The following is a 144179-nucleotide window of genomic DNA, read 5'->3' as shown; positions in this document are numbered from 1 at the left end:
ATTAGGCATACCAGCTGGAAACATGGCCAGGTTATGCCAGGAGTACTTTTTGCCAGAAGAACCAAGGGGGAAAGTCAAGTTATGCCACAGAATAGCAGTGAAAAATAATGAAAGGTAAGAACTTCAGACTGCTGGCTAACTCAGAAGTGTAGTTTCAGGTCAAGTCATATCTAGCAGTCTGCACTGTAGGAGCCCTGGCAACTCAGGAATTCTCAGCCGACTTTGGGAATTTCCCATGTAGCCAAAATCTTTGATACGGCCAGACGATAAGTCCCAGCTGCTGTCACAAACTTTATCCATTGCGCATGGAGATCAAACAGTTGCGACAGTGTGAGCTATAGCAGATTGCGACACATTAGTGGAACTATAGCAGACGGTGCCAGCTTCCAAATATGGAATAATTGCATAAAGGGAGTAAAATACAGTCTAGCAAAAAAAAAAAAAAAAAAAGAATTTATAGCTATAAACAAGTTACTTCATATGGGAAAAGGGGGAGCAGAGGCCTGGGAGTATTAGAGAAGACCCCCATGCTATGTAAAAAAAGTTTAAAGGTGTGGTTCACCTTTCGGGTTGGGGCAGACTAATCGCCTCTTCTGCGCGGCGACAATATCCCCGCACTGCCTTCCGTATGCTTGAATGAAGAACCGCCTGCGCTTCGATTTCCAAAGTCGCCTCATGAGGAATCTTCAGAAGACTTTGTTAATCGAAGCGCCGCAAGTAAGCAGTTCGGGGAGATTGTCGCTGAGCAGAAGAGGCGATTAATCGCCAGGTAACTAAATCTGCCCCAAACCTTAAGGTAACATGTTCTAGAACTGCCAAGTCTAAGCAACTTTTAAATGGGTTTTCATTTTTTTTTTAGTTTTATAGTGATTTGCCTTTTTCTTCTGACTCTGCAGATTTCAAATAGGCATCACTGACTCCCTTCTAAAAAAAAAAAAGGTCTCAAGAATATCATACTCAGGGTCGGACTGGGAGGCATGGGGCCCACCGGGGCTACTGCCCCAGTGCCCCCTCCAGCCGCCACTGCCGCTCCGGAGTGCTGCAGGCGGCTAGTGCGCATGCGCGCGGCGCCGCGTTTGTGCGCATGCGCAGCCCTTCTATTCTACCGCGACCCCAAACAAAGTGGGGTCGCGCCGCCCCACTAAGTAGCGGATCTGGGCCGGCGGGGCCCACAAGAGCCCGGGGCCCACCGGGGTTTTTCCCGGTGTCCCGCCGGCCCAGTCCGACACTGATCATACTAAAAGTTCTCAAAGGTGAACAACCACTTTAATATGTATCACTCACCTGTTTCAGTACCCTGTAAATGAAGCTGGAGTATCGACCCTTACACTTTGTTTCTCTCTTTCCCAGCATGCTCTGGGGCATCTTGTTGCCAGCAGATCTCATGTTTCTTACAGTGGGTTTCATTGTTATGGCTAAGTAAAACAGGTGATGCAAGGAGAAGCAATATGAAAACAAGCCTGCCAAATTCATACACAAATATTTACATTTAACTTAAGCCAACATTTTATAGTTAAGTTAACTCACCAATAACATGTAAATAATGCAGATTTTTTACAAAATTTTACAATGTCCATTCATTGGCTGATATAAACTAATATTATAACCAGTGTCAGACTGGCCTCTTGCTTCTAACCATTTGGCCTATTTATGGTTATTCCCTATTTCTTTATGGCAACAAAGGCTTAATAATGGAGGAGTAGAGAATAATATTGTAGAGAAGGGAGTCTAGGAGAATAAAGAGGTTGCATGAGGAAAGGAAGTATAATAGGTTGGAAAGTAGTCCCTCAGCCCAAGATTTTTTGGTGGGCCCCTGGCATCCCAGTCCAACACAGAACTACATTAGGGAAGGACTTTCAGAACAGATTCAATATAGTTTTATATTGCCTTGTATTCTAGCATATTATGCACATGGAATTAGCCTTGGTATACTAGAAAAAGTTCACATCATTTAACACCACCACCCAAACATAAGCCAACTACCCTCTACCCATGTGTATATAAACAGAAAAGGCTCTCCTGCAGAAAACCTGAAAATAGCTGCAGGTCCTTGCTTAGTAAAAGATGCTTAATTTAGAACAAAGGATTAAACATGCCAAGACTCAGAACAGCAATATTTAGGAGTGCTCTACCCTCTTATATTCACCAGTGTAGGTCCAGGTGCTAAACTGGAAGACCTTTGCCTGCAAGCAGGGTCAACTTCTACATCCAATGGAAAAAATCCAGTAGCACACCGGTAATGTTGTAAAAATCTTCAGTGATTTATTAGCCCATATACAAACACACAGAAGGGCAACATTTCAGGCCCAACTGGACCCTTTATCAAGCCTGGCTTGATAAAGGGTCCAGTTGGGCCTGAAACGTTGCCCTTCTGTGTGTTTGTATATGGGCTAATAAATCACTGAAGATTTTTACAACATTACCTGTGTGCTACTGGATTTTTTCCATAAGACTCAGAACAGCAGAGAAACAAGAAATTAGAGAATGGCAGCTGTCAGACCATGTCATGAGAAAGAGGAACAGAATACAAAGACCACCCACCTGATACTTCCTCCAACTGCACTGCAAATCCTCAGCCAAACACCTCTCCTGAGACTCAGTTCCTTGCTGATTGAGGTATTTATATAAAAGGACACAGGTGCATCTCATTCAGTCTGGGGATCCAGAAATAGTTGGCAGTTTGCAATCAGGTGCTGTTTAGTGGGATCAGCTGGAAGCCAACACCCACCTTTCCCCCACAATTGCTGCAGATGTTAATAATTTGATGAATATTCCATAATATTTCTTATTACATTTTGCTCTAGAAAGAAGCACAGTGTACGACTGAAAATAGATTCCTATAAAGTCTGTCTCTTTTACAGTTTGTAATGATTGTGGCACATTACATAGAAAACAATTACACCTATTTTTAGTTGCTTGTGTTTCATTGGCGAATGGAGCAGATTGTTCAGTTTGTTATGAATACACTGACCGTATCCTCATGATAAATCCACGAGTGACAAAACACAAATTTCCTTCATCTGAAGTGCAACTGCAGATACCTGCATATCATGCACAGCTGCTGTTGGCTAGAACAACTTGATGCAGGCTTGAAATGGGTTCCATTGTTTTCTATAGAGCATGTCACATGGTCTATAACTTGTAGTACAGACTGTCACTATAGAAGACAATAGTGTCTATTTTGGCCTGCTGCCAGTATCCACATTCAAGTCACAGATATCTAAATCGTGGGGTGTGTTGCAACTGCCCTTGCAGCAATATTCGGTGACAGAACACAGGATATTATTGTGATTGCAACAAGTTGCACAATCGATTTGTCATATGTCAGTCTGTTTTAGATGCATCTATTTGGAGATAAGTTGAGCATATTTTATTGCCAGTTCAATTAGGGCTTTTACACACAGGTGTTTTTTCCTGCGCTTCCCTGCATTGCGCTTTCTTCCTTTCTGCTGCAGGGAAGTGCAGGAGTAGACGCACTCAATTATTGTGAAGGGGGATGTACTCACACAGACGTGTTTAAGCGTCAAACGCAGGTGGGATGCAGCATGTTGCATTCCACCTGCGTTCGGCACTTACATGCGTCTTTGTGAGTACATCCCCCTTCACAATAATTAAGTGCGTCTACTCCTGCGCTCCCCTGTGGCTGAACGGAAGAAAGCGCAACGCAGGGGAGCGCACACAAAAACGCCTGTGTGTAAGAGCCCTTAAGGGCTACATATAATTTCATTGCACCCTGCAGCACCTATTATACAAAGCATTCCCAGCTAAAGGTGTAATTAGGTCAGCTTGCTGGTAACAAATTCTAGTGTTTCCTGGGCTATTGTCAATTGTCAATGAGGGTGTGTTATACCATTTTTATGTGACACAATGTTCTCTGGAAACAGGGGCCATTCAAATCACTTTCATAGCTTGTCAGTCTTTCCCAGTGGAAAGAATGGAAAATGGTTTAACTATGGCAGACACTGGAAGTGAAAAGGTGAGCCTCTCATGACAGTGTCTGGTTTGTCCACGTGTGTCAGATTTGACAACAATTAAAGGTTCACAAAGCTATAACCCTCCTAGATTATTTAGGGGATCTCACATATTTATATCTGCATTTGGGACAGAGCAAGGAATATGGCTGGAAGATAATGGCAACATGATCAGGCATGCATGACAAAAATCACCAGGAAATGGTTCTGGAGAAGTTAAAAGTATCTGCCAACAATTATGAATGTTAGATAAATAAGTCTTACAACAAAGGTGCACATAAACAGAAGTAGCATTATCTTGAACTTCCTTTGATAAGAATGGCACTTATTCACAATGTTTTGTTCAACCATACATTACATGTGTGTGATTGATTGCATGGTAAATGAAGTAAAAAATTCATATTTTACTTACTGTGCTCACTTGCCTATGTCCTCTGTGAATTATAACAATATTAAAAGTTACTGAGGGGATCTGTGACCATATAAAGACACAAGGCTGCAGGCTGAGTTATACAAGGAACCCTGAGTATCTGTAATGTATTATAAGGAAAATTTATCCCCTACTGTAAATTACAAGGAGATTAGAAGTCACTAAGGAGTTCTGTGACAGGCTGCAGGCTGAGCTCTGTAATAGCTCTGAACCGTATGTTAATTCGATTTTTACAGAGGTTTTGATTATAATATGATACCAGATCTTTTGTCCCTCGGCTATTCATTCGCTAAAAGTGGAAGTACAGTGATGAGTGTCTGTGCATCAAACCACAGATGGGAATTTCCACCACAAAGTAATAGCTGTTTAGCTGTAATACAGTACGCCACCTCTTTCCAAGCACATTGAGACTTTGAAAGTTATTTGCTTGACTTCTGCCGGCATCATTCCGTTTCTGGAGATCCCTGTGCGGGAGGAACAGGCAAGAGCTTAGCATGGGTTCACAGGAGAATGCAGGTGAGCAAAGCAACATAGCATAAAACCCCAATGCAATATAATCATGAAAAACAAATTGTAATCTTTTCATAACAGAAAAGCCCTCCTTCATATCATTCATGATGAAGAACATGTTTAATCCAGGGGTATTTACAAATCAAAATGTTGCTGAAATACAACTCTCAGCATCACCCAACAGGTACTAAGAGTTGTTCATACTGTTTGATCGTCTCTCATTGCATAGGAGTATATGCCTTTTGAAGAACTTAAAATGAAACTGTCTTTAAAAAGCAAAGTTTGAATGTGTGCCTGAAAAAATTCTTGTGAAAAAATTGTACTATAAATATTCAATACATAATCACTTTAGTGTAGGGATGCACCAAATCCAGGATTCGGGATTCGGCCAGGTTTCGGCCTTTTTCAGCAGGATTCAGATTTGGCCAAATCATACTGCCCGGCCGAACCGAATCCAAATCCTAATTTGCATATGCAAATTAGGGGCGGGAAATTGCATTACTTTTTGTCAGAAAACAAGGAAGTAAAAAATGTTTTCCCCTTCCCACCCCTAATTTGCATATGCAAATTAGGGTTCTGATCGGTTCGGTATTCGGATGAATCTTTCACAAAGATTCGGCCGAATCTTTCGCTAAGGATTTGGGGGTTCGGCCGAATACAAAAAAGTGGATTCGGTGCATCCCTACTTTAGTGCTTGCATAACTTTGTCAATGCAGCAGCCCTGCCCTGCTTTATGGCTGAGATTCTAGCTTTGTTTATAACAGAGCATTCTGTCACAGTGACACAGATCCTATCTGATACCTTTTTTAAGCAACAGTCCTGCCATGCTTTATGACTGAGATTCTAGCTATCTGTATAACAGAGTATTCTGTCACAGTGGCACATATCTTATCTGATGCAAATTGTAAGCAGCAGTCTTGTCCTGCTTTATGGCTGAGATTCTAGACCACGACCATAGCAACCAGATTGCAAAGTAAAATTCCTATTTGTATAGGCAGAGTATAAAGGTAAATTATTAAAAACAGTAAGATACACTGGAAATTTAAATGATTATCTAATTTACAGTATCCAAAAAATATTTCTTTGTGCATAGCTTTATAAAATCTTCTGTATTGTCTGGTTACACCCCTTTGTGTATATTTAAGCTCCAGTTTACCTTTATGGCTAAATCTTGAGTGAATTTGTAGAGGAAGCTGAGGTGAAACATGTAGTAGATTCAGTTGAACTCATTCATCTTAATGAAATGAAGGCAAAATCACATATAGACATAAATACCCACAAGCTTACCCATTACGTTGTTTAAATATGTCATAAAAATCAGTGAAGGTAATGCTAGATATTAGGAATATTTAGTATAACCTGTTTGGCTATGGTCAGACAAGGCTGTGTTTTAGCCTGCGGATAAACAGGCTGTTTCTCGGCATGTGTTTATCCACAGGCTGAGAAACAGCTGACCATAGCTTTCACCTTCAGAATGAGTAAAATGACATCATTAAATCAGTGAAAATAAATATCACCTAGCTATGAGCAGTGCTGCATTTGAACTACTTGTTCAGATGGTTCCACCTACAAATCATCTCATGCTTGTGGCTCCACCCACAGGAACATTAAATCACAGAATCGGGGTGCGCTATAAGGGGCATATATTAATTATGCTGTGTAGAATGAAATTCGCCAAAAAAACTGTGTAAAATAAATGGCGAATTTATCAAGTTGTGTTTTATTTTACGCCATGCGAATGCCAGATTTGCCGTCGTTATTTGACATTGCTTCCGGCGGAAGTCACTCTAAGAAAAAATGCATAAAAATTTTATGCTGTTTTTTACAAGATGAAACCTGCCAATGTGTGGTGAATTATCCTGTCATTTTTTACCCCACATCATAAATATGCCCCTAAGCTAATACTCCTTAATGTAATGACGTGTCCCATTTTTAAAACTCCTCAGCTGGGCATATACCACCTGCTTTTGGAGAGTTTTAGTTCAAAACATCTTGGGAGACTCAACATTTTCTCCCACTTCTCTCCTTTTCCTTAACTTCCTTAACATTGTATCTGCAACTCCCAGCATCTACCATCAGACTGAATGGCTACAAAGAAATCATCCTTGGCCCCGTGCATGTGATTCTTATGGCAGCGACTGAATTACCCTTATGACTAATTGTATTCATTTATTTTTAGAGCACCACAGATGTACAAAGTGCTTTTAAAGTATAAACAAAAACAGGGGTGTAGTTATAACATTAGACAATACAAGTTAGAAGCGCAGAACCGAGGGGGGGGGGCAGCACCAGGGGTGAAATGTGCCTGGTAAAACTATACAGGAGATTTCGATCAAAATTTGTGATTCCGATTTTAGCTAACCTTTTCATCCAAAACCATGTAACACCACTCAACAGCAAAAGATTTGCAGGATCCTACACAATCTGATCTCCATATAGTAAAATCGTATGAGATTAATTCAGAAGGTGTGCTTTGTTCATGCATCTACATCTGGCATTCAGTGCACTTCAATGGGAAAGAAAAGTCGGTCGGACACCATCAGATTTTAACTCGTCAGATGCAGTATCGCATTTTATTTTGACCCATTCGACTACATTTAACTTGTAGGATGCATTTTGTTGATCCAACACCATCCTACAAAATATCTGAGTTCAGCCCTACAACTTTTTCTACCTATTGAGAAGAGCCCGGGTATACCCATGTTTGAGCTTTTCATTATTCAAATGTAACTGATTAATATATCCTAGTAGGCGCTGTATTTGCCCACTAGAAGCCAGTTCACTAACATCTACATTTTAAACATACAGATATCACAGCAATCAAAGTGTCTGCCTCCAAAAAAACACATTCAAGACTAAAGCTGGCCATAGACGCAAAGATCTGATATTACGAATCGATGATTCCTATGATTTTCGGACGATGTGTGGAGAGTCCCGACATTTTTCGTCCGGCGGAAAACGGTCGTTTGGTACGATTCGTACGATCAGATCTTTGGGTCTATGGCCAGCTTAATTCTATGTAGGCAGCTATGCCCATCTGTGTGTTCTGTTTGTTGCATTAGTACTAGTACATGCTGTGTAAGAGCTCAGGTCAATGCAGTTAATGGAAACATTGGAAAGAATGCAGAGGAATAGAGGAATCAATTACATCTTGCTCTTTCATTTACACTGTACAAATTCTTTCTGAGAAACTCTCCCTACCAGGTCTATATAATCAACAACCTTTCTGGATTCTCCTGCTTATCTCTGGCAATATATCTAGGGGTCGGTTTATCATGCTGTGTAAAAAGTGGAGTGAAACACTACTGGTGATGTTGCCCAGAGCAAGCAATCAAATCTTAGTTTTCTAACTGTTGAAATATAATTGCTGATTGTTTGCTCTGGGCAACAACACCCGTAATGCTTCACATTTTACACAGCGTGGTAAATAGGCCCCTAACCTCATTCATTCCTTGACCTTTGATCACAAACTCCTAAATTAACTTATATCTTTCTCACCATTGGAAATACATGAAACACAAGCAGAACCTGGAAAAGGGTTATTTTTCTGTGCTCCAAAAAAGGGCAAAGGGCCCACTGTGTCCAGGGGCCCTCTGAGTCCCCCGCCCTAATCCCCAAACCTGGTCTCACAGAGCTTTACAGAGATCATCATTCTCTGCCCCAATAGAGCAAACAAGAAAAAGGTGTCTATCACAATGAGCCAGTAAACCCTCCTGTATGCTCTTGGAGTGGGGGAGGAATCCCATGCAGAGAATGCCCTGGCAGAAATTGAACTTAAGTCTCCAATGCTGCAAGACAGCAGAGATTCCCACTGTATAGCCATAAACCCATATAAAAGGATAGTATCCTGATCTCAGATCCCTTGTCTGAATGCCAGCCAATAGCAGGAACATACTATTTGAGGCAGTCATATAAAATGTATGCCAGGGTTATCTGTGTCTCAGCCAAAAATGATTTGTTTGCTGTAACTGAAACCAAATACAACGGCTGTTTTCTTGCCAAGTGACACTGCATATTTGTGTATGGGTATGTGGCTATATCAGAATTGTTGTAAAAACATGTTTAGATGTGCAAACTGAATTCACAAAGGGAAGATAGTGTCTAGGGCAGGGAATTTAATTGTAAGAGAGTAGGGGGTCACATTTTAACCTCATGATCGTGTGCCATTTCTCAGCCTCAGTTGTTGTGTTACATCCTCGTTCCTCACCCACTTGTAGTTGATACTGAGAGGCTGAGACATTGACTTTGCAGAAACTCAGCCAAGGAGTGTTGCAATTCTCCCACATGATACAAATATTTGTCTACAGAAGGATGATCCAAGAATGTATTTCCTTCTTTGTACTATTAATTTTTTGCCCTTTTGATTTTTACCCCTTTTAAATGCTGTTGTGTTGTATGAGTGCCAATGTGAATTTATGTTTGGGGCAATGCCACCTTCTAAACAATTGTCTGTGATGGTTAACTCTTAAGTTTGCTACATTCAATTCAAGTTCTCATGTTAGCATGCCTGTGCAGTAGTGCTGTGTGCAAAACATTCTTACATAATGATGGTAACCATCTGCAGAAGCATCTAAATACAGATGAAAGGGACCATGCCAGAACCCTATACATTTTATTAAATTGGTGGTTCACCTTTTAGTTAACTAGTTGTTATAGAATGGCTAATTATATTGGTCTTCATTATGTATTTATTATAGTTTTTTTTTAAATTATTTGCCTTCTTCTCTTTCCAGCTTTCAAACAGGGTTACTGACCCCCATCTACAAAAGTAATGCCCTGTATGGCTACATATTTATTGTTATTGCTACTTTTTATTACTCGGGCCCTCTCCTGTTCACATTCCAGTCTCATATTCAAATCAATGCATGGTTGCTAGGGTAGCTTGGATGCTAGCAACTAGACTGATGAAATTGTAAACTGGAGAGCTGCTGAATAAGAAGCCAAATAACTCAAAAACCACAAATATTAAACAAAATTAAATCCAATTGCAAATTGTCTCACAATATCACATGTTACATGTTACTAAAAGTTGATTTAAAGGTGAAAAGCCTTTAAAAAAATAAATAAAAAATATTTAAATAAAAGTAAACCATCATATTCTGATTAAAAGGCTGTATTGGTCTTGCTCAGGGTGGGATTGGCTTGGCTAGGCAGTGTCCAGTCCGTAAGCACAACTATTAGGTCTCACTTGTCAGCATTCTCCTCCACAGACATCTATAGATTTAGACCCTAAAGGTCTAAATAAAAGTAAACCATCATATTCTGATTAAAAGGCTGTATTGGTCTTGCTCAGGGTGGGATTGGCTTGGCTAGGCAGTGTCCAGTCCGTAAGCACAACTATTAGGTCTCACTTGTCAGCATTCTCCTCCACAGACATCTATAGATTTAGACCCTAAAGGTGGCCATAGATGCAAAGATGCTATCCTCTATTCGTACGATTTTCAGATTGTGTGTGGAGTGTGCCGACATTTTTCGTCCGGCCGAGATCAGTCGTTTGGTCGATCGGACAGGTTTGATTTTGACCCGACCGATCCGGCCGGAGCCCATTGTTCATCGTAATCGGATCGTTCGGCCATATGGCCGAACGTTTAGATTACCCCCCGATATAGCCATGCTTGTTAATGGAATATCTGGGAAAGATCCGCTCGTTTGCCAATGTCGCCAAAGGAGCGGATCTTTGCGTCTATAGCCACCTTAAGAGGTATATGGAGGTAATCTCCTCCATTGTAATATAGCTGATTCAGAGTAGAGTTATAAGTATATTGAGAAAGGAGAGCCCCCAGGCCACTAGACCATGATTGTGAGTCTCTAATTTTACAATGATGGAGTAAGTTTGTGAGTACTGTATGTATTGCATATTCCAATTAATCTATAATACTATGTGATTTTGAAAAATCATGTTGATTGGGCTGGCTTTATTGCTCTGGGGCCACTCTGTTGACTTTGCCCCCATGCAAAATCAACCATCCCTCATCTATTTACACATGATTTTGCAGTACTATACTGTAGTATGCTGTAGTATAGTAAGCTACAGTCAGTGTCAGACTGGCCCACCGGGATACCAGGGAAAACTCCCGATGGGCCCAGGCGTCAATGGGCCCTTGTGCTGATAAACATTTGGCATATTTCATGGCCATTCCCTGTTTCTATGAGGCTTTCAAAGAGGCTAAATAGATAATAGGAATAATAGATTAATGTATGTAAAGAAAATAGACTAGGAGAATAGAGGTTGGGTGAGGAGAGGAAGAATAATAGTACTGAGAGTGGGCCCCTGGTCTAAATTTTCTTGGTGGGCCTCTGGTCTAAGGTTTTTGGGTGGGCCCCTGGTGTCCCAGTCTGACACTGGCTACAGTCTTTGCCTGGGGCTGAACTGTGCCTTCTCACTTACCAAACCCTAACCCCAAACTGCCCCCTCTATTTAAATATATTTACTCAGATTTGCTACTTTGAAGCAGTAATGTGTAGTCCCATTTCCTAATCTGGTAACTTTATGACCCTGTGATTTGTGACTTCTCCATTCCTGTTGCAAGTCATGCTTTCTCACGAAGATTTATGCTGACAGAGTATAGTCAGATCAGGATCACTCCCAGCCAGTAGCCACAAAGAAGGAAAATGGCTGACAAAGAATTTGTCTTCTAACCACAAAATGTCCTTTGCAAGTACAAATTACATAATATCAGCTTCCATATATTCCTTGTTTTATATAATGCAGAATTTTAATATCACGGCATCTGATAATAGGCACAGCTATAGCAACGCGTGTGCTGTTGTGTCTGTTGGGATCAAGCAGATATGGCACAGGTGTTGGTGCAAAGAGCAAAGGGAATCCTGTTCTCCATGCCAGACCTATTTGTGTTGAGGTACAGGGATCCCTTATGGACACAAAGTAATAGTAATACCTCATCCCTCTGCAGCAATATTAGCACTGGATGCAGCACAAAGGCCCTAAAAATACCAACTGCCATATAGAGCTGTGCCCTGGAATGCCATCTATTGGTAGCCTCTCCAATCTCCAATTTCACCCTTCTTCCCTGGGTATGGTGACAGGCATAAATGTCTGCTGCTGACTAGCACAAGAAACATGATACTGTCCCCAAAGTGTCAAAAATATAAACCAAAAATTGATTTACTGATTGATTGTTTTTAGCATCTGGAGCATGGAACAGAAGTTATGGAACCATTGGTGACCCAGAAACCTGCACTAAGGAAAAGTCAGAGAGGACCTACCTGGATGAAAGGATTGCTGTTCCCAGCACAAGCATGGTGAGTGGAAGGAGAAGGCATACGTGGCATACACTGGTCGAGTTCCTGGACAGTGAGTGTCGGTCTCTGGCAGGTCAGTCAGTGATATGCACACGGGTAGATGTAGGGCATACTGAAGGTGAACATGAGACAGAATGAGTGAGGAAGCTGAACACATTAGGGATGAGTTTGGAACACAGATTGTGCAAGACTTAACCAATACCCTGTCACTGTGACTTTCCCAGGTAAAACATTCATAACATTCTCTGTCCCTCGGGGGTGATAGATAGATGGAGAGAGAGAGAGATAGATAGATAGATAGATAGATGATAGATAGATAGATAGATAGATAGATAGATAGATAGATAGATAGATAGATAGATAGATAGATAGATAGTTGGATAGATAGGCAAGGAAGATAGATAGATGATAGAGAGATGGATAGATAGATAGATAGATAGATAGATAGATAGATCGATAGATCGATCGATCGATCGATAGATAGATAGGCTATACATAGATTATATGTATTGCTAGCAAGGAAAAGAAATCAGGCTATTTCAGCTAAGCACATTAGCACTCATTTGCTCTCTTGCTAAGACATTTTTTTTTATTAAATAAAGCTGATTAGAGTAAATTGCCCAGAAATTGTCCTGTTCTGAATATACAGCAATAATTTAGATGTAACTCCATCACTTATCCACATTGGAATGTTAATCTGCTCATGGCCCCGTATAACCCAGAAAGGTTCTGACAAGGATATGTGATTCCGGCATCTCTTGGCTGGGATAGGAACTGCCTTTGTTTGAGATTTCTCAATGGCTCTTTTATTACTGATCAGATATGAATTCAAAGAGCAATATATATATATATATATATATATATATATATATATATATATATATATATATATATATATATATATATATATATATATATATATATATATATATATATATATATATATATATATATATATATATATATTGCTTTTCCTGGTGACCAAAGCAACAGCATTCCCTTATTTAGAAGTATAAATATCAGAAAATAAAAGAAAGACATGGCAGGCAGCAAAAATTTGGTCACTACTTCAGAATGTACTTGACTTGTCCTTACGGCTCTCTCTTGGCAGCCTGGATTCAGCTTTCGGAAACTCTGGGCATTTACAGGCCCTGGGTTCTTGATGAGCATTGCATACCTTGATCCAGGGAACATCGAGTCTGATCTGCAGTGTGGAGCCATTGCTGGATTTAAGGTAAAGGAGAAAAAAAAAAATAGAATAGGGCCTATTTACTAAGCCCACACAGCTGCACATACTGCACATACTGCCAGGGTTGTCATTAGTTGTGCCAGGCCTGGGCAAAAACAGTACCCCATTGTGCTCATTGCGAGCTTCAGAATCTGGTCTGAGATGCAGAGCATAGAATTGGCGGACACATCTGAGCTGGTGCTCTCTAAATTTCAAGTCTGAATGGGAAGGGCTGGTGGGGTTTCCTATATGCTTTAACCCACTTGTAAATAAGGCTCTGCCAAATACAGACAGAGCTATGCTCATGGGGCAAATGTAGGTTGTTGTGCACCTAAACAGAGAAAACTACAAAAACATGGCAGATTATACTTCTTTTTTGGACTACTTGTGGGTAGTATATAACCACTACTGTCTCCATCTTGTGTTTTGGTCACCATTTTGCCCTACTGTTGGCATCTTCTACAATAAATACTGTTCCCCCACTTTTCTCACTGCTTTACAGTGCCCCATGATACATTGGCAAAATACTAGCAGGTAAAGGGTTAAAAGAGATCTAAACCCAAAAATGTATTGCTGTAAATTTTTTGAGAGTGCTCCTCAATTTACATTACTTTTTTGCTTTTAGTGGTTTCTGAGATATTCACAGTTTTAGACTGCCTTATACCAGGTTTTCAGCTCAAAAGCTCTCTCGGGTGAGAGTGCCCTTAAAATTTTCACCTTTTGACTTTCAGAGAAAGCTTGGCCGAATGTCTCAATTAATTATTTGGAATTCGATCCCCTTGAAGTGTAAGTTTATAACTGTGGTATAACTCCACGTGATATTCATTTAGTAGCTCTCATAGGGTGCTTTCAGTGCCCTCACACGGGAATAGGGCACTAGCGTGTGTCATCTTCAATATTTAGAGTTCTGATGTGCCACAGTTTAGTTCATTTGCACATGATGCTTTTGCTTCCTTTTTTGTCAGCTCCTGTGGGTTCTGCTTGGCGCCACAGTGCTGGGTCTTTTGTGCCAAAGATTGGCAGTGCGGCTGGGAGTGGTGACAGGGATGGATTTGGCTCAAATCTGCCGATACTATTACCCTAAGGTATGATCAGTAGCCTCCACTCAGTTTAGCCTTCTCTTAACTTAACCTTGCGACACTGCCACAGAATCAGGATGAAAATTGCCTTGCCATGCTTTTTAAAATTGAAATGTCAGAAGGTACAGTATGTCTTTAGAATGAAACATGTACATGTTAGCTTATCCCTACTAAATATACCTCCAAGGATAAGTGAACCTTAGCCTACCCCCACCGCCCTATTATATCCCCTTGCATAGAGCTCTGATTGTCTGTATTTCCTGTTCCTGGGCTGCTCTCTTTCCCATTGAATAAAAGGGGTCTTAAACTAATTGGGCAGGTTTCACTGCCTTATTTTTTTTTGCATTCATCTCTATGGGGAACGAAGTGAGAGCTACCTCTAGGAAAAACACTTTCTGAATCTGTCCCCAATAGAGATCACTGCTGTAGGAGACTGTTCACAACTGGCTTCTCAGTAAAGAACTAGAGCAAAACATGCACCTATTTACACCTTATCCCTAATGCTCCAAGTGAACACCTGAGGTCTCTTTTGCATTTCAGGCTCCAAGATGGATCCTTTGGATTCTGGTGGAAATCGCTATCATTGGCTCAGACATGCAGGAAGTTATTGGTACTGCCATTGCCTTCAGTCTCCTATCTTCAGGCCGGTGAGAATGTGTTCATTATACAAACAGCTCCCTTTGTTCATAGCCTCTGCCAAGGTATTTGTTATAACACAGCTCTGGAGTTTCAGTGCTATTGTTCTGTCTGCAGTGATTCGTCTGTCTTACTGAAACAGCTGGCACACTCACTGGCACTGCCTTCCAGTCATGAGGGGGTATTTGCATATTACACATCCATCTACCTCGGGATCTGTCACTTACGCAATACTTTTCTTCCAGAATTAGCTCATTCTATATTGTAACTTCTTTGTCACCGTTGCACCACAGTATCAGAAAATTAGGCTCGTAGATCAAGGGTTCACTTATATTCATTTAATTACAAATTTTCACTTATTATTTTTGAAGCAAATCCAGTGTTTTTCTCTACACGGATGATGGAAGGAGGCAGAATGTCAGTGTTTTTTTTCTCCTGTTGCACAGAGAGCTCACACTCCTTTTTCTCACCTCTGCAGAATTCCGCTTTGGGGAGGTGTACTTATCACCATTATAGACACACTGTTCTTTCTGTTCCTAGACAAATACGGTGAGTAAATATGAAACAGAAGGGGAAGAAAACAATCTATAATCACTTTATAGTGAGGAACTTTGTACTCTTGATCACAAGAAGTTCATGTGACTCTTTTGGAGAACATTTAGATTGCATGATCACTGCCAACAGAAGTACAGTAGCTGCCCAACAGTAGACCTCTAGAACTATCAGATCAAATAGAAGCTGGTAAAACACACCAATCTTTCATCACTCAGATACAGTGTGGGACATTCACTAAGATTCGTAGTTGCGCTGGCGTCCGTTTCGCCGCACTTCGCCAGGCGTATTTTTGCTAGCACTCCTCAATGCGCTAGCGTTAATTCGCCAAGCAAACCGAAGATACACTAGCGATGGTTAATTTGCAAACGGCGCCAAATTCAAGTTACAATGGAGGTATATGTAGCAGAACTACACAAGCCTGGGAAACCTTCAAAACAGCAAATAAAATTTTTATTTTGCCCTACACATGTGTCCACTGTATAGTTAAGTTGCCATGAGTTAGGAAATGTAGGGGGGAAGGAGGGGAGCCCCAAAAAATTTTTTGATCTTTTTCGGCCTATCACACCATAATAAAAAAAAAACGCCTTTTTTTTAAGCAATCCCTTTCTACTCTATTGCGCTTCGCCTGGTCTGAGGTGGCGAAGGAAGTTTGGAGTAAAAGGTAGCGTTCAGAACAATGCGCACGTTAGTGAATTTGCGTAGTTACCTCCGTTGGGCAAATTTGCCAGGCGTAAGGGAGCGAAGTAACACTAGCGAAGTTATGCCATCATTCGTTAGTGAATTGGCGAAGTAACGGAAATGCCCAATGCTGGAGAATTCACGCTAGCGTTAGGTGCTTCGGCACTTAGTGAATTTGCCCCAAAGACTTTCCCATACTGTATGTTCTTCCCATTAAAATTTTTATAACCAGTGTATCTAACTCAGACTCACCAGATACAGATGGTAGTTCAAGAACAGATGCCAAGAGCCCATAGCTTAGTGACACAGACACAACCAAATCAGAAAAGGGAGTGCTCCATCAATCAGGATCCCCAGTTTATCTGCACAATTCCTCCCATTTTCTGTTTTTAGTTTGGTAATTTGCCACTGTGGCTGAATGAAAATGTTAAACATATCCCTTACTCTGTGTTTCCCAGGTCTCCGGAAGCTGGAAGCGTTTTTTGGTCTTCTGATCACAATAATGGCTGTGACATTTGGCTACGAGGTAATGATGGATTCTAAATCCCTGTGTGCCAAACAAAAGGGAGTAATTTAAATGGAAAATTTTTCTTTATTTCTCCTTTGTTTATTTGCACACAGGCAATTTTAAGCATTATGTCGCCGAGCACAAGATTATCTGCCCTGCGATATTATGAGTTGTAAAATGCAATTGAGGTTTTACAAATGCTTCCTCCTTATATCTCATAAATTCCAACATTTCCCCTTAAAGAGGAACTTCATAACTGTTAATGATAGTGGAGAACTGTCATGCTTAAACTGACTTGTGAATAAATGTGGCCTGGCTGGGGGTTTGGTTCATAAGATTATGTCGTAGGCCTGTATAGAGACATAGCATAAAATGATGCAAGCCCCTGTAGTTAGCACAGTTCAGCTGGAACAGTCCTCAATGTTTGCTTATAGTCTATTTGTATGGTGTGCACATAGACACAATATGGAACTAGGCCACCATACTGTATATATTCCCTTATGCTAAGCACAGTTCAGCAACTCACCCCTCTTTGTAACGAGAGATAACATAAATGTATTGTATAATACTGTACTAAGCACTATTTTGCAGACATTTTATGGTATAATGACCTCTTAAAACAATTTGCCCAGGGCCAGACAGTATCTGAAATTGTTATACACTAAGGAGGACCCTTAGCATGGTTGGATCTGAAATTGCATGAACCAGTGCTCTACACTGTTCGTCTGAGCATACATATATGGTGTCATGTTCCCATGAAGGAAATGAGAACAATAAGATATAAATATCTCATGTGCAAGTCTACTTCTCTTTACACACAGGTGCAGTGATTCTGCAATGCCAATGGCTCTGGGATCTCTTATCATCAATACAAGACACCTTTATGGGCAAATCAAACTTGCAAGGCATTTGTCAGATGTAAATTATGTTTAGTCCAACCCCTCTGTGACATAAATGTACCTTTGCCATTTATTATGCTCATATTTTTTTTTGATGTGCATGATAATATTGCTTAGTACTTGCACAGAGCAAAACGTTCTTCTCAAACAAGTTGCTCACCAAGCCATTGAATGTTGCTTACAGTGGCCTCAAAGCAGGCACTTGAAATTCCTGGCTTGGAGACAAGCTTTGGTTGCATAAATACCATGTGACCTGCCAAACAAAGTCTCCAGTAGCCTGTTGGACCACATTGGGGCTAACAATAGCTATTACAGCCCATACCTGGCACCCCCAGGAACATTTTGCATATTTATGTTGTTCTGCAACTTTAAATTTACTTTATTTACATTTGAATGTGGCTCATGGGTAAAAAAAGGTTGGGTGAATTCACTAGCAGCAGAAATAGCATCACCCAGTGGTTAAAACACTTTATTAGGTATCAGGTACACTGCTCCCTTAACAATTGTACTGTCTATTACCCTGATGACTGTCCTGTTCTGTACCTAGATGAGGTCACCCAAGGAAGTGATAATGTAGCTTCCTATGTTCATGGTACACTGTGTCTTGCTTTCTAATCTAACTATAATCTATGGAAGACAAAATTCTGCTTATTAATGACACCAATTTCTCTTAAAATAAATAAATATAAATATTCTTGGTATTACAAAGACACAAGACTTAGAAGGGGAAAGTATATATTTGGGTTCACACATAGCCCCCTATACTGTTTATAATGGGAGTAATATCTGAATAAAATGTGACTTCATCTCCTCAGACTCTCTTGCTCTGTCCCATTTTCTTTTTCCAGTATGTGGTGGTAAAACCTGATCAGAAGGAGGTGCTAAAGGGCATGTTCTTTCCTTACTGCTCTGGCTGTGGGTCTCCTGAACTTCTCCAGGCCGTGGGAATCATTGGCGCCATCATTATGCCACATAACATATACTTGCACTCTTCCCTTGTCAAGGTAATGCCTTGTTGTGAAAGTGAGGTTATGACTGTCCCCAACAGGTCCGGACTGAGAATTAAAATAGGCCCTGGCATTTGAAATACACAGAGGCCCAATCAGCCCACAGAGAGGCCCAAACAACCCCCACCAGCCCACTAAATACTGACTTTCTATGGCACCTTATAGCAGCCCCTCTGGCATTTCCCAGAACCCACAGATTGCCAGTCCGGGCCTGGTCCCCAAAATATCAGATTCTGCAGCTGATAGAGGAATGGTCATACCACAAGTGCCAGTATTCCTTTTCTTTCAGTCTCCTCATTCCTATCCCTCTGGCATATGGCCTATTGGAATTTGGGAGAGTATGGTGCCACTTCCCCATTGTCTGAGATGGTTGTCTGAGATGGGGAGCTTCCTATTGAAACAAATGGGGAGTGACTATCATGAGGGACTGTGGCTTGGACCATGCTCAGTTGCCCTGAGAGGACCGTGGTAGTGATAAGAAACTAGAAAGTGGCATTATCCTTATTCCTCCATCCATTTGCTGTAACCTCTCATGGGAGGGATTTTTTTCTGACAGTGATGGCTTGTTTACATACATATAACATGTATGTTACTTAACATATAACAGAATGTTAAGTAATTGGACAGGGCCTGTTACCAGTTGTTTATGTGAGGTGATCCACTTATCTAGGCAGGTTTTTTACCTACACTGAATTAATTACAGTATTTAGTACTTTGAGTATATGGCCAGATATTATCCCTTTACTGATGGCAATGGAAACTCTGTAATTTCAGGAATAGTTTAGGATCCTATGAGAGGGTTATTTGGGCAAATGAATGTTATGCTATATCAAATTCAGGTTTTGTAGGGGGTGCATATATAAGCCCCTGCCCCTTAATAAAGTTCCCCCCATTGGACTTTCATTGTGGTGGAGATTTTAATTCCCCTGACAGGTTGCTCTTGGGGCAGTAATGGTGTCCTTTCTCTTCAGTCTCGAATGGTAGATCGCAAACAGAAGCATGAAGTGAGTGAAGCCAATATGTACTACATGATCGAGTCATCCATCGCTCTCTTTGTCTCCTTCGTCATCAACCTCTTTGTCATGGCTGTTTTTGCAGAGGCGTTTTACAATAAAACCAACCAGGATGCAGTGAGTAACAGAGATGTCACATTCATAACGTGTCCAAGTACAGCCCAATCACGTGCCTTGCTCCTTTCTGTTACTGTAAAATAAGAGATATAAAATCTTGAAAAATAATCTGTGTTCCATAACTGTTATTCTTGTAAAAGGGTTTATCTCTCTCCTAGTATGAGCAACAACGTGTGAAACAATTGTTTACATGGAATGTCCCTTTACTATTTCCATTCAATATATTATATAAATGAGATGAATTAGGCCAATGCATTCAATTGCAATCATTAAACAATCATGAAACCCCAAAATAAGGGTGGTGTGTGAGGGGGGAATACAATAACAAATTGTAATTAACAAAAGTACCTCAAATAAACACACTCAGTAATGTATGGTTCAAAAAGAATTCATTAACTTTTATTCCTCATTGCAGAAAATCCATTATAAGGTAAATTCCACTTACCGTTAAACTTGTAAATGTAAGATCTTTGCATACAGTAGTATAAAGGTAACTACTAGACTTTCTCTTAGTTTAAAGCCCAAATCACATAGGAGCAACAGTGTCAGATGGTTGTATGGCCATGTTCAGTGCTCCTCCACCAGCTAAAAAACCCATCCTAAGGAAAAATGAACTAGTTATATACAGTGCTAACAACAAACAGTATATATTTATATATGATGTATATCTTTCAGTTTGACGTTTGCCAGAACAGCAGCAGCCCACATGCTGAAGTGTTCCCAGCCAATAACGAATCCTTGTCCGTTGACATATACAAAGGGGTGAGTAATATGTTTATTTTTAAGCATTATTTACAAAAAACACACTATTATTCCTATATTATTTCTAAGGTACACTCATGCAAAAAATAAACATTGTTTTTTAAATTAAGGGCAATGGTACACTAGGAGATTAGTCACCCGCTATAAATCATATACAGATCACCATTTGTAACAAGTTACTGGTAAATGCTACCTGCTGATTGATTGCTATAGGTTACGGCACCTAGGCAAATGGCAATTGTTTAATGTGGCCAATGATTAACTAAGTGAGCACCAGCAGGTGCAGGGTGCAAAGGGCATCTGGGCAGAAATGCCTTATGTCTGCCAGAACTATGATTTGCACCTCTCACCAGATGAGATATAGAGCTCAGATATGCCCCAGATGTGATTGCTTGCAAAATAAGCATAAGCGGCGAGATTTTGTGTCCCATTATGCTCTTGCATTTGCATCCAGGGTATTAATTAATGACCCCTCTTGTGTCTCTTTGATGAGCATATTGCAACCCCCTAGATAGTTAGTGGGACACAATACACAAAAACATTTTATGATCCTAAATCCACACTGAAACAATTACTTCAGATTGTTTGGTTTTACAGATTTGTATATTAATGTATTAATATATATATACTTAACTTAGGTTTCTTGCTTGAATGTCTGCTGCTGTCAGTTTTAGAATGTTGCAGATTTATCATGTAGGCGTGCCTTTCTGGCATTGTTCATTCATAGTCCATTTGCTCCATAAAAACATTTAATACCGTTTTTATGGTTTTATAGAGTTTTATAGCGTTAATATACAGGCATTGTCCGGCACAGAATTGTGGAGGCTGTGGATCAACATATCATGAGGACAGCTGATATTTTATAAACAGTGTTAGGGTTTCCTTATTTGCTCACATTGTGTCTCTGTGTAGGGTGTCATACTGGGATGTTTCTTTGGCCCTGCTGCTCTCTACATCTGGGCTGTGGGAATCCTGGCAGCAGGTCAAAGCTCTACCATGACGGGGACCTACGCTGGGCAGTTTGTGATGGAGGTAAATACTACAAGTGCTTGTTTATGCAATATGCACTGCATAGGAACAATGGCCATCATGTCTCTCTTATGCTTCACTCTGCATTTTTCAGAAGATTTGTTCCTCTATAAGGCTTGTGGCTCCCTAGTAACCTATGCGGTAAAGCTTTTGCCCCTAATATATTTAAGGAAATGATGCAACATAGCAAACTGTATAAGGAGTGTGCTAAAATCTGTACACACATATACAAATAAAACGTGCCACACTCAATAGGGGTGCCTTTGACAGATGTTGCCACAAAAATATTGAGAAAACCAAAACTTTTTATTTAACTGTTGTGCAATAATCCACATTTAGGCACATCAAATCCTTTGGCCATGAGAAAACACAGATGCATACGTATCCAGACAGGTTCAGTTGTACATTCTGAGATTCCCAGTTAGTCACAAGTACATACTCAGCCCTTCTTGCTCTTGCTTGAGCTAATTTTTTACCGTAGCCCTCCAGTTCCTTCTTTCAGGGAGATGCTCAGTTGCACACAGGGAAGAACCTATTCTAAACCTGATAGATCCAGACTGGCATCTCACATCACCCTCTTTACAGTTCTACCACTGGCCAAAGCTAGTCTCCCTTATTTTATTCATTACACCAAAATAAAATTTTAACAGTTCTCTACCCCTTTATATTCGCTCAAGCTTACCTTGCAATGTCCACTTCAGTGGTGTCTCACCACATAAACAACAGGGACTGCAAAGAAATACTACTTTTGACATTCAGTAATTATTTCTATTACATTCACAGAGCATTTCCATTATTCTCAAATAGTCCTAAAACTCGTTTATAAATTTATAATAAAAATTTCCAACAAAATAACCTTTTTATAGCTACAATAAAGCATTCTGTTAATTCACAATAGTAGCCCCTTTTTAGCAAAATAAACAACAGGCACTGTTATTTACACAGTAGACCAGTGATGCCCAACCAGTTGCTAGTGAGCAGCATGTTGCTTGGATGTTGCTCCCAGTGGTTTAAAGCAGGTGCTTGTTTTTGAATTCCTGGCTTGGAGAGTTTCGGTTGCATAAAAACCAGGTGTACTGCCAAACAGAGCCTCCTGTAGGCTGCAAGTCCACATGGGGGCTGCCAAATGGCCAATCACAGCACTTATTTTGCACCACCCAAGAATATTATTCATGCTTATGTTGCTGCCAAACTCATTTTACATCTGAATGTTGCACATGGCTAGTGATCAGTCCCGTCTCGTCGAGAAATTTTCGAAAAGGCGAAAAAATTGTGAAACGCATTGAAGTCAAACAAGTGTCAAAATTATTTTGACAATTTGTATATGCGCGACTCTTTTGTACAAATGCATTAAAGTCAATGGGCGTCTGAATAATTTTGATGTGCGACAATTTTGATGAAATGAAATTTTTTCACCGGAAATTCACCGCGAATCCATGGGGTCCAAATTATATCTTTCTAATTCCATTTAATCTCCACAGCACCAAGAATCCACTCTGGGGCATATGCCATATGCAATCCCACGCAAAGGACATCTTTACATCAACTAAGGAGCATGCATGGTAAAGGCGTCTGTTACATCTTCATGTGAAGCAGCGCTCTGTTGCAGTCTGGTTGCCAGATGGTCCAATAAGTCAGTGTGTGGAACATGTCCCTTCTGTTTGTAAAATGGAACCAGGGCCTTGTGCAATGTGTGCAGATGGCCTGCATACCTTTTAGGGCCCATCCCAGTTCAACTTCACATCCACCTAGGATTGTCACCTTTTCTGGAAAAAAATACTGGCCTTCCTATATATTTATCTTTTTTCCCTATTAATAACATTGGGATCAAACATAATTTTTACTGGCCGGGCCGGTGGCAACCCTACATCCACCACATACAAGAACAACATAAATAACCCCAAAATCCACAACCTTTAAGGCAAACAAACTGGTCCAGCAGTGTTGGACTGGGACACCAGGGGCCCACCAAAAAATCTTTGACCAAGGGCCCACCAAAAAATCATCACCATGAGTACTATTTTTTTCTTCTCCTCATTCACCTTCTATTCTCCTAGTCTCTTTTCTTTAAATACTATGAAGTATTTATTCCATCTATTTAGCTTCTTTGTTCTCATAGAAATAGGGAATGACCATGAAATAGGCCCAATGTTTTCAAGCAGGAGGGCCCACCGGGAGTTTTCCTGGTATCCCGGTAGACCAGTCCGACACTGTTGGTCCAGACAAACCTCTGACCAGTGTTAAAAGTTGATGTTGGATCAAATGGTGTGAAGCAACTTCCATTGGATAATACCAAGACCTATAGCACAGAAGTCAGAACTAGCAAACAAAAGGGCACATATGTCCTCCTTCAGTGGCTTTTATCCTTAAACACCTTCTCTTTATAACCCCTTTACAATCCCTTTTACATTCTTCTTCCTGGCTTGCATCCTCTATAGATTATTCTTTTTTGGTTTGTATTAGCTAAAATGCAGGGTTTTACACTTAGCCATAAGGGATATAGAGAAAAGGGATAAATGTCATCATCTCTTTATATTCAGTATGCAACAATACAATTATTTAAATAACTTAAATAATATGCAGATACACCTCCTGATATAATTGATAAATAATAAGCTTGATAAACGTAGTTTATTGACTACACTGGGTTATAGTCTTTTTGTAACTTCAGTGTCAGTAATCAGACTTGTATAAATGCTGTATATTGGTCCATAAACTCAGGTAAGCAACAGCAGCCCAGAGCATGTGCTGTGAATCAGCAGGAAAAAAGATGACGAGCTACTGGGGCATTTTTGGTTTGGATTTTCAGTGTTAATTGGCTGTGGTTCCCTTGGTAAATTTTGGGCTAGTAAAGAAGATCAAATTAGAATATGTAATACCTTTCTGCAAAAGGGTTTATGAGCAAAAAAATGTGTGTTTTTCAGGGGACCAGAAAAAAAGGTGCAAAATCCAGGAAAATGTAAGATCAGGGAAATCAGTTGTGCATGATATATTGCTGAGACTACAAACAAACAGTATAAAATGAGGGAAAACTTAAAATCAGGGAATGTAAAATGGAGGTTTTACTGTATGCAATTAGAGCAACCATACAGAATAAAATTATCCATAATTTGAGATTGTCTTGAAAATATTTGTGCAAACTTTTATTTTACACTCCATGGACATGCAGTCGCTCCAGTAATTGTAGTTTTTGGTTAGAAAGCTCCATCTGGTGGTGAATACAGAAATGTATGAAGTTCCTTAATTTATGGGAATTGGAATTGATTTTATTTTGCAGCAGTGCTTAAAATGTTGCGTTAAACACCTCTAAAATAGAAGGGAAGGGGTAATATATTATTTATCATGGGCTACATTGATTATACTTGTTTAGACAACGCTAAAGGGTTAGTTTGCGACTGCAAGTGAAAAATAGACGCAAACAAACTAACATCCAAATACAATCTTACTGCATAGTTGCATTGAGCACCAATGCATATGCCATGCTGGCTGTTAATGAATTGTGTGCAAGTGTGCCTAATCATGGTGGGGAGACCTAGAGATACCGCCACCTTGGATGTGGAGATAATTCCAGGGTTTTCACAACAGATTGTGCCAGCTAGGGGCCAGCGAATCAAATGTTAATGCCATTGTTGATGCTGAAAGTGAGGCAATCACCAATCTGAAAATGCTAGTCAGGCTTGCAACTGAATCATGTGCAATAGCATTCATTTTTACCGCTTCAGCAACTGCAATGAAGCAACAGCAGAGAGTAGTCTGTAAGGTATACACTACCTGTCCAGTCAAAGGGACTATAAAGTACATAGGTGTTAGGATGGCACACCAGGCAATAATCTTAAGAAAAAGGTGGGTGCTCACTGCAAGGAGCTATCTAATAGCCTCCATACTCAATATAAATAATTTCAAAAAGCAGGGCACGCCTTAGAAAAAAGTCAAATTTATTCATAGCACTTACAAAAAGAACCCAATGCATTTTGACCCCTTCAACTAGAGGTCTTTGTCAGGGGCCAAAAAAAGTGCAGGCTAGGGACTATATAGAACTGCCCAAAGAAACACAGTACACAGGCTCAGCTTGTCACTTATAGTCGCAATGTGTTATTATGGGATGCACACTTGTGTGGTGCCTTTGTGGCTTTATTGAATGTGTTATGTGGTTAGCTAGTAAGATCAACTATTTCATTCTCTTTTATCTGCTGAAGAGCGTACTTTGCTTGAATTTATCTGAATGGTATATTTGTTATCAGTAACAGCCGGAGCTTTAGCTCATTGCTTAATGGAACAATAAATACTTAGTGTAACCATTAATCACAGAAAGACCATTAACTGAAACCTTCATTGGCTACAAATCTGGACATTCCTTGCCTTGTCACGCAGGCTGGATTTTCTGTTTCAAGGTACAATCTGTCATTTAGTTTGTTCCTTTTAAAGTGCTTTATGTGACCAATAGATTGAGCTCCATCTCTTTTTAGGCCAGAAACAGTAAAGTTCTGCATGGAAATGTTCTCGATAGTGATTAGTACCTCCCAACTGTACTGTTTTTTCGTTGTACAGTCCTGATTTTGACAGCTCAACGCACAGTCCCGGATTTTTACTGAAATGTTCTGACTTTCTCTTTGATCTCCTGCACTGAACAGCCAGTAAAAGATACAAAGTTTCTGAAATGTAATTAAGTAAGAGGTTTTTGGCAGATAGCCCAGAATATTCAGCAGGTGTACTTAGATACATTTGTAACAATGTAAGATAAGCAAAGAAACAATTGCAACAATTTAAGATAAGCAAGTGTCTTGGGGAAACTGTGTTCAAACTTTCCATAACCTGCCAGATTTTGTAAAATGGATGTGGTATTTAGAGGGTGTGGCCATCAAATGAAATTGCCATTCTTAGCTTGGCAGATGTTTTTATCCCTCTTTCTATTTTCCAAATGTTGGGAGGTATGGTTTTGTCAGTTCAGTAACTTTGTGCAGTAAGGGTTTATTATTTCAAACAAATGCAAATGAGTTCACATTAATAAAGGGTTTACTATTACTTTAAGAGTATGCTTCTTGTATTTTCCAGGGCTTCCTCAATCTCAAGTGGTCACGGTTCTACAGAGTCCTTTTCACCAGATCCTGTGCCATTATCCCAACTGTGTTTGTGGCTGCATTTAAGGATGTGGAACATCTGACAGGCTTGAATGACTTACTCAATGTCCTGCAGAGCATTTTGGTAGGAAGAATACAGCAATGTCCTAATGACCATTATGTGAAACTACCATAGGGTCTTGTCCTGATAATGGCATTTGTTTTCCAGCTTCCCTTTGCCTTGCTACCGGTACTCACCTTTACCAGCATGCGTCCACTGATGTGCGACTTTGTCAATGGCATGTGAGTTTCTATAATAGTAGACTTAAAACCTACTACCTGCTTTGTCTGTCTCTCCCTCAATATTCTAATTACCGAAAGACCTCATTCATCACACATAAAGTGCAAATTCTAATTCTCATACTGCCCAGCTACCAGAACTGTGGCATACAAAGCAAGTTATGCAAACAATTTTTTAGGCCATGCCCACTTTTTGACCACGTCCCTTCACCTCACCTGCTCACATAGATATCACTCTATATATTTCTCTACAGAAATATAATGTACACGTAGAAGTATAAATGCAGTGCCAGCATTACATTTAAAATATATATAAAGCTGTATAATTAAAGTTCTTTGCAAATTATACATGAAACCCAAATTCTGTTTTTATTAAAGGACCCATACCTGTTATAAATGTATTTAATAATCTGAGCTGTCAATCATATATTGCCTGCCCTGCCGCTATGCCTCAGGCATAGAGGTGGGGCAGTCAATTTCTTCCACTTTCCATTAACACTTCCTAGATGTCACTGCTCTCCTCACTTCCCCCCTTCCAGCTCACGGCCTATATAACTATGTAGCCTTTGTATGGGCAGGGGCAAAAGGTCTCCCCTTTCTGGCACATACACAAGATTTTGGGGTGATGCAAAACTTGCCTAAATAAAAGTGCCTGTCTGCTTTCTGTGATTGCAAATTTAAATCTAAATTAAATAATTTATAAACCAACATCACAAAAAAAGGATTTGGAATATTTATTAGGGCTCTTACTCACTGGCGTTCTGACATGCGCTCCCATGCGTTCCGTTTTTTGGCGTTCAGCCGCAGGGGAGCGCAGGAATAGACGCATGTCATTATTTCAAATGGGGCTGTACTCACTCAGGCGCGTGTAGGCGCCGAACGCAGGAAAAATGCAGCATGTTGCGTCTCAACCTGCGTTCGGCGCCTACACGCGCCTGAGTGAGTACAGCCCCATTTGAAATAATGACATGCATCTATTCCTGTGCTCCCCTGTGGCTGAACGCCAAAAAACGGAACGCAGGGGAGCGCAGGTCAGAACGCCAGTGAGTAAGAGCCCTTAGGGTGACAGGTCACCTTTAAAGCCACACAACACACAGCAGTAAATATGGGGAAGAACCTGAATACAACTGAACTGAAAAAAGTGTTTGGAAATGAACAACCCCTTTAATAAAAATGAATAATAATACTAAAATTGTAACCTCACAACACAAAATTTTTGCGGCTGCTGGGGTCAGTGATCCCCATTTGAAAGCTGGAATGAGTCGGGGGGGGGGAAACGGTTGCTTAGAATTGACCATTCTATAATACACTACAAGTTTGTTTGTTTGTTTGTTCACCATCCAACACTTTTTTTAGTTCAGTTGGTTTCAGATCAGAAATAAAAATAAGGGGGCAAATTTACTAAAGGGCGAAGTGGCTAACGCTGACGTAATTTCGCCGATTTACTAACGGTCGCTGGCATAATTTCTCTAGCGGAGGAGATAGACTCTGGTGCAACTTCACACCCTAACAGCAGGCGAATTTTCGCTGTGGCGAAAGAGCGTTACTACGCAAATTCACTAAGTTTTAAATTTTACTGACTGTTACCTCTATCGCCAGACTTGCCTTCGCCACCTCAGACCAGGCAAAGTGCAATGGAGTAGATAGGACTTACTTGAAATTTTGTTGAAAAATTTTCCCAAAAAACACTGGAGTCTTTTCTTTTTTTCAGGGTGATAGGCTGCAAAAGATTGTGATTTTTTTAGGGTACCTGGCTTCCCCCCTACATTTCCTAACATATGGCACATAAACTATACACTGAGCACATGTGTTGGGCATTATAACAACTCTATTTTATTTTATTAAGGTTCCCTGGGCTTGTGTAGTGTAATGTATTTACTGCAACATATACGTCCATTGAAATTTAACTTTCCGCCATATGCAAATTAGCCAACGCTAGCGCAACTTCGCTTTGCTTGCCGAATTAACGCTAGCGCAACTTTGCAACCATTCAGCGCCGGCAACAAAACTTCGCAACTTAGTGAATTTGAGTTGCCTGAGCGATGTTTCGCCTGGCTAAGTATGGCGATGGCCGTGAAGCCGTCGATGGTGAATTTTCACCGGTTAGTGAATTTGCTTCAAAGACTTTTTCCAATTATGTTCCATTTGTTATTTGTTACTATTTTTTACAAAAGTTTAATGTCCCTGTCTCTGGTGTTTCAGTCTGGCAGCTCAGTAGTTCAGGTGCAGATTCTAAACGGTTTTGCAACATAGTTGATTCATTTCTCAGCAGCATCTCTGGATTATTAGCAACTATTGTATCAAGTCTAACAGCTGCCTTTAATGAAATCCAGAGATTCTGCTCAGCAGGGACAAAGATACAAAATGTATCAACTAAATGTATCAATTCAGAACAGTTAACAGAGTCGTCGACCCCCCCCTCGAGTTGCTTTAGAAGGTGAAAAATTACACTTTACACTACATTATTATAAAACAGTCACACATTGAAAATAGAAAGTAATTGTAAAAAGTCTTTATTTCTGGTGAACTGTCAGAAACCAACTGAATTAAAAAAGTGTTGGAGGGTGAATGGATGAACCACCCCTTTAATGCCCCCAAACACAAATGCGTATATACTCAGTGCTCACTTCATGTTTAAGGCCTAGCAGTATAAATACAGTGCCAACTTCACATTTAGAACAGTATATATGCATCTCCATCAATAGACTTGTATTTTACAGGTGGGTAACTAAGCTGTTACAGTAGGTAATCAGACAGAGATGTTTCCTAGTGACAAGTTCTTGAAATGGAGCCTGTCCCCAGAAATCAGAACGTTCTTAAATACTCATGTAAAAAGGATGAAAAGCCTTTTTTGTAATACCAACAGATTCATATTTATGTCCTTTTTATGTTTTTTTTTTCTTGCAGTATTGGGAAAATCGTCGCTATTCTTCTCATTGCACTGATCATGGCCATAAACCTGTACTTTGTGTGTGTGTACATTCCCATGTTGGACAGCATTCCCTTGTATGTCCTTGCAGGGGTTCTTCTGTTCTTTTATGCCATATTCAATTTGTACCTGGTAAGGCTTCGCTCCCCTTATCTACTGGCCTTCTTGCTGGGAAGGGGTATCAGTTCTGGTGACTAGAGCAGTCAAAAGTAATTGTGATTTATATATATATATATATATATATATATATATATATATATATATATATATATATATATATATATATATATATATATATATATACATATAAGCTAGAGAGACTTCATTATGGGTAGTTTGCCATATAAGGGTGGTGGCAGATGGAGAGATTAGTCGCCCAGAGATAAATCTTCTCTACTGCAGGCAACTAAATGCCCTGAAATGCCTTCCCGAAAGCAAGAATGCGAATCGCTGGCAGGATGGCATATGTATTGTTTTGCGTATCGTATACGTATCGTTTCCTTGTGAGGCACCTTTGAGTGACTTTAGAAAACAAATCGATTCTTATGCTGGCAATTTGCATTATTGCCGGTAGGAAGGCATTTGGGGAGATTAGTCACCCGCAGTAGAGAAGAATTGTCGCTGGGTGACTAATCACCCCATCTGCCACCACCCTAAGAGCTTCAACTATGCAATGTTTCAGAAAAATACCAGGCGATAAGTTCAGTCCTGACTTCCACAAACAACAATATGCTTTTTACTACATGTATAGCTGTTGTGAACTACAATGCTAGCATTCAATGGGAAACCGTTTTAGTTAGCAGAGTGCATATATTTAACATAGCACAGGGTGTAGTAGAAAGTCTAACCTTTCTCTTTTGCTGCTAATTTCTAGCTCTGGACGTGTTGCCTGGCACATGGGGCAGAGTTTTTATCCCGGGGGAGACACCGGCAATTCTCCTATGAAGTTCCAGAAGATTTAAAATCGGAGATTTGCAATAATTCAGCAGAAGTAAATTGAGTTACTAGCAAGCTCTGTATATCAGCAGGGTGTGGGCCATTAATGTGTATAATACCCATGGGGACTCCTTGGTCTTGATTGCAACTGACTTATCCTCAATGAATTTTTGGAGATTTCATTACCCCGATAATGGAACAAGGATACAGTATTAGCCTAAATGACTGTCAGAATAAATAAAGTGACTGACTGAAACAGAACCAGCAAAACTGAACCAATCAAAGGGTGCAACTGGGACCTGCTAAAAGCAGACATTTAATTTGGAGCCAAAATGCAGTTATAAAGCTGTTTCATACCTCCTTGTGGTAGCCATTGATTCTCTGTTCTGTAGGATTGTGCAATGTACAGGACTTATTCTGGTATGATTCTTTGGTAAGTCTTTCAGCAGGCTATGAGTAAACTTATGAGGCTGTTCCTGCTGAATTTTGTTTAGTACCGGGAATACCATTACTGGTATAGTTTTATTCGATCTATCTGTACAGGCTGTGAGCAGGAAGCTCCTGCTGAATTGTGCTTAGTACAGGAATGACTATACTGGTATAGTTTTATGTATCTATCTGTATGCTGTGAACAGACAGTTCCTGCTGAATTGTGCTCTTTAGGTAGGGAAATCTATGCTGGCAAAGGTAAATATGCTACATAAATGTCGATAAATAGCATCTTTACCTAAAATTTGACTTCTTTACATCTCATACACTAGCTATTTTTGTGTTTTAGTACATTAGATGTTTTTTCTTTGCAGGAGAATCTAATTTTCTTCTCCTGGCACTAGTTTGTTATAAAGCTTTAGTGCAGCAATGGCTAAGGGCAGAGACACATGGTCAGATTGGGGGAGATTAGTCGCCCGTCGCCTCTTCTTCGGGGCGACTAATCTCCCCAAACTGCCTTCCAGCCGGCTAGAATGAAAATTGCCGGGAGGATGGCAATCGGAGCACTTTTCTGAACTGCCTTCGTGCGACTTTGGAAAACGAACGCTCCTATTGCCATCCTGCCGGCGATTTTCATTCTAGCCGGTGGGAAGGCAGTTCGGGGAGATTAAACGAGCCGAAGAAGAGGATTTGTCGCCGGGTGACTAATTTCCCCGAATCTGACCGTGTGTCTCTGCCCTAAAGCTGCACTAATTATATCAGCAAATGAATTATCTAAATAGAGTACAGACTATCAAAGTCAATATGAGATTGCTTACAGCTAAGGGCTCTTACTCACTGGCGTTCTGACCTGCGCTCCCCTGCGTTCCGTTTTTTGGCATTCAGCCGCAGGGGAGCGCAGGAATAGACGCATGTCATTATTTCAAATGGGGCTGTACTCACTCAGGCGCGTGTAGGCGCCGAATGCAGGAAAAATGCAGCATGTTGCGTCTCAACCTGCGTTCGGCGCCTACACGCGCCTGAGTGAGTACAGCCCCATTTGAAATAATGGCATGCGTCTATTCCTGCGCTCCCCTGCGGCTGAACGCCAAAAAACGGAACGCAGGGGAGCGCAGGTCAGAACGCCAGTGAGTAAGAGCGCTTAGATTATAAGAAGATATAAAAAGAAGAAATATGTTTAAAGGGAGAATATGTATTCCTTTCCTCGTTGATAACTGGCCACAATAATGTCCATTTAAAGAAATGGTAACGTTTAGAAACTAAACATACTCTTTCTTAAGGGCACCAAGGATCTGTCTATTACTTGTGAACAATTTGTTGAGGGCTAATTAATACTAGTCTGGAGGTGATGTCCAAGGAAATAAAGAAGGGGCCTGCAGGGTCTTCCCTTGGGTAATTTACATATACACAGACTATTTTGAAGAGACTGTGTGTCACTTTGTCTGTTTCTGTACTCCCTTTTCAGCATGACTGCAATGAATAGGAATCGTGCTGAACAGACTTTTTAATTTTTGCTTTAATGTAGACATATCTGAAGTGTTTGTTCTTTCTTGAGCTAAAAGAGGCAAACAAAGAAACTGCAAGTGCTTTCATTTTTCAACCTCCTGGTATTCTGAAAGAAGGATAAGGTTGTTAATCAGATTGCCAATGCTCATATAATCACCCTGCATAATGAACTTCTAGTTACCTGTAACCCAGAGACAGACACAACAAAGCATGGAAAGGGAGGGGCATGTTTAATAGAGCTCAGTATCTCTGTTTAAATTAACTCCTGGTATACTTCATATAAAACTCAAGAAAATATGGGTTATTTTGGATTAAATGAATAGGCAGAATACACATTTTTAAGGGTTACACAAAACCAAGGCCCAGAGAAATAACAAACTAAATGCCATGTCACCATCTTACCTTATCCCCAGGTATTCCTGGCTTCTCTTTGTACATGCCCAGTAGAGTAAAATATTGGCATCCCCCAATAATTCTGCCTTTCATTGTCCTTTATGGTAATGGCACCCAAACTGGAAACTCCTGTTGCAGTTTCATTCAAGTGAGTGATAAGCACTCTAAAAAGCATTTGTAAGTAATAATTATCAGCACAGGGTACTTTAATATTAATGGAGGGCTAATTTAGAACTTGGATCTCCTACCCACACAGCTACAAATATATCTAATTTCCTACACACAAGTAAAGCAATAATGATACACACAGGCAAATGACTTTAGTCAATCTGTTTACAAAAAATAAATTGTGTTTGTGTGTGTTTTACATGAGCCCAGCACAGTATATACCATCCATGCTGGATATTCATCCTTCCTATTGTTTCCATTGTTTAACATATAGAGTCTCGATTATTTAATGTACAAATTAGAACAATGCAAGTGAAGAACAGCTGCACTATACACTTTCTTCTGCCCCACTGGGGCTTTAGGGTAATTGTGTGAAAAGCAGAAATTCTATAACCATAATATTCCTACTAGGTGAATTCCTGGAACTTTCTCTGTATTTATATGCTGGACTGGAGACACTGCTCATTCTAGGCTTGCAGAGAGTGGGAGTAGACTATCATAAAAAATGTGATCCATTTATTTGTTTAACTACAAAAATATGAGGCTACGTTTTTAAAGGGTCTTTTTAAAGGGCATATCATGTTGTAGTGAATTGTAATTTTCAGCTTTACAGGGCATCTCTACAGAAAAAACCGAAATCTAACAAAGGGATAATGTTCCCCCTATTGTAAATAATAAGGATATTAGAAGTCACTGGTGATCATTTATAAAAAGTGGACAAATTTGCACTTGGGCAGTATCCCATATCAACCAGTGATTAGCTTTTTTCAGGAAGCTGCAAGTAAGACACTAAATCACGATTGGTTGTGTCAGGCTTACCGTCTGATCCAACGAGGAAGGAGCCGGAACTTGTAGCGTACAAACCCACAAGCGCCTCGCACAACACTAACCCACCTGGAGTGGAACAGGGAGAAGTGAAGTGACGAGTAGCCAATGAGACTAACCGAAGCGAAGTACAGAGGGTTCAGGCAAAGCGAAGTCAGACAGGCCGAGGTCGGGGCAGGCAGCGAAGAGTCGTAACGAAGTCAGGCAAGAAGATCAAGGCAGGCGGCAATAGGCAATCCGGGAACAGGCTGAGGTCAAACACAAAAGATCAGTAGAATTCAATGCTAGGGTTTCAGTCAAACAACCTAATAACCAGGCAAAGAGTCACAGTTCAAGTTAGGATTAAATAGCGCTTATTTGGCGCCAAACTGGCGTCATCACGCTGGCGTCGCACAGCTGACGTCAGTGCGTCCGTCATCGGCGTCCGTCGCTGACGCCCATGCGTCGGCGACCGTCGCCGGCGTCCAACGCTGCGCACCGACGCGCATCGGTTCCCCGATGGGCGCGCCTGCGCCTGCGCCGGAAAGGACGTGACAGCAGATCCTTACATTGCCCCCCGTCAAGGAGCGGCCTCAGGACGCAACTGGCAGAAGGTTTATCAGGGTAGCTCTTGTGAAAATTCTTCAATAGCTCAGCAGCATGAATGTTCGAAACTGGTTCCCAAGAATTCTCTTCCGGACCAAAGCCCTTCCAACTGACCAGATATTGCAGATGCTTGCCCCTAACACGGGAATCCAGGATCTTCTCAACCTCGAATTCCTCTTGACCGTCCACAACAACAGGAAGAGGAGGTGGAGTTGTACGGCCAGGAAAGTGAAATGTGGAGGCTGGTTTTAGTAGAGCAGAATGAAAAACTGGATGAATACGCCAGGTAGCCGGGAGTTTGAGTTGAAAGGCCACAGGATTAATCTGCCGAGTAATAAGAAAAGGACCCAAGAACCGTTGGCCCAACTTCTTACTGGGGCAAGACAACTTGAGATTAATAGTAGATAACCAAACGCGGTCCCCCACCTTAAACTCTGGATCACTTCTTCGCTTCTTGTCTGCATAGCTCTTGAAATTCTGTTGCGCTCTCCTCATGTTCCTCTGGAGTTTCAAAAAATTATCCGCCAGGAAGTTTAACCGATCCTTGACTGCAGGAACAAGAATATCGGAAACAATGGAAGAAGGGAAGGTGACAGGATGAAGACCGTAATTTGCGAAGAAGGGGGACTGATTGATTGAGGAATGTTGGGCATTATTATAGGCAAATTCCGCTAGAGGAAGGAGATTAACCCAATCATCCTGGAGATACGATGAGTAACATCTCAGATACTGCTCAAGAGTCTGATTTGTTCGCTCCGTCTGGCCATTGGTTTGAGGATGAAAAGCCGATGAAAGTGACACAGAAATTTTAAGAGCACCACATAAAGCTTTCCAAAATTGAGATGTAAACTGTGGACCACGATCGGATACTACCTCATCTGGAAGGCCATGAAGTCTTACTACTTCCTTGATAAAACAATCAGCTGTCTCAGGGGCAGAAGGAAGTCCAGGCAGGGATTTAAAATGAGCCATCTTGGTCAGGCGGTCAATGAAAACAACAATAGCGGAGCAATCAGAGGAGGGTGGTAAGTCAGAAATAAAGTCCATAGACACTGAGCCCCAAGGACGAGAAGGAACTGGAAGGGGTTGCAGGAGGCCAATAGGACGAACATGAGAATCCTTGGACCTGGTACAGACTTCACAGGAAGAGACAAATTTCGAACAGTCCTTAGTCATCCCAGGCCACCAAAACAGTCTTTTAGCAGAAATAATAGTCTTCTTAATACCTGGGTGACCTGCCAGTTTAGAATCGTGAATGCTCTTAAGAACCTCCAACCGCATCTGTTCAGGAACAAAGATTTTCCCTTCGTGAAGAAGAAACCCTTCTTTGGGCACGAGAGAGGGTTCACAAACAGTTCTAGATGCATCTTTAATTTGATCCACAAGAACAGACTGTAATAAAAGAAAGTTATTTGAGTTTAGAATTGTCTCAGGAGAAGAGAGAATCTCATCGTCAGAGGAGAACATGCGGGAAAGAGCATCTGCCTTGACATTCTTTGACCCGGGCCGGTAGGTGAGGTGGAAGTTAAATCGCATGAAGAAAAGGGCCCATCTTGCTTGTCTAGGTCTTAGTCTCTTGGCGGAACGCAGGTACTCCAAATTCCTATGATCAGTAAAGATGAGAATTGGGTGTTTGGACCCTTCGAGGAGATACCTCCACTCTTCTAATGCCAGTTTAATAGCAAGTAATTCACGATCTGCCACATCATAGTTACATTCACATTTAGTCAATTTACGTGAAAAGAAAGCAACTGGATGGAGTTCTTCTTGAATCCCAGACCTCTGTGATAAGACAGCGCCCACAGCATTTTCCGAGGCATCGACCTCTAACGTAAATGGAAGAGCCAAGTCTGGATGACGAAGAATTGGAGCCGACGTGAAGAGTTTCTTCAATCTCTCAAAAGCCATCTGAGCCTCTGGTGACCAAGAGAATCTTTGATTACAACGTGTGAGTTCCGTTATTGGTAAAATAATTCGAGAAAAATTCTTAATGAATTTCCTATAAAAGTTTGCGAATCCAATGAAGCGTTGAACAGCTTTCTTAGAGGAGGGAATCGGCCAATCAATAATTGCAGAGATCTTCTTAGAATCCATTTGAATTCCTAAAGGGGAAATAAAAAATCCCAAAAAGTCCACAGATGTCTGTTCAAAAACACATTTCTCGACCTTGGCATAGAGCTGGTGAGTACGGAGGCGGGCAAGAACTTTCTTCACATGTAATCTATGCTCTTCCAAAGAATTAGAAAAAATTAGAATATCGTCCAGATAAATGATGACGAAAATATCAAGAAAGTCTCGAAAGACATCGTTGACAAAATGCTGGAACGTTGCGGGGGCATTACAAAGTCCGAATGGCATGACGAGATATTCAAAGTGACCATAACGGGTACGGAACGCCGTCTTCCATTCGTCCCCTTCCCGAATTCTAACTAAGTTATAGGCCCCTCGAAGATCAAGCTTAGAGAAAATCTTGGCCTCCTTAAATCGTTGGAACAACTCTGGAATAAGAGGAAGAGGGTAACGATTCTTGACCGTGATCTTATTTAAGTCTCTATAATCGATACACGGTCTCAAAGAACGATCTTTCTTTTCAACGAAGAATATCCCAGCTCCGGCAGGAGAAGAAGATTGTCGGATAAATCCCTTGGCTAAATTTTCATCTAAATAACTGCGTAATTCCAAGAGTTCAGGCTCAGTTAAAGGATAAATACGTCCAAAGGGGATTTGAGCTCCTGGAAGAAGATTAATGGGACAATCATAAATGCGATGGGGTGGAAGCCTATCGGCCCCTCTCTTGTTGAAGACATCAGAGAATTCCCAATACGCCAGAGGAAGTAGATCATGAATTTCAGAAGAAGGAGAAAGGGAACAAACCTTGATTGAAGAAGACGCATTCTCTAATGTACATTTAGAAAGGCACAATTCAGAAGAAAATGTTACACCGCCCGTGGCCCAATTGATAAAAGGATTATGTCTCTGTAGCCAGGGTAACCCTAAAATGATAGGGAATAATGGAGACGTCACCACATCAAAATTCATTACTTCAGCATGAATTTTATTAATTACAACAAAAAGTGCAGCAGTCTCTTGAACCACAGGACCCGAAGTGATTAGTGAACCATCCGCCACACGAAGTGCTATGGGGTTCTTCTTGGATTGGAGAGGAATTTGGAACTGAAGAGCAACTTCTCGGTCCAAGAAGCACCCACTTGCCCCGGAATCAAGTATTGCCTGGAGATCCACCACCTTGTCTCCCCACTGCAAGGATAGAGAAATTGTGAGTAGAGACACAGAAAAGTTGCAACTATTAGAGTCTTTTTCATAAGTCTCCTTACCCGAGGGACGGGTCGGACAATTCCGAAGAAGATGGCCCGCTTGACCACAGTATAGGCAAAGATTAAGCCTGCGGCGTCGGAGACGTTCTTCAGGGGTTAAAGCAGACCTAATGGCTCCAATCTGCATCGGCTCTGGGGCAGTACTGATAGTGGCTGTAGGGACCGTAGATGACATCATAGGAGGCATACGGATCGGAGGTGGAGCAGAAGGTAAGAGCCAAGTAGGTGACACAAGACCAGCCTTTTCAGCCTTTTCCTCCTCCCTACGTTCTCTCAGTCTTTGATCCAACTGAATGGATATAAGGATAAGCTCTTCCAAGGTGTCAGGAATGCCTATACGGGCCAACTCATTCTTTAATTCAGCCGAAAGGCCCAGACGATAGCGGTTCTTCAGAGCTGCAGGATTCCATTCCGTATCCTCAGCCCACTGGCGAAACTCCAGAGTGTAGTCCTCGACAGGACGGGTACCTTGCTTCAGGGCATGTAAGGCGGCTTCGGCAGTAGAGGTTCTGTGTGGGTCATCATAGACCACTGCCATGGCATCAAAGAAAGAGTCCACTGTGGCCAAAACAGGACTTTGCCGATCCAACAGACGGAAGGCCCACGTCTGGGGCTCGCCAGTCAGGAAGGAAATGACAACCCCCACTCGTGTCTGTTCATTTGGATAGGTGTGGGGTTTAAGCGAAAATAACAACTTGCAGCTGCTCCTAAAATTGCGAAATAACTTCCGGTCCCCAGCAAACTTTTCAGGGAAAGCGACTTTCGGCTCCGAAATTTCGGAAGTGATCACCTGTACTTCAGCTGGAGCAGAAGAAGAGGATGCTGCATCGGAGGAAGGGGTTGCAGCCGGAGGATGTGCTCTGACGTGTTCCTGAAGCTGGGCGTAACCGCTCTGTAGCTCTCGAACGGCTTGAGTTAAAGATGACAGTTGTTGCGTCAGGACAGCAAATGGAGAAGCCCCTTCGGTTGGATCCATGGCCTGGTTATACTGTCAGGCTTACCGTCTGATCCAACGAGGAAGGAGCCGGAACTTGTAGCGTACGAACCCACAAGCGCCTCGCACAACACTAACCCACCTGGAGTGGAACAGGGAGAAGTGAAGTGACGAGTAGCCAATGAGACTAACCGAAGCGAAGTACAGAGGGTTCAGGCAAAGCGAAGTCAGACAGGCCGAGGTCGGGGCAGGCAGCGAAGAGTCGTAACGAAGTCAGGCAAGAAGATCAAGGCAGGCGGCAATAGGCAATCCGGGAACAGGCTGAGGTCAAACACAAAAGATCAGTAGAATTCAATGGTAGGGTTTCAGTCAAACAACCTAATAACCAGGCAAAGAGTCACAGTTCAAGTTAGGATTAAATAGCGCTTATTTGGCGCCAAACTGGCGTCATCACGCTGGCGTCGCACAGCTGACGTCAGTGCGTCCGTCATCGGCGTCCGTCGCTGACGCCCATGCGTCGGCGACCGTCGCCGGCGCCTTCGCGCCGGCGTCCAACGCTGCGCACCGACGCGCATCGGTTCCCCGATGGGCGCGCCTGCGCCGGAAAGGACGTGACAGCAGATCCTTACAGGTTGTCATTGGTAACTGCCCAGGTGCAAATTTGCCCACTGTTTATAAATGAGCCCCACTGAGGGGTGCTGTTATAATCTTAAGGTAGAATACTGCAGACTGAATTATACAGGGAACTCTTAGTATCACTCATATATTAGAAGGGATAATGTAATAAAGTACCCTCTATTGTAAGATATATGGATATTATAAGTTACAGAAGAGTTCCATGACCATATCGGCCGAGTGCTTTTATACAGGTCATGGAACTCTGAGGTGACTTCTACTTCATATTTTGCAACAGGGGGTACTTTATTTATTATAATACACAAGTCTCGGTGAGTCATGCGACAGAAAGGACAGCACCATTTATACTGAAATTTACAGGATATCCATGGTTTTTGGTATTATTGTAAGGATATTAGTCACTGAGGAGTTGCATACCTCCCAACATTTTGGAAATAAAAAGAGGGTCAAAAGAATTGACAGTTGGGAGGTATGGAGTTTTTTTTTTAATACGCAAGTTTTAATGAGTCATGTGACAAAACTGCAGGGCAACCTGGGGAGAAGAGGCAGATGTCCTGTCAGCAATATTGGCTTCTTCTGCAACTGCACCAGATCTGTGCCTCTGCTATATGTAGGCTTGCCAGTGATGGTTGCCAGGTTGTTGATCCCATCGTTATTAATAGAGAAAAAAGTTTAATATATAGGAAGGCCGGTATTTTTTTCCAGAAAAGGTGGCAACCCTTGCTATATGGAAGTGCAGGTACACTATAAAATGGTGCAGGGTCAGGACAGACTGAACTGTAATACCCCTCCCTGAGGAAATTCTTTCTGATCCACAATCACACAAAGCTGTCCCCAGAATCCTCAGCAGTTCCAGGGCATCTGTAGTGAGGTGATGACAATTCATAGCTATATCACCAGCTAATAGGCCAAAAATCAATATAATATTCTGTGCAAATACATTTAATAACACGGTCCCTGCACATTATTTGTACTTTCAGGCACATGAGGGGAAAATCGGAAGAAAATTGCACTTATTGATAAGCAGGAATCTCTACACTGGAGAGTTGAAGCTTTGTACACACTCCCTGGCTCCTGAGCTTTGCTGTTTGGCAGACAAGCGCCGGGGAGCTGTCAGTGCAGAGGCCACGGGAGGGGGCGGCCTACTCCCTGCTAGTGCTCACGCATTGGTACAGCCCCTTCTCGCTTTTCTCCCGCCCTGCGCCTCTGCCTGGGTTCGCTGTTTTCAGACGCTCCCTGGGCAGTTTCCAGGCTCCCCACTGCAAACCTCTCCTTGTGGGGAAGGGACTAGCTCCCTTTCCTTCCCGATGGCTCCCCAGGCTTAGGTGTTTCTCACTGGTCCATGCCAGCGGTACAAATGAGCAGGGAGCATGGCTAATATACTGTACCCAATCACAGAGTGCACATAACTGCAGTTCCCTGTCAGGTTCACCTGCCTGCTGATTGGCTGGCCTCCTACAGAGCAAAGTGATCGACTGAACAGAATGGGAAAGTAATTTCTGGCAGTGGATTGGCTGGATGGTGCAAGCGAGGTTTTGGTGGAAATTTAAAGTAAAACAGTGTATATGTAATATTTAAAGGCACATTCCTTTTAATGCAAACCCCAAAACTTGCTCCTGGCCAATTTCCCCTTGATTAATAATCTGTATAGCTCGATTGTTAAAAATGTTGCCTTTTTAACAATGCCCAGGCTGCTCCCCTAGGGGGCTTGATACAACCTTTCCATGGGGCGGGGGGGGGGCTGCATCAATATTGCTTGCCTTGGCATAAGCCACCAGTGCAGGCCAAATGACTAGTGACCAAGCTATACCCCCACCAGGGAACTGGGACTAGCAGGCAGATATATATCACCCCACTTCTTCTGCCTACCTATAGTATCAGCCCCAGAAGCCATCTTCATAATCTGTGAGCTGGTCAGAAATAAAAGGGGTTCCACTCAATGCAAATAGTGTGTTGCCGCTATGATTACAGTGCTGGCTAGTGGCTATTGTTCCATGTTCTTGCCGGGAATCATAGTAAATGACCCATTTAAGCACCTTGTAGTGTATATGCCAGCCTTTTGCCCTGCCAGTGTAGGAGCAGAATATAAAACCACAGAGACAGCATGTTCTCTTTTCCATTACAATAAGCTCAAGAATTGGTGTTAAATTGTGATGTCAGTCAGTGCTATGGGACTTTACTCCAAATCCCCCCAAAATACTGGTTTCACAGCCTGTTTTTTTGTTCCTTTACACTGCACTGATTTGTGTTCCAGTAGAGAGAATTCCAGCTTGGTCAGCTTATGGCCACCTTTGGGGCTAATATTGATGTCTTGAAATACAAGCACCACGGTTATGGATACTGAAGCAGCGGTGAGTCACCGGATCATTAATTATAATTGAGATGGAGAAACACACACCAATACAGCAGGAGCCACACAACACCACTTACTTGCAGGTGCCCAATGCATTCATTGTTCCCAGATATCGTATGCCATTGATTTGGCAATGGATTTTGATGTATAACTCTGGATATGTCATTGCTTAGTGCTAACTTGCCCAAGTGCTTTAGCCTGCATCAGGCACTTCGTTTTTGCAGCATGCAAGGTGCCAGTGGCTGGCGGGGGGGTATACCTAGGGTTGCCACCTTTTCTGGAAAAAAATACCGGCCCTCCTATATATTTATCTTTTTTCCCTAACATTGGGATCAGCAATTATTTTTACTGGCCAGGCCAGTAAAATACCGGCCAGGTGGCAACCCTAGGTATAGCTAACATTGGTACTGTCAGTTTGTTGGAGTGGTGATGCAGGTTGAAGATGGTTCCAGTACTTTTCTTGCAAGTTGGTGCTGAAACCATGTTCTACCCATTCCAGCACTTTATTAAGCTGTCATTGTCAATCGTATCGTTTGTACCAGCCATCTGTCCAATGTGGGTAGCTCATATGGCATGGACTATAAAATATGTGCAACAACGCTCTTGGGGGCAGATTTACTAAAGCCAAAGTGGCTAGCATCAATTCGCTAGCGTTACCGCCTGCAGTGACATCACCAATTTACTAACGGGCGCAGGCGACAATTCAGTGGCAAAAGAGACAGGCTGTAGCGGTCATTCGCACTCTATCACCAGGCGACAATTTGCTCTGGCGAATGGACGTTACTCTGCAAATTCACTAAAACGCTTGCATTGCCGAAGTAAAGCTGGCGATAAGTCGGCAGCATTCGGTGCCCAGGATGAAACTCTGCATTTTAGTGAATTAGCGTAGTCTGAGCACATTTTTGCCTGCCAAAAGTGTTGCGCTAGGTGCGAAGTGGATGCTGGCGAATTTTTACCGGTTAATAAATCTTGGGCTCTAAGCTGCAGGTGGTATTTAAACCTCACCCATTTAGTCAGGGCTGCCCAACTAAAGTTGCAATCAGAATGTGAGGGGCATTACAGACTGACATTACAGACTGATATATAGACTAATACAAGAACCCAACACAAAACCTCTCTTATCATTTGGGCTACACTTGCAGAGATCCTTTGTTATAGCACAATACAGACACCTGCAGATTTTATCTCATTGTTTTGACGTATAAACAGTGTGACCGACAGGAACAGAAGCACTGGCACAAACTGACACATACACACTATAGAAATACATTTAGAAATCATAGTAGCGTCCCATTAAAATCACTGTTTTGTGTGTGCAGGTACAGAAATCAGTCTAGTCATGACTTTTACAAAGTACTGGCGAGAATATTTTCCAAACTGCCTATAACTACCCGTGCCCCGCAGTTCTCTGACAACAGCCGCCACGGCCATAATAACGCTTCCTCTCCAATAATCCCTCCTCCCTGCATGCAGTGCGCCCAGCGACCTCTAGTGGACTAGACTGGGATCGCGAGTTCTACTGGGGCCCCTTGAAACCGCCCGTGGGTTCCATGTTTGTATCAGAAATTGTGCAGAGGAACTCCATGTTGTAACAAAGTTTCCAGCAATCTCCCCTTTTTTGTTTTCCCCCCTTTTTTTCTCTCCCCGTTTCTCTGTTGTGGTTTCCCCCTCCCTCTCCCATGCCCCCGGTCCCTCTCCATTCCCCTTTTTCTCCCTTATTCCTCCATCCAACAAACCCCAGCCCAGAGGAAGGAAGAAGTGAAAGGGAATAGCCGAGCTCTGGGGAGGTGTGATGGACAATCCGTCCATATTCACCCAGGTCAGCCGAGAAGATGTGAACAACCCCCTGCAAGAGAAAGGTACGGCTCATGATGGGGGGCAGACTGTGCGAGAGGGGATTATACCACTGATGATTGAGGGGAGAGTTTATAGGGAAATAGGCGTGTTTGTTTGCTTTATAGGCTAGGGATCACGGCTGCTGTTTTGGGACTGTCCAACCTGTGGCTTTCAAGCTCTTGCAGAACTTATACCACACTAGCTGAGGATCCTGGGATTTGTAGTGCAATGACAGCTTGATGGCCAACCAGAGTGACAATCTTATTATTTCTTCAAAACGTTACTGCAGAACCTCTTGAGACAACAGCTGCTTTGCTTCCAATTCCCAAGTTGGACAGTGATTGGTACCAGTGCTTTCCAAGAGGTTCTGCAGCAGCTACAGGTTGTTAGTCTGCATTTCCTTGGGAGCCTGATGGTACTAAGTGGGTAGTGATTACCTTATCTTATACTAAAAACCCCATAGCACTGCTGAAATTCAGGTTTGTAAGGGTGGGCTCGACAGCTGTAAAGGGGGCGGGGCACGTTGGGAAATGTGGCTATCAAAATGGGTGCTGTGGCCTTGGGTTGGGTCTACGGAGGCATCAAAGCTGTCTTTCTAGGGTTGCAAAATGGGACGAATGCCCTGGGCCCATTTTGGCACAACAAGGAACAGTAGTAGGTACAGACAGTAGACGGAGATTCTGACACTTACTGTTTGTGTCTGTTGCTCTTCAGCTCTTGTTGAATTGCAGAGCTCAGATGGAATCTGTAGGGGAAAGCTGGGAGCTCAAGAGCCATAGGTCAGTCAGTCGTAATTTCTTATTTTCGTTTTGCCCCAGGCCCCACGAATACTAAAGATGGCATTTGTTGTCCCTTTAATGAGATTCTTACTGATTTGGCACTGAAATGAACAGAAAAAGAAAAGGGTATTGATAAACCCTCAGGGATTTACTTGCTTCCGACACTGTTCATTGCTGTCTGGTTATGCCTGATTAGCAGTGTCTTTATCAATAAATGCTGCATATGAATACGAGGATCTGCTGTCATATGGGTTCCCACCAGTTTAACTACAACTCTAAGATGTCAGTATGCACCCAAAGTTGTTGAGGTGCCCTTTAAATGTCTTTAAAGTACCTGAGCTTGTGTCCCCTTTGTACCTGATAATTATTTTGGACAACAAAAGAGGAGGTTCACCATTCAGTGAAGTCTTATGCTCTGTACCCACGTGCCATGAGGCACATTTTATTGCGGTAGCTGCTGGACTGATCCCCAGACTGTCTTTTTATTGGGTTTATATTTGATTCCTTTTTAGCGTTCATGTCTTTATCACCACTCACCTTTCATTCTGAAAACACACTAGGCGCATTGATCTTAGTGACCAGTTGGCCACAAGATGAAAAATGTGAACTCCTCAAATTCAGAAGAAACATGGAAAAGGGCAATTTCCAAACTGCCTTACAACATCCTAATTACATTGTGCAAAAAATATGGCAGATTTAATGGAACCAGGGAAACCCCTTGTGTGTGTCTTTCATCCACTGGTTTCTGTCTTTGCTGGAATCATCTGGGTCTCCATGTCATAGGGAATTCACTCTGCCAGAGTAGGTGCCCTTTAAATTGCTTACATGCTAATAATGATATCAGTAATGCAGAAGTAATCAACCCTGCTTTTCTAATGAATTGAAATACGACTGCCCAACCAGTACCCTGGGGCTCGATATGGTCATTATATTGGCTGCACCCATGTGTCAGGTGCTTTTCACTTGTAAGCGCAGAGTGCCATTTGTCTGACAAGGGTGCACCTGTCTTATTAGAGAAATGCCAAGACCAGAATCACTAGGGGGAGCTCACTATTAAAGGACAATGGGGAGAATAACATTTTTAGGTGTAGCACCATGCCTCCATCTTTCCTTATTTCTCAGGTTGTCCTTGCTTGGGGTGGGTGCAAAGTACACTAGCCCTTACTAAAGTTACTTTACTACACACATGCCCCCCAGCCCCCCAAGCCTATGCAAGGACTACCTGGGACAAAAGGAAGATGGCAGTGTGCAGCTCTACAGCTTAGTCCCCTGGAACTGTGCTTTTTTTCTAAAGAAGAGGCACACAAGCACAGGATGGAATGTTGCCGGTTATGATCATTTGTGGAGTGCATAACATATGTTTACCCCTAAATATTTACGATTTACTTGACCTTTAATCCATTTACCATTTCAAATCTAATTTACAAATTTAAAAAACAGTAAAATCTATGAGACAGCTTCTCCACAACAGTTTTGGTGCAATTTTACATCACTCTAAAAGTTTACCCACTAGGTCTTTGTGCATCCATTATGTTACAGCAGGGATCCCCAACCTTTTCAACCCCGTGAGCAACATTGAGAAGTAAAAGGAGTTGTGGAGCAACACTAGCATGAAAAATATTCTTGGGTTGCCATATAAGTGTTGTGATTGGTCATTTGGTAGCCCCTCTGTGGATTGTCAACCTACATTGAGGCTCTATTTGGCAGTGCACCTGGTTTTTATACAACCAAAACTTGCCTCCAAGCCTGAAATTCATAAACAAGCCCCTGCTTTGAGGCCACTGGGAGCAACATCCAAGGGGTTGGAGAGCAACATGTTGCTCACGAGCTACTGGTTGGGGATCACTGTGTTACAGTATAAATCTGTGAAATGCAAGTTCTGTTGGTGATATCAGTTATCTCATCATTACTGAGCTGCTGTCTCTGAAACGCTGGCACCAATCCCTGCCCTTGTGATGTGTTGTTATTTGAGAAACATAAAATATCTCCTTGCTTGGGGGGAATTGAACCTTCTCACTAGGTGTAGGTGACTGTCACAAGCTGCAGGTTTCTATATAACTCTTAGTTAGTGCTGTCAGGCTCTCTTTCAGGGGAATCCCTTCACATACCCCAGAGAGGGACATTTAGCTTTAATTAGTATTTAAGAGGAGCTGATGGCTTGTAAGCACAAGGGAGAGGCACAGGGAGGGGGAGATGGCAGGAGATCTGTTTCCCTTCTGCCGTGATTAGTAGCTTTATTCATATAACAAACTGCTCACACAGCTAAATACAACATTTTTCAGGCACATCCCATCCATGTCCCAAGGAGCTTAAAATCTTAAGGCCCCCATACATGGGCAGATATAAACTGCCGACAAAGTTGGCAGCTTATGGGGCCCTCTTACGGGCCTCCCCAATTAATTACTGCCCGAAAGTTGGGCAGATGTTGATCGGCTGAGTTTAAAAATCCAGTTGGATCGAGAACCGCGTCAGTCCTTGATCCAACCTCCTGTATTCTTCTCATTGTGATACGATCGTTGGGTGCTAGGGCTCACGATCCGATCATTTAGAGATAGGGTTGCCACCCGGCCAGTATTTTGCCGGCCTAGCCGGTAAAACACCTGCCAAGGCCGGGGCCGGTATTACAAATTTGCAATGCAGTTGCCGGTAATTTGTAATATCCTTTAAAAAAAGCCCTGCGCAGAACTTACCTTTTTTGTAGTGTTCTTCACATCGGCGTGATGTTGCCCCGCCCCTTTTTGTGTCACGCTGCGTAGCCCTGCCCCTTTTTGCATCATGGACCGCCTCCTTTTTGTACCCGCCCCCCACCGGCCGGTTATTTTTTTTACTAAAGGTGGCAACCCTATTTAGAGATGTTGCCAAATGAGCAGATTTCCCAATGTATGGTCAGCTTAAAGGGGTTGTTCACCTTTAAATTAACTTTTAATATGATGTAGAGAGTGATATTCTGAGACAATTTGTAATTGGTTTTCATTTTTTATTATTATTTTTGAGCTATTTAGCTTTTTAATCAGCAGCTCTCCAGTTTGCAGTTTCAGCAAACTGGTTGCTAGGGTCCAAATTAACCTAGCAACTATGCACTGATATGAAAGAGAGACTGAAATATGAATTGGAGAGGGCCTGAAAAGAAAGATGAGTAATAACAAGTAGCAGTAACAATACATTTGTGGCCTTACAGAGCAATTGTTTTTAGATGGGGTCAGTGACCCCCTTTTTAAAGCAGGAAAGAGTCAGAAGAAGAAGGCAAATAATTAAAAAAACTATAAAAAATTAAAAATGAAGACCAATTGAAAAGGTGCTTACAATTTGCCATTCTATAACATATTTAAAGTTAACTAAAAGGTGAAGTCTGAGGCACAGGGAGATTGTGATTCCATAAAGTTGAAAGGATGTTGATCCAAGGGCATTGGCTGTAGTTGACCACAATCATAGGTGGAGGGAGATTTTTTTTGTTCGGGGAAGCTACAATTGGCAATACTCAGACAGGTTTCCATCTATGGTCAGACATAGGGGATTTGCACTATTAATGATAGTTAGCCCCCCCCCCAACTACCTCTAACAGTTCACTCTGAGTGCAGTGGGGGTGCTTTTTTTTTTTTTTAAAAACGTTTGATTTACCAGCGCTGAAATCGCTTTATCCTTGCCAGAAATGATTTTCGTGTGCTTTATCGCCCACTGACATGATAACATAATTAGGTTGAAAAAAAATCCCACATTAAGTTCAACCTTTTGTCTAAATAAAACTATACTAATTGCTAGTTGATCCAAAGCATCTAGTAAAAGGCAGCCTTGCAGGAATTGAATTGGCTGGAGAGTGGGTCAAAGTTTACCCTCCAGCCAATCTGATTCCAGTGGTACTGGGACTTAATTCTCAAGGCAAAACCACCAGCATGGAAACTTTTAGGAATGAAAGAAGATGCTACTTTTATTACTCATCTTTCTATTCATATGCAGTCTCTTATTTAAATCAATGCATGGTTGCTAGGGTAATTTGGGCCCTAGCAACCATTTTGCTGAAATTGCAAACAAATAATAAAAAATGAAAAGCAATTGCAAATTGTCTCAGAATATCACTCTCTACGTCATACTAAAAGTTACCTCCAAGGTGAACAAACCCTTTTACGAAAATCTGCCTATGACCGCAATTCGATTGCTAGCCCATGCAACCTGACCGCACACAACTGGCCCATAGGATCTTGTCTGATTGCTCTGATGATCTCCAGGTCAGGGCACCTGGCTGAGGATTCTGGGATTTTTAGCTGGAAATCTGTAGTCTGTTTCTGCATGACTAGAGACAGCTGTGTCTGTCCCTGAATGGTTTTTGACCCTGCATCAGAAGATGGCACCTAAGAGGTTAAAACCTGGAAGGTAGCAATGGAATATGCCTAGGAGATGTTTAACCCTTTCCTCAAGGCTTGGGTGGGCTTCTGGGAGTCTCTGGTGTCCGTTCATTTATCTCACTGCTTAACAGGGGCAACTTTCTGGCGATGGAGACTATTTAAAGGGCCAGGCATATATTTTTATAGATATTTCTAAATGCTAACAATTAGTAGAATATATAAATAATTAATAAAATGTCTGATAAATTGAGTTAATCATTTGTGCACCATACACACACCTACAAGGCTGACGTATGATGCTGGAAAGTAATGGATTGAGTTTTAGTTACCAATATAGCCAGGGGCTATCACAAACTGGTATCAGTCTTTGGTGGGTCCCGCTACACCCCTTAATATTGTTATTGTTAGAAGGACATGATTTCATGTCTACATCTAGACCGAATCCCTGTTATTCTACCCTCGTGGTTAGCAAGGCACACAATCACTCACCCCTCGCCCACAGTCTTCATTCTCTAAGCTGCCTCTCTTTATCAGATCTGTGATGGTCACATTATAGAAACCTTAGCTCTCATCACCCGATACGTCACTCTTAATAAATGCTTTATCTCATATCTGTAAGCCATTTGGAAACTCTTGTTCTGAATATGCATTACTGCTCTGCAGTGACATATTAAAGGGCAACACAATAGAGCTTGATGGGGTGCAAATTGCGCAGAGAGGCCTTTGATTGGACAAGCCTCATTATAGTATATCAGTCCACGGCTGTCGGCACTGCAGATCTTGCTGAATGGAGAACAATACAAGGTTTATTGTATACAAATTCTTTGTTCTTTGTAGCTGCGCTATTTTGTGAGCTGCTGTTGCTTCCTTTGCTCTTTTGTAATATCCTGTGTAATGAAATAATAGCTCAGGTATAGGCCTTTGCTATTCATGCAACTCCCTTCACGATAGAAAAACGAAATCATTTATAAAAATAAGCATACCTGCTTTTACTCAGTGCACAGAGCTGGTGTATGCTTCAAATTGGCCTCATTGCACTTGGCTGATCATTCACCCCTCGGGAGGCTCATTGCAATCTTTAAATGGGTTGTTCACCTTCCAAAACATTTTTCAGTTCAGTTGGTTTCAGACAGTTCACCAGAAATAAAGACTTTTCCAATTACTTTCTATTTTCTATGTGTGCCCATTTTTCTAATATTGAAGTGTAAAGTCTAATTTTTCATCATTCTTAGGGCTAGTCCACACTAGGAGATCTGGGGAGATTTTGTCGCCTGGCGACTAATCTCCTCGTCTTCTGAGCAACTATCTCCCCTAACTGCCTCAGCGTGTTTCCCCATAGGCTACAATGAAAAGTCGCTTGCGCTAATGCACACGCGGCGATGCGTTTTCAATAGTCGCCCAAAGTTGCCTCAGTGAGGCAACTTCGGGCGACTATAGAAAAGCATCCCCTCGTGTCAGTCAACATGAGCAGATTCGGGGAGATTAGTCGCCCCAGCGACAAATCACCTCTTCTTCGGGGCGACAATCTCCCCGAACTGCCTTTCCCCTGCCCTCCGCTGGCTAAAATGAAAATCGACTGCGGCAATTCACACGCTGCGCTTTGTTTTCCGAAGTTGCCTCACGAGGAAACTTCAGGCGACTTCGGCAGTTCGGGGAGATTGTGGCCCCGAAGAAGAGGCGATTTGTCGCCAGGGTAACCAATCTCCCCGAATCTGCTCGTGTGGCCTGATCCTTAGAGTCTGCGCTGGAATTACAGAGCTGCCAGACTCAAACACCAGAGACAGGGATATTCAACTTTAAACTCACATTTTGGAAAAACAGTAAAAAAATGGAATTGAAAAAAAATCTTTATTTCTGGAGAACAATCTGAAAACAGCTCAACTGAAAAAGTGTTTGAAAGGTGAACAACCCCTTTAAAAGGGCTGTTGAAGAGTGGGGACCCTTCTATTTCATTAGGGCTGGTGGAATGTCATCAAACAAGATTGTCACTGAGATCTAATTGGGTTGCATAGTGGCCTGCCAAATCTGTCTTCTGGTGGGGAGATCTGCTTATGAGATGGTCTGACCATATTGCAACCTGGAGTTCTACCTGACATGGAGGATGTATGACCCTCCTTTAGGACAGTGAGGTCACATTTACGTGGGGTTGGGGTTCACAAAAGCTGAAACCCCCATGTTTTGATATCCCTGCCTGGGATTATTCTGCATTTTGTCTGCAGTGCAGTCTAAATTGCTGAGCCTGCCTCCCCCTTATTGTGCAAGGCACCAGGGCCATGCTCCACCCTGGGCTGCTAGCAGTTTCTTGCCACAAAGAGCAATGGCTGGTTATGGCCACAGTGTTGCATGACCTGGCTAGCTACAATAGAAAGGTCACTAAAAGGGTAGGGTGCTGGGCATCACGGAGCTTTCCCCAACCTGAAGTGAAACACCAATGTATTGTGCAGTAAATCAAGGCTGAGCTGTAAGTGACATGTCTGTGGGTTCTGCAGCAGCTGAGGTCTTTGGGCTCTACAGACTGAATGTAGGTGAGTTCTTGTGCTAAGTCCACGAGTTGATCACAAATGTTCAGTCTGTGAACCTTGGTTGTACCATCTCCCTCTTATGACCTTTGGCAACGCAGAAGGGCTACTCCCCCATCCAGAAGGTGATATGGAAAAACCCAGGAACATCCAACCTGCAACCCTCCTGCATTTATTCGCTTACATCTCCCAGCTTGGGCCCATCTGTAGGTTCCTTCTCTGCATGTTTGTATTTATACCTGAGAATATGCCTCACTTCAATATTCATGTTTATGGACACAGGAGAAATTGTCTGTAGCTGTGTATGGCACAGTCCTTCAGACTGAACCCCCTAAACTCATAAGAAAGGTTACAGATACATATAAACATTGGGGTAACAGTCACCCTGCTATATTTCCAAGGCACAAATAAGCACCCCAAATCTCACCCTAACTGGCCTTCAGTCTGGGCTCCTTACTTCAAAACAAAGTTAAAGATATACAGAAACATTGGGGTAACAGTCACCCTCCCATAGTTCCAGTGGTACCCAGGCACAGATAAACACCAAATCCTCACCCCATATCTTGCCTAATTGGCCTTCAGACGAGACCACCTCCTGACCACCCCTGTGCCATATGTCTCTACCCTGTAGTTAACTTGCAGCTCTTGAGCTGTAAAAGAACTACAACTCCCAGAATCTCATTTTCTTGGGTAATTCTGAAGTTTGGAAAGAGCTAAAGAGCCACAGAAGGCTTATTGGTCCTATTCTAATTTGTGGAAACAGTACATAATTGGTATGAATTAATATTTATGAATAACGTTAGCTAGATTCAGCTAGGTGCCACTTTAGCCTGGCAGGCAGAGTGATTGGTACTGGATGGGAACTGGAGGCGACTGTGGGATATTTTTTTCCACTAAATGAAATGTGGGAAAGGCTTGCAGCCCAGTTACAGGTACTCCGTTCTGTGAAAAGGTCCCTGGCAAGCTGTGTGTGTGGGTGGGGAGGAAGGGACCATTGTTGCTGCCCACGCAGGGAGGCGCATGCTATTCCGCTCTGGATCCTTTAACTGTGGCTGCAATCCTTGCCAGGTCTCTGCTCTGTGTACAGCCCCCTGCTTCCTGCCTTTGGAATTAGCTCACACTGTGACATCAGTGAGAGAAATTTACTTAAAATTTGACGTTTATTTTTGCTTGGGAAGTTTTGCTGTCAAGCTGCAATTGTACATTTTCATTGCTTGCTAGTATTGCCTTTAGAATTAATCAGTAACCCTTTGTGACCTTGGAACTTTGGACTTTTTAGCCTTCACAGACAGTTTTATGCCACTGCCTTGGTGAGTTTGATTGACGATGCCCTTCGTGCTACTGGATTAGCACATGCCCATTACACTCTGTATTGCATGTATGTCAGAGGGTAGTAGAGGCATTGCTGCAAGTATCTGATGGTGCTGGGTGGAAAGCGTGCCGAATTGCTGAATTTAAAAAAAATTCCATGCATGATAATCTATTCAGAATCAGCTTAGAGACCTAAATGCTGATTTAAAACATGCTGTGCATCACACTGTAATGACTATTTCCTATTAAAGCAAGAAATATCATATTGATAATAATATAATATTCACCAGGCCCCAGGGGAGCTTACAATCTAAAGTCCCTGTCACAGTCACACACACACGCTGTTTGCTAATAGTGACTCTTTCTTCGTCTCTCACCACTGTATCCTGTATTTGTTTGCTGACTCTATTTGCCCATAATAGGAGCTGTTACTGCCTGTACCCTACTACATTGTTCTGTTACATCGCAGCACAATATTGTTAATAGAAAGTCACATTGTTCAGTGCAGTTCCATTAAGGGAAACGTGCTGTCTCAGAGCGAGGCTGAGTAAATATGTCCTATTCTAGTTATTTCGAAGACTATGTTAGCTATATGATGACATAGTTAAGATGGTATATCACACGTGTGATGTAAGAGACTGTTCCGTGTGGTGTGCCCTGCAATATGTAATATCATCCACACTGTCATGGATTATTGTGTTTTTTCCCTATGACTTGAAAGTTACACCATGAGAATCTGTGCACCAATTAGCACTCAGATCAATTACTATTGTTTACTCAAAGGATGAGGTTAAACATAATGGGGGTACTTACCTTCCCTCCAAAGAGCAAAGCCACTTACCTTTTCTTATAATGCAAACCGGCCCAGAGTATTTTGGTGGGCACGTTTTTGCCTATTCCCAGGTATCTCTTGTGGCAGCTTGGGCTTAGTACATGCTCGGTATAGTAATGTATTGTATTGAAGTTGAATTGCACAGCACCCAGCCCAAGATGCTGTAAGGGGCATCTGGAATTCTCTAATCACATTGGTCTAGGCGTGGTAGGATTCATTTAAGATGGCAACCATTTACTTGGCCTTTAAGGGCCATTTTGACACAGTGTCTTGTGGGATTACTGTGGTCCTCGTAACACCCTTCATCACGTATCAATTTTTCCTGCTGAAAAACAAGGTATATGCTGTGCCTGTGGGAGGCATTGGCAGTGATAAGATGTGTGCCAAAGGTTTCCCATGAGTCTGTGATCTCAGAATCCTCCCCAGACCCCCAGTCTCTGTTCCCCCATTCCATTACAATCATATAAAGCTGACCACATTCTTATAAATATATAAGCTACAGCACAGGGGTAGCCAAGATGCTTATCTCATGTATCAAGAATGAACTTGTCTCCTCTCTTCTTTCAGGGCCACTGAGTTCAAGTGCAGTGTTTGTTTCTTGTATAAGGCGAGAGCATGTTGGGACTCATACTGGCAGGGACTATGCAAAGCACCCCAAAGCCCCCTGGGAAATACTCTCAAATGTATGCTTAACTACAAATTTTTTATTTTGGGTTCCGGGGGCTGTAGTTAACTATACAACAGGTTGCTCATTATTTTTGTAGTACATTGCAGTCCATTCACATAATGTACTATTTTGTAAGGCAATTTGGCAGCTGACGCACTTTATGTATATATATATATATATATATATATATATATATATATATATATATATATATATATATATATATATATATATATATATATATATATATATATATATATTTATATTTTGAGGATGGGCTTGAAGATTCAAAAGCTAAAAGTTGGGAGAGACTTACTGTCTCTTGGCATGAAACGCGTTAGGCCAAAGCATGTCCTAATAAAGATGTTTCATTTTTATATAATACTTGGGCTCCATCTTCACTAAACATTAAGTCTCTCCCGACTTTTTGCTTTTGAATTACTTTACTAAATGATGAATAACCCGTGGACTGGGGGTACTCTGGGATGTGACTACTGTGTATAACCTTTCTGATTCTAAAAAAAAAAATGTTTCTGAACTCTATTGGATTTTGGACTATTGTCAAAAAGTAGAAGCACACACCATAGCAAATACTGTATATCTATTTGGGCTTAAAGACTCTCTTCTCATTTTGGGCTTTTTGGCCAGGTGATGCAGGAGTTTGCACCCTTATGCACTGGTGTATATTCACTTTTTTTTTACTGCTTGTGCCCAGGGTTCCTGGCACCCTGGGCACCTAAATGCCTTTTGCAATACATGCTGTCCACCATTGCTTAAACTGACAAAAGCTATGGGTGCCATTAGCCTAACCCTTCAGTTCCTGTGTGTCCAATCAGTTTCCAACCCACTATACAAAGCAAACCTCTCTAGATCTTATCTTACTCAATCTACACCAAATCGGGTGCCACGGGAGAGGTGGGGCCCAGCATGGCTCTGTGAGACAGTTACATACAAGTGCTGTGTGGTTAGGAGCAGAGCAGAGGTGCAGCACTTGTTACACCGTGTGACGCCTCCGGTAAAAACAGAAATGAAAAAAAAACTAGAAATCAATTTTAAAAAGTCAATTTTGAGTGAATTTAGCAGGCCCAAATTAAATGCATTCATTATTTCACTTTTTAATCCTATTTCTATGAAAAAGCCCAGTTTTGCAGAATTCTCTGAGCTGTAAACTTTGATCCTTTGTTATCACAACCCAGGCACCTTACCTTTAATGTGTAACCAGCACTTGTAACCTTCAAGGGATACTGTCATCAGAATTAAAGACACACCTTGCAGCTGTTCTGACTAAAGCAGACCCAGTAATGGTGGTACCGTGCAGCACCTGCAGTCAGGGTTATAAATCACCCTTTGCAGCTGTGTGTGTAAAACAGGACTGCCATTAAATCCCAATATTAGCAGGAAATAGGCATTCTGTATAAACATTGGTTCATTAAATGGAAAGGATGAGGAACAGCAGCAGGCCTGAAGGGGACTGCCTTAAATACAGCAGGAGTTTGCCACCAAGCAGGTAGGGCAGCAGCAGAAGGTCACTTTAATCTCACAGAGTTTAATGGCTCATGGGATCATTGTCCAATTGTCACTAAGCTTTTTCCAGCTAGACTAGCGGGCAGCAAAATGCTCAAAATTGCCTGCACACTTGGGTGCCCTAATGGGTCAGGCGATTATCAATCAAAAACGCTTGTATGGCAAAATGTGCATAATCGCCCCATGTGGTCCTCGGATATTGTTGGACTACAACTGGCAGCACCCACCCCTGGGGTTTCTGTACTGTTCCCCGAGTACCGCAGCCATGATTGCTTGCTTATCTCTCTGTGTTCTATAGCCTTGATTCCATTTCCATTGCTTTGTATTACGTTATAAGATGATCCTGTCGTTGCAGACTCCTCTCCAGAGATTGGCAGTCAGTAAGTTCATCTGTTGGGCGGAGCTACTGCTAATTGCACTGCGGTTTTGGGCTGATGCCACTTGACTCCTAGTCCTTCACTATGAAATAATGACAATTACAGGAAGTCAGCAAATTATTCATAATATTGCCAGAATCCTTTCGTGTCACTGTTTGGCCTTCTCATTTAAAGGGAAAATGTGTTCTGCTTCACTGTTGCCAGGAAAATACACAATATTAATTATATATTATCAGACATCACCATATGAGGGTATAGTTCTATCCTTTGTAGAGCAAATGCAGGTGAAATATGGTAAGTAAAGGAAATGTCGGATGAAGTTGCAGCGTTGATCCGACATGACTGCGTCTGCATCCGACAGTCATTTCCATTACTTACCTTATTTCTGTTGCATTCTACGTGACGCCTGCGTTTTTGCGTATTGCGTCAGATCGTGCGTAAATCGTCCCTGAAGTCCTACCCTAACTGTAGAAGGAAGAAGTAGTGAAGCAAATGACACAACTCTGTCTGTTAATTGGCTCATGTGACCTAAGAAGTATAGTTTGTTGGTTTGTATGTGTACACAGTGAATCGTACGATCCCAGGGGGCGGCCCTTATTTTTTAAAATGGCAATTTTCTATTTATGATTACCCAATGGCACATACTACTAGAAAAGTATATTATTATGAAAATGGTTTATTTACATGAAGCAGGGTTTTACATATGAGCTGTTTTATGCAATATAATTTAAAGAGACCTACATTGTTTGGGGGGTATAGTTTTCCTTTAAATAAAAAAAGCTTGACCAAACTCTCATCCCTGATTTTGCCTTATTTGTTGTAGTAATAAAATAAACTTGAATAAACTGGATCGGAAAAAACATGATAAAGTTGAGCAAAAAACTTGAATTGTATGATTTTTTTTAGCTTTTTTCCTGAAAACCCTGAAAATATTGAAAAATCAGGCTAAAACCCAGCGCAAACACGATAACTTCCAATTGGGATAGGGGCATCTCTAACTGACTTATACATGACCTCAACAGGTCTGAGTTGGAGGATTTTCGGATTTGGGCTTTTTGCAGCTTTAGGGGTATAATAAATCTCTATTTTGTGGTTTAGTAAATAACCCTCTAATTGTGTTAGAAAATGCAAATCCAAACCATTGTTAGAAGGAGCACATACTATAATCACCAGCTAACAGCAGAAATAAGGACCTATTCTGCTTTGATATCGTTCCATCCACTCCTTGTTATTTGTGTTGACACTTTTTACACTGCTAAAATAATGGTGGGAGTTGCCATATTGTGTAGCATCAGGTCATAGTGTTTTATACATACAGAGCACTGTGTGTTTTGTTATATGGGTGGAGGCTACCATGTGATGTAGCTTGTGTGCCGAGAATCATGCTTTCCTCTGTATTAAGCACAATTCAGCAGGAATAACCCCTACGTTTTCTGATAGTCTGCATAGAGAGATAGTATGAAACTATGGCAACATAGGTATTCCCCTGTACTAAGCACAATTCAGCAGGAACAGTCCCTAAGTTTTCTGATAGCCGGTACAGAGAAATACCATAAAACTATGGCTGCATAGGCATTCCACCTGTACTAAGCACAATTCAGCAGGAACAGCCCCCTAAGTTTGCTCATAGCCTGTACATAGAGATACCATAAATCTATGGCAGCATAGGCATTCCCTTGTACTAAGCACAATTCAGCAGGAACAGCCCCTAAGTGTGCTCATAGCCTGTACAGAGAGATAGTATAAATCTATGGCAGCATAGGCATTCTCCTGTACTAAACACAATTCAGCAGGAACAGTCCCATAAGTGTGCTCATAGCCGGTACAGAGGAACATATAGCTGTGAAGTTGAGTGCATTGTGCCATGCTGCTGCTTACAGCGCCCATGGGATGCCAGGGGTTACAGCAGGAAATGTTTGTTCGGCACTACCGTGTGTGTTGCAAGCACATTCTTTGCAGGGGTGGATTTGTTTTCAAATTTCCGAATGAGTGCTCTTATGCCCTTACATCGCTCTCACCTCGGGGACCTTAAAGTGACACTGGAAGAACTTGTCGCTGTACTTAAGGACAAGTAACATTCTTTCAATTAACCTTAGTTAAAGTGAAGCGGAACTTTAGTTAATGGATATACCATGTATTGCCCTTTAGCATCTGCAGGCTAATGCTTTATATTTAACTATCCAGAGCAGTCACATGACCAGGATAAGCATCCAGGATTTTCAAACTCCAGCGTTCTATAACCCCAAGCATGGCTTTATATGGTGCATCTGTAATAATGAGATCTATAAACAAGCTATGTTTAAGTTTTGTTATTCAGTTCCCCTTGAACCTGTTAACTTGCAGTCATAGAAATGTTACTGTATTTATGTATGATAAAGTGCAGGACTCCACGGATGCAGCGTTGATGCGACGCGACATGACTGTCGGATGCAGCGACAGTCGTGTCGCATCAACAATGCGACAAGATCCGACAATAGCATTACTTACCTTATTTCCGTTGCATCCGACGTGACGCCTGGGGTTTTTGCGTATCGCAGCGGAATTGTCTGTGGAGTCCTGCCCAAAGTGGTATGGCACCTTTCAACTATTTATAAATGCGTACATCATCAGAAATGGTTACCCCTCTTACTGTGTGGGCACTGCCTTTCCCATTGGGAATTTTGATACCCTGATTAGAAATGTAAATCTAAATGTCTGAGCATTTTTTTTTGCAATCTACGTTAATTTTCCCCAATTTTTCAAGATATTAGCAGCTTTTACACTGATAATATAATGAATTTTAAACAACAGTGCCACCTACTGTTCATTACAATCAACCTTCCATTACAATCCATCCGAGTCATGTGATGTTCTCACAGTTCTAAGCTTAGCATCATCCTAAAACTTTCCTCTGCTTGTTATTTTTTCACTGACTGTGACCAGCCGTAGAACTGTACAATAGATGGCGCTGTTATTTAAAATTCTTTATATTAGCAGTGTAAAAACGGACTATTTTGAAAACTAGAAAACAAATTACTGTAAATTGCAAAAGTACTCAGAAGAGCAGTCTGAACAATTTTACTTTAATCATATGAGAGACTAGAAGGGGTAGATGGAGGACTCTAGTAATACTAGGCTGGAAAAATCCCAGATTTATTGATTATTTTAGTTCTAAAATCTCCCTGGAATGTTGCTGAGCCAGTTGGTACCTGGTTCCTTGAAAATCTGTTGTCATGCTGATTAAAATAATCTTGTTAACTGTGTACGGCTTAAGGTGTGATGATCTAGTCTGATCTCTAGAGAGAACTGTAACCCTCACTGCCGCCCTGTGTTGCCTTAACTTTATCGCACCGGCTAATAAGGGAAATCTCTTCACCACTGTGGCCTCTCCGTTATCAATCAGATTTATTTTTCTCTGCTTCCTTTTTGTTTCCAATTAAAGTTAATTAAATAAATCAGTGAGACTACTGTCAAGGGCCTGGTTATGTGTAGCCTGGCATGAGCACTGGCACAGGAGCATATGTCTGCTTCTCATTCAGTCTGCTTGTAACTGCTCTGCCTGGCAGCCTACCACAGGTTGCTCTTCATTGCAATGAGCCTGGAATTGGATTAGTGTCCCTATATTAGGGGGCTGGCATGAATTAGGAATTTCCATGCTGCAGCCTTCCAGTGGTTTTTGAAGCATAATTATCAGTATGCTCCCGAAAACCATTGGCAAAGTAGTGTTGCACCTGCTGCTTAGATTCCCATAGCCAGCTGATATTTGTCTTCACTCTTGTTCCCTCTGTCTCTTTCGCCAGGTGCTCAAAGCCCCTCCTCTTCGAAGAAGCCTCGGAATCGTAGCATCTTCCACTCCCTGTTCTGCTGCCTGTGTCATGAGGATACTGAGCCCCTTCCCGTCAATAACAATGCCCCTCTTCTGGTAGAGGAGAATGGATCAGTTTCCAAGGTAGGTGGAGTGTGGGGCTCGGGTAGGGATTGGTAACCATTTGCTTTCATCACATTCAACACCTAATATTGGTTAAAGCTCCCCTGGTACTTGTCCACACACAGAGTTATGATTCTCTGTGCTTCTTATCTTTGTTGGGAAAGGGGTCAGTGGCTTGGACCCAACTGAATATTACCCATTTTATTGATCTATATGGACAATTTAAAGCAGATTGACCACAAGAGGGAGCTCTTATTCCATCCAGCTGCTTTACTCCTGGCAAATATAACACCTGTTGGCTCTTTCTGTCTGCCCCAATCCCCACTCCTTGTGTGACCATAGGAAAGAGAGCAACCCAAGTACAGAGAGTCAGAGCTAAGGGCCTGGGTAAGCACAACACTAGGGGGAGGTAACTGGATTCTCTAGTCTGCTAGTGGAGCTAATCCTGATTATTATTTGTGGGTGGTGCTATGTATGTGGATATATTATCACAAGACTTTGGATGTGCTTTATTTGCATTGGAGGCTCCTCTGTTTATGATTCTGTAAACACTCAGTGTTGTTTCAGCTGCAGAGCCCTCCCAGCTCAGCAGTCTGTCGCCCCCTCTGTTCTGCACGTGAGGAATCCTGACAGGGAAACAAAGCATCCTCCCCATCTCACATAACTGTACAGATAAGATAGTTCCTTCAGCTCCCAGCATGCTTAGTCAGCAGATTCTCAGTGCCAGAATTCTGGTGTTTGCATCAGTAACTCCTTGAGGGAGATCATTGCTTGAGCATTATAGGATTAGTTAATAGCACTGCAAACTAGACATAGCTGCAATGCATTTCTCTCCACCCCAAATATGAATAAGCCAGCTTGTCTCAGATATTCTTTATACTACTGTGGATGTTCTGGTAACAGAGCTACAAGAGTATGCAACATGGCAGCCTATAAATAACCTAAATTTCCCAAGGAAAGGCTCAATCTGTTGACCCCAGTGTGTTTGAATATAATAGGGACTTTAGATTGCAAGCTCCACTGGGGCAGGGACTGATGAGAATGAGGAAAGGGTTATTGTTTGTGGTTTATAAATTGTGGGAAATAGTTGTAGACCTGTGCTGTCCTATGCCTGTAGCTCCCTACTGAACCACTACTACTACTACCAGCATCTTTATGGCCACCCAACTAGCTTATTGTTATAATATTATGCCATGTACTGTGCAATAATGTATTTCCAAATAAAGGGGGCGCCCATGAGGGGTCATTAATACAGATATAACTGTGATGTCTGGCAATGAAAGGGTGCAGGCCCCTGCCCAGCAGGTGTAATGGATCCCTGTACTTTGCTTTGTATCCAACCATGTGCAACCTTTCTGTTAACATCTTGTGGTCACAATTGTGTACTGCAAATTGTAATTGTTCCTATTACAACTCGGCTCAATAAAATGCAGCAATATGACTCAATTGTTGCTGAACTATAACTTATACCATGTTGCTGTGACTGCGGCTGAGATATGTTGTGAGATATGTTTTTGCAGCGGCCAGGGTGCTGTGGGCTCATGATATCTGTATAGAAAGGCTTTTGCCTCACTACCAGACAAAGCCGTAACACCTGCTTTGGTGGAGATTGGATCTCTGAGCTGTTTATATCTTCTTTCTCTGCAGTCGTCTGCTAAATACCTTCTCCCAGAGGTGAAAGCGCATGACGCTGGCAAAATCTGTGTGGTCATCGACTTAGATGAGACCCTAGTTCATAGCTCATTCAAGGTGAGTGGGTTCCTATGTTATGGGCTCAGGACTGACCTTTGCCTTTTAGTGTGCCCTCTGTGTTCCTGTGCCATCGGTATTCCTGTGCATAGGGCACTGTTACTTATAGGTCGCACCATGTAAAGTGATAGAGCAAAAGAAATAACGTTATTCATGTATGGAGACTCCCATAGGCTGCACAGTGCATCCCACAGTGGCCCCTTAGTAAAGACTTTGCACCTATTCCTAAGGGTACTCTGCTTTATGACTTTGTTTCCTCCAACATAAAGTACATGTTGCAGAGTAGAGATCATCCTAATATTCTGTTTTTTGCATTTACAGCCGGTCAACAATGCAGATTTTATTATTCCTGTGGAGATTGAAGGAACGGTTCATCAGGTAAAGCCCCTCCTTCACTCCTCATAAAGGGGGTTTTGCAGAAAAAGATGAGCGTTATGTTGTGATAACAACATTACTTTTCCATAGATATTTTAGTTTTGATTGAAATCCTTTTAATTTAAAGCAGAAATAGTAATTTTGTTGTGTTAATGTCCCTTTCTGCACTCTTGCAGTTCTGTTTACTTCTACATTTTCAAAAGTCAGAACCAACAGTACAGCATCCATTCCTTGTACTGCTACAGTTTCCAAAGCTTTTTAATTCAGAGCCATCAGAACACCAGTAACAGAATCCAATGGAGGGGAGCAACGAGGAATCCTGATTGGGCGCTAGCTTCAAGTAATCCAGGATAGGCTGTAATGCCTCCTTTCAGCCTATTCTCGATTACTTGGGACCAGAGCCAATCACTTTCAGCGAGTGATGCAAAAGGATTATTGGTAAAACTATGTTGATTAGTGTAAATGAGTCCACCATAACCAGCTGTTTCAGGTGTTATGGGTTCAGCAACAACTGGATGGCCAGTGAGTAGGGCAAGGCTTTCATGGTACTCTATATCCCATTTAAGACTGTAGCACAAATGTGTGGAGTAATTTGGCATGTGTATAATCTGGCACTTGTCTGCTATGCACTTCTCTCCCAGGTATACGTATTAAAGAGGCCGCATGTGGACGAGTTTCTTCGGCGCATGGGAGAGATGTTTGAGTGCGTCCTGTTCACTGCAAGTCTCGCCAAGGTGAGGCCGCTGGTCATTTGGTTAAATTTAAAATCAGAAAAAATGTTATTATTCCTCTTTATTCTGTTGATGGAGAAGCCAGTTGTGATACTTAATCCTCTCTTGTTATTCTCTGCCTCATTCCTTTTGCCCCCCCTTTCCCCACAGTACGCTGATCCGGTAGCTGATCTGTTGGATAAATGGGGAGCGTTTCGTTCTCGGCTCTTCCGTGAGTCGTGCGCCTTTCATCGAGGGAACTATGTGAAAGATCTGAGCCGGCTGGGGAGGGACCTTAATAAGCTGATTATTATTGACAATTCTCCAGCCTCCTATATTTTCCATCCAGATAATGCGGTAGGGGTCTAATTTTGGAACTTCTAACTGCAAAGGGGGCAGGGCAATGGGACATTTGCTTGTGTGCTTATCTGCAGTGCAGGTCCAGAGCCCACGAGCCTAAATATATTTTATAACTTATATATAACAGATTTAGTGATAGACTTAGTACAGACTTCTAAATGAAAAAAGAAATGTCAGTATCTAGATTTGCTAGTCCCCTATTACAGTGGGAATGAAACCATTTATTTATATCTTTATGGTTTTCCTGAAAAATAGTGGGCACCGCTAGAAAGCAGTTGTTTGCTTTAGGGGAGTATTGTCCAGCCCTGAAGTCCCCAGAAATCCAAATTGAAGGATCACTCTTTGCCTGGACTGTGAGACACATTGGAGCACTTTGTGGTACCAGTGCTTTTAAAACACTCATTTTTGAATGAGTGTAAAATCCTCATAAGGTTTATTATAGGAATAATGTGCAGTGATACTCTATGTGCCTTTTGAAAAGCTTTATACCTCCTAGAACTTAGTTTTGTCCATCCACCTGCTCAGAGCCTAGAGCAGGCCAAAGCTTACTGAGCATGTGCAGTGCCGCTGATGCATGGCTGGAATTTACGGTGGACTTCTGTTTTGTTTTCTGTTGCCATATCTCTTTTTACCCTTCCCTTACACATTTCTCTTTGCTTTTTTGCAGGTGCCGGTGGCTTCATGGTTTGACGACATGACAGACACCGAGCTCCTAGACCTGCTCCCCTTCTTTGAGAGAATCAGTCGAGTGGATGATGTGTACAGCGTTCTAAAGCTGCACCGGAGTGCTAGCTAGTGACTCAAGGGGGGTGGGTAGCGGCAGGTGGGCTTGTGTGTGAGTAAACTGACTTATGCATGGCAAAGGGCAGGAGAAGGATCCTCACCATCATCAGCTGTTATGGCGGGGTGGAATGTGGTCTTCCGAAATCAGCTCTCCTGCCCCCTATGTGGCCTCCTTTTGGTGCAACCCAGCTCGGCACCGGTAGGTTTTGCAGATTAGAACTTGGTGATTGATATAATATTCATATTTCTGCAATAACTTCGTTTTTTAAAGACTTCTATTTTTCATTATAAGTTTCTGTAAGGATAGGGGAAATAACGCTCCTGTTCTGACAAACAAGATTAATACATAGGCGAGCTCTTGTATTCCTCTCATCATCACTTTTAGGGCAGTGTCAGAATAATAGTTACATATTTACATTCTTATGAAGCCAGCACCCGAGTGCTATGTCTGTATGGCTGTGGGGGGAGGAATATGTAGGTCTCTGTCTTGCTTCAGGCATCAGTGATCTGTCACAACAGGACTCCAGAGGTTTTATTAAAGTGTTACTATAGTCTAGTCATTGCCATATACTAAATGGTTGTATTAAATCAAGGGTATGTTCAAGAGAGGGAGTACTCTTGTTCCTACTGTGTTATTTTATGAAGCATCAGATTTAGGGTAACCGGCATGATTAATAGACATGGGCAATATTGAAGCTAGATCAGCAGGGGATGTTCCCACATGTGCTGGTCACAGTTGGGTTTGATGTAGGGCAAGCCTAGTGTTGGAGCATTGGTATTGCAGCAGTGGAGTCAACATGCAGGTGTACAGAACTCTTGTGAGTAGGGGGCGGCAGAGGGGATGCTGATAATGAGAAATGCATGCAGCAAGGAGATTGTCTGTTCCTCCGATGAGCACCGCAGCTAGCACTCTAACTAAGATTTAGGGACACAATGAGAATTCTGTGTGGCTTGATGCCCTTAGACTTGCCCCAGGACTGTACCATTAAGATCAATTTCTAGTGGGCTGTAACTAAGTTTACCTTTTCAGGGTTCTGCACAAAGTTTGGCCCTCCAAAGCAATAGATGTATGTAGGAACAATGGAGGTTAGTGAGTATAGTAGGCCTGGATGATACCAGTAAGGCAACATGGAAACAGTTTGGAAAATGGCAACAGTAAAACTTTCCATCAGTGTTGCTCAATCAGCAGCCCTTCAGTGGTTGAAGTTCAGCACCCATTGGTGCTCAAGGTTTGACACCTCATTCACACTACAGATTCAGAAAGTCCTGATGCCATTTCTTTTCATGTTTTACCCATCATCTCCCTCCTGAGTGATCTGTTGGATGGATTTATTAGGGACCACGGGACATTGTGTACTTAATTATAATCCCAGTGCAACTTGGGTCAGGCAGTTGTGTAAGTGTAGCTCATCCCTCTGGGCTAATAGGTGTAAATAATGGGGCAAATCACAGGCAACTGTGGCTAAAGTGGTGGCAAGAGGCTTTGTAAAGGGCAAATCCACTTTGGATGCAACTGTTTGAAACCCTTTCCTGGGTACGTAAATGCACCTCCCCCTAGTGCAGAGCTCTGAATTCTGCTTCTGGGCTGCTCTCTTTCCCATTGTCAAGTAAGAGCGCTGTTTAGCTGCCAGAGCTCTAGGAAGCTGATATACACTGCCCAAAGAGATCTCTAAAATAAAGAACCCCACTACTGCCTTCTTAGTAGGGACCAAACCCCACCTTCCTGCAGGACAATGGGAACAACAGCAGCCCAGGAACAGGAAGTACAGAGAATCGGAGATCAGGATATTAAGTAAGTACTGGGGTAGGTCTTATTTCAGTTACTAGTAGGGTTGCCACCTGACCCATATTTTACCGGCCTGGCTGGTAAAAATGTTGGTTGATCCCAATGTTATTAATAGGGAAAAAAGATAAATATATTTGGAAAAGGTGGCAACCTTAATTACTAGTAGGAGGCTATAACAGGTAGCAAAACAAGTAGGGGGCATCAAAAATAGTATAAAAAATATATTGTTTATTGTAGATTTCATTTAAAAAAAGCATCAGTATTTCTATTGACCCTATGCGTTTCATGGCCCCAGGGCACTAAATCATGATATATATATTTTTTTTACTATTTTTGGTGGCTCTTGAGTTTTCTGAGTTTTCTGGATGCCCCCTACTGGTTTAGATATTGGTTTATCCGCTCCCGGGGCTGGTGCACCTGGACCACTTGTTCTACATGGTGAGTGATTCATACATTATGTCCTGTGCCCCTATGTTGTTTCATTGCTGTAAGAATAACAGGCCCAGGTTTCATCCAAAGTAACCACCCATGTGCAATTGAACTACCCCCTGAGACTAAAGGAGCAGAGGTTATCTTGGATTAACCTCTAGTTGCAAGCAGATGATTGGTCTATAATTTGCTGGCAAATGCTTAGTGCCTTTATTATATTCATTATAAGTATCACCCAAATCTCCTGCCCCCTGGGCACGCCACACGTAGTCAAGTGCCTTTCTGTGGTTTATATCAGGATTTGCTTTTTGTGCCTTGTCTCCTGTCCCCATATCTGCAATATTGCATTAGGGGTTAAACCTGGTATTGATTCATCAGTGCCTTTTTGGGATGCCGGGTAATCAAGAGGCAGTTAGCAATGTGGTTAATAAATGGCTCTTTCCAACGAATGAAGTTTTGCTAATAAATCTTATGTCTCCTTTAGCCGCTCCTAAAATACAGTGCACTGATCATACTGCTAGAGGAATGCAGTGAGTTGCAGTTCAGCACCAATATTGCTGCACATTCACACAGCGCCATGTTACTATGTAGTCTTGGAAGGGAATTTATAGTTTAAACTGCACTTTGCTTCTATAGGGGAGAGATGTTTCGTAATTTTCATTACAGGACCATGATAACACAATTTACTTGTGAATTTTACAAAATTCTTTGTTGCACCAGCCTGTATTTTATCTGTTTATCTGTTAACTTCCCCTTTAAACTGGTATTGGGAAGATGTAAATATATATCCAACCCCTGGGAGTCTCTTCCCTCTGTGGCTGCTGTGCCAGAATGATTTTGTGGTGCAAATTCACTAAATATATTCCTAAATCCAGCTAATCTCCACATCCGTGAATAAATGCCCAGGCCTCCCCCCCATGCTCAACTGTATCCTCTCCCTTCTGCCAAGGCAAAGTTTGGTATTTAAGGGTTTATGGGAGCACCCAGCACCTAAAGAATCTCTCCTAATACTTGACCTGCACTGTGTAGTGTTCCCCACCAGGGGGAGTAGTGAGTTGACTGAGAGAATGCACCTCCTTGTTTATTGGTAGTTAAACACCGTTCTATAAATATGTATATCTGTATATATGATTTTAGAGAGATATAAAATAATTGACACATAATAACCTTGCTGGGGAGGCTTTTATATTTTATGGTTTCCATGTAGACACTCAGACTTCATTGCTCAGGGTATGTAACCCCAGGCATGGTCTTTCAATAAAGGGGGGGGCTTAAACTGGGAACTATAGTCCAGTAAGAAATCTGTAACTTTAAGATGCATAATTTTAATTAATTTCTTAATACATAGCCCAGCTTCATTCACTTTGTAATGTATTTGTTACCCTTACAGCTGGTATTCTCCTCCTCGTGGTGTTAAAATAGTACCTGTTAGAAAAATAAATGGTGAGAAACCTGCTTCACCCAGGGGCTACAGGCTCAGCATCCCCTTTAGTTCCATCACATTGGATGGAACTTATTCTACTTTACCAATAACCTCCATCAGTGGGGGCACCATGTGGATTTTCACAAGCCTCCAGGGATGTAAAACTCACAGCCACCTACCACAAACCAACTCCCACCAGCTTTTATGAACTACAATTACCAGCAGGCAAGTGGCTGTGTGCTATATAATATATATATATATAATATATTCCATTGTGTGCTGCTAAATAAATGTTGAGTTCTGCCTAGATAATGTGCCTTTAGTAAATGGATTTGGGTTCACCCGGTCTTCTTCTTAAAGGAACAGTAACGTCAAAAAATAAGTTTTAAAGTAATGAAAATATAATGCAGTGTTGCCCTGCACCGGTAAAACTGCTGTGTTTGCTTAAGAAACACTACTATTGTTTATATAAATAAGTTGCTGTGTAGCAATGGGGGCAGCCATTCAAAGGAGAAAAAGCTCAGGTTACACAGCAAATAGCAAATAAGCTCTGTCTGTCTAATGGTGTTATCTGTTATCCACTATTTAACCTGTGCCATATAGCCGTTTTTCAATTTCCGCCATTGCTCCACAGCAGCTTGTTTATATGAACTATAGTAGTGTTTCTGAAACAAACACATCAGTTTTACCAGTGCAGGGCAACGCTACATGATATTTTCATTACTTTAAAACACTTAAATTTTTGGTGTTACTGTTCCTTTAACATATACTATGTTTCTAAAGCACGAACATATTCCACATTAATGTATAATAGAATCACTTTGTGTGGAACTGCCTGCAGTTCATTTCATAGAAGTAGTTTGATGTTGATATGTTTAAAGCTAACTACTTAAATACTAACTACTGGTTGAACCAGCCTGAAGCCAATCGACTATTCACATCTTGAAAATGAGCTGTACCAATTGTAGCAGGGGGAGGTTTTGAACATTTTGGCCTCAATTCCCTTTCTTCCCCATATAAGAGTGAGAAGCTTGCTGTGTGTCTACATGAGAACCTGCACTAAGGGCTGCCATTAATCCTAAAGTTATTTTTTTTATGATATTATATATTTTGTATTGTATATCTGTCTTCTAAACAGAACAGTGTTGGGGGGGGGGCTAATTCTTTTAATTTCTTTGGGGAGATTTAAGAAAAAAAAAAAGATTTTAAGTGCCTTCTTTTTGTGTGATTTAAACAAGAAATACTGTAAAATAATCCTTCCAATGACAAAAAACTAAAGGAAAAAGCAAAGCTTGTGTCTCGTATCTTTATTTCATGGGATTCCTTCAGATGAGTAGTAGGAGTATGGCAGCTCCTACATATACTTCCTTATAGAGAGAGGCTACAGCGCCACCATTAGGGTACTGTAGTACAAGGGGTGCCTTTCTTTTTGCTGATTGGGCTCCCCACCCATTTGGCCCAGATGGGCTAATAATTGGTGGTGCCTCTAAGAGTGAGGGCCTTGCTAACTTAAAATTAAGCGGAAGTGGCGTAACTATGGGGGCCTGCAACACCCCCCCCCATCGCAAACTTCCTGGGTGAAATGGCATGTCACCCTTTCTGCTGAAAAAATTTCTGGTGCCGTGGGTCACCCACAGATTCCCCTATAGAGGAAACAGACCTGGTTACTCCCCCCCCCCCAGCATCTACAGGGTTTGCTTCCTCTGTAGTTACGCCACTGGTATGGGACCCTGAAAACCTTTACACCCACATACACCCACATACACCAAGCCCCTGGCTGAAGTTCATAGTCTGGAAGTTGCTTGATATATTGCCCACTAGAGGTTACAGTTTCACATTACAATGTGGCAAGGTTACATTTGTACTTGCCTAGACTAACAAAATAAAGAGTGTTGATGTTTTGTCATGTCTATTAAGTTAGAGCAACAGCCCTGAACTGCAAAGACAATCCCCAGAACAGAGTCACACTCTCTTTACCCCCTATAGCTCCATTCTAGGGTCTGTAACATGAAAATTCAGGCACACTGGGCCACCAATTAGATGACCCCATACATTGGCTAAATCCCAGTGAGCACAAGTGCTCATTGTTTTGATTTCCTCTTAATGAGCATCTTTTGTGCCCAGTCCGGCTAATTGCTCCCGGCCCCCTCATTAGCACTTTTAGGGATAGGTGCTCAGTGATGCAGAATAGATTGTTCCTAAGAAGTTCTGCTCTGCTGCTTGTCCAAAAATCTCAGTTGAGTCTTGGGAACGTTTTACATTTGATAGAGAAGAACCTATCATCCTGCACCTCTCCCTGCCTGCCTGAGTCTTGTCAGGCCTTGGTCTGTATGTGGCATCACCTTACTTACAGAAGATGCAATATTCAAGCACCTAACACAGGTAAGCATGTAGCCATGATTATGGGACCTAAAGGGGCTCCTACAGAAATGCTGCCATTTATACCCACATATTTACCATCCAAGTTCCAGATCAGTACCAGAATTGTAACTTTAAAATATTTCTTTTTAAGCCATAAAGGCAATTATCTATTTGACCTTAGAAATGTACACAGTGCTTAACAAGCATAAATAGCCACAGATGATAATGCATAAAGGAGATAACCGCAAGAGGCATAAGGGCAATGTTTCTGGGGTGGGTGCAATGCAATAAGGAGATGCAAGCACAAAGAAAACAGTACTTGTACAGAGTAGCTAACAATCTTATGAGAATGCTAAGCTCAGGAAAGCCCAGTGGCACCCAGAAACTGACATGTCCTGGAATAGAAATATATATTCTGACAATACAAGATCCTTGGCCTTTATAATTCACCCTTATAATTTACAGTAGGGGGTACATTATCCCTTATAATACACAAGCGATAGTCGTAGTTCCCTGTATAACTCAGCCTGCAGCCTTGTATCTGTTTATGGTCACAGAACCCCTCAGTGACTTTTAATATCCATATAATTTACAGTAGGCAGTACATTTTCCCTTAAAGGGGTTGTTCACCTTTAAATTAACTTTTTTTTTTAAAGGTTATGTTTTATTTGCTTTTAATAAACATTACAAACAAGAAAAAATAAAAGTAATATATCCACAAACATGTGCATAGTTAAGACATGTGTCACTGGTCCATAATTATTTGCTTTCAATAGGTACAGCGTAGATTGAGGGTAAGTTAGCATCAGAAGACATTACAGGTATAGTGTAAGTATATAGTATTATCCGGTTGCATGATAAATTCTCGGTTGCACGCCCGGTCCCATTTCCCACCAAGGATTCCATATTTTTTGAAATTTATCTGCGGTGCCTCTCGCTTCATGGGTAAGCTTTATTTTGGGTATAGTTGAATCAACAAGGTTAATCCAGGAGTCCTTTGTGGGAGGGGTAGGTCCCATCCAGTGCATAATCACACATTTTTTAGCATAGAATAATAACGCTCTAAACCTTAATCTCGCACAGACAGTGGGTACAAGGTGTTCCACTACACCCAGGAGACACACAATGGGGGAGAGTATATTTGGGAATTCGAGTGTGTTCGCTAACGAGGCCATTACTTGCGACCAGTAAGTATTTATCACTGGGCAAGACCAGATCATGTGTAGAAAATTGGCTACTGGAGTTCCACATCTGGGGCAGGAGTCAGTGTCCGTCTTACCCATTGCCTTTAGTTTAAGCGGGGTGATATAGAGTTGATGAAACACCTTGTATTGAATCAGCCTATCCCTTATTGCTATTAAGCTTTTATACATAGTTTCTGTTGCCTCTTCCCAGTCATCCTGGGACAGCTCTGGAATGTTAGTCTTCCACCATACCTGAGCTGTGTGGAAAGGAGGGGGGACACTGGCTAGCAGGTTTTTGTATAGCCTGGACACCAACTTAACTGTTTGTTCAGCTATGAGGGTTTCTTCAATTGTCATTGTGGCCAGGACAGGAGAAAGTGTACCAAACTGGGCCTTAAAAGTGTGTCGAATTTGGAAATATCGAAAAAGTGGGAGGGTCTGAGAGGTGCATTTGGCTTGTAGTTCAGTATGTGAAGGGAAGGTACTGTTTTGCAGAAGATCGCCCAGGTATTTAATGCCCTTCCTTGGCCAGAAGAGGAAGTCCTCTAGGTTACGGAAGTGAAGTAGGTTGGAGTTGCCCCATAATGGTAATAGTGGATTCAGCCGAATTGGTCCTTTCTTAAATATTTTCAATACTTGGGTCCAGGCTCTATGAGGAGTGGAGATGGTGGATGGCAGACTGCCGGCATCCGAGATTATCCGATGGGGAAGATTTTTAAGTCCTTCCAGTGACCCTATTATATTTGCATGTAGCGCCATATTTGGGTTATATGGGTCCGGATGATACCACCAGTGCAGGTAATACACTTGGGCCGCTATGTAATACAACTGGAAGTTGGGTTAGGCGAGTCCACCATCCTCCCTCTCCGCTGTCAATTTCTCCCAGGCAATTCTCGGTACCTTACGGTTCCATATAAAGGGAAGTATCAATTGGTTGATTTTTTTAAATACTGATTTAGGAATGTATACGGGGGCATTATGGAGGTGGTATAGAAATTTCGGTAGATAGATCATCTTGATCAGGTTTATTCTCCCCCACAAAGATAGGGGGAGATTAGCCCAACCCAGTAGATCAGATTCAAGTTTTGAAATTATGGGATCAAGGTTCTCTTGTATGTAGTTTGATAGATTTGCTTGTATGTGGAGGCCAAGGTATTTAAATTTCTGGACCCACTTAAGGGGAGCATTGGGGGGAGATCGTTAGGGGGGTCCTGAGTGTCAATTGGGAAGAGAATGGATTTATCCCAGTTTATTTTGAGGCCAGAGAAACCTCCGAATTGCTCCACTACTTTGAGCAGCGATGCTAGCGAGTTCTGGGTGTCTGCCAAGTAGATCAAAAGATCGTCTGCGTACAGGGAGATCTTATCAGTAAGTGGGCCAATTTTGAGACCTACAATTTGTTCAGATTCGCGTATGGCTATGGCTAGAGGTTCTATGGCTAAGGCAAAGAGAAATGGGGATAACGGGCATCCCTGTCGCGTACCTCTTTCCAGTAGGAATGGATCTGATATCATGCCGTTAACCCTGACCCGTGCAGTTGGTCTATAATAAAGCATCTGTATCCATTTAATGAATTGGTCACCCAGGTTAAACCTGCGAAGGGTCTCCCATAGGTAGGGCCATTCTATTGAGTCAAAGGCCTTAGCTGAGTCTAGGGAGGCTATTGCTCTTGTCCCCACATTGGCATGTTGCGTTTCAATGTTAGTATACAATCTCCTAATGTTAATATTCGTGGCCCTACCTGGCATAAATCCCGATTGATCGGGATGAATCAGGTCTATTATATAGCGTTGGAGTCTTGTGGCCAAGATTTTGGCGAGAATTTTGGCATCAGTGTTTATAAGGGAGATTGGCCGATATGAACTGCACTGGTCAGGGTCTTTACCGGATTTAGAGACCACAACTATAAGTGCTTCACTAAATGAAGGGGGCAGGGAGCCAAGATCAAAGGAGGCGTGAAGGGTAGCCAGCAACTGGGGAGCCAGCTGTTCTGAGAGGGCCTTGTACCAGTTGGAGGGAAGACCGTCTATGCCCGGTGTTTTGTTTGTCGGGAGGGAGGCAATGGCTTCTTTTACTTCTTCTATTGTAATAGGTCGATTTAGGTTGTCCTTGTCATATGAATGTAGGGTTGGGATCGAGATGTTGTCTAGGAAGGGTAGGTGGGTGGTGCTGGATTGGGACACTGTGGATCTGTACAGCCCATGATAATAGTTTGCAAATTCCTCTACTATGAGCTTGGGATCGTTAACCATGTCACCCCCGTTTGACTTTATGTTCGGTATAGCTGTAGTAAGGCATTGTGTCTTTGCAAAGTATGCTAAAAGCCGTCCGTTCTTGTCCCCCTGTTCAAAGTATCTCTGCGATTGGTAGAGAAGGACTTTTTTGGTCAGTAGTGTGTTATGTCGTTCTAATGCATTATGTTTCTCTAGTAGAATTGAGTAATTCTCTGGTGTAGGGTTAGTGATGTGATCAGTTTCAGCTTGATAGGCTTCTGCCTCTGCCCGTTCTATGGTTTCTCTGGCTTGTCGACGGGCCTGTGATATTGCGGCTGTTAGCGCCCCCCGCATAACCGCCTTAGAGGCATCCCAAAGAATAGCTTGTGGGGCTGAGTTTGCATTATGGGCCCAATAATTAGAGTAACCGTCAGTATTGGCCGTTTGTACTAGGTCGTTGGTCAACCAGAGAGGACTGAGTCTCCACAATCTCGAAGTCGTTGGAGTCGACCATCTTAGGGAGAGTAAAAGTGGGGAATGGTCAGAAAGTATGCGTGGCAGAAATTGCACTTTGTCAATGTAAGGGAGAATATCTGAGGATACTAAAGCTAAATCAATCCTCGAGAACGATTGGTGTGTGGTAGAATGGCAGGAGTATTCTCTCAGCCCCGGGTGTTTCCATCTCCAAGTGTCAACCAATTGGAGGGCCTCTGCCCATTGAGCCAGTTTAGTGGGATTAGTACCTTGTGCATTAAGGCGGTCAATTTGGGGGTCCATGATGGAGTTGAAATCTCCTAATATACTTACTGGGGCTGGTGGCAAAGTTGCAAGTTTGTTATTAACAATATCTAAAACTGTTCCAGAGTAGGGTGGCGGAATATATAGGTTAACTATAATCAAAGGTTTGTTATAGAGGGTACAATAAAGAATAATGTATCGGCCATAATGGTCCGTAATTATTTGGGACAGCGAGAATACAGTATTTTTTTTTATTAATATAGTTACTCCCCGGGCGTGATTGGAGAACGTGGAATGGTATGACCATCCTACCCATGGACGTTTCAGAGAAAGGACTTTTTGTCCTGTCAGATGCGTTTCTTGCAATAAAAGGATGGAGGGTGCGTGCTTCTTAATATAGTTATGCATAAGGCTTCTCTTAAATTTGGAGTTTAGCCCCCTGATATTCCAGGAGATTATATTACAAGTAGCCATGATCATGGAGAGCTACATATGTGAACGGATGGGGCCTCAGTACCTGTACAATACTAGTGACCAGTGTGACCATAATAGGAAAGAAGATAAAAGTTAACATAACACACATAAAGCATTTCAGCGTTTCAGAAAATAAGTAAAATTTTAACACCCCCCCGGATCCCTCCCTACCCACCCTCCAAACATGGGTGGGTCTAGAACCCATAACAAAAGACCTGGAAGTGGTCATTACTGGGGTGCGCGCCCCTTCAAACCCAGAACTTAAACTAGTCAAAGAAGGAAAAGAAAAAAATTTAGAAAGGAGAAGAAAATAAACAAAAGGGACTTGAACAGCCGTTGTCCCTACCGGCCCGGTTATAGAGTAGGCTAATGGACTGCCTAAAAAAAAAAAGAAAATGTCACACCCCATAATCAAGTAGTCTTGCCCCTCAGCTTGGTAGTAATCCGAGGACTTGATTCATGTAGTCAGGTGTCACACTTCTTGTTACAGCTGCTTGTCTAGCTAGATGGAACAGAATATCTGCGTGTTGGTCCGGGAGTGGCAAGTCTCTCCCCCCCAATTCAGTATCAGGCAGATAGCTTAGCCAAGTCTACAGTAGACACTGGGGAGCATGTGATTTTTTTGTTGAAGGGTCGTTAGTAAGACTTAAAATTGCCTTTTTCAGTCTCTTCTCGGACTGTTGTCGGGGGCTTGTCTCCGTGGACCCCTTGCATCTAACCAGCTGTCTGCTTCTGATGGTGTTGCAAAAATATGTGAGCGTCCGCTATCTAGGACCTTTAGTTTAGCGGGGAAGAGCATATTATACTGGATCTGCGCCTCCCGCAAACGCCTCTTGACTCCCTGAAAAGTAGCTCTTTGTTTTTGCACTGCGATAGAGAAGTCGGGATAGAAGGAGATACGGGTGTTGTATTGTATGTCCCCTTTTTGGCGAGCTGCTCTGAGAATAGCGTCTCTGTCCCTGTAGTTAAGGACTTTCAGTAAGAAGGGCCTCGGAGGAGCTCCTGGTGGAGGAGCTCTAGCAGGGACTCTGTGAGCTCTTTCCACTATGAACACTTCAGAAAATATTGTGGCTCCAAACAATTCTTTCAGCCAAGTTTCGGTAAATTTTTCAGGAGTTTGTCCCTCTACCCTCTCTGGTAGACCAACGATCCTGACGTTGTTACGCCTATGTCTGTTTTCCAAATCATCTGTTTTATCTAGTGCTGTTTGGAGCTGTTGCTGTAATCCTCGTATAGTGTTTTGCAGGGGAGAAACTTGGTCTTCTAGAGTAGAGACCCTGTTTTCGACCTCCGTTGTTCTCTCCCTAAACATTCTGTAGGTCTTGCCGTATCAATGATACATCTATCTTTAGTTCTTCAAGCTGTGCAGTGGCTGTCGTGCGGTTTTCCAGTATTGCCCCCATCAGTTCACCTAATGTTGGTTCTGGCGGTGCTTGTTCCGATATTGGGGAGGCAGGAGGTGAGCCACTTTTTCCTCCTTTACTTGTCGCCTGTTGGGAACTGTGGGCAAATTGCTCAAGACGGGCTGCAGTGTCCTGTTTCGGTTTTGGTCCCTATTTGCCCATGCTCTCTGATCAACGTATATGAAGTAGAAGTGAAGTCGTGTGGGAGAAAGCAATGGGTTTAGTATGAGAGTAGAGACGGCAGCGTTGTCAGGATAGCAGACAGGGCACGGCTCTCAGGGACTAGTGCTTATTTTAAAGCATTTATGTTGGTGGACAGGCACTACCACCTGTTGGGGCCTTTATCATAACAGAGAGGTGACCACAAAAGGGGGTGAGGGTGTCTTGCTCCCCAAAAAGTGCCAGGTAGTGCAGTATGAGAGGCCTGAGGAGGGCCCTAGATGTGTCCTGGGTTCGGATCATAGGCTGGCAGAGAGCTGATGATCCTGTGCAGATTCTGGCCTGTGTAATGGAATTGCTGCAGAGTGCCTGTAGGTTCCTCTATATTTGTGTTGCCAGCATTGAGGGCTATAAAGGCTGCAAAAAGGAGGGCCCCCAGGGCTCCAAGTTCACTCACCCCCCAGTACTGTTCACCAGCAGTGCTGCTGGATTCTTCCCGGCGCCTCTCGGGTGTTTGTAGAGAGGACCGCGCCGGCGGTCAGGCCTTGCTGGGTATCGCAACTACGCGAGGCCGCGGCTCCAGTCGCGTCACTAGGCCTCAGCCGGTTCTCAGGCTGGAAATGCTCCCAGACGCTCGTTTTCGCTGGAGAGGGCCAGCGGATCGTCTGTGGGGCGAACTGGACCTAGGATGGTGAGTGCTGGGTGGTATGGGCCCGGTGGCAGGGGTATGTTTCCGGACGGAGCCCTGGGAGATCCCTAAAAATGCGGCCACACTGCTTCCCCACCTTTAAATTAACTTTTAGTACAACGTAGAGAGTGATATTCTGAGACAATTTGCAATTGGATTTAATTTTTATTATTTGTGGTTTTTGAGTTATTTAGCTTTTTATTCAGCAGCTCTATAGTTTGCAGTTTTAGCAAACTGGTTGCTAGGGTCCAAATTACACTAGCAACCATGCATTGATTTGAAAAAGAGGTGGAAATATTAACAGGAGAGGCCTGAATAGAAAGATGAGTAATAAAAAGTAGCAATAACAATAAGGGGCAGATTTATCAAGAGTCGAATTTCGAAGTACAAAAAACTTCGAAATTCAACCATCGAATTAAAAAACTTTGAATTTGAATATCAAATTCGAAGTTTTTTCAGCAAATTTGGCAATACTGCGATCGAATAAAAATCGTTCGATCGAACGAGTAAATCGTTTGAATCGAACTATTCGAACGTTTTTAGTGTATGATTGAACAATTTTTTTAGATACTTTGGCGAAGTATTGAAGTCAAAGTTTTTTTAAAGAGACAGGACTTCGATTATCGAATGGTCGAATAGTTGAACGATTTTTACTTCGAATCGAAGTCTAAGTAAATTCGAAGTTGTAGTATCCTATTCGATGGTCGAAGTATTCAAAAAATTTCGAATTTTTTTCCCTCGAATTCACTTCGACCCTTAGTAAATCTGCCCCTAAATGTGTAGCCTTGCAGAGCATTTGTTTTTAAATGGGGTCTGTGACCCCCATCTGAAAGCTGGAAAGAGTCTGAAGAAGAAGGCAAATAATTCAAAAACTATAAAAAAAAAAAAATAATGAAGACCAGAATACCTCAGTGACTTCTAATATCCTTATAATTTACAGTAGGTGGTACATTATTCCTTATAATACATGAGTGATACTCAGAGTTCCCTGTATAATTCAGTCTGCAGCCTTGTGCCTTTATATGGTCACAGAACTCTCCTCATTGACTTCTAATATCCTTATAATTTATAGTAGCCCTAATGGAGAAGTCAGACACACGTATAGCAAACATTCTCCTACCCTAATTAATAGATCCCTAAAAGTAAATACTTTAGAAAGGCAATCTTCCTTCAGTTGCTCTTCCTCAGAGCAATCTCAGCGTGCCCCCACCCCCCAATTCTACAACTCCAACCCCAAAATAAAATTTGGCATGTAGGGTTAAGGGTCAAAAAAGTAACTCCTAAAGTTTTACTTAACTGGATCCGGAATATTTTGGTACCTGAAACCTTCAAAAAAAATGGTATCCGGGGCCGTCATCCTGTTTGCAAATTTCAGTTCATAGGTTGGATTGTGTTTGTTTCTGTTAGATAAGAAGCCTGTGAATTTCCTGGGTAATATGATATGTTCTGGTTAATATTTTGCCAGATATACAGTAAGTATCAGCCCAACCTCTTCTAATAAAACTGAATCAAGTGATCCTGGGATATGGGCTGGATACAGGCAGGATATGGGCAAGTGATATTGGCAAGTGGGCACTGGGAAAAAAAGGAATGTACTGGGATATAACAGGCAAATATGGCATTTTCGTATACTGTATGTCCGTTTATATATTCCATATAGGTGTCATATTCCATAAATATGATTTTATTGGATAGTAACATGAGAATGTGTGCTCAGAATATTCCACTCTGCCTATTGGGATTTATTTGCATGACTCCACTAAATGAATGCAGTCTTACTCAAGTACTTAACTACAGTGGCGTAACTAGAAGTTACTGTGTCTACAAAATCATTTTAGGGTGACCAAAACTTTAGGAATAAAGGTTATAAACTTATACTGAAAATTTACTGAAAATGCTTATCTGTTATTCCCTCACTATAGTGATGTGCAGGTCAAGAAAAACTTGACCTGCACCAGACTTTACCTGAACCTGCCTGCACACATCCGCCTCTTTATATATAGATCTGTGCCAACCCACCCCACCAATGATGTCAAAAAAAGGCAGGGGAGCAGGAAGAAAAGCTCAACGCGAACCCACCCGTCACCCGCAAAGGGTGTGCTGAGGGTGGCCTGAACCGCCACCAACCCACGAGTAAACCCACGGGTCCCACAAGTAGCCTTCACATCACTACCGCACTGGGTGCCTTATAGCTCCTGGACCCACCAGCTGTCTCAGTGACTGCGTTCTCTGAAGTGACATCCCTGCTTAAGTATTTACACAATTTAGTACTTCCTGCTTTTAGGCTGGTCTCGTTCCCATGTGAAGGCAGTTGGACAAGCCTTTGCCTCTCTAGATCTCTATGGACAGTGTAGGAACATGGACATTTGACCACTAGAAGCATTATATCACTTTACACTGCTTAACTTGCCCCATGGTGATCAACACAGTCTCTCCTTCCATTCATTTTTGACCACTGGAAAGAGAGCAGCCCAGAAGCTGTAAAGCAGGTGTGCCCAAAAGGTAGATTGTAATCTACCAGTAGACCTTTAGCTTGTGAATAGTAGATCTCAAGATTCCGTCAACAAACAGCTTGTCTAAATCACCCTCCTGTTTCAGATATTTATTCTATTAAGGTTAAGGTTACATAAGAAATTGTTGTTTGTTAAATATAGCATTATACTTTTACTCACAAATCAATATAATATTTAAGTAATATTATCCATGGAACAGAATGCTAACAATTCTTTTATAGATGTAGATCATAATGGGACAACATCACTATAAGTAGACCCCGCATTAGTAAAGTATGGGCACTCTGCTGTAAAGTATCGAAATGTCAACATTGCTATATAAAGGTGAATGTTGGGATGAATATAGCTAATGTAGGGCTTTAGAGCCCAAAGCTGGCCATACACGGGTAGATTCACTGGTTTGGTGAGGTTGCCAAACAAGCAGATCTTTCATCAATATTCCCACCTTAAGTAGAACAAAGTAGAATAAAATCCTAAAAATGAATTTGGTTAAAGATGGCATATTTTACATACTGAACTTATTGCACCAGCCTAAAGTTTCAGCTTCTCAATAGCAGCAATGTCCGGCACATTGTGCATACGCACACACACGGTGCAGCACTCCGGCGCACAGGCTCAGCAAGAGAGGCCGGAGGGGGTCCTAGGACAGCAGCCCCAGTGGGCCCCCGGACCTCCCAGTCCGACCCTGATATAAGATGATAAAACCGGGCTGATTATTACATTCTGATGCTAGTTGCCATGTGCTGCCATGTAGTTATTATCTGTATTAATTACTAATCAGCCTTATATTGTAACATTTATATTCTATGTGTACTGTATATTGTGAGTCTGTCCCTAAGCTCAGTAAGTGACAGCAGCACAGAGCATGTGCAGTAAATCAGCAGAAAAGCAGATGGGGAGCTACTGGGGCATCTTTGGAGACACCATCTTTACTGCTAAAGGGATGTGGTTTGCCTTGGGCTGGTACAGAAGCCCAAAACATCATGTACAACATTTGTAGCTACTTCTTTAGTTAAGAAATAAGAAGATAAGATGTAAGAGAATATTGGGCCAGGTGAATTTCTGTGGGGCCACATGGTTTGAGAGGTGGAGATGTATTTGATAGGGCTTATATGCCATGAAATAAATCTTTCCAGGCCCGTCAGCCTTTCCTACAACTCTTGTGTGTGGGTGCTGCCGGGAGATAGAGAAACACGAGAGATAAATGAGTTCACAGTCCGAAGGTTCCTCTTATTACTGCCCGTTAATGGTCCTGTGTCAGATGGAAGCTCAGATATCCCTTTTACATTCCTCATGATGGGTGTGTTAGACTCTCATCATTCCTACTGTGTGGCCCCAGAATACAAGATTATGAGTTTAGTATCTGTGGAAGTAAAACCCTTGCTTTCTTTTTTCATTTGGGGTGCAGTGCAGAATTGTCTTCAAAGTGACAAAATAGGAGCAATTGGTTCCTTTTTTGCCCACAGCCCAATGGCACTTTCACATTATATTTGCAGAAGGAGTTGCATTATCATTCTCTGTACAGAGAGGGAAGGGCAGCCAGAAGTGGCACTTTGATCAGAGCATATCCTGGCTTACTTATAACATATAATTTGCATATAATTGGTCTAAGTGATAATCAACAGCCAGAGAGCTACAGGATTAAACTACAACACTGTGGGCAATTGCCTGGAAAAGGACCTCATTGCACTGGCTGCAACTGGCCTCTACTGGCAGCCAATCCCTGAGACCAAAAGAATAGCAGGGACCGAGACCCCCCCCCCCTTGGGCCCACAAGTATGATCTTAGATTTCAGAACAGTTGTATACAGTACATTGCTCCATAGTGCTCCTGTATATAAAGGGGAAGGAATACACTGATCAGCTCAGGTAGTAATGGATTGTGATACATATTAACTACCCACACCCTCTAGTCAGAAGTCTGAAAGACAAGTCCAGGGCTACAGAACCTTCATCCTTACTAAGCAAGTGCTAAGAGAAAGCCCACAAACACTCCCCACCAATTATACGGAAATCTGAATGACCCATACTCCTTATAAAATTGAACTTTGGTGGGTTAATCCCTGGATTTCAGCAGCGAAGTGCCTGTTTAACTTGTGCTTAAAAAGTCCCTAAAATGCCATTTTAAAGTGATCTTAATTTGACATTTTTAATTAGTTTGCCCTTTAGGGAGTGTAGATTTGCAGCCTGACTCCCTGAACGCAGTTGTAATAGCAGAAGGCCAATCCATGTAACCCAGCAGTTCAATATGGTTAGATAAAGGCCTGAGATGTCACTGTCCCTACTAAAACTATGGCAGCATAGGAATTCCCCAGTACTAAGCACAATTCAGCAGGAACAGCCCCATAACTTTGCTCATAGCCTGTAAAGAGGGGAGACACCATAAAACTATGCCAGCATAGGTATTCTCCTGTACTAAACACAATTCAGCAGGAACAGTCCCATAAGTTCCAGCACAGGTACAGCATTATTGTTGCAGGGAGCCCAGCCCAACAAGGCTTCACTGCTGGAACCCAAAGGCTTTTCTCTGTGCGAAATGAGATAACATGCAGGGTTTATAGCTTTTGGATCTCAAGGCTGGATGCTCTGACATTATCCTGCAGGAATGTGCCATACATACTGTGTGTGCTGATAAGAAATGCAGAAATAGCAATGAATTGCACTCTAATAATCCTGCCAGTGGGGTATAGAGCTCAAAGGTACATCTAGATACAACCTATAGTAATGGTAGTTATACTTTTGGCAGCACCACATATTAGTTCCAACCTCTGTCATTCAAGCAATTAAACAATCTTCAACAATCATACATTTGTGACTAACCCCATGTATATTTTATGGCACCCACATCAGGGAAAGTAAGAAAGAGGAAGCATTTCCCTGTACTAAGCACAATTCAGCAGGAACAGCCTACTTATAAGCTGTACAGAGAGAGAGAGTGTGTGTGTGTGTTAGTAAAATCACAATTCTGCACTACAACAGCATTAATGTGGCAGGGAAATAATGCTGAAGGTATGTGCCATGCCATATCCAATTTGCATATTGATAAGCAATGTCAAAATTGTAATGAATTGCTCTATTAATGCTCTAAGCAGAGTCTTTGGCCTGATGGTGTACAGTATCTAACTAAATCCTATGGTAATGGATGGAGCAGCAAGTGGCAGCACCGTTCTCCAGCTCCCAGCTGTTTCCACTGAATAAACAGGCACAGAAGGTGACAGGTATGTCCCAGTGGGTGTGCCTCTGTGTAGCACGCAGCTCTCTCTCATTGTCTTATTACTATTACACAGTGCTACGCAATATGTTGGCGCTATATAAATACATGTTAATAAATAATAATAATATCTGCATCTCCAACAACTCCCCCAACCAGGGTTATTTTAAGGGGATGCATACCTCCCAACTGTCCCTTTTTCGGAGGGACAGTCCCTCTTTCGACAGCTCAACCTGCAGTCCCTCATTTGTACTGAAAAGTCCCTATTTTCTCTGCATTGAATAGCCAGAAAAAGAAACAAAGTTTCTAACTTAATTGGCTTTTAGCAGAGAGCACAGAACAGCTAACAGGTGCAAATAAGATACTTTGTAACAATTTTGAGACACAAAAAACAGTTTAGATAAGGAGAAATATTTTCAAACTTTCATAACCTGCCAAATTTTGTAAAATGAACATGGTAATTAGGGGGTGTGGCCAAAGAAAGGGGCATGGTCAAAAAAATTCGCTGCGCTACGTGCGAAAAATTTTTTTGTCCCTCTTTTTACTTCCAAAATGTTGGGAGGTATGGGGATGTATACACTATATGTAGGTTTCATATTTGTGGGACAGCCCTGACACTTCAGATGATGCAGTACAACAACTCCCGTCTGTGGTGGAGGAGTGATAATGGTAGTCATATAATGGTAGTCATATCCCCTCTGCCAGTCTTGCATGGATAAGCAACCTCCAGGTGTCACCTCCTGCTTACTTTTTGGGTCTGTTTCAGTAGCACAGAAAGCAGTCTAAATGGCAACAGATCTAATAAAATATGTTTCTCCATCTATTGCCCTCCCCCCTCACACGTTTCTGCCAGCACATTATGTGAATTTCCCTTTTATACCTTTTATCATAGGCAACCCATTGGCCAATCACAAGCAGTCGATAAGGCAGGGACAGTGATTGCTGCAGCAGCCATAAAGCAACATCCCCTTTGCACATGCCAATTAGTCACCAAGTCACCCAACGACAAGCACAGAACCTCTCATCTCATGCACAGCCCAGCAGCAGAAAGGGATTATGCCAAATTTATAAGGACAATGCCAATCCGGGCCTGACATATAGTAACCTGGAGGTATTTATCACAGCAAATGAACAAAGTGGCTTAATTTACAAATTTCAACAAAATAAATGCAAACTACCATAATCATTGCACAATTTTACCCTGTCCTGCAAGAGTCCAGAACATCTGTATTTGGGGGAATAGCTGCACTATGGACCTCATAATATGGCAGAGCACAGCACTGATAGGTCTAAGGCAGACCCATACTTACTGATTGCCATAGGTGCAACCTAGAACTATTGTGTAGCTTCTGAATGACAAACAAGGGCAATTCCAGGGGACACCCATTTGCCATTGACTACCTATGCCCCTGAATGTAATTTTGTTGAACACAGGTAGAAACTCATTTATAATGAAGTGTAACTCTTTGCTTTGTACCTCAGGGCACTGTTCGCAGGTTAATGTGCAAAGTGCAAATAAATGGAGCATGTTTGTTGCACATGTTAAATAAGCCCTCATATGCTAACATGAAAAGGTATTTGGATGGTAGGTGGGTGTTTAGGCTTACCATTCCACAACAGGGGCATTAAGGAACGGCACCAGTTAGCAAGCTCCTGAAACCTCACACGTAACTTCACTGGGAGTCTTACAGCTCTTGACCGTACCAATCATTATGTTTAATTGTGTTCTCCAGCCTCTTTATGCATTCATTTCACAGTCCATTTGTAGTGCAACAACATACTGGAGGGTTGTGGATTCCCCGAGGATTACAGTTATGGGCAATGCTTCTAGTAGTCACTTATGGCAACAGGAATTCACAAGCTGCTTGTAAGAAAGGGTCTCAGATGTTTCCTGTGAGCTCAGGAACCATGGGACCTATACTAAATGCTCCGGCACAGAAACAGTTACACCTTTAATTGATTCCTGTTCTAATTCCCTCCCATGAGAGGAGCAACCACTGCCTGATATTCTGCTGCTGCTTCTGGAATATGTTTCTTTCCCTCACACAAAAGGGTGGCAGCAGTATCAGCAAATTTTATGGGCCAGGTAACATGCAGGTGTACTGTATATCATAGCATTGGACCATTTACTACAAGCTGGGGCATTTGCCATATGATGGGCTTGTGCTCAGTACCTGTGTTCTGTATTTAACACCTGGCTAAGGAGCAGCAGCACAGATCTGGCACAGACCCATGCAGAGACATGCTAAACTGCCTTCTACCCTGTAATGTGCCAAACCAGGGATTTCTCTATTGCCCAGGCTCTAAACTTTGACAGATAGGACAATGTACTTGCCAGTCACAGCAGAGAACAGGGGAAGTCCCACCCCTCTGTCACACTATAGTGCAGAAAGCAGACTCTGCACTAACTGTCAGATCTTGGGCGATTTTAATAACATTTTTTTAAAAATGCAACACTGAGTTATTTGGCACAGTTTTTATGCCTGGAATCCAAAGCAGCCATTAGGTTTGACTATGGACTGAGTTCTTAAAGAACAGAAATTAAGGAAAGCTATGGCTCACAGTGTCGTGTGCAGGAATATAGGTAGTGATTTGGAAGGCAAGGGTATTATGACGGTGACAGTTTGGAGGATCCAGACCAAATGTGGTATGGTTTGGAGATCATTGGCCCAGTATGACACTGAGTTATACTAACCCCATCCATAAGAGATATGGCAGTGAGTCAGAGAAGCAAAGTAATTAAAGGGCTGCAATAAAGCCAGACTGATTAGCAGGACAATTATCAGTTTGCTGAACTGGCAGAAAATAAACAGCAAGTGACAAATTATTACAAGAAACTACAACATTATTTCATCGATAACTGAAATGAATAATAAAGGGTTAATATCAAAAGATTCATGTTGTGTTTTATCAAAGTGATATTTACTTGTAAACATGTATATATATATATATATATATATATATATATATATATATATATATATATATATATATATATATAATAGATAGATTGATAGATAGATGGATAGATGGATAGATCGATAGATAGATGATAGATAGATAGAAAAGCAAAACTGTTTGAACAATATAAATATACTAAATCTGAACTTCTCAAACTGTGAGACTGGAACCCTAGATGGGGGTGCAGCTTTGCAAATAACGGTGAGATTTGGGTAAAGTCTATTCTTGGACCTACAGTAAGGTTATTGATGTCACAATGATCTCACATAGCTGCAAACTTGCCACAATTTAAGGGGGGCCTTAAATCAATGCTGAATCACAAAACATCAAGGTGCCCATTTTTTGCTATGTTCCTTTAGATTGTAAGCCCATGAGTTAGTTTATTGAAGCCAAAGCAGAAGCTTATGATAAATGTTGCATCTTTTTTATCAGAAGGTTCCCTGGGGCAACACCCAGCTTATAGTGCGCACAGAGAACTCCAGCTGTAAAAAAAAAAAGGCCAAGCTAATGCAAGATAAATAAATTGCAATTAATACACAAAAGGCCAATTAGCTAGCAGGGCTCTAGGGAAAGTTTTGTACCTGCCTCTTATCCCCTGCTGTGGCATATGGCCTTATATGGCAACTACAGCTCGTACAATGAGCGGAGTCAGGCACAGGACAAAGGTCAGTGCTCCTCGGCAGGTGAGACTGTGTGCAGGTACAGGTGAGCTCTGCAGGTCTGCTCTGCACTCGCACCCTGAGCACCCACAGCCAGCTACACCCTGACACCGAGGTAAGTTCCCCTCTTACCATTCATTTAAATCCAGACATATAGCATAGGTGCAGCGTGCAGGCTGCATTGCTTAGTCGCCTATGGCTGCAGCCTGTACAGGTTCCTACGCCAACAGGATTCTGAACTGATTACTTTCCGTCATGTAGGATGTGTAATGTCTGATACCTGTACAAGGCAGGTGCTGCACTGCCCAAAACCAGCTGCTCTCAGGATAACCATTAGACTAGGCTGTCAGGTTGGGTTTGACACTGATGCACAGTTTTAATATAGGAGGGCAACGCACATCATCTTCCAATAGATTTTGGGGATGAGACTCCCTAAAAAAATGTTGGCTTTGGGCCATAATCATGGGTCAGTCAGTTACCAGTGACTTTAACACTTTCAAGAGAGAGCTATTGGACATCTGGTAGATGTTGGATTTGAGCTCCCCTGCCTTTGGCAATAGGCTACTTCATTCAGCATATCGTCTAGTCTCCATTGGCTGTAGGGATGCACCAAATCCACTATTTTAGGATTTGGACAAATCCCGAATCCTTTGTGAAAGAATTGTCCGAATACCGAATCGAATCCTAGCCCTCATTTGCATATGTAAATTCGAAGAAAAAGAGAAAAAGTGCTAGGCCATGGGATCCTAGCCTTTTATAGGACCCTTAACCCTTTACCTACAGAGTTGTAGGATCACAGCAGCTGTTAACATTGAAAATATGTCAGAGGACTGTTTGTACTGAAAAGATCATCAAATATCAAGGCAATGATTTGCATTGGACCCCATATAATTGGGGCCCAAGGCACATGTTCTACTGTAACCCAGCCCTGGAAAAGATCTTATCAGTGCTCTAGTATAGTCCAAGCTGTTCCCTATGTGCACCATTCACCCCTTTCTGCTACTTACACTTTGTACTGGGTTGGCCCTCCTGTCACTAATAGGCCTTTCAGGGATGAACTGTGTCACTTTGCATTGGAGTAAAGTGTCATATATCTGCCACATGCACAGGAATAATTATGACCTATCAATGTGGTTGAACTACAAGTCTCAGAATTGTAACGGCAGCCATTCTGAAAGGCACAGAAGACACAGTTCTAATGACATTTATTGTTTTCTTTGTTATCGTTTACTGATAAAAGATTTAAATGCATTATTTATATGAGTTCTGATTGGACTTTTTTTCATTGTAATGCTTTTTTATCTCCCAGGTAAATTAGTGTTTCTTTCATTTTTGCATATTATTTTAGGTACTTTTACTAGAATCAGATGACTAAAACCAAACTGTAGCCAATTAAAGAACTGGAATGTTCACAGAAACTTAACCTTACAGAAGTCAATCAGAACATTAGATGTTTTTCTCTGTTGGCTCCATTATGTGTAAAAGCTCCTGTATATGAAACTAATGAACATATATATATATATATATGATGACCAAACTCCTGGTTCCTATAGTAGCCAATTAGATGTTGACTTTCCACATTTTAACTACAGACAGAAAAGTTAAAGATAACTTATGATTACCGGTCAATAGGCAGCTATGCTTATTCTTCCAAGTTTGCTTCATTTCACCCTGGTGAAGCATACAGAGCCGGTGCCCATTTGTATCATATTTATTGATTATAAGGCAACTTCAGACATAAAACCTGGAAAAGTAAAGGTGAGTGAGAGAAAGGGCTTGGCCACACTGAATGCCTGACTGATTGATTGATTCTTTGGAGCTGATGATGACATAATACAGAGGCTGAAGGACACGTCCAGCTCATGTTTGATTATTGTGCTTACTATCAGCCCCAGATACCATGTTTACTGATCACTGTGTACATATTAAATATCCTTTCCAGGTCCTTACAATATAGACACAATGCGTTATGGTTTTTGTGTTGATCTGGATATTATTGCAGAGATTTCAGCATATTAGGACACAGATAATGACTATTATGGTTAGGCAGTGCAAATATATAATCAGCCTCACTGCATTAAAGGGAGACTGATAATTCTAAATGAATAACAGCATTACATTTCTGATATAAACATTGAAAAGTCTTAGAGCCTTAGAATATGTTTCTTAAAGGAACAGTAACGTCAAAAAATAAGTGTTTTAAAGTAATTAAAATATAATGTACTGTTGCCCTGCACTGGTAAAACTGCTGTGTTTGCTTCGGAAACACTACTATTGTTTATATAAATAAGCTGCTGTGTAGCAATGGGGGCAGCCATTCAAAGGAGAAAAGGCTCAGGTTACACATCAGATAGCAAATAAGCTCTGTCTGTCTAATGGTGTTATCTGTTATCCATTAGTTATCCTGTGCCATTTAGCCGTTTTTCAATTTCCACCATTGCTCCCCAGCAGCTTGTTTATATGAACTATAGTAGTGTTTCTGAAGCAAACAGGTCAGTTTTACCTGTGCAGGGCAACACTACATGATATTTTCATTACTTAAAAACACTTACATTTTTTGGTGTTACTGTTCCTTTAAGCTCAGCACAGATCAGATTCCCCAAAGTTAATGAGCTTTTTGCTCCGTAGAGCGTGCAGAGGTGGGACTTCCTGTGATGCACGGCTGTCTAGATTGATAGGAAGGTGCACCTGTCACTCAGAGCTAAACACAGATCTGCTCAGCAGAGGTAGGGTTGCCAGGTTGGAAGGGTATTATTGCCTAATTGAATTATTTTAGATGATTGGTGGACAGTCAACAGTTCTGGGCTAGTTTTGCACACATTGTGCTTCTTTTTTTCTGGGCCCAGTGTGTTGGAGCTACTTTTGAAATGGCTTTGACCTATTAAGACGGGGAATGGTGAAAATCTCTTTTTCCTTTCATAATTTGAGATGAGCTTTATAAATTTTCTGGACCATGGTAAATACATCCCTTGGTGTAAGTTTATTTTGTATATACATTATAGGTTCTCAGAACATTCTTTGTGACCCACAGAGTATAACTGCCAACATAGTTCACTCTCAAGGGGTATTGAGATTGGTAATGTCTTGCCTTTGCATAAAGGCCATACTACCAGTGCTGCACATGATTTAAAATGCAGTGGGACAATTATCCACTATTTCACATGTTTGGGGGCTGGATTATTAATATCATTATCAAATATCATTATCATACAATGAGACCTGTGGAGATATCGAGGGGTCATAAAGTTCACTTTGAAGGCCATTGACCTTCAGTTAGTCAGCCCTGCTCCAACTAGCCCTGCTAAATGTTGCAGTAAGGGTAGCTGTCCATGGTTCTGGAATTAAAGCCTTTTCTCTGGGTTTTCCCCAGACTTTTCCTGACTGCTTGGTACTGTACCTTGTTCTGTCATCTGAATTTTAGAGATTATTATGATCTGTCACCTGTTTTACCTCACTTATATCAGATCTCCACCTGACAACAGGCCCCTGCACTCTCCAACATGCCTGAACTCACTGAAAAAGTCAAAAAGTCACTGAATAAAACCACCCCAGGGTTGCAGATATGGAGGGTCGAGGTAAGGAAATTTCTATTACTGTAATTCTAGCTATCTGTGTTGCCATTGGATGTTCCCGAATTCTTCAAGAGAAGTACATCATCATCAGAAGTACATAATATCCTTATATTCTCATATTGAAAAGCCATTTCAACCCTTATTCTCGGTTATTTCTGTTTCAGAAAATGGAGCTAGTTCCTGTGGCTGAGAACAGCCATGGGAACTTTTTCGAAGGAGACTGCTACCTCCTCCTTATGGTGAGTTCCTCTTCTTTCTATGAATTGCTCCTGCCTACCCATGCCATGTAAGTCGCCTTGCCATTACGTAGCATGGGGAGTCACTGTACAGTTCTGGCTTGCTGATGCTTCCCTGTAGCCAAACATCAGAAGAGCAGACCTATTGCTATTAGGAAAGGAAGAATACATAGAATGGTAAACTATAACACTGTGATAGAGTGCTCAACAGGGTGAAAACAATGAAGATCCCCAGCTTCCAGGGGCCAAATATAATAGTCAAGCTTGACAAAGGGAACAAAGATTAATACATTTCTTTTTCATTGGACAACAGACTCATAAAACTGGCAATAACTTCACCTATAACATCCATTTCTGGGTGGGAAATGACTCGTCAATGGATGAACAAGGAGCAGTCGCCATTTATACCATACAGATGGATGATCATCTTGGTGGGGTGGCTATCCAGCATCGGGAAGCTCAGGGCTACGAGAGTGATACCTTTAAGGGCTACTTCAAACATGGAATAATGTATGTATCAAATGCCAGGATTACCCACCTACAACTTTTGTTCCTGAATTATTCTATTTCTCATTGTTCATTGGGGGCAGTACTGAGACCTAACTAAAAGGCTTGATGGAGTAATTCGTTGATTTGATTTGTCTCATAGAAGGAATCACTCTGCCCAGTGTAGTTTTGTTTCCAGATCAAAAAGGGATCAGAGTGAAAAAGCATATTCCTAGTTAGTGTTATGAGTAGTGATGTTTCTTTTTCTATGAGACTTCAGGATGGAAAGAATTAATGACCATGTGCAATCTTCTGCCTTAGTTATAAAAGTGGTGGAGTGGCTTCTGGAATGAACCATGTGGAGACCAACACATACAATGTAAAGCGCCTTCTACACTGCAAGGGAAAGAAAAATGTTTTGGCTGGAGAGGTGAGACCTTTTTGTTGAGGGTCATTCAATAAATGTAATACGTTAAAAATTAATAGAAAAAGATTTGAGACAAAATGTGAAGGTTGAATTTTTACTCTATTCATCATTTTCAATGGGTTGAAACTTTTTAAAAACTCACACTGAAAAAATGCCTTAAAATTGCCATAGATGGTAAAGTTTTAAATTCAAGCTTAACAACGTTTTTGAGATTAATTAAAGGAGAAGGAAAGGTTAAAATTAAGTCAGCTTTATGAGAAAGGTCTATATAAATACACCATTAAACCCTTAAAGTAATGCTGCTCTGAGTCCTCTGTTAAAAGAAACACAGCATTTCTTTCCTTCTATTGTGTACACATGGGCTTCTGTATCAGACTTCCTGTTTTCAGCTTAAACCTCCAGGGCAGGGCTTGAGCATGCTCAGTTTGCTCCTCTCCCCCTCCCTGCTGTAATCTGAGCCCAGAGCTATAAGTGAGCAGGGAGAGACTCAGGCAGGAAGTGATGTCACACCAAGCAAATATGGCAACTGCTATCCTACACAAACAGAGAGAGCTTCTAGAGCTGTTTACTCTGGTATGGTAAAGCATTCCGCAGAATAAATATAGTGTTATAGCTTGCACTATTGTGGCTAATCTATTGGCAATAAACTGCCTTGGCGCTTTCCTTTTCCTTTAATATCATTCATTTTTCAGAGCATAATTTGAATTTACTAGTTTTAGTGCAAAAAAAATGGATTCAATAAAAAAATTTGAGTTTGAACGTTGATAACTCAACAATATTGAATGTGTTGCTGGTAGTGTTGATGATGATAATTGTGATATTGAAGATACTGATACTGTAAGCTGCTCTGCTTTTTATGATGGTAATGACTAGAATGAAGATAATGATAATCATGATGATAGTAAGGTTAACAAAAATGGCTTGTGAGGTTAGTGCCAGTGATGTGATTCTGATATTGGTAGGAATATTGATGATAATGAAGACGATTTATTATGCAGGTACCAGTGGAATGGAGCAGCTTTAATCTAGGGGATGTCTTCCTGCTTGATCTGGGAAAGCTGATAATCCAGTGGAACGGACCAGAAAGCAACAAACAAGAGAGACTGAGGGTGAGTTGTAGATGTCTTTCCCACATCCACTATTATCTATCTATCTATCTATCTATCTATCTATCTATCTATCTATCTATCTATCTATCTATCTATCTATCTATCTGTCTGTCTGTCTGTCTATCTGTCTATCATCTATCTATCTATCTATCTATCTATCTATCTATCTATCTATCTATCTATCTATCTTTTTGTGTTTCATGTTGGTTTCATCAGTTTGCCTATTTATCTGACCATGGGCATTAAACCTTGATTAATCACAGGGCATGACTTTGGCAAAAGATATCCGTGATCGTGAACGTGGTGGCCGATCTTACGTTGGTGTGGTGGAGGGTGACAATGAGGAACAGTCCCCTCAGCTAATGTCCATCATGAACTATGTACTGGGAGAGAGAACACAGATTAGGGCAGTCATTCGTGATGAAGTGGTGGACCAGGTGGCAAAAACCTCCATCAAGCTGTTTCAGTAAGTGACTTGTCTTTTGTGTTGTCGCTATTGTTAACAAAACATTATCTGCTTTGTGTTTTTGGCCTTAACACTGCCCACTAACCAGTATGGAGGGATCAGTCAGTGGAGAGAGGCTTTTCATTGAGTATTTCATTTTATTGGGGATTATTTAAATGTTACAAACATGCCACTCTAAACTTACACCAAGGAAAAAGAAGTAAACCCCCCTTCCATCCACACACCTACCCAATTATAGACTAAACAAGTGCTTAGTGCAATAAATAGATTTATAATCATAAATATATTACTAGCATGAGACTTTATTATAAATATAGTTATCCACGTGCTTGTATCTCTGATTGATTGCTTATAAGATCATTTAAGGTGCTAATTGCTATTTCAATATATAAAGCAAATCATCAATTGGATTAATCGACCATGGATCAACCACCGTTAAATTAATACATTTAAAGTGTTAGTGCCACAAACGTATTGCAATATCAGATTGCCAATGTGCAAAAAAATAAGTTATCTGTCTGGTGTGGGAAGTGAATTAATAAACCATTTATAATATACAGACCAAAATCAGCATTTGAGAAATAAAAGCAAGGAAATGCCTGGGCTGTTTTTTATAAAACCAATTCTAAAACATATTTTGTTTGCACATTGGCAATCTGAGATTGCAATATGTTTGTGGTACTAGCACTTTGAATGTATTAATTTAATGGTGGTCGATCGGTGGTCGATTAATCCAATTGATGATTTGCTTTATATATTGAAATAGCACTTAGCACCTTAAATGTTCTTATAAGCAATCAATCAGAGACACAAGCACGTGGATAACTATATTTATAATAAAGCCTCATGCTAGTAATATATTTATGATTTAAAAATCTATTTATTGCACCAAACACTTGTTTAGTCTATAATTGGGTAGGTGTGTGGATAGAAGGGGGTTTACTTCTTTTCCCTTGGTGTAAGCTTAACGTGTACAAGTAATTTACACCTCCCTCCCTCCAGGAAGTGAAATTTGTTAATTAGCAAGGTTCTTCCAAGCCAAACCTTTCTTAATTAGAAACATGCCACTCTGACAGTATATTGAAAGGATACTGGTATCGCTTTAAACTCAACATCTACTGTGATTGATTGTGACTGCCTGTAAATATCTACCAACATATCTCTCTCTTCTCATTTGCCTTCATGCAGAGTATCAGACAACAATGGCAACTTGATGGTACAAGAGGTGGCCACCCAACCTCTGACCCAAGATCTGCTGAAGCATGATGTAAGTCACATTCCACTTATTCTATATAGTTAGCCAAGGCTCATTCTTGTGGAAACTATTTGGGGTTATACAGTCTTTTACCTAGACAAATATTTGTCCGTCACTACTTTTAAGCTATTAAGGAGCCACTCAACCCTAAAATTTCCTTCAATTTGCACAATTTCGTATCTGTCTTGCATGAGAGAAACATGTTAGGCATAAGCTAGGCCAGTGGTTTCCAAACTGTATGGTTGCCCCTTGGGGATGTGGCAGGAGGGTCAATGTGAAGACCAGTTAGGGTAAGCTAGGGGAGAATGCACCTGAAAGCCCAGCTTGAACATCAGTTAGGGATTCACTCTGTTCTGCCCTGAAGATTCTCTTATCACTGAATGTACTTATGTTACTGGTAGGACTGCTACATCTTGGACCAGGCTGGCTCAAAGATCTTTGTCTGGAAGGGAAAGAATGCCTCTAAAGAGGAGAAGCAACAAGCTATGACCAGGGCTTTGGTGAGTACTCTAAAGGAACAATGACACAAACTGGATGCAACATAGCTTTCCATTTTATAGGCATCAGTAGGACAGTTTCTGTAGGCTGTTTCAATGTAGGAAAAAAATATTGCATGTCAAAATATGTTGGCGCTCTATAAATAATAATAAATAATAATTCTGCAAATGGTGGCCCAATGGCCCAATGTTAATTTAAGAGGTACAGAGGTTGGCCTAAGTTTCACAATGGGCCAGTGGACTGTTCATCAAAATGAACTGCTCATCTGTAACTGTTCTTTCTTTCAGAATTTTATTAGAGCCAAGAACTATCCCCCGTCCACCAACGTTGAGGTGGAGAATGATGGGTCGGAATCTGCCGTGTTTAAGCAGCTCTTTCAGAAATGGACCACAAAGGATCAAACCTCTGGGATGGGAAAGACGAGTACTGTTGGTAAAGTGGGTAAGTCTATGTAGAAATACAGACCACATTTGCTCCAGTTTCATAACCTATAGCACCATTTAGCTTTTAATATGTTTTAATGCGGACATCTGATTGGTTGCTATGGGTTACTATGCTAGGGAAAGCATTACCAGTGTATGTGCATGTCGGTAGGCATCTACTGCATTAAGAGCAGTAGGTTGAAGCAGGTTGTCCAAGCAATTCCACCATCAAACTGCTTTACATTGTACATCTTTCCCTTGAGATCAGTGTAGTAATGTAATATTCTCAGTCACGACCAAGCCTTGCCCCCTGCCTGACAATGGGAAAGAGAGCAGCCCAGACAGGAACTATCTCTGCCCCTCTGTAAATACTGGGGACACACTGCACTTATTACTAATGTATATTTAATCACAAATAGACTCACCCTTCAAAGCCTATAGCACAGAAGGCATTTTAACCACCATTGTGCCTTCAGGGAGAACGTTGACTGTCAAAACTGCTTTTCCTTTCTCTCCAGCCAAAGTAGAACAGGTGAAGTTTGATGTGAACACAATGCACGCTAAGCCTGAAGTAGCTGCACAGCAGAAGATGGTGGATGACGGATCTGGAGAAGCAGAGGTGATGAAATATAATACCAACATTGTGATTGTAAATGATTGAGTCTATGAGGTATCCCTAGTTTTTACCATGGGGAATAACAATCCTCCTTTATTAAAGGGCAGTGAGTCCTTCATTATTTAGATTTTTCCTCGCAATTTGTCTGATTTACTATTAAATTTCTATGATTGTATTGGCTCAGTTTGCAGTTTCAGCCTTGCCAAATCTTCCATTATTCTCAAGCAAACATACACAACCATCCTTATCACCTGTTACAGCCATTCTGTCGTTATTTAATCCTAGTAGCTAGTGGGCCATGGCCTAATTGTTCCAAGGATATAGTCTATCTCTGTGGCCAGCCAAAGACCACTAGCAATGGTATATTAGAGACATACAATACTATCAAAAGAACAGAATTGGCTTTTAAATTCAATTACAGTTTGGGTAAGTTTCTTACCTGCTTCATGCACAAAAGCCAGGTCCATACGAGTGGCTTTGTTGAGATTGAAGTGGAAGAAGTTGCCTAACCTTAACCCAACTGAACACTTTTGTGATGAACTGGAAACATAACTACACGTTATCGCCAACATCAGTGCCCAATCTGACTAATGTTCTGTGGCTGGATGAATGCAAATTTCAGCAACAATGCTCCAACATCTAGTGGGAACCTTCCCAGAAGAATAGAGGTTGTTTTAGTAGCAATGAGAAGGTGTCCACATACTTTTGCCCATGAAATGTAATATTAGAAGGAAATTTCCCCTTGGTTATCCTCTACAGACATTCCATGAAACGTAATACACCATCAAAACTATTTTCACCCAATACCAGCAAATCGTTATGTAAACCTGAATTTGTGATGCTCTAGCAAATAGTATTGTGTTTTTCTATAGGTCTGGAGAATAGAGAATTTGGAACGGGTACCAGTGGAGAAGCAATACCTGGGCCATTTCTATGGTGGGGACTGCTACCTGATTCTGTACAAATATCTGGTTAACAATAAATACCATTACATGCTCTACATGTGGCAGGTAAGGACTGTGCTGTTCCCTTACAATGATAAAGCTCATCCAGTGTGCTGCACCTCATTATCTCATTATTCATTGGTTCAGGGTCACACAGAAGACTAAGTCACCCAAAGTGTCCTGCTGGGTGCAGCAAGCTTCTCTGAGGCACTGCTCATACATTCAGAGCCAGGGTTATCCTAAAGAAATGTCTCAGGCAATCCCTTACTTAAAAGCATATCGAGCATAGAGCAAAAACACGTGTTGCCCTCCACGCCACCCTTCAGTTCATGCTGAAATCCACAGATCCAACACAGAGAACTTCAATATACAGTATATGCACTTTATCCCTCAGGAGGTTACTGTTCCTTTTGTTGTGTTCTCTCTGATAATCTTCCTGGTGATGTTACACAGGGCCACCATGCAAGCCAAGATGAGATCACTGCCTCTGCTTACCAGGCTGTAATACTGGACCAAGAATACGGCGGACAACCAGTCCAAGTTCGGGTGCCCATGGGCAAAGAACCTGCACACCTCATGGCAATCTTTAAGGGAAAAATGGTGGTCTATGAGGTAAGGCCACTCCTATTGGAAATATCTGTTAGCCAGTTACAATGATGTTTTGAATAACCCTGTAACAGGTGCCTAAAATATCAGTGCATGATAAGTGAAATACAGACACAATATTTTCATTTCACTCTTCAGGGTGGTACCTCCCGGGCTGACAGTTCAGAGATCCCAGCAGACATCCGACTTTTCCAAGTGCACGGGGCCAATGAATTCAGCACCAAGGCTTTTGAAGTACCTGTCCGAGCCTCTTCTCTCAACTCCAATGATGTGTTTGTGCTGAAGACTAAAGGGACTTGCTACCTCTGGTGTGGAAAAGTAAGGCCAAGCTAACATGTTCATATATATATTTAGAGGGCCAGTTAAACAAGCAAGTTAAAATTGAATGTATCACAAGAGTACATTACATTTGCAGAACAAGGAAGGACTAACACATGGGGATGCCAATGTTAGGCATTCACAATTGTATTAGTTTTTCCTTGTCCTTTAATTACATAAAAACACTTTCATTTTTGGTGAGGCTGGTAATCCTATGTAAAGATGTTTAAAGCCAAGAAACAATGATATTTTATTTGATCTCCCCAGGGCTGTAGCGGAGATGAGAGAGCTATGGCCAAGAATGTGGCAGATATTATCTCCAGAGGGGAGAAAGTTGTGGTAGCAGAGGGCCAAGAACCATCAGACTTCTGGCTGGCTCTAGGGGGGAAGTCTCAGTATGCCAACAGTAAAAGGTAAGACTATTGCAGCAATGAGGTCAGGTTTTGGTGGCACAAGTGGCACTACTGACTCCTAATGACTGACCTTCTTTGTGGCTCCTTTAGACTGCAGGAAGAAACTCTGGACATTACTCCAAGACTCTTTGAGTGCTCAAACAAGACTGGAAATTTTGTTGCAACTGAGATCTCTGATTTCAACCAAGATGACCTGGATGAAGAAGATGTTTTCCTGCTGGATGCGTGGGATCAGGTGAGGCGAACATAAAATGGGTTAGATCCTCTAAGTTTTCAGGACCCCCTAAAGTTGAAATCTCCATCAGCCTGTTTTTATCTGTTTTGCCTAGGCCATGATGGTAATGCAAAGGCATACTCCTCCTCAGCCATCTTCTTTTATGTGGGCCACCACCATCAGTGGTTCCCAAGCTGTAGGGCTTGGAGCAGAGATTGGAGGAGGGGTGGTCTCAACCTTGGGCCACTTAAGGGGAAATATGGGGAGAATGTCACTTCAACATACTCCTGAGAGATTAGCAATGAAGACCAAAAATGGGATTTGGGGGTGAGCACTTATTTGTTGCTCTATATATTCTTGCAACTATGATCACAGAGTATCTGTAACCATGTTATGGACTAAGGGGGGGCCGTTGTCAAAGGACCAACATTTTAATGGTGCCGCATCAACCCCCCCCCCACCATATATTTCTGCTGCCACTGGATCACAGCTCATAGGCTTACTTACTTATAACTTTTTTTTTTCTTTAAATCAGGTTTTCATGTGGATTGGGAAAAATGCTAACGAGACAGAGAAAAAAGAAGCTGCAGTTACTGCACAGGAATATTTAAAGTCTCATCCTGGTAGCAGGGATATCAACACCCCAATTATAGTTGTGAAACAAGATTATGAACCCCCTACCTTCACCGGTTGGTTTATGGCTTGGGACCCATTCAGATGGGAGGTAAAAAGTCTATTTTCCCGTATTCGTTTGTACCTTGTATAAATTATGTCATATACATTCACAAGTGCCCAAGATGGACCTTTACATAATCTTGGCCAAATATGCCTGACAGTTAGGAACCAGAGCAATAAATAAGATTTGCACACATATGAGGTTATGTAATAAAAGGCACCAAGTTTGCCCGGGGCAGTAACACATAGCACCAATCAGCAGGTAGATTCTACTAGTCACCTGTTTAAATGTGAGCATCTTATTGGTTACCATGGTTTACTGTTCCTGGGCAAACTTAGTGCCTTATATTAAAAATGGGGGATAGTATCTTGAGAGACGCTGAATGCGCAGCCCCTAGCAGGTTGTGTGTCAGCTTGTGCTTGCCAATGTTACTGGTTCATCTTCCATAAGCATTCCTTTAAACATGTATCCATGGACATTGCATCAGTGATGGGACAGTGTTGTTAGAGCCCAGACTGAGGTAGCCCATGCATATGACGTTACCTAAGGTTAGTTGGGATGTGGTATACAAAATAGTTTTTTGTCTTACAGAACATGAAATCCTACAATGATCTGAAGTCGGAACTGGGAGACAGCAGCACTTTCGAGCAGATTTCCTTGGTAAAGTTCCTTGATGCTATAAAAGCATCCGTATATTAGAGAGGGATAACTTACCCTTAAACTGGGCCATTTAATAATGATCATTTATGATGTTTTCCTTCAGGAAATGACAACACAGCAATTTACAGCTCAGACCCAAATTAGTTCTCCATCTTTCCAAACGTACCCATCCGAGATGTTAGTGAACAAAACCCCAGATGAGCTGCCCCCTGGTGTCGATCCTACTAGAAAAGAGGTAAATGATGAATATCCCTGTTTACACTGGAGAACTATAGTTTCTGATATTCGGAAATGAGAACCATTATCAGATTTGACAGGAAATGTATCTGTTCCACTTTTGTCTGTCTCTCCTCCTTGTCTTTTTGTTTTGATTTTTCTTTTGTCGGATTCCCTCCTTGTAATTTTTTCCCTATCTCTGTTCTCTATTTCTTTTTTTTTTTAAATTTTTTTTGTTAATACTATGTATTTTTACTTTACTCTTACATATTGCTCTTTCATTTGTGCCGCCTTTCTTCCTTTTCTGCATTTTTTTGTCTTTCCCCTTTCTCACTTGTTTTTCCTTTCATTTCTTTCTCCTTCCTTTTGTTCCCCTTTTAACACCTTTTGTCTTTCCCATCTTTTTCCTTTCTCTCCACTTTTTTTTTTCTTGTTCATGCTCTCATTTCTTTTCCTTTTTTCTTTCCTTACTCTTTATACATGCTCCTCTTTAGTTCTTACTTTCATCTCTTTCCTTCCTTGATTCTATTTCTATTTTGTTTCCCCTCTCTCTCATCACTTCTTTTTTCTAACTTCTGTAAACAAGCCTGCACTCCCTTTGGTTATATAGCCGATTTAAAGGTTTAATCAAAGGAATTCACAAATGTGCTCCTCAGCTCACCCCACCCCTAATATTTTTACGCCGATTTGTTTCCACACCTTTAATTATTACATTTTTGCCTGTTCCCAGGAGTACCTGTCTACTGATGAGTTCAGAATAATATTTGGGATGACACGCTCTGAATTCCAAGCTTTCCCTGAATGGAAAAAGCAAAATATCAAGAAAACAAAAGGACTCTTCTGAATGGCACACAACACAGATGAATATTTCTGTCATCCATATACATACAGCCGTTTGCCACAAAGAAAATATTAAAGCCTGTTCAAGCAGAGAGCAGAAACATCCAATGTAAAGCTCCTAAAGCACTCAAATGTAATTCCAATGTTTTTATATAAATAAATTCTAATAAATCTTACTGTTAGAAACAAAAGTACCTGTAACAGCGCCCGTTAATATGCACATTCCTAACACACACACAAAATCACGACACAATGTGTTATTTCCATACAATTCTAAGGAACATGAAGTGATGGTCAAGTCCCCTAGTGAAGTCATAGAGGTTACTAACATGGATCACTCAGCTACCAGATAGTAAATTCGAAAGCGGTCCATAAATGTAGCAACAATGTTTCACGTGTGTGTGAGAGATGCACCACCAATCCTGACAGATATCCACGTACTATGGGCAGGTTAGAAAATATCTGCATCACCAGTCAGTTAATTGGCAGATGAGATAGTGAAGAGCCACAGCTCCTCTGCACTTGCTGCTGTTCCCATCTTTCATGCACTTTGAGTGAACGATCAGAACCATAGAAAGGCAGCAATAACGTGAGAGGCCCCTCATTTGTTCAGAGATGGTATTGGATGACTTGTGTATGGCTGCCTTAACACTCAGACAGTGGTATAGGGAGTTCACTGGAGGTTATAAATGTTTGTTGCTTATATAAACTACCCGACATAAGTAATAGTGTTTAGGAATGTGTCATTGGATGGTATATGGTTTGGTTTTGCCATAATGTTGATATTCCAATATCAAGGCCCTCAGTGTGTTCATATTCAGAGGAGCAACGTACAAGCACCTATATAATTACAGGACAACACCAAAAACATAAAAGTAACAACTTTATTTAAAAAAAATCTGCTCTATTGGTGCAATTTGTAAAAAGATGAACAGAACCCCATAAACCCCCCCCCCACAAAAAAACAAACAAAAAAAAGGCACCACCACATATCTGGCTACTTATAAATAAAAACAACACAAGGTTAAAAACATACAGTCATATCAAGCTCCTCAAACATATACCTTTATTATTAAAAGCTTTCTGCTCCCATTTCCTGAACATATATATATATTTTAATCAGGGATACCCTTTCAAATAATATTGGGCTGTGAGTGTGCAAGGCCATACCAAAAAAGTGCAAATCGTGCCTAACAAACGTTCTCATATGGAATAGCAGTTTCTGCAGAAATCTTTAAGGACTTGTAGTTCTAATTAATGTATGGCCAATTTAAATACATTCCACTGTGTATCTGTTCTGCTCTCCTCTATATTCTGCAGCTGGTTACAAGGGGGGAAACTTGTAGTTAAACCAATAACAAACCTCAAGCTGCTTTATGATTCAAATTTCATGTGGTTTAATAACATACCTCTTCACCAATTTACTGTCTCAGCATGTGCAAGCAGCAGGAACAAAATTATTGCCTTGAGCAAACGAACCAATAAAGTATTAAATGTTTAGTTATGAAACAAAAAGGCTACTTGCAATAATATTAAACACCATTTTGGACAGTGTTTCTACATTGCAACACACAAAAATGGCCCGAGAGACAACAGTATGACTTCAGATATACCTGTAACTTACTAAATGTATTTTTTTTAAGCAGGCAGGGTAGGTAATTTATCCTTTAAGGGACCTTAAATAACAGTGGCGCTCCTCTGGTTAAATAAAAAACATACATTTTATCAACCTACAATAGCTTTATTCCTGTAGCAGTCCTCAGGCTGCCAATGATGCAGATTAAAATGGGGCTACACTGATGACTGCCATTGGACAGAAAATGCTGGGAAGGAAACATGAATATAAAGGTATCAATTAATAGGAAAGAAGCAAATACTGTGCAAATTACAATAGAGAAAGCATTCCTATGACACTTCGTTGGTGGGTGTCTCGTCAGATAACCAACATGGACAGTGATGTCAGCTGCACTATGTACATAAAGTCAGGGTTTTCTTTACATCGCACTGAAAAGGCATTAGGATTCAGGCTGGTAAAGGGACTTCTTACTCCATCAGACAACCTAGAATTCCTTCTACTCACAGAGATCAATGCAACTGGAAAATCAGTCAGCCTCTACATTGTTCTGCCTAAACATAGGAAAAAGAGAGTAGCCCATAATCAGGAGGAGCAGGGGTAGGAAATTCTCTATGCATTTTAACATACATTTTTGATTCATGACCATTAGGTTAAACAGGGGGATGAGAAGTGCATCAATGGTTTGTTGTAATTGATTAAAGGAGAAGGAAAGACAATTTACATTAGGGGTGACAAAAGTTAGGCACACCCAAGTGATTATATTTACTTACCCGACACCTTGGGCAGGTGTTCCTATCAGCAGAAAACTGCACTGGCCCCAGGTTTTTCCAGCGAGCATCATGGAGCGATCCTCTTTCCTCAATCTTCTTGCTGCTACGCATGTGCAGTAGAGCGAAATGCCGAAATTTAACAAAACAGCCGGCTATTTAGTTCTACCGCGTATATGTCTGCTCCGGGAGATTTGAAAAATGAAGAAGGAAAAAAAATCGCTCCGTGGTGCTCACTGGTATAACGCCAGGCTGATGCAGTTTTCTGCTGATAGGAGCACCGGCCCAGGATGTCAGGTAAGTGAATATGATCACTTGGGGTTGCCTAACTTCTGGCACCCCCAAGTGTAATTCGCCTGTTGTTCACCTTTAAGGAGGTTATTTATCAAAGGTCGGGTTTGTGAGGTTTGTTCTCTCTCGAATAAACTCACAAATGGTTCAAGGGACATCTGCCATTGACTTGACAGGTTTTAGCTGGAGTATTTTCGGATTCAAGCTTTTTTATGCTTCGGGGCATAAATCCCAAAATAAATTATGTTTTTTTTTTAAACCTGAAAATTTTGAATTTTTACTGAATATACCATCAAAAACTAATTTTTTTTGGGAAAAACACAACTCGACCTTTGATAAATAACCCCCTTATAGAGTTTTATACTGTGCCAGCAAAATGGACTGAATCAAGTTCTTAGTGCTCTATGAAAATACATCCTAACCTAAATAGTATTAAACAGACTTGTGGTTTTTACACAAGATCCTGTTCCCTAAGTCACTAATCAAGTGCAGTTAAGGCACAGAAAAACCATTAGGTTGCATAAAAGTTTGCATTCATTCAGATATTGCCATTTCCAGGAACCACAAACACCGCATCCTTTAAAATCAGTCAGGGCTTCTCTGGCTTAATCCACTCCAGCTTGTAATCAAATATTACATTTAAAAAACATTCACGGTTTAGGGCTGTGCAGCTTTTCTTTCAAAATTTTAAGCTTTGAATTTAAAACTCACGACCAAGTCTAATAGATTTACATACTAAATAATTTAGTGGAAAAGCAGCAGACAGACAAAAAGAATGCATGTGATGATAATATTGAGTTAAGCATACTGCCAGATCAACTGTAGATTTCAAGATACAGAATTTATAAGAGCTATTGTGAATGCTGTAACTTCTGCATTCCTGGGGCTGAAGGCAAACAGGTGAGTATGTTGAAGACAAAGTATACAAGATATTGCTGCAAGTTATATCATAGTGCCTGAATCTTACAAAAGGGATGCAACTTTTACTGAAATATATTTTTATTTGGAAGTGGAACCAAAGATACTGTTAAAGAATCACCTAGTATTGTAATCCACAGCAACCAAGCCATTTGTATTGGCTAGCTGGTAGGGAGTCAGGCCAACATTAGTGCATTATCCTTAGTTATTGGTCTTCGCCGACACTGTGAATGTTCCACTGTGCAAATTAAGCACACTTTAGCTCAGTTCATGTAACATTACCGATGTAAAGTCATTTGCTGTGGTCCATGTCATATTGCAAAACAATAGTGAAACCTAAGCGAAACCATTCCATACTCTACAACAAGAAAATCAGCATTTTATTGCATGGGGGCTTTAAGTATGATATTAAATTAGCCTTCCAACCTACTCAGCTACTCTAGCTGAATTACAGCATTTATCTTATTCACACCTACAACAGTGTCATTTAAGTATGATCCTATATACACTGAGTCTCAAAGGAACACAATTCACAGCAAAACATAGTAAAGTAATGTAACATTAAGAGCAAGTGTTTTTAAAAACATGTCTATAAAAGGGCTTCCTTCTGTCTTTTAATGCTTACACAGACACACGCACTACCATATTTTTGGGATTGCTTGAGGAATTCCAAGCCAAACAGTATGCATCCTGTTATCTGATGTAAGAAATATTCCTGCCAAATGCAGATACACAAGAATGAACAAAATGAAAATAGCTGTGAGGCAGGCCTAAAAACTAGGACTAATTTCCCCCTTAGTGGAAACGTTTCTTGAAGTCTGCTCTATTAAGTTTTATATTTGCACTAAATCGTTTAAATACAAGTGGAATATCAAATAAAATGCCCAGATTCTTTAAATAAAAGACAGCTCTACCATAAAGGCTTTAAACCCAAGAAAAACTGACCAACCGTTAAAACAAGAGGATGCCAATAAGTGTTGTGCGGAAGCGATTGTCTCATTTTATCAGGATAGAGAATTCTGTAAATGTGGTCACCGTAGACACAATCTTGTCACGTTCCCCTTCTTATTGCTTTTATTTAGCAACTGTGGGAAAATCTTAAATTTGCTGTCTTGCAATGACAGTCCAGTTGGAAATTCATAACAAAAGGATATATCTGTTTCATATAAATGCATTTTTTCCATAACAAAAAAAAAAATAAGTTCAACTTAAAGACTGCAGTGTGCAAAGAATCCATCAGACTGCAACATTGATAATTCATTGAACAGCTTGAGCGCTAGCTTTCATCAGACTGCACATAAATGAGCACAGTTAATTACAAACATAAACAGCCTCTTCTTAATATGGTTGCAGTGACATAACAGTGTAGGGTCAAAGAGATGCCTTTAGATGGAAGGTACTTGAGGCATTTTAGAGAGTCTTATTGCTGTAAAGACCAATATTAGAAGCCCAGAACTCTGTAAATATACAGTGCTGGAGTTCTGTTCTATAGCCAACAAGAGTGGTTGTCTGCAAGCATAGCACTTCAAAGACACTTTTCAAGGTGTGTAGTGGTCTCGGCACATCTCAGCGGTAAGTAAAGGGCTTGCAACATCCACCTTTAGGAGCCTAAATGGCCAAATGGTTTAAAATGGCCACAGAAAGTAACGTCCTTTCGTAACCAAATGACCCTGGAGGATCAACAGTTTGTGCAAATGCAGATACTGATCTGTCATTGTCACAGGGGTGGTCTGGTTGGCCAGTTAAGTTCCGTGGAGACAGGCTGGGATTTATTTGCTTCTTCTACCAGTTCATCAAATACATCTCTGAAAGACATAAGAAAGATCTGTTAGTTAAACAGGCTCAGAACAATGACACACCTGTGTATGTAAGAATGAGCCCATTCATGTCCCTTTTGTGTAAACAAAGTGAGGGACTTTAGCTGGCCATACATGGGTCGGCAGCTTTTAAACCCATTTATGGAATGTCACTAAAACAGCATGTCTGACAAATCTGTTAAGACAGGTCGAAAAGCATTGCATCTGACCACTGATGTTGCCCACTCCAAGAAGTCTGCTAGGCATCTATTAGGATCCAGGTCAGGATGGCCAAACTGGTAAAAGATCCAGTCATAATATAGCAATGGCAGGTGTTGCTGTAGGGCAGTGCCGTCTAATTGTACATTTGGTGCATCCCTAATAATAACCAGGCAGCAATTTTTATGCAATGATACCATCAGTCCCTGTTATGAAGGTTCCCCTTGAAAATTGGAATTACGAACTTGTGCATGTAAAAGAAAATGTAGCCACTTCTGTCTCTGTCATTCTGTACAGTGGTCTCTTGGGTCCTTGATACTTCTAAGTCATTGTATGTAAACCAAGCTTGCTTTCGGATGTCGTACACATCACTGATATAATGACCTAAATGAATAAAAAGCAGTGCAGATTAAAAAAAAATAAACAAAACAGTTGTATATTATAGAAGTCAACAAGACAATTTATAATGCAAGTTTCATTCATTAGAAAGAATGATTATCATACCAGAAGAAGAGGTGCTCCCAATATGGCTGACCACACTGATGAGTCTATATGAATGTGGAAGATCTCCAGTCTGTAAGAAAGAAGGTTTCACACGGTTCAGTATAAAAATAATAACTGGGTAAATAGATAGGTCGTGCAAAATAAAAACTTTTTCCAATATAGTTAGCTAGCCAAAAATGTAATGTATAAAGGCTGAAGTAACTGGATGTCAGAACACTACTTCCTGCTTTGCAGCTCTCTTGGTTTCCACTGATTGGTTTGCAGGCAGTAACAAGAGTGACTGGGGGGGGGGGGGCGGCACATGGGTCATAATGGTTTGCTTTTGAATCTGACCTGCATCACTCAAATCAAGGCTCACAAGTCGTACTATCTTTAGATGCCGCTAAGGCCTTTGACTCAATTGAATGGCCCTACATATGGGAAGTGCTGCATAGATTTTGCTTGGGAGATTCAGTGGCCCAAATGCCTCTACCAAGCCCCGCAGGCACCATTGAGAGTAAACAACACCTGCTCACCAGCCTTCTCTATTACTAGGGGGACAAGGCAGGGGTGTCCTCTATCTCCCCTACTATTTGCATTGGCTATAGAGCTCCTCGCCATACAATTCTGAATCGCTCCCAACATACCAGGCCTGAAGATAGGGAGAGTAGAGGAAAAATCTCATTGTACACTGGTGACATATTACTATACCTAGAGTGTGGGCACTCCAAGACACATTACAGCTCATTGACAGATTTGGAGGCTTTTTGGGATTACATATCAACTGAGATAAATCCAGCATTTTCCCAATTGACGACAATATCTACCCTCAGAACTTCCGCCCTCCCCGCTTAAATGGGTACATCAATTTAAATATCTAGGTATAATAATAAAGCGAGACATGACCCAGTACAATATAGATAACCTGCAGCCAATCACCTGCTCTTTAAAACGGTACTACCCCCTTGGTTTACACTTCCCCTGACAATGTGGGGTAGACTGAATCTTATAAAAATGGTGTACCTTCCCAAATTCTTGTATATATTCCACAATTACTTTGTGTTTGTTTTATTTGTTTTAATAAAGCCTTTAAAAAAATTTTTTCTTTAATTTCATTTTATGTTCAGAAGCATTTTAAAAACAGCAAATTTATCAAGGATTTGAGAGCCTTGTCACCCTTTAAGTCACAAATAAAAATGACTTGGCTGAGGTCAGCTATATCAGATATGTACCTCTGCATTTTTCTTTAACTCCTCTGTCTCTGCCTCTGTATACTCCATGTCAAGAACCTCTTCATTTCCAGAATCATCATCAGAAACCATTCCGTCCATTAAGGTATTGTTAAACTCTGATTCCCAATGGAAGAATGAGAGGGTTATAATTACGTTGAAAAAGTAATAAACTGACAGATGTTTACAGGACAAATTATGTGTTTACCTTGTAAGCTCAGCTCTGTAGCCATCTTGAGGTCATCATCTTCCTTCATTTCTCGAGCTTCCTGTAATGATTTATAAGACACGCCAATTACAAACATTTAAATAGCATAAAAGGAACCCCCTTACCCAAAGACCATATAATAGTAAGTGTTAATGGCAAAGGGTAAGGGTCAAAAGAAATCTAGAGTCCTGTATCACAACCTCTAAATAGTTTCTTAAAACCAACTTATGACTTCTCTACAGCTAAAACTTCATAATGCAAGGGAAGTGATCACCAAAGAGTCTAATTTTTTTGTGGCAGAATCTCTGCAATGGAACATGGTTAAAACCAGCTCGACCATACCAGACAAACCACAAGTGGAGCATACATGTTCTGGGAAACCTGATCACTAAGTGCATGTCCTTAACTTTAAGTTAACTTTTAGTATACTATAGAATAATTCTAAGAAACTTTTCAATTGGCCTACATTTTTTCTTTTTTAGTGTTTAAATTATTTGCCTTCTTGACTCTTTTACGCTTTTTAGTCTGAAAATAAAATGAGCTGTAAGGCTACAACTGTATTGTTATTGCTATTTTTTGAGCATCTTTCATCTTTCTATTCAAGCCTCTCTTATTCCAGTCTCTTATTCAAATGAATGGTAATTTGGACCCTAGCAACCATATTGCAGAAATTGCAAACTGGCAAGCTGCTGAATAAAAAAAATCTAAATAAGAAAATATACAAATAAAAACCTATGCATATTGTCTCCGAATATGACACTGTACATCATATTAAATGTTATTTTAAAGTTAAACACCTTTAAGAGGTCCGGGCAGAACAAACACCCAATAAACATTAAAGAATAAAATAATTACTACATCACTGTTAAGTTGGGAGGATCTAACTGCATTCTGTGTTTCCTGAATTTGAAGACATCCTAATACTTAAATCTTTCCATTGTCTATATGCGGCTACACACCTTGCCCTTTGTTAATAAAACTGAAGCTCAATAATCTCTCTCAGAAGATTAATGAAAGAAGGAGTTTAGCTGTATGTTAAGCTATAAGGGTAACACGGAATGAGGACAGAATTATTTACATAGAGTAATGCCATTGGGGGGAAAGAGAGGGGGGGCAAATTTACTAAAGAGCGAGGCACTTTTTTTTTAGCGAAAATTCACCTGCCGAATTGATAAGATGAAGCTATAATGTTAGTGACATCATATCCTGTATTTCAAAAAAGTCATAAAAAAAGACAAAACACTGCGTTCACTTGCCAAGACGATGCTTCGCATTTTGATAAATACGCCCCAGAGAGGCAGCTGGGATAAGAAGTATTACCTGCTCCTGAAGTGACTGTGCCAGTGCCTGTTGCAGCTCTTGCTCCTCACGCTGCCTCTCAAGGTCATACTGAAGCCAGTCAACATCATTCTGGGATGCTTCTGGAGTCTTGTTTTCTTTATTCTCATCAAAATCTTTTGCCATGTCACTATACTGAAGCACACCTAGATACAGCAAATGGAAAAGTCAATTCCCGAGAGTGAGGCTCCAATATGTTGAAGAATAAAGACTGAAGAGGGCATCACACTCACTGTGAAAGAACAAAGCACGGGAGCATATGCCCAAACATGCATCTATTAGAATATAATAGTACAGGTATGGTATCTTCTAACCAGAAATCTCTGAATTGAATCAATGCCATTTTCCATATAAGCAATTTTAAGCAAACAATTCTAAATTTACAAACTTATTTCCTTTTTCTTTGTAATAATAAAACTGTATTTTTTACATGTTGGTAACTAAACTGCAATATATCCATATTGGTGGCAATAATGGATGAATAAATGAATAATTACACCAGGTTTAAAAATAAGGGAGGACTACAAATTACTAAATAATTAACCTGCGTACCCATTTCTTTTGCAGTCTTTAATCTGTCATCTTCCAAAGGCTCATGGTTTTCAGCCATCTCCTGTACATCGTCATCTCCCCCAAAGCCTGTGTCTGGGCTACTGGAGAGTTTATCCTCATCATCGCGGCTTTCAGACAAGGATGTTTCCTTTTTACTCATTTCCAAGACTGCTGCCACCAATTCCTCATCATTCATCTCATCAAAGCAAGCATCTCCTGCCTCTGAACATTTACTGGCGTCCTTCTTTCACAGCAAGGAGTACAAATATTTGGGGAATGAAAAAAGTTACATGTCCAAGTTAGAAAAACTCAAAGCTACAGCATTTTATTTTAAAAAACTGGAAGAAATGAATTCACAATTGAGACTTCTATACAGTTGTGCATTAGTCATTTTGAGATGTCTTTCTATAAATATTGTATAGTTTCGCTATTGAGCAATGGTACACATGCTATACTTTGGGGGTTATTTACTAAAAGTCCAATTTATCACATCTTTTTATTAAACCAAGCTCGAGCAAACTCCAATCCACAATTTTATCTTATTTATCAATAAAAGTCGGGTTGGGAAAGGAGTCTATAAAATTGGGTGAAAACGCGAATTGTCAAATTTTTCAGATTTGACGCCTGAATTTTTTCAGGTTATTGCCCGAAAACCCAGAATTTTTCACACCAACGGACGAAACCCATCGCAGATCAAGAGATCTTCAAATTGTTAAAGGGACATCAACCATTGAGATGTCGACTTTTTGGATTTGGACTTTTAGTAGCTTCGGGGTATTACAAATCTAGAAAGATTCTAGCATTTTTTTCTCAAAAAATTTGAATTTTTGCCAAAACAACAACCAGAAACAAAAACAAAGATTAGTAAATAACTCCCTTTGTGTAGAGACCTGCATATATGATATTGTGCATACTCGAAAATCAAGAACTTTATATTTCTTACAATACATAATAGTACAGACACGGACAACAACACACTAAAATAAATACAATATATATAAAACATCATTATAGTGCCTTAAAAGAGAACTAAAGTGTAACTAAAGAGTTAGGGCAGAAATGTTGTACATTATGGTTTGGGTTTCTATACCAGCCCAAGGCAGGGAAGATCTGTCCTTCCAAAGATGCCCCAGTAGCTCCCCATCTTCTTTTCTGCTGATTCACTGCACATGTTCTGTGCTGCTGTCAATTACTGAGCTTAGGGACTCACTTAAAATATACAGTACACATAGAATAGAAATGTCACAGTATAGGCTAAAAACTTGAATTTTTTGAGATCTGTTATACCCTGACCCTGGAAATGGCTTGAATCCGAAGCTACACTATCCAAAATCGGTCAAAGTCATGTAGGAGTCAACGGCAGAGGTCCCTCGAACCATTTAAAGATGTTAATAGCCTTCACGATCTTTGAGTTGTTTTTCTGAGGGTTTTGCTGAAAAACCCAATCACTCAATCAATGGAGCGATTAAAGTTTTTTCCCCAACGAAAACTCTAAACTTGCTGATTCAAGTTTTTCTTAAATGAGAAACCATTCGAGTTGTGAGTTCATTAGAGGTATAATAAATGCTAAAATTCAACCTTTGATAAATAACTCCCGGCATGTGAGATTATAAATTTGAGGTGCCTACCTTATCTTTGTCTTCATTCTGCTGTTCTCTCATCTCTAGGTCGCAAACCCTTTGACTGTGAGAGACACATCGCTTGATTTGCTCATCTTCACTTTCGGAATCCAGACAAACTGGCATGCTGTTTGCAGCTTTAAACATGTGCTTTCTAAACACAATAATACATTTCAATAAGCTTTTGCTCAAACAAGCTGTATTCAGTATAATCAATTCTACATACATAATTCAAAAATAATTCTATTTTTTTTTAAATGGGCCATTTTAATACAAGTTGCACATTTTGCCTATGTCTACTAACGAATAAGAATTTACATTCTTGTAATGTTTAACCCTTTCCCTGCCAGCCCTTTCATCCCAAACATCTACTGCCAAGCAGTTTTTAGACTTTTTGTACTCTTTCACTTTAAGGGCTTTTCCTGGGGGGGGTCTTTAAGTTTACCCAGGAAAACAATGTATTCTTTTTTTCAGGACAACCTGAGCTTTCTATATTGGTGTAATTCCACTTCTGTAAAGATTTTGGCTTCTAACGCGTCTAATAAAATGAAAAAAACATGTTTCACATAGTACAATCACATATATCAGAAACATAATTTATTTTATGTATGAGAACACAGCAGATTTGGAACGGTCGATGTCTCCTGAATGCGCCAATACCAAATATATTTAGTTTTATGTAGATCTCACGTGTATAGATCAAAATCTCTAAGCAGTACACTACCAAATTTCCAAAGCACCACTCCACAAAATTCTGATTTCAAGGCCAAACACTCCACTATCAGTAGGTTTACCATAGATAATGATGCATTATTAGAAAGAGCAGATACTGGCAAATCAAAAATGGGTAAATATATCTATTTACACCAAACTACCAAGTTGCAATTCTTTCCTAAAGTTATATTTTTTTATAGAAATTTATAGAAAGAAACCTTCCAATCTACAGCATCAAATCTCCCACACATCATTTTGTACCAATGTAAAAAACCCTAAGCATGATTGCTAGGAGTCCACTGAACATTTTGAAGCCCAATATACATGTGTTTACCTAAGCATGTGGCATATAGGGGCCCCAAAATGTAGACACAACATTTGAACTATCAGTTCTGTAATTTCAGATACTGCAAAATCAACACGATTACATAGTTTGGGGGGGGGGGGGGGGGGGGGGGGGGGGGGGTAAAAAAAAAAAAAAAATACGCTGACCCCAGAAAACCATATATTTTCTGAAAGTACCCATTCCTCCGAATCCAAATTGGGTATGCATGTCTTTGTACTCCAAAGCACCAAGCCACAAACCTTTCCTAAATTTGGTAATTTTGGTGACTTTTCCAAAAATCCCCTCAGAACATCCACCATGCAGCATCTTATTTCCCACATACTATTAGGTATCAAGAGAAATCACCCCAAATATGAAAGCCTGGGGTCCCCTGAACAGTTTGATACCCAATATGTATAGGTGTACCTAAGCACGTGGCATATATTTGCCGCAAAATGAAGACACCCAATATATAGTCTGTCATTTCAGGTACTGCAAAAGCAACACATTTACATCATTTTGAGGGGGGCAAAGTTAGAAGAGAGTAAGTTCACCCCAGAAAACCATATATTTTCGGAAAGTACACATTCCCCCGAATACAAATTGGGTATATATGTCTGTCTACTCCAAAGCACCAAACTGCAAAGCTACGCTAAAGGCTGCGATTTTTATGACATTTCTGAAAATCACCTAAAATTATTGCAATTGGCCGCATTTTTCTCACCCAATTTCTTACATACAATTGTAAAACACCTTAAATATTGATGCCACGGGTCTACTGAACAGTTTGATGCCCAATATGCATAGATATACCAAAGCAGCTGGCATGTGCGGACGCCAAATAAAGATAGTGCAAATAAATGTTTCCGCTGCCGATTTGCCTTCTGTGAACAAATACCCCTACAGTGTATTATTTGCCACAAGACCCTCTAACAGCACAAAGACCCCCCCCCAAAACCATATATTTTTGCAAAGTACACATTCTGACGAATCCAAAATGTGCAATTGTGTCTTTCTACTCCAACATACTGAACTACAACTCTACCCTAAAATAAATGTCAGAAACAACAATGCAAGCATAAAACCATAATAAAACCACAAAAATCAAACACAATTAGACAAATCAATGAAATAACTGATCTGACAGCATGGTTAACAGTCAGAATACTTGATCCAATAGCCAAGCGGTAAAATCAACAGTTTTTAGCAGAAAAACAAGAGGCAATATGATAAAATAAAGAACTAAAAAAAAAAAAGTGAAAAAAAGTGTGTGCAGCTCTAAAGTGTATAAATGTGTTTTTATGTGCAAGTGAACGTGTAAATATGTGCAAGAGTTTGAAAAAGAAAAATAAGTAGGAAAATCAATAAAAAAAAAACAGACTTTAGTAAATTGTGTAGTGTATGTGTGTATAATTGTGTAAAAGTGTGCAAATAAACAAAGAAAAAGCCACTTACCATTTGTGTGTGCAAGAGGGGCCTTGGCAGCGTTGGAGGATAACTATCACAGACCAGGAAGTGAGTGGGCGGGTGCTGAATCCAGGAGGCTGCATGATGTCGTTGGCTGCTGCTGCTGCTTCATGGAGGTAAGAATCGCATCGCAGGACTGACGAAGCACCTCCCTTTGCTCGTTGCCTAGGGGGTAGGGGGCCTCTCGGACTCACTACACAGTGGCTAATGCCGCCAGTGCAGTGAGGAAACCATTTTATTGAAAGTACGTACTAGGTACTACGTGCTTGGCTCTTAGAGCATTTTTTCAGCAAGAACGTAGAACCTACGTGCTTGGCAGGGAAAGGGTTAAATCTGAGTTCAAGTACACAACGGTTGAAGACTGGCATGACTATTTTAGTTTGCACAAGCTATACCAAAGCAGAACTTTTAAACAGTTACTCACAGGTTCACGGTTAACTGCACAATTATGTCATTAAAAGTTTGGTCTGGATTTTAGCCTGTAGAAAAATATTTGAAACAAGCATACCTAAGAGGTGTTGATGTGCTCATTGTGCAAGAATTCGCCATCTGTGATAACTTTAATGGCCGTGCATTTCTAAGATCAAAAAGAGTACAAGTGAATCTGTCAATCATGAAAAATTAGACCTATGTCCATGGCAACATTTTATTCACTTCATAAATATTTTTCACAAAACATCTGAATGTGTCTTTTATTCCACTCTGCATACCAATATCTTTCATCTTTTACAACTTAAGTTCAAAAAAGGAAATGTCTCTAAAAAAAAAAAGTGCATGTTTCCCAAGCATACTTACAATGCAGTTTGTGCATTCCATCCAAGTGACAAGGGGACCCGTGTGCTTTCTGTACAGTGCGATGACAAGGTAAGATATCGAGGGATGACAACTTGCTGACCCACTTTGTTATTAAGTGATAAAATCACATTGAAACTGTATCGTTTTAGGTGCAGTATAAGAATCCTAGTTGAAAAGTAACAGGCAAATAATATTTAATTAACCAAATCAAACACATTTTCCTAATCCTTAGAGCATGTTTATAAGAATAAAAAAAAGTTCCTGTAGACAACTATATCAAATTAGTCTATGTAAGGAACATGGCTTAAATAGTGTCTGAAAGCACCATGTCTGGTTAGAAGCAAACTTTTTTTCAGAATTGTTCATATTCACACCATAAAACTGTGCCAGCATGTGCATTTCCCTGTACAGGTATGGAACGTATTATCCTGATTGCTCGGGAGCTGGAGTTTTCAGAATAGCGGATCTTCATACCTTAATTCTACTAGACAATCATGTAAACATGAAATAAACCCAGTAGCTGGTTTTGCTTCCAATAAGGATTAATTATATTTTAGTTTGGATCAAGTACAAAATACTATTTTATTTTAACAAAGAAAAAGGAAATATTTTTTACAAATTATATTTATTTGATTAAAATGAAGTCTATGGGAGATTGGCATCCTGTAATTTGGAGCTTTTAGAACAATGGGTTTCCATAGAACAGGTCACATACCTGTACTAATAAAACAATTTGATATCCATCCCCTTGAATTAAAAATTATTCAAAATCCTATTTTATCACATTAGTCAAGCAAAATGAACTTTAATTACACTGTTTAAATGATTTGAATCTTGTTTCCTTCAGTCTGGGAATTCAAAATGATAGCAAGCAGGCAGCACAGCAACCATTTTGTGGACACTGTTTTTAAGGAAAGCCTTGCATCATCTCAGAATCTTGTTTGTGCAACAGAATGGGGGACCTGATATCCATCCCCATGCCCTGGCTACACAATTAAATGGTAAAGAGAACGGGGGAATGTGTGGAGAGCAGTGACATCTAGGAAGTGCTGAATGGAAAGTGAAAGTAATTGTCTGCCCCGCCTCTATGCCCATGGCATAGAGGAGGGGCAGACAATATTTGATTGACATCTGAGATTTTTAAATGAGCTAACAACAGCTATGAATGCTTTAATAAAAAATAGAAATTGGATTTCATGTTTAATTTGAAAAGGACTTTTATTATACAGATTTTTGTGTCTGGGTGACAGGTCCACTTTAAGCTTAGTTCCACAGGAAATTTTAAAAATAACCGAACAAGAGAAGGCCAATTCCAATCCTCACATGAAATTATATTGCAAAAAGCTAAAGTGGATGCTGGTGTACAATGCAAGTTTACACCAAAGGCTTGCATACTAAACAGTGAACTTTGTTTCACTGGGTTTAGAGAACACATCACTTGCCTTGGTAGCCTGCTAAATTTGTGCATTACTGTTGCAGACTTTCCACTACATTTCTCACACGCATAGTCAAGGTCTTCTAACTGTAAATAAAAAAAATGAATTAGCTATTCAGAGAAAACTGCTGTAGAGTGCTTTTGACTGAAGATATCAACATAGTGGCCCAGCCTCCTATGCTATGTGGTAGATATTGGTGCATATTTAAAAACTGCGGCATATACAGTAAAGTTTGGATATACAAAACTAAATACACTGTACTAGCACAGTCCTACCCACTGGTCTAAAAGAACACAGTTTAAAATTCATGCACAGATTGTAATATTTGTTCACATTGCCTTAAAGGAATTAGGGGAAGATTGGGCCCGTCTAAATTTTTATTTAAGTAAATATTGTAAAAGGGTTGATTAAATGTGATAAGTTATAATTAGTAATACCATTATATTAGTTATATGGAGAGCTATGAAAAATAGCTTCAATCAACATACCCTAAAAAAGAGGTCTAAGGAATCTTGGATTGACCGAGAAGGCAATGGTTTCTTTCTTCTAGGAAGGTCAATTGAGAGATCATTAAATTGCTCCCTCTTGTTAACCGTTTCACCGCACCTAAGGAAGCAGCAATACAGATTAGCATACATATATTTACATACAGATTAACATAGTATGCTTAAAGGGAAAGCAGCTCTGAGCAATAAAGTGACTGAGTACTCTTGCTTTTATTTTATGCACACTGTTCTAAATCCTTCCAGTTATTCAGAATAAGAATTATTCTGCTCTGTAAGTGTGCTTTTGAAGTTTTAAGTAAACAGTACTGGACACAAAACATATCACATCTATAAATATGTATAGCTGAAAAATATATGTAACATTTGCAGTTACATTTAACATAGTTCTTGCATGCCAGGTAAAACAGAAAATGCGCCAAAAACACATTGGCACAAACTCATTTAAACCATTATTCAACATAATAAAAAAGTATTAACCATCAACTGCAGCCTACAGGAACTGAATTTCACCTAAAAACTTGTCAATCTGTGCTAGTAATAGTGATAAATTTAGCTTACATAATACCTATTATGCACTTCTATCTACTCTCCTTTATGTCTTAACATTCCCACCTAAACAACCTTCCATAGGATGCAGTGGAATCTTCAAGTGGTAAGGATCACATTGTTGAAGAGAATATGTAAGCTAGTATCAAAACAGACATGATTACACTTACATTTTACAAATGATTGAATGTTGCACTTCAAATTCAAAATTGCAGGTAACAGGACAGGTATATATGTGTGAGGACAGATCATCATTTGCTTTTACACCAGGAACATCATCTCCAGAGGACAGCTCATTCTTCCATGTTTTGTTCAGCTTCCCCGTGTCCTCTTTCAACTGATCAAGGCACTGACTCAGAAACTCATGGGCATCCTAAAACCAGTTATTGTAGGCACAAAAATAAGAGCTCATGTATGCTTAGCATTTGATTGAGAAATACATTCTGAAATAAGCTTTCAGTTAAACAACGGATATCCGTTATGATTTTACTGAACTACAATGCTAACGCTGCAGCAAGAAAGGTCACACATAAGGGGATTTTGTGATACTCACCGTTAAATCCTTTTCTCTTCAGAAGTCTGTGGGACACAGGGACCTTGGGTATAGCTTCCACCACCAGGAGGCAGGACACTAGAGTAGAATCTGACTCCACCCCTCTCATGCTATACCCCCAATCATACTGGAGGACTAACAGTTTTGTATAACCAAGATAAGACTTGTAACATGAATATAACTATGTACAAAAAACTGGTTTTTAATGGCTGTGCGGAGTTCAGATGGCCCGTTTCCAGGGCGGGAAGCCCTGTGTCCCACAGACTTCTGAAGAGAAAAGGATTTAACGGTGAGTATCACAAAATCCCCTTTTCTCTTGCAGGTGTCTGTGGGACACAGGGACCTTGGGGACATACCAAAGCTGTCCCAATGTAGGGCGGGAGGAAACGAGGCCACTGTTGTTTAGATGACTGCGGCCTGCAGAACCTTCCTGCCAAAAAGAGCCCCAGATGCCGCAAAGACCTCGAATTTGTAGAATTTTGTGAATGCGTGTAAGGACGCCCAAGTGGCTGCTTTGCAGACCTGTTCTGCTGAGGCTCTGTTCCTGAAAGCCCAAGAAGTACTGATACCTCTTGTAGAATGTGCTCTGAGATTCATCGGAGGACTTTTTCCCTTAGCCACATAAGCTCTGCGAATGGCCTCTCGAATCCATCTAGAGATAGTAGTCTTGGACGCTGGGGAACCTTTGTGGGCCCCTGACAGTAACACAAATAAGGACGAAGATTTGCGGATGTCCTTGGTACGGTCCAAGTAGAATTTCAATGCCCGTACGGGATCAAGGGCGTGAAGTGCAACTTCCTTCGGTGACTTGGGGCGTGGACAAAAAGATGGAATGGTAATGTCCTGATTGATGTGGAACTCCGAAATCACTTTAGGTAAGAATGAAGGAGTAGTACGGAGAACCGCTCTATCCGAGTGAAAAATGAGGAAGGGCGATTGGCATGACAGTGCGCTCAGTTCTGACACTCTGCGAGCGGATGAAATGGCAATAAGAAAAACCACTTTCCAGGTTAACCATGTCAGGGGAATCGTCGCCAGGGGTTCAAATGGAGGACCTTGAAGTGCTCGTAGTACCAAATTGAGGTCCCATGGAGGGATAGGTTCCCGGTATGGTGGGGCCATGTGGATGGCACCCTGTAGGAAAGTACGGACATCCGGAAGATTTGCGATTTTCCTTTGAAAAAGGATGGAGAGAGCCGAGACTTGTGATTTAAGCGATCCTGGAGATAGCCCTTTATCCAGACCCGTCTGAAGAAATTGCAACAGCCGAGGTACTGTAAAAATTGTGAAGGAAAGTTTTTGTTGAGCACACCAATCTCTATAGCAGCGCCATACCCGGTGATATGTCTTTGATGAAACAGGTTTTCTTGCAGCAATCATGGTGCGAATCACGTTGTCCGAGAACCCTTTCTTTTTGAGGATTAGTGTTTCAACAGCCATGCCGTCAAATTCAGCATCCCTGGGTTGGGATGCCGAATCGGCCCTTGTCGTAGGATATCTGGACGAGGGGGAAGAGACCACCAGTTGTCTCCCGCTAGCTGCGTTAGTTCTGAGAACCACGCTCTTCGAGGCCAGCGTGGTGCTATGAGAATCACCGTGCATCTTTCTCTTTGAACCTTTCGTATCACTCGTGGAAGAAGGGCAAGTGGAGGAAACACATATGCGAGTCGAAATCTCCATGGTGTGGTCAGTGCGTCGACTGCTAGAGCTAGAGGATCTCTGTACCTCGCTATGAATTGTTGAACTTGTCTGTTGGATCGAGACGCCATCAAATCGACGTCTGGCACGCCCCACTTCTTGGTAATGGTTGAGAAAACTTCTGCGTGGAGTGACCATTCGCCCGGATCTAGGGTCTGACGACTGAGGTAATCGGCCTGCCAATTGTCCAACCCTGGAATGTAAACCGCTGATAGGCGAGTGTTGTTCTTCTCTGCCCACGTCAGAATGCGCCCTGCTTCCTGCAGGGCTTGGCGACTGCGAGTGCCCCCTTGATGGTTGAGATAAGCCACTGTGGTGGCATTGTCGGACTGTACCCGAAGATCCTGGTTCAGCAGCCGTGATTGCCAGTGTAGCAATGCTAGGCGTACTGCCCTTAGCTCTAGGATATTGATGTGTAGACGAGTTTCTGGCTTCGACCAAACACCTTGAGTAGTCTGATCCTGAAATACTGCACCCCAGCCCTTCAGGCTGGCATCCGTGGTGAGAATTTTCCATTGCGGATCCACTAGAGACCGACCTTGAGAGAGATTGTGATGATTCAACCACCACGCGAGGGATACTCTTGTTTTCGGTAGCAGGAGAATTTTCTGAGAAAGACTGTTGCGTTTCCATTGAGTTAGGATATTCCACTGTAATTCTCTCAGATGGTATTGAGCGAATGGAACTGCCTCCATGGACGCTACCATGGATCCTAGAACTTTCATTGCGAACCGAACCGAGATGTGTTGAGCGCTCAGGAGCTGACGGACCAACTTGTGTATGTTGGTGATCCTGTCTGGCGGGAGGAGTACCCGTTGAAGACTGGTATCGAATATCAGACCCAAGAAGGTGAGACGATTGCTCGGAACCAGGTTGGACTTCTTGTTGTTGATGAGCCAACCGAGTTGGGTCAGAGCAAAAATTGTGTGGGACAATGTCTGTTGGGCTTTCTGTAGAGACGGTGCCTTCAGAAGGATGTCGTCCAGATAAGGTGTAACCGATATGCCCTGAATCCTGAGAGGCGCTACCGCAGCTGACATCACCTTTGTGAACACCCGCGGAGCTGACGTCAGGCCGAATGGAAGGGCAACAAACTGGAAGTGTTGACCTCCGAAGGCAAACCTCAAGAACTTCTGATGTTGATGGAAAATTGGGATATGTAGGTATGCATCCCGGATGTCCAGGGAGGCCAGGAATTCGTTTTGTTTCATCCCTGCTATGACCGAACGAAGAGACTCCATCTTGAAACGTGCCGGTCGGATGAATGTATTGAGTTGTTTCAAGTCCAATACTGGTCGATAGGACCCGTCCTTCTTCGGCACAATGAAAAGGTTGGAGTAGAATCCTTTGAATTTCTCTCCTTTTGGTACTGGAATGATCACCTTCTCTAGTAGTAAGTTGTTGACTACTGTGAGATAGGCTGTTTTCTTTTGAGGTTCTAGTGGGACTCTTGACATGAAAAAACGAGGAGAGGGAAGGGATGAAAATTCCAACCGGTAACCTTGAGATACTATCTTGTGAACCCAGGAGTCTTGTGTATCTTTTAACCAAATGTCCTGAAACATCGACAACCTGCCCCCGACTGGATAGGGAACGGGGGAATGGTTGGGATTGTCATGCTGAGGAAGATTTGTCGTTAGGCTTAGATTGATTGCGCCTGTTTTGCCAGTTGGGCTTGAACTTTCCTTGAAATCTGGCTTTTGAAGAGGAACTGTGTGAGTTAAAGTCTCTTGAGGTAGAACTCTTGTTTGTGCGTGAGGGACGAAAGGAACGACCTCTTTGGAAGGTGGACCTGGGTTTAGCCTGTGGTAGTAGAGTGCTTTTACCACCTGTTGCTTGACTAATGATTTTATCTAGATCTGGACCAAACAGGAGTTTTCCCTTGAAAGGAATGGAAGTTAAGGATTTTTTGGAAGAGAGATCCGCTGTCCATAGCTTGAGCCACAGAGATCTCCTTGCTGCTACTGCAAGTGCTGAGGTACGACCTATGACCTGAGTCGTATCTAATGCGGCCTCCCCAATGTAGTCTGCCGCCTCCTTAATTTGTAAGGCGGTTTCCAACAGTTCGTGTCTGGGCTTGCCTGCTGATATGCCCTCCACTAGTGAATTGGCCCAAGATTGAAGTGCTCTGCTCACCCAAGCTGTTGCGAGAGTGGGTCGAATAGCCTCTCCCGCTGCTGTGAATATGGACCGAAGTAAGCCTTCCAGTTTCTTGTCCATTGAGTCTTTAAAGGAGGCTGCATCCGGTACCGGGAGTGCCGTCTGTTTTGAAAGACGGGAAACCGGAGCGTCGACTGATGGAGGGTTAATCCATTTGTCTGTACTTTCCTTTGGAAAGGGATAAAGTCGTTGAAAACGACGGGTGGCTTGAAATCTCTTTTCGGGATGGTCCCATTCAGTTTGAATAATGTCATCCAATTGTGGATGTGCCGGAAAAATGGATACAGATTTTTTCTGTCTCTTAAAAAGTGATTGAGAGGACTCCATAGTGGAATCCGGTTCTCTTAGATTAAGGCATTTGAGGACCGAAAATATTAAGGTATCTAATGCCTCAGATGAAGACTTGGGTAGTTCTTCCTCCTCCTCTCCCTGTTGTGAATTAACTTCACCCTCACTTAGAGATGGATCCTCATCTAGAGGAGTATTGGGAATGGACTCGCCGTCACTGAGATCCTCTGGGGAGGATGGAGGTGGGCGCTTTTGTGATCTAGCTTTTGGCTCTGTAACATTGTGTTCTAGCTTGTCGAGTAGTTTGTCTAGACAAGCAGCCAATTTTGGTATGCCTGAAGATAGTTGTAAAGCCCAGGCCGGAGGAGTGTCCTGTGTAGGGTTAGGTTGGGTAGTAATGGTGGCTTGAGGAGCCACATCTTGTGGAGGCTCATTTGTCACCGAATCAAGTACTTCTGGAATATCAGTCAGGGACTCAGCAGAAGTAATTGGTAGGCAATTAGTACAGAAGGGTTCTTTCCCCCCTGATGGTAGGCGTTTGCGGCATTTTGAGCAAGCTAAGTATCTCACTTTAGACACTTGTTTAGATCTGGTAAATAGCCCATCTGAACTGCCCTCCGCCATTGTGGCCAATCAAGTGAATAGGTTTACAATGCCCAATATGCAGTTAACCACACGGAAAGGGGAACCCTTTTCTGCCCCTAGGTCCGTCTCCACAGAGATGCCTTGCTCCCCCTACCCCAGGTCCCCGTGTCTGACCGTAAAAGTAGAGTCCGAAGTCCCCGTGTCTGCACGAGCAGTCTATGTAACCGCTGCCACGAGGAGAAAACTGCGCAGAAAGAACGCTCGTCGGCTGACGTCACTCGGTTCTGGCGCGAACAGAAAAAGTCAGAACGAGGCGCCGCAGCACACCATGCGTTCCGCAGTGGAACGCAGCTAAGACCGTGCGTGTATCACAGGATCTTTGTCTGTAGAAAGTAGCAGGGACCTTGGAGCATGCTAATAGGGGAGGCAAGTGGACCGCACCTAATCCCTCCGGTGTCAGTTGGGCTTCAGTAGTATAAGGGAGGAGGTAGCAGGCGCTCAGGAACCCAAGGTATAGAAGAATAACCGGGTTCTGAGCGATAAGACACAATCTGTTAACACTGTTACTCACGGTTATTGTATGTGTCTGGATGTTCCGCGTACACTTAATAGCTGGGTTCTTTTAGAGAAGAAGCCCCTAGTGCTAGTCGGCTTGCTCTCAATGGGAGTCTTACTAGCCTTAGTGTAGCGAGCCCACGGAGGAGGCAACTACTTGGTAATCCCTTCTGTTACAGAAGGTGATACCCCGTTGCCCCAATACCAAGACTAGTGTCTGGTTAATATATTCTTGTGTCGAATTTTCTGAGGAATTTTCTTCCTGACGTGATCCACGTCCTGTCTCCTTGAGGACACTAGAAAAACTGTTAGTCCTCCAGTATGATTGGGGGTATAGCATGAGAGGGGTGGAGTCAGATTCTACTCTAGTGTCCTGCCTCCTGGTGGTGGAAGCTATACCCAAGGTCCCTGTGTCCCACAGACACCTGCAAGAGAAAGAATATTCTTTGTTCAATCGACTACTTGCTTTGCTTTATATTTGTCCTTGGGAAATCAAAGCCAACAGACTCATGTAGGCCATCTTATCCCTAAGTTAAGGAGGCCGCGAATCAGAACTCTGCCCCTGGGAAAACTTCTGAATCCAGAACAGGCAAAGACTAGACTTTTTTACCAAAGGAGTAAAACGTGTGTGAGTTTACGAGCGTAGAACTAACTAGATTTTTTTGCTCAGCCATCCTCCTACTTCTTTCCTTGTGCCTCAAAATATATTCAGGGCCGCCTTGCTACACATCAGTCCTTCTGGTCCCGTGACTATGCTCGCAAGTTTAGGCATTGTTGAGTTATAGCATTTATCAAAAAAACATCCAGTTTACATGCACAAATACTCCTAACATTTTAAAAAATATTCTTACATTTTGCATGTAGCCTGAAAACCTCTCTGCCGTTGCAGATATGGCACTCTTCACTTTCTTCAAAAGATCTTTCTTTACCTCAGGGCTGCAGATGTCTTTCTTTGCTAGAAGATGAGCAAAGCGCCTAAAGTAGGAAACAGTATCATAGTAAAGTGCCTTGAATTTCAAACAGGCCCTTAAAAAAGTGAATTGCAGACTGTGGTCAACAAGCTTTATAAACTGTACCAGCATCCACAACAGATATTGGGAATTTTAGTTCAGCAGTAGCTGCTGCACCACAGATCTCTACATAATCTAGTTAGGTGTTAATGGCCAATACTGGAAATGCACTAAGGCCTATACTATAACCATCTAATATTATGTTTGGTATATATTGAATTGAAGCATGCAGTTCTGTAAAAAGATCAATTGCTTAGAAAGACACACAAACTTATTATAGAACATGAATCTGTGCCTGGAATTAATTTCTGGACTACTGTACCTGATTAATGCATTTGGTGGAATTTTCCTATAGGGAATTCCCTGCTTCAGCAAATCATGAGAAAACGGCTGAAGGGAAAATAGGGACTGCAAAATGGCATTCATATAGCAGGTATTTCCCAGGTTGGAAAAGCTGAGAAGAAAGAGTGAGATCAATATATTAAAGTGTAAGAATATGTACATGTAATGACTATACTGCACAGGTGATTATTACACAGAAGACACTTTTGAACACAAATACAGATGTTTCTATTTTAAACCAGAAGGGCAAAAGTTTCGTTCCCTACACACAATGCTCAGGATGAATCACTTTAAGTGACATGCTTGTGTAGGCATCATTTCTTAGAAAAATTCCCACCAGCCCCAAAAAAGGTAGAAAATAAAAGATAGGTAAGAACCTACCCTTGCAGCTGCTGTGGTTGTGGATGAGTTGAAAGCACCCTTTGTTTGTTCCAGCCAGGGTAGTCTTGATTGGGTTTCAGTTTTTTCACAGACAGAGGGCTGGGCTGTGATGGAAGAACCAAACTCCGTTTGGCAGGTGGGGGTTGACTGGATGCAGATGACCTGCTTAAAAGATGTGGCAATGGACATAAATCTTTTGGACTTATGTTTTTAATTTCAAAAGCATGTATTTATATTTGTAGTTAATTGAGAATTGTGGATTCTTATCATGAAAGCAATAGCAGACACATATGCCCAGAACCTACTATTCTCCATTTAAAGGGGTTTCCACTATCTGAAGGGCCACACTATGTCCAAAACAGGTCCAGTTATGTTCCTCATAGCTAGTGGCTGAACCTAACCAACCACAAGTCATCACACTGCAGAAGAGTGTGGATCGTGTTACTCCTAAAATTCCTAAAGGAGATTGAATCTGTAGAAAAACTGGAAAATGCAACCATAGTAGTATCAACCACCAGGTGCAGCATTAATATGGATGAGAGGATGATAAGAGCATACTGGTCAGACCAATAAAGGGTGCCTGTCATGACAAGAGTCCCATGTATTAAACATTTTTAATTCTGAAGTTTGTGCAATATAGGATAGGAGATGATAAAACTGCAAAACATGAGCATCAGGCCTATTATATTATAAGGGTACTAAAAAAAATTAAACAATTCTTACCTGTCTGAGTATGCATTTGATGTGGTAAAATCTTTTGGCATCAGTCTGCTACTATAAAAAGAAGATGACTGCAATGGCATTAATCCTGAAAGAGAACATGTTTTGAGCTTAGGTCTGTTCTTTAAAACCAGGCACAAGAAAAGAAATGACATGCTGGAAGTTAAACAATACATTTGTCTCCCTTAAGTTTATATAATTTACATTTTTGAGACCCTCGGGCCTGTTTTCTTGCGAGTATAAAGATGACCACAGCCCTATATTCAGAAAGAGGGCAACAGCGTTGCTGTCCGTTGTTGTTGAAACTACTACTTTTTAATTTCTTGTATGTCCACAAAGGTCACACGTTTTTTTTGGGAGGGTCACTTAAATCCATGAGAATATTCTTTCCAATGGTCCTCCTTTTTCACCAGTCCATTGACAGGACCCCTACCTGTCTCCCCTGCATGTTTCTGTATCCCCTCTTCTTCTGACACAAAAAAAAAAAATCATCCCCCACTACCAACTTTAATCTCCTCATCCACACTCCGTCAATGTTACCAGATGTATAGGTTTGGCCCTATTTGGGTGGAGCTCTCTGCTCTGCTACATCCACCCTCCTCTTCAAAAGTCTGCAACAGCTACTTTAATCACTTAAAGTAACCATCAAAGCTCCAATGGGTAAAGCGACCGTGTATGTTTAAATTAAAAATATGAATGCAACCGTAATCACCTGGAATTTTAATTTACTTAGCACAACAGCAAAAGGGACTTTCTACTGTCATATTGTAAGTTCTGATTACCAATATTCTGACTTTTGAAGAGAGTTTTAGACTAGGAAGACCCAAATACTTCTCAAAGCCATACTGATAAATGGCTTATCACTTTAGAACCAGTTATCATTATCAAGCTATATTCCCCTAATGTGAAAAGTTCTAGCTATCCATAACTATAGCTATAGCAAACCCAATTAAATATCTTAACAGTTGCCCATAATGTCCCTAGCTTGAACAAAGTCTGAAAATATTCAAAATACATAACCCTAGCTCTAACGTGTAATTCTAAATTAGTCCTATCATAAAGTAGGTGGAAAATACCTGATTTTATGCTTTAAAGGACTGTAAATATACACAAAAATAGTACAAAGCATATTTTCCTATGCAAATTAGGATTCGGATTTGATATGGCCTAGCAGAAGGATTCGGCCGAATCCAAATCCCACTGAAAAAGGCTGAATCCCAAACCGAATCCTGGATTCGGTGCATCCCTATTTTTAACTACTTTCAAATGAATGTCAAGTGCATAGATTCTGCACTGAAGAAGCAAATATAAAACTGGCAGTTACAGTAGTGTAATTTTTAAAATTCCTTTACATACTGAACCTTGGTTATATGAAAAGTGTGTATTGTCTTCCCTCTTACCTTGTCTGTTCTCCTCTGTCTGTTTTAGGCTTAACTGTTTCTCGCGGCTGCTACTTAAAAATCTGCGTCCAGCATCAGACAATGCTTTGTTTGTGCTACACAAATTTAGAAAAACAAAACTCAGTGCTTTCGAAAAGGCACACAGACAAGCATGCATAAAAGAAATGTTGAATAGCACAATAATTTATGGTAGGTGAGAACAGAATAAAAATGCAAACAAAAGCCCTGCAAGAAACACATGCTTAGTATGGACATTGTGTATTGGCAGGCATGACGATGTAACATTTACACAACATACTGAAATGGTTAATACATGTCCTTACACTACAACACCCGTTTGATGAGTTAACACAAAATGCAAGATACATTGTACCAGACAGAGCAATCGCAATTGGTTTAACAGTGGCCCTGTGTGATACAGCCTGTGTAAAGCACATGTGTTGTGTTGCAGTGTCTCTGCATGACATTTTCTCTTCTACCAAGTGTATGCTAAAAGCCTGCATTAGGCATGCATCACTCCATAGTTGTGAGTTTAAACCCTAAACGAAGTATCAAAGACCCAGATAGGAACCCAAGTTTTGTATGGTACTGCTGTTTTATGGCTGGCCAGTCATTTTAATTGTTATGGAATACTAGAATACCTCTACTTTTTTTCCCAAACAAAAACTTGTACAGATATAGAATTATTAGTAACAAAACACTGACACAGCCATAAAGCCAAGCAAATAAAAGCAGAAACTCCAAGCCACCCTGGACCCACTGAATGAAAATTATGAGCCCAAAACATACGTCGATGAATCATTTTCTTTGGGGTAATCTTCCACTATTTCTGGGCTTGGAGTCTGTATTCGTTTTCTTTTTTCACTCCTGGGAGTGAAAAACACAGTTTAACATGTTTTCGATTAACCACACACACACACCTTATTTTTGCCTTTTTGTTAAAAGTTAGAGGGCCACACGTGCAATGCAAACCCATCCTGCAACACTCGTTTAATATTGTTCAAATTGAATGCTACTAGTCTGTAGATATTTCCACTTGTATTAATCATTTTATTTAAAAGATTGTATATATATATACAATTTCATGATTAGATGGTCGTTAGGCTCAAATGTGAATTTCCATAAAAGAACCTTATTATACATGAAAGATAGATACTAGACTACTTGATGCAGTTGTGAAACCCAATATGCCCTCTTTTAGTGGTCTCTATAAGGAAAGGGAAGGGAAATCATGCATCTTTATTCTAGAAGTTAGATTATGTCTATCCGAGCTGCCGGGGTCCTGTAGAGTTCAATGGCAAAGGGCCCATTTCAAATTTGAAATCATGGTCTGTGCTGAGTTTGGCCGCAAATACAAAAAAAAACTTTTTTTTTTTTTGGCAAAAACCTAAATTTTTCGAGTTTTTTTTTCTGAACGCATTTTAACGAGTTTTTTCAATGATAAATAAGGTCAAATCATGGATTCTAGTTAGGTCAGACTTTTTTTTAATTTTAAAAACTGAAAAAAAAAAAAAATAGATTTTGATAACCCCCAAGTGTATCGAAGTGTATCCTAGCTTCCCTTTGGATCTGAAGAAAAGAAGCAGTGGAAATAGGGAGGTCAGGTTACCCATGTCACACCCATGGTGTAAAAAAGTAAAAGGTCCAGTCATGTTTTACGAGAATGTAAGGATAACGCTGAATTAAAAGCAGGGTATATTTTCCTGTTAACCATTACTGACAAACTGATTTTGTCTTTTAACTCCAAATACTCGCATAAAACAAATTCTGAATGGTCCCGCAGGAAAAGTTTATTTCCCCCACTTCAGAATGCTATTTGGTAGATACACATTTTCTCAGTACCTGCTTTCCATCAGACTGGTCCTTTGTGGTGTAGATGGGGTAGTGTTAATAGCACTTCTGCCTGCAGACACAGTGTTCCCTGGGGAAGTTTTGATTGACACTCTCCCAGTGTTACTTAATGACTTCTTTACAGGAGTCTCATCCTTATTGTCAAAGCTCACTCTCTTTGATGGAGTCTTAAAATCAGTAAGAAAAAACATTGAAATAACATGCAAGCAGCTAACATAATAAAAGGGGCATAACCTGAAAAAAAAAATAATATTTGCAAACCTGAGTTTTGTTAAGCAGTGATCGGTTTGCTTCTATCTGGGTGCTTCTGTTTCCCAAAACACCACTAAAGCTCCCTGATCCCTGGGTAGATTTCACTTTTAAAATAAAAAAAATTGCTCAGTTAAAGCATTTCAATCAGCAATCAATATACACATTTCCCTTACAACATTTAGGAAAAATCAATGATGACAAACCTCAGATAGATGCATATACAAGACTTGACTAATGCTACCCCAATCTAAGATTGTCTGTCCTATGAAAATTCTGGATTTTTTTATTTTAATCTGCACCATGAAATTTAATGATTACCTATACCATCATCAAAACAAATTTTAATGCAAATTTAAAGAGGATGACTTTTCAATAATTATGCTAATCACTTCAAAATGCAACTCACATAAAACTCATAAATACACGATAGGACTTGTAATAGCATCCAAAGTAATGCACACATGGTGGTCCATACATATTCTGGCACCTCCTTGCATGGTTGCATTTTTGGGAAAAATGACCATCAGTAGGATTTACCTTGATGTGGTATGTTGGCTTTCCAATGTTATACATTGTAGGGATTTTGATTAAGCCCAATGCACTGTGGGAAAGGGCAGAATGAATGGACCTGGCTGCATATAAACCACATACTGGTTTCACAGCAGTTTTTCCCAGTGCCAGGCTCTGCTTCAGTCCCAACTCATACACAGGACTATGTGCAGGTATTTGCAAATGTACACAGACCTGTCAACTAATATTTAATCCCCCCCAGATCAATTTTTCCAGTATAACATTTGTATTTGTGAGAATGCCTATATAAGAGCTATACATATACAGATTAACCGATTATTGGTTATAGTTTGTGGTAAACATTTTTTTGCTATTTAGGTGTAATTAATGGTAATTTTAAAATTTGCTTACCAGTTGATGCTTTGTCAAGACCTTCCAAAAAGTGTTTTAAATTCTCAGCTTTATTCAATGGAACCTTATCAATGGTAAGAGAACTTGCATCCTTCAATGTCAGCATAAGACGGCTCTGTGTACAGCCACTGGGTTTCAGAACAATAGTTTTGATATTCTGAGTTAGCTACAAAAGAAACTTTTGTTATGAGGGATGAACAGAATCCATTTTAAACAAAAGACCTGGCTGAATACAGAATTGAATTATATTGTTCTCTGCCTTATAAATCAGTTTAGGTGCCATTTGTTTGTATATGCCAGTTTTAGCGGATGACAAATATAAATTTCATCAAATTCAGAAAAATCAAAAAAGGGGTAACGTAGAAAATAGCATCCTGAGTCAATTTGCAATTGATCTTCATTTGTTAGACTTTTGTTCTGCTTTGTTCACCCTAGCAACCCAGCAGTGGTTTGAATAAAAGACTGAAAACATGCTTAAACTTTTAAAGGTATACAACCCTTTTACCCAACACGTCTATAACTGCCTGCTTGCTAAGATCTGGAACCCTAGCAGTCAACTGACTGAACTGACAAGTTAGTTTAAAGGAACAGTTCAGTGTGAAAATAAAAACCGTGTAAATAGATAGGCTGTGAAAAATAAAAATGTTTCTAATATAGTTAGTTAGCCAAAAATGTAATCTATAATGGCTGGAGTGACTGAAATCAAACATAAAAGTCAGAACATTTCCTGCTTTTCAGCTCTATAAGTTATAGTTAGTCCGCGACTTGAAGGGGAGCCACATGGTACATTTCTGTTACGTGAGTTTGTAATTGATCCTCAGCATTCAGCTCAGATTCAAAAGCAACAGATATGACCCATGTGGGCCCCCTTCAAGTCTCTGATTGGTTACTGCCTGGCAGCCAGGGTAACCAGTCAGTGTAAACCAAGAGAGCAGGAAGTAGTGTTCTGGCTATTATGTTAGACATCCAGTCACTCCAGCTTTTTACATTACATTTTTGGCTAACTATATTAGAAACATTTTTTATTTTGCACAGCCTATTTATCCAGTTTTTATTTTTACACTGAACAATTCATTTAAAGGGGTGGTTCACCTTTAAAGTAACTTTTATGTTATAAACCAACTTTTCAATTGGTTTTCATTATTTAGTTTTTAAGTTGTCTTTTTCTTCTGTTTTTTTGCAGCTTTCAAATGGGCGTCGCTGTCCCCTTCTAAAAAAAAAAAAAAAACGCTCTGTAAGGCTACAAATGTATTGTTATTGCTACTTTTTATTACGGGTCCTTGAATTTAGACCCTCTCCTATACATATTCCAGTCTCTTACTCAAATCAATGCATGGTTTCTAGGGTAATTTGGGCCCTAGTTACCAGATTGCTTAAAATGCTAATTGAAGAACTGCTGAATAAAAAGCTAAATAACTCCTTCAATAATAAAAAATTAAAACAAAATGCAAATTATCTCAGAATATCACTCTCTACAGTTATCTCAAAGGTCAACAATTGACAAAATGGAAAAGTAAATACAAGAAATAAAAAACATACACGACATCTAAGACTGCCACTTGCTACATCATTTTGCAACATTTTTAGGTAAAGCTCTCCTTTATGATGCCAAACCAATGACTATAAAAAGATGCAGCACATTTTGTTAAAATGCAGGGACATGGGTTTTAAAGTTTTTTTTACCTGGAATTTTGTTGGCCCGCCACCAGCATTATAATTTACAACCAAGGAATATTTGTTATCCTTCTCAATAACTTCGCAACAGCCCTCTTTCCATTTTGATGTTCCAACTTTGAGACAGTTGATTCGGATCGGACCATGCAAACTGTGCAAAGCCATGTTTATTTTTAACAAACTCCACACAAATGACAAATGCTAAAAAAAAAACAACAAAATAAAAAAAAATATTAAAATAAAATTACAAACTGGGTATGTCATTTTCATTGCTAAATTAAATACGGAGATTATTTCAAGAAAAGAGAAACTAATGTGTATTATGCTATTTTATTACTTTTTAACTTCCAGAGTAAATATGGGCACATGATAAAAAAAAAATAGGGGCAAGATGGAACGTGGGCATTAATGGATGAAAGCAGAGAGTAATTGTTGGTACCAAACAAACTGCCACATTCCCTACCCAGAAATTTAAGATTTACTTTAATGTGCCACAAGACAATTTTCAGGTAAACTAAACAAAGATCACAACTTTTACAGACACTACATTTTGGACCTGAAAGTTTAGCACTAGCTAATATACGAATTCAAAACAATATTTTCTTCCTACATAGCAATTACGCTACATTACTATGGAATGGGTTCTTAAAACAATATTGATGAGTTCCCATGAAATTCCATAAGAATGCAACAGGATTACTAGATAAGTTGAGGAAGCAGCATTTTCATGCCCATAAGTGCCCCCCTCAAGCCATCCCAATCCCAGTAGTACCGCTGGCATTTCATGAAGGGGGCAGAGAGCTGAAGAATTGGTGCTAAATCCTTTTGTCAAGCTGGATTACAAATGAAAACCGTACTCCAGCCTATGGAAGGACTGCACTTCGTCCAGTCCAGTGAAGGTGAAACAACCAGACAGGACCCTTTATACATATTGCAGGGTTGGCTGAGGTAAGTAACTCTGGGCTTGGAAAGACTTCTGGAAATAAAGATGTCTCAACTCCTAGGGTGATGTTCAGATGGCTTGTTTTTGCGAGTTTCGCTTTAAATGGGCAGTTATGTTAAAAACCAAGCTGATATTGCCATGAAATCTAGTTATTGTTAACAATAAATATATGTGTATTACTTGATAGACGTGACACTATAATTAAGTGCATTGATCCACCAGCAACATGTGTAGGAAGATAATATGAGAAGAAAACCCTGAAAATTAACAGAATAAAAACGGAGCTACCATGTTATCCAGTGGCAAAAACAACAAAAAAAAAAAAACACAAATACATACAAAAGTATCATAGAAGAGATACCTATATTGGCGAACAATAAAAATACATGGTAAGGGTTTGAAGCACATGAACAGCAAATTGTAAGTGAAGTTACATGGTCAAGATAATCACTTAAATTACTTTGACCCAGATGGAGTGCTCTACAACACTGCAAACAATTTTGTAAAGACAAACTAGCTGTATGTGAGAATTAAGATACCAATTTACTAACATACAATAAATAGCTTCAAGTGAAAGATCCCATAGCAACCAATCACATCTAAAATGCAGTAGACGTATCAAAACTATTCATTGGTTCATTAAGCTCTGCATCAGATCTATGCGAATAATATCAGTCCTTTACAATGACAGACACGCACAAAACACATAAAACACAGCCATCCGATCATTCCATGGGAAATGGGCCAAACTACTCTTATGCCATAGATCAGTGATTCCTAAACTAGGAGGGGCTTGGAGAAATGGCAAGGGGCTCAGTCTTGAAATATTTCCAGGATATTCTCAGTCAGGGCCGCCATCAGGAGGGGAGAGGCGGGACAAGTGTCCTTGGCCCGGGGCTGAAGGGGGGCCCGGCAGTGCAGCACTTTTCGAAGATCCGGGCCCCCCTTGACCGCTCCATAGCCGTGCCTCTGCTTGCGAAGTCCCGAACAGCCAAATGTGGAAGTGCCGAACATACGAAATCCTAAGCGGCGAAAAGACCTGAAGTCACGAAAGGAGCCGACACTGAAGTTCTGAAGTGGCGAAAAGACCGAAGTCACGAAAACAGATATAATTGAAGTCCTGAAGCCACGAGTTCAATTCTACCAATGTGGGGGTTTTTTTTTTAATCCCCTTGCCACCAATGTTTTATTTTAATAAACTATAGGCCCCTGCCATCGATTTTTTTAAAAAAAAAATTTTATGGGGCCCCAATTTTTTTTAACTTGTAAGGGGGGCCCTGGCGCAAAGGTTTTTTTTAAAAAATTATATTTGGGGCCCAATTTTTTTTAACTTGTAAGGGCACCAATGCTTTATTTAAAAAACTTATGGGGGGGCATGGCGCCAATGTTTTTTTGTTTGTTTTTTTTACCTTATAAGGGGGCCCTGACCATCAATATGTGTGGGGGGTTACTTTTTTTAGCGCTGATGTCTGTATGGTCTTTTAATTGTGATGTGGAGTGGGCGGGATCAGGGGTGGGCTTGGGCGCCAGGGTGGGCCCAAAAAAATTTGTTGTATGGGGCCCCGTGATTTCTAATGGCGGCCCTGTTCTCAGTACATAATGTCTGTGAACCAGTAGGTTGCAAAACGTGCCTCACTATCCTCATGTGCTGGTCCTCATTCATTCTCATGTCTATAACAAGTGATTAAAGCTTCTATTGAACGCACGATTTGTTTATTCCATTTTGACCACTTGTTCTGACTCTTGAAACAAGCCAGTTCTCCTGCAGGGCAGTTGATCAGCTGGCTTCTGCGACACTCTTTCGGAAGTTAGAACCAGCAGTACAGAAAATAGAAACAGCCTAACAAATATCACTTGTGAAAGCCATTGCTTTTAAAAACCGAAATGCGACATGGGACAGAATTCCCTTTCGACGCTGACCTCTCAACACTGATCTACAGCTCCCATGCTGTCCTAGTGAGGTACATAGAGTGCTTCTGTGGTACAACTACATCTCCCAGATACTTCCAATAGGTTTTACAAAGGGGTCGGGCAAATGACAATCCTGTTTGTTGTCAGCTACACCTATACGTCCTAATGGTACGAGCTGTGGTGGAAAAGCACCAGGAGGATGCCTAGAATGCTGGGGGATTGACGCGCTTCTTACACAGAACGATGAGAAGCAGAGAAACACTAAGCGCGAACCATTCCTTTCACTAAGGTTATATCCCCCAGCTGGCCTCCCCCGCTCACCTTCTCTAGTTCTACTGCCCACCCGGGCACTCGTTTCTTCTTCCAGTTCTCTCAGCGCGCGGACTGTCATGCGCAAGCACTAATTTGGCGGGAACCTAGGAATCAGCACAACCTCTCTCTCCCAGCAAACAGCGCCACAGCCAGAGGGGACACGTGACGTCACCTCCAGCGCCGCACACCAAGCACAACGCGGGATGATGACGTCTGCATCACTTTCGACGCGTGGAACAGAGTGATGACGCAGGGGTCTGTTTTCTTTCTGTCTACGTGCCTTGGGGATTCTTTCTCGTAGCCTAATTCGTTAAAGAATTCCGGGAACAGGTCGTAGTAGTGACACGATATGTCAGCTTCGTTATTTGGTTCGAAGTGGCCGTAACTTGAAAACCATTGTGTGTCGCAGTTTGATGACGCTCTGAGTAGAGGCGGAGCTCCGGTTGTTGCGGAGAGATTCCGTGGAAGGAAGGGGCGGGTAGTGCACGGATTTGCGGGGAGTGAGCGGTATTGATTGAAAAAAAGGAGGGCTTGGGAACATGCACAGCCTGGCCACGGCGGCGGTGAGTAGGTCCTCAGGGGCCACAGTAGGAGCTACTTCGGGAGAGGAGGGAGGGTCAATTAAAACCGGTGGGAGCGGGGTCATTTCAGGAATATGTGTCAGTCCAGGTGTGAAGAGATTAAACATTTTATACGTGAGCTGGACGGTCGTAGCATGTCCGGATATTATTATTGCTTCCGAGTTTGTAAAGGGAAAGTTCCTGAAAGTGATCTGTATTCTGTTACTTCATATTACCTCACTTTTACTTTCATTCCACGTTGGCATTGGCTACAAAGTTACTTGCAATTGTCATTAAAGGCAGTGTTTGTATCTTGTGCACTGCATAATGTACAAGAAGCAAACTGATTACTGATAACCAGAATTCTGCTACGTTTTTTGGTATGAAAGGAAAGTCTCTCCTGTTGCATTATTTATTTCTATATAATATAAGAAATGCAATGTTCCAGGAAACGTTTTGTTCATTTACAATGGCTAAGGAGTCCTGTACAATATGTCAGCAGTTTCTTCCAGGATTCTGTATTATCCATTCAAAAATTAACATCAGGTGAATTCTGGTCAACTGAAGGCAACTTTATTTGAACACAAATATTGCATTTTATAAAAATGCCTCCTATTTGAATATACAAATTAACTTTGGTTTTCAGCTCATTCTTTTATGTAGGAGTCAGTATTTGGCCAATCAAGCTCATTGTGTGTGTGTGTGAATGCATGCATAAGCCATGTATACTTGTCATTTCTCATACATGTTACTTTTTTATTAGCCTGTGCCGGCAGCTCTTGCTCAGGTGGATCGAGAGAAAATATATCAGTGGATTAATGAATTGTCCAGCCCTGATACCCGTGAGAATGCCTTACTTGAGCTCAGCAAAAAGAGAGAATCCGTTCCAGACCTTGCGCCTATGTTGTGGCACTCGTTTGGCACAATCGCAGCACTTCTACAGGTTTGTTTTGCAGATATTGGATTTTATCAGTCACATATGCCTTAAAAGGAACATTAAACATAATGATTAAAAAATGTCTTTATATGAAACTGCAGTCAGTAGTATGCACAGATTAATGTATGAATTTCACACACGTTTCAGATGTGACTTTATTATTTCACACTATGAGACTTTTCTGCACCAAGAAAAGTAATTCTGCATTTACCAGTGTTCACTTGATGGTGCATAATGACTGTCAGGAGGGTCATCCAATAATCTGTGCCTTTCTACTAACTGCTGATCCTCTTGTCTATCTTAAAGGGGCAATATACCATGTACTTAATATGTGCAATGAATAAAACTTGTGCTGAACATACTATATAATATAATGAAAGAGTCATAACAAAGGAGAAAGGGAGGGAGTTACATACTGGTAATCTAATTATCTACCTTGCAAGGACCAAACACAGAGTAGCGTTTTGCCCTCCTTAGCTTAAAGGGGAAGGAAACCTAGTTGGCGCAAAAACTCTCCCGCCCTCCTGTGTGTTGCCCACCCTCCCTCCTCCCCCCTGGCCTACCCATCCCGCTGGGCAAATGCCCCTAACTTGTTATTTACCCTTCTGCACAGGTCCAGTCCAGGGAGTTCACAGACAACATCTTCTTCCACGCGATCTTCTTCCTGCTTTGAACGTATTTTGGCGCAGTAGGAGTGTTTCGCCGGTACGGATCTACTGCGCATGCAACAAAAGTCACAAAGTACTTTGGCGCATGCGCAGTAGATCGTACCGGCAAAATGCGCCGGTCAAAGCAGGAAGAAGATCGCGGGAAGAAGATGTTGTCTGTGAACTCCCTGGACTGGACCTGCGCAGAAGGGTAAGTAACAAGTTAGGGGCATTTGCCCAGCGGGATGGGTAGGCCAGGGGGGAGGAAGGAGGGTGGGCAACACACGGGAGGGGGGGAGGGTTTTTGCGCCAACTAGGTTTCCTTCCCCTTTAAGTAATAACAAATACCATAGATTTTTTTTTTTTTAACTTAAAACAATAGCCAAAAAGAAATTTCAGCACAAGCACTCTTCAGAGATTACACAAATATCAGTCATTGCAAGTGGAATAACCAAGCACCAACCAGGTGCCTGGGACATCGAGACTTTGCTGAGGCTGCAACTCGAGTAGTTGACAGATTTATACTGCTTCATCTGGAATTCTTGACTGAAAGATCTTTTTGTCCTCTTTAAGTACCAATTCTGTCCTATCTTAAGATGGCCTTACATGAAGAGATCTGCTCGTCTGGCGACATAGCCAAACGAGCAGATCTTTCACCAATATGCCCACCAACGGCAGGGCTATATCGGGGTAATCCGAACATTCGGCCCTAGGGCCGAAGGATTGGATTACAATGAGGAGCAATGGGCTCCGATGGGTGGGTCGGCTTAAAACTTAAACCTTCCCAATCAATATTGTGGCCAGATATAGATCGGAAAGACCCGTCGGAAGCCCCCATACACTGGCAAATACAGCTACCTATATTCGTACCATCTTTTTTTTTTATATTTTCCCTATGGTTACTAATTTTATCTTTTTCTGTCCATTCAACCACAGGAAATTGTTAATATCTATCCCTCAATAAATCCACCAACTTTGACCGCACATCAGTCTAACAGAGTTTGCAATGCTTTGGCACTACTTCAGTGTGTGGCATCACACCCAGAAACCAGGTAAATCACATGACCTGTATTGTATGATGTCAAATTAAAAAAAAGAAAATTGATAACTGCACACGTGTGTGTGGGGGACAAAATAAATAATATATAGATAGATATAGATAGATATAGAGATATATAGTGAATAAAGTACCCCCTTTTGTAAAATATAAGGATATTATAAGTTACCGAGGAGTTTCATGACCATATAAAAACACGAGGCCGAAGGCCGAGTGTTTTTATACAGGTCAGGAAACTCCAAGGTAACTTCTAATATCCTCATATTTTACAACTGGGGGTACTTTATTTATTATAATACACAAGTTTCGGTGAGTCATGTGACAGAAATGACATCAGAACTCACCGTTTATAACTGGTGACATCAGAACTCACCGTTTATAAGGATATAATTTACAGGATATTCATGGCTTTTGTGTATTATATATATATATATATATATATATATATATATATATATATATATATATATATATATATATATATATATATATATATATATATATATATATATATATATATATATATCCTAAGTATTATATCTGGTCTGCTGCTATACTTAGAATTTGCAATGTTGCATATCATTTCACTATGTTACTGTGCATCAGCTTTACTTTAACTCGCAGTTGTATAATTTGACCTAGAACCAAACCACCTTTCTTTTCCATTGTTTAGTTTCAATGTATTTTGTTTGAAGTTTCCAAACAAGGCAATAAACCAGAATCATTTAACTCTAATAGGCATACACTCAGAATAAGGTACGGGAATGGGCATTTTTCTGCAGTGCAATACACTATAGCTAAATTTATTTTTGCATTTATGTTATTACATAGAACTGTTGTCAATTCAATTTTTAAATTTGCTTCTAAAGTATGATATCCAGGTGACTTAATCTAGGCATTTTTATTTTAGATCTGCGTTTCTTGCTGCCCATATTCCTCTGTTCCTGTATCCTTTCTTGCACACAGTCAGCAAGACTCGACCCTTTGAGTACCTGCGACTTACCAGCCTAGGAGTCATTGGTAAGAAACCTTAAGTGTAAATATAAATGTGATGTTCTGGATCATCGCTGCTATTGAGAAGGCTGGTGCAATAAGTTCCATATATAAAATATGGCATTTTTAGCCATATTCATTTTTAGGGTTTAGTTCTCCTTTAAAGGGCCTCTACACAACTTTTTATGCAACTTTGCAAGTATAATATTATTGTGTATTGTGTGTCTAGGTGAAAAGTTATGAGCAAATTTAAGGGGTTGTTTCTTGTTATGCCATAAATTATTAAATGGATTCTGTCATGATTTGTATGGTGTACTTTATGTTACTAAATTCACTATTTACATTGAAAATAATTCACTCTACTATTTAAAATGTTATCCTTGAACTAACAAATGTATTTTTTTTAGCTGTAATTTTGGTGTATAGGCAGCTGTCTCAGTGCTTGCATTGTGCTTGATTCGGAGCTTTCAGAAAGACAGTAACACCAGAAAATTAAAGGGTTTTCAAGTCCATGCACTGGTAAAACTGCTGTGTTTACTTCAGAAATACTACTATAATTCATATAAACAAGCTGCTGTGTAGCTGCTTTGAAAAAGAGGCTAAATGGCGCAGGTTAAATAGTGGAAAATAGTTAACATTATTATGTTCTACAGAGCTTATCTGCTGTGTAACCTGAGCCTTTTCTCATTTGAATGGCCACCCTTATGGCTACACAACAGCTTATTTATATATTTATATAAACGATAGTAGCATTTCTGAAGCAAACACAGCAGTTTTATCAGTGCAGGGCAAAACTGCATTATATTTGTATTACTTTAAAACATTAATTTTTTGATGTTACTGTTCCTTTAAATCCAATAATAGCCTGCTTGGGTGCTATTCTCATGTCTATCACGAGGTGGGGCATGGGAGCAATGCAAATGATTTCTGAAATTCATTTTGATTTCTACAATTCTGAAATATTATCCAGCCTTTGGGGAAACCTGCTTTTTGGAAGTGTATGGGAGTCTGGGGTGTCAGAAATCATTGCCTCTCATTATATTTAATGTATGTGGAGCTAAAGTTCCCAGTGATTCACGCTGTATTCAATGTATTTCGGGTGCCACTACTTCTGCACTTTGCTGTATAATGTAGTAAGGATCTGGAGTTATTGTTCACACAAATCAATGTGCCATTATGTACAAGTGCATACTGTGTGTATTTTAGCTGACTGAGAAATGCCTGAAGCCACCCTAAATTGTTGGGAGGCATTATAGGCAGTTTTGCCTGTTCGCCCACTTGCTACAATTTGCCAACTGAATTCTTCAACAGTGTTGGGGAGCTGCTATCTGGCAAGCTGCCCATTGTTCTGTTATATCATTCCAACTTGCAGTGCAGCAGTAAAAAGTGACTGAATTGTATCGGAGCACATGGCTGGGGGCACATGACAAACTGACAACATGTCTAGCCCAATGTCAAATTTCAAAATGAAATATAAAAAATCTGTTTGCTCTTTTAAAAATGGATGTCAGTGCATAATTCTTCTGCAGCAGCACTATTAAGTGATGTGTTTTGGGGAAAAACATGTTTCCTATGACAGAATCCCTTTGGTTTAATTCCAGAAAATTTTGGCTGGTGAATCTTTTACCCCCTACAGGCTATTTGTAAAGAAATTACAAAATGAAAGATAATGTTGTTGTCCCAATGTCTAATATTTGTGAATTATGCAAGCATGAAACTGCAGGCTGGGTCAGTAAAACTTTCCACCGGGTTGAGTAAAACAAACCAAGAAGAAAATAATTTCTTCTTAATATATGGGGAAGCAGTGGCAGAAGTCTTTTAGGCAGGTAAAACACCACTAAGATGCAGGGAGACATTGTGTTCACTGTTATAATACAGGTTTTGTTGGAATATTTTCATAGCAAATTGGCTTGGTGTAGTTAGGATTCAGGAGTGGAGATACTGACATGGGGGAACCGGCTATCATAGTCATGTGAGGCAAGTAGAAACCCACTATAGGGCTTATAAAACATTTAGCTATTCTCTATATGCTGTTTTTGTCTCTGGTTTTGTTGTTTTGATTGTTTGTGAATTAGCTTTTTTTCTTTTTCTTAATTCTTTCTAAAAGGTGCACTTGTGAAAACTGATGAACAAGAAGTCATAAACTTCCTTCTTACCACAGAAATAATCCCATTGTGCCTACGTATTATGGAGTCCGGAAGTGAACTCTCCAAAACAGTATGTTCTCTATATTTGTCTACTTTAGTTTGTGAGTTTAAAATCTCATGGAAGGGCTTGTTCACCTTGTTCACTAGTTCTCTTAGGGTTCAGGAAAGGGACATTCTAGACAGATAGTGCTGTAGGGTGCTTGTGGGCCATGTCTGGAAGGGAATGCATGGTAAAATAGATTTCTTGCTACCACATTTGAAAACAACATGCATTGTTCTAGCAGATATAGGTTTGGTTTAAAGATTTTTTTGGACCCCTTGTGGACGGTACCTTATTGTTTTTCCACTGTCTTATTTACCAGCTTACTTAGTGTATTGTTAACTCTAAAACATCTATTTCTCTTTGATTACAAACTTTAGCAATGTGTTTTTTTTGTTTTTTTATAAAAGGTTGCCACTTTTATCCTACAGAAGATTCTGCTAGATGATACAGGTTTGGCTTATATTTGCCAAACGTATGAGCGCTTTTCTCATGTTGCAATGATTTTGGTAAGTAGCCATGCTTCATATTGCATGTCATAAAACTGGAGTTACTTCCCATATGACTTTACCTGTACCATAATACATTGCATTAAATGCTAACAATTTGATGGCCTTAATCTTTTAATAGGGGAAAATGGTTCTACAACTTTCTAAGGAGCCATCAGCAAGGTTGCTGAAACATGTAGTTCGCTGTTACCTCCGCCTCTCGGATAATCCAAGGTACAACAAAAAAAAAATCTTTGACCTCTATTTACAGCTTAATACTATACTGTGTCTCTTCTCTTGCTTTCTGGAGGTAGGTTGCTTGTTGGGTTCATATGAGGTGCTTTGTGCTCTATGTGATTATCTTTAATACATATTTAAAGGACACGGCAAGCCCAATGAACTTGTTTCTTTACATTAAAAGACTTACTTTAATAACTTTAGCAGCGCTCTGTATTTCCTTCAAGTCATTTTCACACAGTACTGTAACATTTAAACAAAAAAAACACTGACTTGTTTCTACTCAATCTCCCATGAAGATGCGGTCTTAGAGCAAGAATAGGATTCTGTGCAGTGAGTCTCCCAGAGAAGTGGAATTTTCGCAGAACAGGACAAATTGCAGAGTAGACTGATCGAGTAACCTAAAGAATTCCAAAATGAAACAACTTCACTGATCTGCAGGCTGTTTGTTAGTGTTCCACAGCGGAGATTGATGATTGTTCCTTCCTTTTGGCTGCCTCAATACCTGCCAGCAGGGGCATTACCACTACACTACAGGTCTGAAACAATTATAGTGGGTCAGAGGAACGAGTTAAAAATTTCATATGTGCAGAGGTGGTGCATCCCACCATCTTCAAACTTCATCAAATGTAACATGGCTGCACGGAAAGCTCTTGAGGAGGCATTAACATTTTGGCTGAATGCAAACAAATGAAGCGCTTTTCAGCCTTATAAAGTTAGAGATTCAGTGCATCAAAGGAGTGTTTAACTGATGGACAAAAACAATACTAAAGGCTTGCCTTGTCCTTTAACCGTTGCTTTCCCATTTTCATTCATATCCATGTTTCCCCAAATATGTCCTCAACTTAATCCTTCCCGTGAAACCCAGGAAGTTGCATGTGGGGTATATTTTGTATCAGAATTTTGCTTTTAATATTAATAGGCTTCCATTCCATAGTGTTTAATGAAGTGAAGTTTATTAGATAGTTCATATATAACTACATACATTTATTAAGCAAAATAATTATTCAGTTGTTATTGATTAAATATATATATATATATACACTTTTGATTCCAGAGCACGAGAGGCATTGAGGCAGTGCTTACCTGACCAGCTGAAAGATACCACTTTTGCACAGGTACTCAAGGATGATACCACAACCAAGCGCTGGCTGGCACAGCTTGTTAAGAACCTGCAAGAAGGTCAGGTCACTGACCCTAGAGGAATACCCCTGCCTCCCCAGTAATATCCTCACAAACAGGAGGAAAAATGTGAAGCAGCTTGTTCAGTTTGCAGAGCAAACAGCACGAGGAGAGGAATATAATGGGACAATAAAATGTTGGCACTGCTCTTGCTTGCCTCCTGGTATAGTCCTGCTGCATTGCGTCTAAAAGTAGGTGAACCACCAAACAAGTCAAGAAGGGTACAGAGCTCGGCACCAGCAATAAAATTGGACTGCTCCATAAACTAAGCAAATAGTATCATGAGGTCTAAGAGATGGCTGTTTTTGTGTCTGGTGTACCCTGTTGCCATGGTGCGGGATGTCATGGTCTGTCATGCTGGGTTCCCTAGAACCAGTCTTCTAGCTCTAATGGCCAGCGATAGATCAGTCCTCCACTGGTTGCCTTTTCTCCTCCTGTGCTTCAGCTTATTCCAAACACTAGGGCAAGTTCCGCTATTGAATATATGCTCTTTTTCATCAGATTTTTGTGCAGCACAAGCTTTTCCTGCAATACGGACTGTGAACCCATGCAAGTAACAATTTCTGCAAGATTTTGACTACAAGTCATAGAACAGCCTTGTTATTTTGAAGCATTTGTTCATTGGCCATTTAGGGACAAATTGTTTAATAAATGTATTTCTTAATGCAGCAGTGGCTTTTAAATTTCGTAAATGTAATGTTTTTCATGACCTCCTATACAACAGAGCTGCAGGAATTGCATCAAAAAGCTGGAGTCTATACAATGGGACCGTTAAAGGACACAATAGATGTCCACATCATTAACTACTCAAGGGCTGAAGCAGTAATGCTAAATATTAGGGCTGACTGAATACAGTCTTCCATTGTTAATGAGTTAAAACTGTCATCAAGGAACATGGGCATTATAAAATGTGTCTCTTGGCTCTGCCATGAGAAAGAACATTATTGCTCTCCGGTGCTTTGAAATTCCATATCCTAGGCCTCAGAATCTACCTGCAGGTTATACCTACCAGCTCTATTCTTATAAATATAAGGAGGCTTAGGGGCAGATTTGTGTAGAGCTTAATATACAAAAACTCGCCCACATTCTAGTCGTTCCTGTGGGATTTTTAGAATTGTATTTATCAATGGATGAAAGTTAGAACTCCCAATGTGATAAATATGGTTCTAAAAATCCTTTAGGAATGATTAGAACTTTGGTTAGTTTTTATTTATTAAACTCTAAACTCACATATG

General features: G+C 41.0%; 5 protein-coding genes and 1 long non-coding RNA gene across 13 annotated transcripts; 4 read left to right on the top strand and 2 right to left on the bottom strand.

The window, feature by feature from the left end:
- Positions 1-2547: 2547 nt before the first annotated feature.
- On the bottom strand, positions 2548-12292 carry LOC108701308. The gene is made up of 3 exons (XR_005964088.1): positions 12139-12292; positions 4791-4865; positions 2548-2654 (listed from the first exon to the last, which is right to left on the bottom strand). It is a non-coding gene; the product is annotated as an uncharacterized LOC108701308 (long non-coding RNA).
- On the top strand, positions 4851-31267 carry slc11a1.L (solute carrier family 11 member 1 L homeolog). Its single transcript, NM_001094539.1, is given in 15 exon segments — positions 4851-4917; positions 12059-12174; positions 13286-13408; positions 14368-14487; positions 15022-15128; positions 15596-15666; positions 16809-16876; positions 18606-18761; positions 19736-19894; positions 20570-20656; positions 21569-21688; positions 26738-26887; positions 26972-27045; positions 29950-30103; positions 30846-31267. Coding segments are annotated over 15 exon segments (1653 nt in total). The 5' UTR covers positions 4851-4895; the 3' UTR covers positions 30972-31267.
- Positions 31268-43551: 12284 nt separating this feature from the next.
- Positions 43552-66836, top strand: LOC108701307 (carboxy-terminal domain RNA polymerase II polypeptide A small phosphatase 1). The gene is made up of 7 exons (XM_018235746.2): positions 43552-43930; positions 60036-60184; positions 61811-61912; positions 62234-62290; positions 62929-63021; positions 63169-63354; positions 64025-66836. The coding sequence occupies exons 1-7, from the start codon at positions 43864-43866 to the stop codon at positions 64151-64153; spliced, it is 783 nt and encodes a 260-aa protein (XP_018091235.1). The 5' UTR covers positions 43552-43863; the 3' UTR covers positions 64154-66836.
- Positions 66837-70057: 3221 nt separating this feature from the next.
- On the top strand, positions 70058-100506 carry vil1.L (villin 1 L homeolog). 2 transcript variants are annotated; one of them, XM_041576001.1, is made up of 20 exons: positions 70058-70160; positions 89806-89916; positions 90078-90152; positions 90463-90659; positions 90957-91065; positions 92061-92171; positions 92435-92637; positions 93826-93904; positions 94294-94392; positions 94678-94831; positions 95331-95431; positions 96301-96438; positions 96826-96984; positions 97117-97296; positions 97564-97709; positions 97800-97944; positions 98459-98647; positions 99191-99259; positions 99363-99494; positions 100206-100506. In XM_041576001.1, exons 2-20 carry the CDS (start codon positions 89842-89844, stop codon positions 100317-100319), a joined length of 2475 nt encoding a protein of 824 aa, XP_041431935.1. In that variant the 5' UTR covers positions 70058-70160; positions 89806-89841; the 3' UTR covers positions 100320-100506. The 2 variants fall into 2 exon arrangements, with proteins under 2 accessions (XP_041431935.1, XP_018091234.1); XM_018235745.2 differs by lacking the exon at positions 70058-70160 and adding an exon at positions 86320-86456.
- Positions 100507-103931: 3425 nt separating this feature from the next.
- On the bottom strand, positions 103932-134805 carry usp37.L (ubiquitin specific peptidase 37 L homeolog). Of its 6 annotated transcripts, none has more exons than XM_018235740.2 (24): positions 134666-134805; positions 131500-131691; positions 129817-129982; positions 128905-128999; positions 128635-128810; positions 127582-127659; positions 126793-126887; positions 125396-125480; positions 124673-124837; positions 124272-124403; positions 123791-123914; positions 117271-117473; positions 116537-116654; positions 116055-116134; positions 114613-114777; positions 114326-114394; positions 111321-111465; positions 109693-109936; positions 109123-109286; positions 107803-107863; positions 107598-107713; positions 106387-106456; positions 106128-106266; positions 103932-105672 (listed from the first exon to the last, which is right to left on the bottom strand). In XM_018235740.2, the coding sequence occupies exons 2-24, from the start codon at positions 131653-131655 to the stop codon at positions 105585-105587; spliced, it is 2934 nt and encodes a 977-aa protein (XP_018091229.1). In that variant the 5' UTR covers positions 131656-131691; positions 134666-134805; the 3' UTR covers positions 103932-105584. The 6 variants fall into 6 exon arrangements, with proteins under 6 accessions (XP_018091229.1, XP_018091230.1, XP_018091231.1 ...); XM_018235741.2 differs by having other exon boundaries at positions 109693-109933; XM_018235742.2 differs by having other exon boundaries at positions 124673-124834.
- A 274-nt stretch (positions 134806-135079) lies between these two features.
- cnot9.L (CCR4-NOT transcription complex subunit 9L homeolog) lies at positions 135080-143612 on the top strand. Of its 2 annotated transcripts, none has more exons than XM_041575588.1 (8): positions 135080-135219; positions 135980-136159; positions 137737-137852; positions 138768-138877; positions 140958-141067; positions 141448-141546; positions 141668-141759; positions 142062-142784. In XM_041575588.1, exons 1-8 carry the CDS (start codon positions 135196-135198, stop codon positions 142147-142149), a joined length of 819 nt encoding a protein of 272 aa, XP_041431522.1. In that variant the 5' UTR covers positions 135080-135195; the 3' UTR covers positions 142150-142784.
- The last annotated feature ends 567 nt before the right edge of the window (positions 143613-144179 follow it).

The sequence above is a fragment of the Xenopus laevis genome, chromosome 9_10L (assembly GCF_017654675.1).
Source record: "Xenopus laevis strain J_2021 chromosome 9_10L, Xenopus_laevis_v10.1, whole genome shotgun sequence".
In the NCBI taxonomy this organism is placed as follows: domain Eukaryota; kingdom Metazoa; phylum Chordata; class Amphibia; order Anura; family Pipidae; genus Xenopus; species Xenopus laevis.
Note: the sequence above shows the minus strand (reverse complement) of the source record. Positions and strands in the feature narration are given on the sequence as shown.

Coding starts and splice junctions, on each gene's coding strand:
- cnot9.L (XM_041575588.1), top strand. CDS start 135,196: ATGCACAGCCTGGCCACGGCGGCG. Junction 141,068..141,447: donor GAAGTGAACTCTCCAAAACA/GTATGTTCTCTA, acceptor TTTTTATAAAAG/GTTGCCACTTTTATCCTACA. Junction 141,547..141,667: donor CTCATGTTGCAATGATTTTG/GTAAGTAGCCAT, acceptor ATCTTTTAATAG/GGGAAAATGGTTCTACAACT.
- LOC108701307 (XM_018235746.2), top strand. CDS start 43,864: ATGGACAATCCGTCCATATTCACCCAGGTCAGCCGAGAAGATGTGAAC. Junction 60,185..61,810: donor AGAATGGATCAGTTTCCAAG/GTAGGTGGAGTG, acceptor CTTTCTCTGCAG/TCGTCTGCTAAATACCTTCT. Junction 63,022..63,168: donor TCACTGCAAGTCTCGCCAAG/GTGAGGCCGCTG, acceptor CTTTCCCCACAG/TACGCTGATCCGGTAGCTGA.
- usp37.L (XM_018235740.2), bottom strand. CDS start 131,655: ATGGCTTTGCACAGTTTGCATGGTCCGATCCGAATCAACTGTCTCAAA. Junction 111,466..114,325: donor AGCACATCAACACCTCTTAG/GTATGCTTGTTT, acceptor TATTGTGTTTAG/AAAGCACATGTTTAAAGCTG. Junction 106,267..106,386: donor TGGGAGCACCTCTTCTTCTG/GTATGATAATCA, acceptor TTATTCATTTAG/GTCATTATATCAGTGATGTG.
- vil1.L (XM_041576001.1), top strand. CDS start 89,842: ATGCCTGAACTCACTGAAAAAGTCAAAAAGTCACTGAATAAAACCACC. Junction 89,917..90,077: donor TGCAGATATGGAGGGTCGAG/GTAAGGAAATTT, acceptor TTTCTGTTTCAG/AAAATGGAGCTAGTTCCTGT. Junction 96,439..96,825: donor ACATGCTCTACATGTGGCAG/GTAAGGACTGTG, acceptor GATGTTACACAG/GGCCACCATGCAAGCCAAGA.